Consider the following 144,179-nt stretch of genomic DNA (forward strand, 5'->3'; position numbering starts at 1 on the left):
GTGTATTAGTTAGAAGTAGGTAGATAGAGTGTGTGTGTGTGTGTGCTCTCGCGCAAGCCGAGACGACCTTATCCTTATAAAATAAAATTAAAAAAAAATAAATAAAGGTAGGACCGGGATCGGGAATATCTCCCAAACCCAAGCCCAGACCCAAGCCCAAGCTCACGCTCAGGCCTAGGCCTCAGTCGCCTTTTTTTTTAAAAACGAATTTTAGCTTCACACGTAAAAAAGGAAAACGGACGCTTAAAAAAGGTAAGCAGTTAACCTTCGAGGTTATTCGTCGACGTTTGTAGGGTGCCAAAGGCACATGCATCTGTGCTCTGGTTGTGTGCTAAAGACGGAGCAACTAGAGAGAATTTTGACTTACGCGAATTCTCAATATCCACCTACTTTAGGTTCTGGACCCTCGGCGGGGACTCAAGGTAGTACAAACCAAGACCCGAACATAGCGGCTAGTGACTCTTCCTCTGACTACGATGTCATGGAGGGTTTCCCGATGCCTAATCCCGATAGCTCAAGCCAAGACATGCATGACATGGGCCCACGGTCCGGGCCGAGCGTGCTTAGCCGCCTATAGGAAACCTTTAGTAGAGCCACTCGCTCTGAACATGGAGCTAATGATGTAAATGAGGGGGGTGGGGAAGTAAATTCTCCATTCGTGACAAACGTAGACCCTATACCGTTGAGAATGTGCACGTGAATACTTCATTCACCGCACCTCCTGACTCTTCAGAGTTATTTCCCTCCGAGGTCATATTACCCAATGGTAGAAACCTTGCCGAAGTGCAAGAGGTTGAGCGATATATCCTTGCAGCGAGGGAAAAGGAAGTCGAGAGCTTACGCAAGGCGGAGCAACAAAGAGAGTTAAAAGCGAAAGCTCCTATGCCAATATCCTTGCTAAGAGAGCAATCAAGTGCTTTTGATTTAGCAACCGCTAAGGGCCAACCCCTAGAAAGCAACATTGCATCTAGCTCAAAGGACACCCCTAGCACCTCAATCCTAGATGGAGTGTTCTTAAATGAGAACTAAGAGTACGAATTACAAACAGAGACTCTGACCGACCTATACACAGGTCACACCTATCACGTGGGTTGGTTAGATGTCCTACAATCCACAATGGGTGCTACTAGTGTGGAGGATCAACAACAAAGAGTTTGTGAGGTCATCCGTAGGGTTATCGAGTTAGAAAGACAGAACAAGGGGATCAACATGCCTTCAACGGGTCTCATGAGATTCTTGGATACGGGAAAGGCTAAACAACCGACCTTATCGCAAATGGAGACTCCCTCGGTAAGTCCGATGGATCCCCCATATGTTGTTTCTCCAAGGTTCTCAGTGCAATCTGAGCCCAGAAGCGATAGCTTCACCTTTCCAAGTCTAGCTCATCTTTCCCTTGATGACACCACGTCTACCATGCCTACCCCAATGATGGGCATGCCGAGAAACACGTCATGGACCTCATTTGTTAGTAAAGCACCACTACATGGTAGCTCAATGCCTGCAACAGTACCTACAAGTGTGTACCAATCGTATGCACCTATGGGTCATCACACTCATGTAGTCCCTACCCCTCCTATTGTTTCAACTACCTATGCTCCACAACCACAATACACAAGTTCTTATTTCCATGGGACTATACTGGCTAGCATTAGCATGTCACATCCAACTTCTGCTATGCCTAGGGCCACCCATATGAACTATGGACCACCACATGGCACAACATCATACCAAACGTGGAACCCAAGGGCTTCCTATGCGCCAAGACAGATGCCAATACCTACTCCAAATGTAGTCTCTGGAGCACCTCCACCCACGGTGCCTGCTCACTTAGGTGACTTGGCAACATTTGCTCAAGCTATAGGTTGATCTATTGCTGAGAATATGCGTAACGCTCCTAATAAAGAGCCTAGAAGTAAGGCGGTACAAATAGCCAAGCTCACACAAAAATTTAGTGGAGACGGGGATGTGAGAAAGCATATCAAAGTGTTTGAACAAATATGCGATTCTCTAGGAGAACACAATGACCTACACAAGAGCAATGCTTTAAGCTTAACCTTAAGTGGAAAGGCTGGGGATTGGTATAGAACCCTAAGGGTGGAAGAAAAAACGATTTACCCTACTCTTAGGAGACTGTTCTTAAAAGAATACATACGAGAGGGAGTGCTTTGGGGTGTAGCCTCTCAGCTCCAGAAAGCCCAACGAGAGGAAGGAGAGTCGGTGAGAGACTTTATAAATCGCTTAAAGTATTTGAATTCTCGTTGTAATCCAAATGAGCGCTTCAACAATAACCAATTGCTTGATAGATTCATTAGGGGATTAAGGCATGAGGATAACTACAATGGCCTAGTCATTAGAGGTATCACCACTTGGGAAGCAGTCACCACCAATGAGATCCAATTGGAGGATAATTAAATGATTCAAGGAGAAAGAGTGTCTGTTGAGCCTAAATCTATTAGCTCACAAGCATTGGGGCATCAGCCAATGACCCTAAAGCCTATTGCTAAGGAGCCCAAGATATCTGAAATGACTTTAGCAGATCTCACCAAGGCTATTCAAGAGAGTCTTAGAGACAATCGTGCTCCGCAGAACAATCATATGTATCCAAGAAGGGAGTAACAATGGTGCTCTGTATGCTATGGACCGCATAGTACCAGTGAATGCCCTACTTTTAGAGTAAAATTCAATGGGAACTGCAATGCCTGTGGGAGGTATGGTCATCAAGCTAAGGATTGCATAGTATTTAAGCGCGCGATGGCCAATAGACCAACCTTAGCATGGACAAACACACCTCGAGTGTCTGCATTGATGCCGGCCCCACCTCTTGAACAAACAGCACAACACATGGTCCCTAGGGCCCAAAATGTTGTTCAAACAACACCCTTACCACCTCCAATGCTAGGACCGCAACCACCACATCCGAGAATCACTTCTGTGAATCAAGTGGGTTGTAAGTCATCTATTTCTTGTTTGGAAGGCTGTGAGGAAGATATAGATCCTAATATCGCCTATGGGATGGATGTGCTTGAAGAAAGTCCACAATACTACATGGAGGACTATTGGGGACAAGTCAAACCTGTATATCAAGTACCTGCTCTTGCGGCAAGAGGCCAAAATATCAATTACACTGCTAAGAGACCACCTCTTCAATGCTATGAGTGTGGAGGTCCACATCGTGTAGCCGAGTGTCCTATTAGGCTAAAAAGGAACTCCACACTAATGCAAACCAATCAAGTGAGCACGTCTACAATGCCAATACTCATGTGTAATTGATGTGGCATAGATCATTTGATTGCCCAATGTCCAAATAATCCAAATGCACCGAAGATCACGCCATTAAACTTGATTGAAGTTACCGAGGAGCCGTCACCAAGTACACCCGTGGTACCAGTAAACGTACTCACACGATCGATGCTCTAAAAACAAAATTATATTCTTGAGGAAAGAGACACGGCATCAATTGCCCAATCTCAGAAAAAGAAGAAAACACGAAGAAAGAGATCGCAAAAAGCAACGAAGTCAGACCCCAGTTCAAAGACCAACATAGGGACTAGTGACGACCCCGTATATATGAACGACGCTGAAGAGGATTCTGATTCAGGTGAAACCATGGAGACCAAAACAACCACTAAGATAGAAACCAACAAGGAAGATCTTCATGAACCACAATGGCCAGGTTCCAAGAAGAAGATAGGAACTTACCCAACCCCTATAGAGGAGATTGAGTGAGTCAAGCAATTAAGGAGTTTGGTAGAAGATACCCAAAGGGATCTAGAACCAGCACCTAAGCAGATCCAGATAAGAGACACCATGTTCCCTACGCAACAACAACCTCACCAAGACCATAGACCCTTAGCCATACCTAGTGTCATCCAAGAAGAAAGTGGCTTAAAGTCATGGGAAAGTGGGTGTACTCACTTCTTGATGGAAAGAATGTTTACAGAGGGACTACTTGATCCTATCGAAGAAATGGAGATCCCATCTTCCCCACGTCAAGGGACTGAAGTCCAAAACGTGCCGTTAAACATTGCCAAATTGATGGATTTCATGTCTTCAGAAGTTAGAACCACCATCATGTCCAAACTATATAAAGACCCTGAGTTAGTCTCAGCTCTTCGAGCCTTCCTCAATGGAGAACTGAAGTTTGGGCTACCACAATTTGCACAGATGGATGGAGCTAGGGAGATGCCAATAGAGGAGGAACACTTAGATCCACAACCCAACCTAGATGAGAACCTTGTTATAGAAATACGTGTTAACAAGTTGGGACAATACTTTGAGGGTGATGAATCCAATGCGACCATACCAATCTCTACTAAGGGATTAACTGTGAAGGGAATCCTTGATGGTGGCGCTGGGGTTAGCATTGTGACTAAAAATTGCAGGGAGACTATGGGAAGAACTCACCTTGCGACCACAACCATAGTAGTGAAGATGGCCAATGGGTCTATTGTTAAACCTATTGGGATGCTAGAAGATCTCAAGATCAAGGTCTTTGGACATAAAATACGAGTTACCTTCATTGTTATGGATTTCTCCAAACACACTATGGCATCGGAGATGATCTTAGGACGTCCTTTCATGAGAGAAGCAAAAATGGTGCATGACTGGTCTAAAAACCATGTCTACTTGCAGTTCCAAGATTCTGTCATTCGAGTGGATCTTGTTACTGGTCGAGCACATCCTCTAGGAAACAGGTTTATAATTGATCATAGATCTGACACCACAGTTCACTCGGCCCCATTGCAGTATTGTTACACGTGTAAATCGGACACTGATGTTGGGGAAGATTCTCCTTATATGGATGTACTACCTAGGATGACTGAGTCGGACAATGTGGATTGGGTCCACCTAGCAGCAACCATAGACACTTGGGAAAATAGGGGGACGACTTGGGTAACACCTGAGGGGGATGAAATTCCCGTACCCTTAAATATGCTACAAGCAATGCATATAGCTTCAGACAAGACTCATCCTCATATAACAAAGAGAACATACAAGTGGGTCCCTAAATCTTCTTTAGTGACCATAGCTAGTGCTAAAAAACAGAAGCCTTGTAAGAAATGTCCCACTCGCTCCAAGAAATGTAAGAAAACATTGCGGTGGATTCCTAAATGACTATTGGAAGCCCAAGGCTACTATCAAGGAAATGATCAAATCTGGGTGCCAAAATGTAAATTGTGATCTTACTTGTCACCTGACCCATGTGAGCCCAATCCCGTAGCTCCAAAACGAATCAACGATCGCGGAAGGAAAAAAAAATCACAGAATGCTACAAACCCGTTCCAGAGCTAGTTTGGGTATCGAAGAAAGAACAATTTGTTCCACCTAGCTCAGGAAGGGGGGAGTCCCATGAAGCTTCTAGCTCCTCATGTAATGCATCCATAGAGGTAAAAGCTTCTCCACATCCTCCACCTACAATAGTGGACCTCCATGAAGCTACAAAGGAATCCACACCTCCCAATGTTCACGAATCACCTGATGAACCACTTCAAGTTCGATCCTGGGAGAGTACCTTACCACCCTTGCAACTCGACGAGGCACCTAAGGTAATAGAAAAATACTGGAAAAAATCCCCACCTATTACCAACTGGAACAATTGGTTTCAAAGGGTGACAAGAACATTTCAAATGGTATGATCTACCCAAGGAAGGGGGGAGTGTTTGCTGACAGTCATCATTCACTTGCTTCCCCCTCAACCTTCCTCCCTGAGCTCTTAATCTCCAATCTTAGGGAATGTATATATAAAGCCTTATACTCACAAAAAACAAAAATAATAAAGAGCATCAATTAGCAAACGAGTGTGCACAATAAAAGTCAAAACATTGACCAAACCTACACATTCACATCCGGTACATGAAACAGAAACCTATGCCATAAAACACCTTTGATCCTCATCAGTCAAGTGATAGAGGGTAGGTAGAATTAGTACGATAGAAGTGTTTCTGTTTTAGAGTTGAGTGATTAGCAAAGTTTCTTTTTCCCACTGATGTGCCTCCTAGAGGTATTATTTGTGTTTCCTAGTGTGTACAAGAACGTGTTGCTGTTGTTAGGATTTGGACCTTCATGGAATATTCTCTCAACTCACTCTTCAAATCAAGCGCGACCATCAACACAAACAAGTGTTTCTTGTCCATTAGCATTTCCCCTTATCTTTTTTGCATCTATGATTGTCTGCTTTGATTGTGATTGGTAGCATAATATTCATCGCATTTGCTTAGTATCAAACATTTAATTCAATGTAATTTTTTGCCATAATCACTTGTCTAGGTTTAAAAATCAAGAAGCATTTCGACTAAGCTAGTTTGACCGAGTTAGGTGTTAGAGATCTTCTCTTAGTACCATGGGGAATGCCTTCCTAATAATCAATGGTTACTTAGGTTCTTAATCCGATTTAGGCAGCATTGTGTGAAATGTACTAGGGCTTTCTAGTGGGCTTGACCCTATTGACCTTTAGCTTAAGTATTATAAAGGGAGTTTACTAGTGTGATGAGCTTGGGGAGGTGTATCAGTGTTATATGACCCCCCAAAGTTACAAAATTAAAATGCTGTAAATGAACAAACAAAAAATCAAAGTGCCACAATGTAAAATCTTAAGCTGGAAGAGAAATCTCAGCTTGATTGGGTACTTCACTCACATGTATCGCCTATGGTACTAGAGCCCTAGAGGTTCCCAGTGTGGACGCTTTTCCTTGAAAAGCAAAAAACCCAAGGCATACAAAATAAGCACACACATCAAAATTGAATCACTGAGAAAAGACTTTGGGGGGTCAAAGAAAAGGTAATCAGTCAGGTGATGATTTCATGAGAAATTCCTTTTATCGTAGCTTAACTACAAGGTCTTCTAGGTATAGCCTCTAGTCAGCCCTCGAACATAAAATACTTGGCTCTCGCGATTAAACAACTTAATTGACCAGAGAAAATTAAGAAGCTTACCCAGGGTATTAATAGTCTATCTCTAGTGCCTTTCGACCGTTAAATTAGCGACCCCAGACTTGTTTAATTTTTTACCTTTACATCTGTTTATCCATTTGATTATATTGCAATTTAATGTTTATTGCTGACAAATGGTTTAAAATTATGTTACAATCACCTTGTTTGCCTACAAGTACATATGCTTTTTAATTCTACATGAGAATGCAATTACTATGCCAATGTTGTTTGATTTTGCAGTGACTAAAGAAGGCTAAGGACATTCATCTCAAATGCTCTTCCACTTCGACGAACGAGCTTCAACTCAATAGCTTCCGAGGACGGAATCTACATCAGGAAGGGGGGCATGTTAACCCTCACGGCTCACGGACATCCTATCACCTACGACGGACGTTGTAACCTACGGCGGACATTGTATTATTTATTTGTAGAGTCGGGTACCGGGCTTGTCGGTCCAATAGGAAAAGGGTAAGAGTGATCGCCGATGAAAGGCGCACTCTAACTGGAACATTCAAGAGATTAGTTGGCTAAGCGTGGGCGCCCAAGTGTGAATGGGGCGAGCTCATATAAAAGTCAACTAAACCTAAAATTCACTCATTCTCTCATTTGTGCAATAGAAGAGTGCTCTTTCTCCATCTCCATCTTCTTCTTCATCATCTCCTTGTGTGTGTGTGTGTGTGTGTGTGTGTGTGTGTGTGTGTGTGTGTATGCGTGAGAGAGAGAGAGAGAGTGTGTGCGATCGAGCATTGCAACGACGGCACAGCAGCGGCGAAGCAGTTCAGCGCGGCGAAGCGGCGGCTCCTTCTTCTTCGCGGCGAGGAATCCTCCACGAAGCAAGCGTAGAGCGGGGAGTGACACACCATCGCATTCTTTGAGCTTACTATGGCACGTGTCAATGCAAGGAACTTGCCGATACACCGTGTGCGAGCCACAAATGGCTCCAAGCACACAACAAGCCTAAACTAGTAAGCTCAAAGAAGGCAATGGTGTGTCACTCACCGCTCTACGCTTGCTTCCTGGAGGATTCCTCGTCGCGAAGAAGAAGGAGTCGCCGCTTCGCCGCGCTCAACCGCTTCGCCGCCGCCGTTGTGCCGTCGTCGCAATGCTCGATCGCATACTCTCTCTCTCTCTCTCTCTCTCTCTCTCTCTCTCTCTCTCTCTCTCTCTCTCTCTCTCTCTCACACACACACACACACACACACACACACACACACACACGCATACACACACACACAAGGAGATGAAGAAGAAGAAGATGGAGATGGAGAAAGAGCACTCTTCTATTGCACAAATGAGAGAATGAGTGAATTTTAGGTTTAGTTGACTTTTATATGAGCTCGCCCCATTCACACTTGGGCGCCCATGCTTAGCCAACTAATCTCTTGAATGTTCCAGTTAGAGTGTGCCTCTCATCGGCGATCACTCTTACCCTTTTCCTATTGGACTGACTAGCCCGGTACCTGACTCTACCAAATAAATAATACAATGTCCGCCGTAGGTTACAACGTTCGTCGTAGGTGATAGGATGTCCGTGAGCCGTGAGGGTTAACAACTTGGAAACACCTGCTATTGCTCCCCTATTCCTGCTGGAGTTCATGAAGCCCCCACCGAGTTCCCCTTCAAAACCAGAGAAATATCCTCCACATATAAAGAGACCAAATCCGGATTAGCTTTCAGAAATTGCTCCTCTTCATCCTCTTCTAATCCTTCCACCATATTTATTGTTTCTGCTATCACCGGCCATGCTGCCTGAACTGGTTGTCTGCATGTTCCCAACATCACCCGCACTTTCCTTCTACCCTTCTTTATTGTAAGCATATTTGCTTCCCAATTATGCTTTACCCTCGCTTGTCGTAACCAGGGTCTCCCCAAGATAATGTAATAATCCTGATTATGATCCTCAATATTCAAGACTACTAAGGAAACGGCAAAAGATAAGCCCGCCACATCCAAGACAATACCCCAAAGTAACCCCACTGGTTGTACTCTTCTTTGATCTGCCATGCGGACCAATCACTGAGTCCAAAACGCTCACAAGCTACTTGAGTAATAATGCTTACTCCCGCTCCTCCATCCAATAGTACCTTGTCAATGTATGTTCCATGGTATCTAACTGAAAGCTCCGGAATGCGCGTATCCGTGATCCTATTTGCTGGCAACGGTGCTGAATCATCCTCCTCGCTTTCAACTTTCCCGATGGCGACTTCCCTCAGCTCTGTGGACGTTTGTCGCAGCAATGCATTATGAAAATTCGGGACCAATTTCAGCAATGAACCCAGAGGTACTTGTATTGGCGACGTGAGGACCTCTTTCCAAACTGAATTCCAATCCTCCTCTTCTCTAATATCATCCTTATTTCCAGCTTTTCCTTCCTTTATTTCCAAGCCCACAGTCGATGGTCCTGATGACTTCACTGGTGGTGCGGATTGTGGCAATCAGGACACAGTCTTTTTCCGCACTTCTTTCTGAGCCGTCCAATCCGGAATCTTTACATCGGATGTTGGAACCACATTTTTATCCGATCACGTGATTCATGAAACCAGTGGATCAGACTCCTCCAATCCTTCAATCTGAACCACCCACACTAGGCTGTTTCCCTGCAGCGCGTTCCTGCTTCTTCCGATCATATTCCATAGCTTCAGTACACTCGGATCGCCAGTGCCCATCCCCTAAACAGAAAAGGCATGTCTTGGGGCGATTAGGATCTCGGACACCTCTTCCGCGACCTCGTCCTCCCCCTTGACCTCGTCCTCCCCCTTGACCCCGTCCTCCTGCTTGACCTTGCAAAAGGCGTCTCTGATGTATGAGCATGAGCCATCACCACAGCAGGCTCTTGTCCCTGCCGTATTTGTGGTTGTTGCCATGTAGAAGAGTCTCCTCGACTCCGACGACCCCGACCATTGAAATAACATTCCACTGTATTATGAGTATTGGTCGTGCAAATCGCACACCACTTCTGATTCATTGCGCACTCCTGAGCAGCATGGCCCGGATTCCGACATTGGGTACACCATAGTTCCTTTAGACTTTTAGCCACCGCAACCGATTCTGACGATCCGGATGAAACACCTTTCCCATGACGCTGGGATTTTTTTCGAGGTGTCTCTTCCGATTCTTTCCCCGAATCGCTGTTGCCTGAGTCTGAGGAATCTGATACTGCGAACTCCGACTCCGAACTATCACTGCCGCTGTCTTGCGACTTCCGATGATATTTCTTCCTGTCTTTTTTCTTTGATTTCTTTGGGAATTCCATATCCTCTAAAGCTTCTCCTGCTACTATAGCCCTAGCAATTACATTATCCAGTGGAGTAGTTACCTTATCCACTGTTGCCATAGCAGTTCTGAGATCCTTGTTGAGCCCCCGCAAAAAATAATCATTCAGCACTTCTGCTTCGCACGTTCACCCTCACCCACACAGGTTGCTCCACCACCATCTCCGGTAAGCAGTCCGGGGGTGTCTCCGCCACTGTCCCCACCTCCTAGTGCTCGTCAGCTTTTTTCGCGAGGACGTACAGTTGGGCAAGGGGTGATGGCACATCCTCGAATTAAGTATAGTCGGTTTCGAGGTCTTTCGAGAGAAGACCCTGATGCACATTTGCGCCAACTCAATAAAGCTTATGGATTGAATCATCTTGGGGTGGTGATTCCTCTCCATCAACAATCAGTGTTTGAATCTACACTCTCGGGGAAAGCTGAAAAATGGTTGTCCGAATACCCTGATGATCATTTTCAGACGTATGTCGACGGATCCAGAGCATTTCTACGAAGGTTTAGAACGGAAAAGACAGCCCCTCAACATTTGGAAAAGCTTCGAATGCTGCGGCAGAATTCATTGCCAGTGGAGGATTACGCTGCAAAATTTCGGATGCTTTTGCAGAGGGTACCTCAGGCACAAAGGCCGGCAACACGACAGGAGGACATGACTAACTGCGTGGAGTACGCCTCGCCCGCCGTTACCGCCTACCACGCACCAGGCTTGGTGATGGAGATACAGATTCCTCAAACTGCGGTGAAGAAAAAACAAATTCATCCGAACCGCCTCTCCTCCGACGTCTTCCTACAATTGGAACCAATGGGTCAGGCGAACCCTGCGACCTAGTGCGCATGCATATTCATTGCAGGTTGTCCATCACGCATCATGGTCGCCAGATGTAATGGCTATTGCCCGCACAGGAGCAATAGGCATTACGTGAATGATTACCCGCAAACTAGATTATGTGAACATCAAACACATAGAAATAGGATAGAAGAGAGTACACAGTACACAGGCACAGAACACCTCCTGCTTCATTCATATGTAGTCCGGACACAGAGTTACAACAGCAGATGTAATGAATAACATAGAGGTTAGTTGGTTACATCAAAAGACAGGCATGCCCCCCCATATACAACCGCTGCTCCAGCGCAAATCGAGAACGGTGCACACACTCCTGTCCCATAATATCTTGTGAAGAACTACCGCCAGGGCCGCCGCATACCGCATGAATCCTGATCCGCAATGTCCAGACCTCCGCAGGACCGCATCTGCGACTCATGCCGTAACAGTACTATCCAACACGAGAATCATCACTGAGGCATTAATGAACAGTTGGCCACTGCAGGCGTCAAGCAGTGTTTGGGAAAAATCATTTTACCAAGGGAAAATTATCAAAATTCCCCTCTAATTTGTGAAATTTCTCAAAATATCCCTCAAATTTCAAAAATTCCCAAAACACTCCCGATAATTTGTCATAAATTCCCAAAATGCCCTTCAAAATTTCCAAAATTCCCAAGATACCCTTGGTTGTGAGATTAAATATTTCTAAAAATTGAAAATTTTGTACCTTTTCATATGAAGAGTAATTCTCTATCAATACAAGATGCTAAAAGTAGAATTTGAGTTGGTTATATAGGTTTTGGAGATGAATTGCTTCATAACTTTTAGACATAATTGCCTTTTTTCAAAAAATAGGAATCTATGCTATAATAAAAGGGGGAGGGATTCCACTCCCCCCCTCAGACACATGGTTGAGCTGCTAGCTTCGACTGGTGTACCCTGCATCGCCGATGACATATGCGATTTAGAGAGAGAGAGAGAGAGAGAGAGAGAGAGAGAGAGAGAGAGAGAATGCGTTGAAATTGATGCAGACAGTGCTTTGAGGCCCATGCGTGTGCATTTGTGCTCAACGAGCATTTGCATACACGTACATGCACATGCACACGTGAACACGCACAGTAAGAATGAGCTGAAATTGATGCAGGCAATGCTTTGAGGCCCATGCGTGTGCATCTGTGCTTAACACACACACACACACACACACACACACACACACACACAGAGTTGCGAGCTGGAACTTGGACCTCTATTTGCGTTGGTATATGCGCATGAGAGAGAGAGAGAGAGACAGCAACTGTTTGTTCTTGTCTGTGTGTGTGTATGTGTGTGTGTGTGTGTGTGTGTGTGTGTGTGTGTGTGTGTGTGTGTGTGTGTGTGTGTGTGTGTGTGTGTGTGTGTGTGTGTGTGTGTGTGTGTGTGTGTGAGAGAGAGAGAGAGAGAGAGAGAGAAGGAGAGAGAAGCATTCGAAAAAGTCAATTTCACAAACATACAAAATTCCCTTTGGGGGGTGGTTTCAAAGAGAATTTTTTTCAAAATAGACCAATTTTTTACAATTTTAACTCCATTTTCTTGAATTTTCCAAGCGAAATTTTCCCTGCATCGTCATCAACACGGGCGACTGAGTGTGTGTGTGTGTGTGTGTGTGTGTGTGTGTGTGTGTGTGTGTGTGTGTGTGTGTGTGTGTGTGTGTGTGTGTGTGTGTGTGTGTGTGTGTGTGTGTGTGTGTGTGTGTGTGTGTGTGTGTGTGTGTGTGTGTGTGTGTGTGTGTGTGTGTGAGTGTGACACAGAGAGAGAGAGAGAGAGAGAGAGAGAGAGAGAGAGGCCGCAGTTTATGAAGATATTTTTGTGGAAGGTGATGTGGGGTGCTCTATCGATGGGCATAAAGATCCAGAATCCAAAATTGGGTCCGCCAATCGATGCTTAGGGTACATGATAGCTAGTGAGATATGGCCCACCTATTCATGGCATGCCAGGCAATCAGAGGCCTAGCAGGGAAAATCTACAAGTGGGTCCAAAGGACATGGCATATCAGGTTCTTCAAGACTATTTTGCTCCTTGGTGACAAGAAGATGGAAAGTTCTACTCTTCTAATCTGCACTCAAACTGTCGAACACTTCTTCTCAACATATATGGCAAGCGAGGAACCGTCGTGTGTTTAAAGAAGACCTTGATGTGGCAAGCTTCTCAGAGCTTATACAAGTTCATAGTGATGATCTATACACTCGGAAGAAAGCAAGACTTGAGAGACTTGTTGAAGGAGTACGAGCGGAAGTGCGACGCGAGAGAGAGTGCGAGAAGAAGAGCACGACGATATGGTGAACTCGCTCTACTGTAATATATAGAGCATAGTGAGTTCTTATTAGGTTTTTACAAAAGAATATGTGTACATACCTGGCGGCCCGCCCACTTACCTAGGCGACCACATTGGGCTTTATACCCCAACAACCTCCCACTTAAAGTCCAATGTGGTACTTTAAGTGTGAGAGAAGCTACTATACAAGCTAATATACAAGAGATGTAGAGAAGTGATGTACTACCCTACACCTAACTGCTTGCGAAAATGTGCAAAGCTCTCTTAGGGAAGTCCTTTTGTAAGTAGATCAGCAGGATTTTCTGTGGTGTGAACTTTGACAAGCTGAAGTTGCTTATCCTCGAGCATTTCCCTGATGAAATGATACTTCACATCCACATGCTTTGTCTTTGAGTGATAAACTGGATTGCGAGCCAATTGTACAGCACTTTGACTATCACAATATAACACAGGCATCTCTTCTTTGATTCCCAAATCTGTTACTAGTCGATTAAGACAAATTGATTCTTTGCATGCCTCTGATGCTGCAACATATTCAGCCTCTGTAGTAGACTGAGTAACACAATCTTGTAATCTAGAACGCCATGATACTGCTCCACCAGCCAATGTAAAGACATACCCTGACGTAGACCTTCGGTTGTCTAAGTCACCTGCATAATCTGAGTCTGTAAAACCCTTTACACTTAGCTCCTGACTCCCATAGCATATACGCATACTCTTAGTAGCTTTCAAGTATCTCAATATTCCTTTCACTGCCTCCCAATGTTTCTTGCTTGGGTTTGACATGTATCGACTTACTACTCCCACTGCAAATGCAATGTCTGGGCGAGTAGCAATCATTGCATACATCAAAATACCCACTGCAGACGCATAAGGAATCTTATCCATTTCAGCCTGTTCTTCCTCAGACACAGGACAATCTTGTTTGCTAAGTTTCACATATGGTGGCAATGGAACACTCAGTGCCTTTCCCTTCTCCATATTGAAACGTTGCAAAACCTTGTCAATATACTCTGTTTGAGATAACCAAATCAACTTCTTTGATCTGTCTCTCTCAATGCGCATACCAAGTATATGACTTGCCTCACCCATGTCTTTCATGTCAAACGATTTTGCCATCTTTGACTTCAAAGCTGAAATTTTTTCCAAGTGCTTGCCAGCAATCAACATGTCATCCACATACAAAATAAGGATCAGCCAACTACCATCCTTAGCCTTCTTTGAATATAGACAGTGATCGAACTCACTACGTTTGTAGCCTTGAGAAAGCATAAACTTGTGGAATTTATGGTACCATGCCCTCTGTGATTGTTTTAAGCCATAAAGACTCTTTAACAACTGGCATACCCAATCTTCCTTGCCTTTCTCAACAAACCCTTCTGGCTACTGCATGTAAATTTCCACATCTAAATCACCATGCAAGAACGCTGTCTTGACATCCATTTGGTGCAACACCAAATCTAATATGGCAACCAATGCAAGAAAGCATCTCAATGTAGTCATCTTGACCACCGGAGAGAAGACTTCCTCAAAGTCAATGCCTTGTTCTTGCTTAAAGCCCTTGGCAACAAGCCTTGCTTTGTACTTTGGATGACTATCATGAGCGGTGATCTTATACCTGTAAACCCATTTACAAGGTAGAGCCTTTTTGCCCTGTGGTAATTTAACTAGCTTCCATGTCCTGTTTTTATGCAGAGCTTTCATCTCTGACTGCATGGCCAATTGCCAATTCCCGGAGTCCTTCATTTGCACTGTTTCCTTGTAACATGAAGGCTCATTGCAATCAGTCAACATGACATAGTTCATAGATGGAACAAACCTATCAGGAGGTCGCGTGACACGTCCAGATCTACGCACAATAGGTGGCTCAGGCTCAGCCACAACCTGTGGTTCCACTCTATCCTGTCCTTGCTCCTCTTGAGCCCTGACATTTTGTCTTGCACGTGCAGGTCCATCTTCTTGGAAGACAACTCTTCTAATCTCCTCAACTTTCTCTGGTTTAGAATGATATTTGGCTTCATTGAAGTGAACATCATTGCTGTGGATAACCTTTCTGGATTCGGGATCCCAAAGTCTGTACCCCATCTCACCAGAATTACCATAGCCTAGAAGATGCACTTTCTACTCTTTGGCTCAAGTTTGTTCCTAAATTCCTTTGGAACGTGAGTATATGCCTCACAGCCAAAGACTCTGAGATGCTTGTATGAGGGCATTTTGCCTGCCCATACCATCTCTAGCACTGAATCCTTCTGCAAAACCTTGCTAGGAGATCTATTTACAAGATGAACAGCTATTGATACAGCTTCAGCCCAAAACCCATTTGGCAGCTGTGCATTAGACAACATACTTCTGACCTTCTCTTGTATGGTCCTATTCATCCTCTCAGCAACACCATTTTGAGGAGGATTGTAAGGAGAAGTAAGTTCACGTTTTATACCTTTTGACTCACTAAAGTCCTGAAAGGCCTTTGAAACATACTCTCCACCATTGTCAGTGCGTAAGCATTTAAGCTTCTTGCCACTCTGATTCTCCACAAGTGTCACAAACGTTTTGAAAACACTAAACGCTTCATCCTTGTGCTTGAGAAAGTAAACCCATACTTTCCTCGAGTAATCATCTATAAATGTCATAAAGTAAGAAGCTCCCCCTAGAGATAGGTTAGGCATAGGTCCACACAAATCACTATGAACAAGTGCCAACTGTGTATCTCTTCTACTGCTTCTATGCTTATGTGGCTGCTGTGTTTGCTTACCATACAGACAATGTTCACAGAATTCAAAATCATTAAATGAAAAGCCAGGCAAATAACCAGAATGAGACAAGATTTCCATTCCCTTCTTGGACATATGTCCTAACCGGCTATGCCACAAAGAAACGTTCGGCTGCTCGGTTACATTGATTACATTTTTAGAGACATTTGATACATAAATCATGTAAAGTCCTCCAGACTTTACTCCATGTGCTATTGTCATAGAACCCTTGGATATCTTCCACATGTTCTGTCCAAAAGTGGTGACGTAGCCAGCATCATCAAGTAAACCAGTGCTGATCAAGCTCTTTGTAATTGTGGGAACATGTCTCACATTCTTCAGCGTGAAAGAAGAGCCATTCTGAAACTTCAATTGAACATCTCCAACACCTAAAATCTCACATGTCTGCCCATTGCCTAGCCGAACATGATCTTTAGTGGTCACATAAGAGGTAAACCACTCCTTGTTTGGAGACACATGAAGTGATGCCCCTGAGTCTATAATCCAGTCACTCAGTGCATTTCCATCAGATGCTGTAAGAAGAGCTGAGTCCATTGTATTCTTCAAGAAGTAGATGTCTCCTGACACTAGACTGTCATCCTCTGCAACAGTGTTTGTCACATTTATTTCTTGAATCTTCACTGAGGACTTGTTCTTCTCACCATGGTCTTTAGCTTTCTCTTTGCCTTTTTCTGCTTTCCATTCTCTGCAGTCTCTTTTCATGTGACCCTTCTTGCCACAATGGTAGCATTCTATGTCACTCTTGCCTTTAGCACTGCGGGACTTGCTACGAGACCGATTCCTCTTTCCACCTTTGTACTTTTCTTTGGTCCTTCCCCTGACAACTAAGGTTGTTCCTTTGCCTTTGTCCATTGTCTTTTTATTGGTTTCTTCAGTAAGTAGACTTCCTTCTACACCTGCTATGTTCAAACCATCTGGAGGTGCAGAATTACTCAAAGCTGTGCGAAAAGTGTCCCAACTTTCCGGCAATGTGATCAACAGGAACATAGCTCTAACAGGTTCATCAAACTTGACACCTTGAGCTGACAACTGACTGTAGATGGTGTTGAATTCATTCAGATGATTGGACATAGGGGTCCCTTCTTTCATCTTCAAGTCAACAAGCTTCTTAAGCCAGTATACCTGTGAAGCTGCACTCTGCTTCTCATTAAGATCACTCAGCTTTAACCATGCTTGATAAGCCGACATCTCGTCTGCTACATTGAAGTAAACTCTTTCTGCCAAAGTCAGCATAATGGTAGAAAGTGCCAATTCATCCATTTTGCTCCATTCATCTTCGTCCATATCTTCTGGTTTTATCCCCTTGAGCTTTATAGGTTTTATCTGCTTCTTTTGTACCAACACGTGCCAAATCTTCTTCTTCCACAATGGGAAATTGGTTCCATCCAGCTTCTTGATATTGTAAAGAGCAGTGTCCTATGATCCAGCCATAGCTACGCTTCACAGTAGTTTACTTTCCTGGGAAAAATTCGGCAGAGTTTCCCCTGTAAACTGACCTCTGAACCAATATCAACCTGTCAAATGAACCAAGAAAGCTTCAGATTCTGCATAAATTTTGGTAGAGTCTCCTTTGTAAAATGTCTCTGGTGTACTCAAAAACAGACCAAAAAACAGCTCAAAAACACTGTCTCTCTGACACTGTAAGCTGTGGGTAAACCTGTCATGCACCTGTATTGTCTCTGACTATCCTGTCATTGTCCTGTAAGCATAGACTGTGGCAATGCCTCAACGGCAGTAAAGCAAAGATGCAATCCCAACTGTCTAACTCATAGTCAATACATCCTAGCTGTCTATCTAAGGGTGCTCGAGGGATCGCTCCAAGACCTGTATCACCGAAAGGATCTCAACAATCGAGAATCCCCCAGCTCAATAAAACCTCACTCGACCCTCAACAAAGGCTGCAGTAAATCTGACAGTACATAGACTTCCCACAAAGTCATACATCCACAAATTTCCCACTGTATGCTGTAACCACTACGGCGGTTGTTTGCTGCATGACTCACAGCCAGCAAACCCTCAACAAACATACATCATCTCTGACAATACATCCCATGTGGACTTACCTGCAATGTCAGGATGAAATTTGGAATATCAAGCAGCAAACACAAGCTACCTGATGAACTAGTGGATGTCGCCTACAGTCTGTGTGTAGATGCGCCCGTGTCGTATGTGACACGCCTCCAAGAACTGTGAGTCGTCCTTCGATGTGTAGACAACCACAAATCAACACTCTGGGAATGTCGATATCCTCAGCACCTGCAGTCGTAGGTCGAAAACCCCAAATATGCAGAGTCGGATCTGCACCCGCTAAGACCACGTAGTCGAAAATGGCATGCGCAGAACTTTGTCGAAGCTGAACGGTAACCGAGATGACCTCAGAATGAAATTCTGAGCACACCAAGGCCTTCGGGCTTACCCACGAGATTTGGGGTCATGTCTTCGCCTGTCGAATTTCACTCCAATCTAAGTTGGTGACTCTAGCCTCCTGCAGTGCTGCCTCAAGCCTCGATCTGAGCTCTATTACCAGTTGAAGGAGTACGAGCGGAAGTGCGACGCGAGAGAGAGTGCGAGAAGAAGAGCACAACGATATGGTGAACTCGCTCTACTGTAATGTGTAGAGCATAGTGAGTTCTTATTAGGTTTTTACAAAAGAATATGTGTACATACCTGGCGGCCCGCCCACTTACCTGGGCGACCACATTGGGCTTTATACCCCAACACTTGTCTAGGGCTACCCATACGGTGTTTTCAATCTCCAATAAGTAAAAGCCTAGAACTATAGTTCACCTACTTTGTAAAGCTGGTTATGATTAGCCTCGGTGAGAGACGGTAGACATTCAATCTGTAATCTTCAACACCTCAAGGCGCAACCTTAGCTTAAGGTTGTTTTGTAATTTGTATGTTGTCTTTAATACAATTCACTCTCAAATTGTGAGTTTTGCACACACAAAAAAGATGTACACCCAAATACATGCCTAAAGAATCAATCATGTGTTGTGTCACGCATGCTATTTTGACAACATACATGATGGTTGTGCATCGATAGACCATCCACTTTTCTTGTCTCCTTGTTTGATGTACCTTTGCCTACTCTTATTGGCCTATAGAAGGCCATAGTGGGGTGGGTGGATTTTTTGTGCAAATTGTGGACCGCGGATGCAAGTCAATCGGATGGAGGACACATGTACAATCTGCTTGTTTTTATATTTTTTCTAGGTTTTTGTGAAAAGTGTTGATATTTGTCTACCTCTTTCTTTAAAGATGACCATTGAAAATTGGGTCTCACACCTTTTTTTTCTCTTCCACCTTTTTTTTGTTATTTTAGTTTGTAAAAAAGTTCTTTCATTTAAGAGCATGAGCTCCATTTCATTAAAAATAATAATATGCCAATCTATTGAATTTTATTTTATATTTTAATTTGATAAAAATCCTTTAATTTAAGAGCCTCACATGTGTCCATTCCATTGAATTGTTTTAGTATACCAATGTGACCCTTCACTTTGTTAGTTTTAATGGGTCCTTTCATTCAAGAACCTAATGACTTTCTTAGCAACTTTTTAATTCAAAACTTTTTTTTGTAAATTTTTCTTTTATTTGACGACAATTTACAACAAAAAAATTTATAAATTGTCTTCAAATGAAAAAAAAATCTTCACAGCTAAGAATAAAAGAATTATAAACTGTAAAGAAATTATAAATTTATTCACAAAAAATTATAAATTATCCTTAAATGAAAGAATTTCTTCACAATTGAGATTTTTTTTTTCAACTTTTGTTTTAATAGACAAATGTCACCTTGTTACTTTAGTATAACATGTATCATTATTAGGGATTAGGTTTAAACATTCCCAATATTGATAAAATAAATTTCAAAGGAGAAACTCATATATATATATATATATATATATGGCATATGTAACACTTGATTAAGAGAATTTTTCAAAAAAAATGTCATTAATTAGTGTCATCTTCATGAAATATTATTATTGTTAACTTAAATTTTCACACAAAATTACTTATGCCCGTCATTCCGTTGGAAATGTTTCTATAATGCAATGATCAATTTCATTTGATCATACTTTGATATCATTTAAATGTCACTATTAACTCTAAAATCCAAACCTATATTAAAATAATTACATTGGTTTCTTTACATAATTCACTACAACATTTATCTCAAAAAACAACAAACTAAACATCTAAGTTCGGGCAAATTTGGTCAACAAGTAACTTCTCCATGTTTACCACTGAAATAACTTGACCTACACCTACTAATCACCTTTTGCCATTTATCTATTACTCCCTTTGTAATATAATCTCTCTATAACCTTTCAAAGTATTTATTGTGAAAAAATAAATCTTACAAACACAACTCTCATCTACTTTTGAATTACATTTCCTTAGCACTATACCGTGATTCTTCACCTTGTTTTATGTTATTCAATTGTACACCAATGATCTCATCAGGCATATATGTCTTTCTTTCTTGTAAGGGGAAATTCTATTTTATTAGCTTGATTATTTCCTTCACGACTCTTTATGGTTTCTAACATATGAATTGTCCTTTTTTGGGGTTGGAGATTTTTGTGGTTGTGTGGGTGTTTTGTTTTTTTTTTTGGGGGGGGGGGGGGGGGGGGGGGGAACCTTAAAATGTTGGCCTACTACGTGAGTTCAAAAGAAGTGGGTATTTCAATTCCAAACAGTTAAAGAATTACATTGACAACAACAAGGATCTAAAAATGTAAATATGGAAAAAAGGGGTCATTAATTCATTTAATTCATGATGAAGTGTGTGTATGTTGGAGGGGGTTTTAAAATACCTTTGGAATGTATGTGCTATATGTGATTTCTTAAAAGTAATAGCCCCGCCCCCCCCCCCCCCCCCCCCCCCCGCCCCCCCCCCCAAAAAAAACAACACACCAAAAAACCCACCTAAATGCAAATGACAAAGAAACAGCTGTGTCCACCTTTGCTAACCCAACAGAGGATATTCCTTATGATTTTCCCAGAACATACCATCTAGTTTGTCGTCTATATATGTGTGCCAACTCTTGTTTCTTGTTGATTAATTGTGCACAAAGGAGCTCATCTAGCATGCATAACTTTGTACCTCAAAAGGAATGAATCTCTTTAATTACCATAATTGCTTCTTCCATGTCGCTTTTTAATTTTTAGCATTTAAATATGATGGTCTACAATTGTCTACAAGCTTCTATATTATATAAGACTATGTTGTGTCCAACCCTCTGATAACGATGCTCGAAGCTGCTGTTGAGCGGGGGGGAATACAAAGGTTAACTCTACCCGGCAACAATCAGCTCCTGGTCAAGATGTTTGTGCCCTTAGGTGCTCAAGAAGGCCCTTGACATTGTGCATACTTTTGCATACATACTGTTGATCTATGAATCTACCTTTGAGTAGAAAGCTTGGAAATGGCCCATGAGTAGCCGGTTTTCCAAACCCCATACCAAGGGCATCTACCAAATGCTAGTTCATGAGGCTGATTGGTTCGCCCTGTTAAACAAACAATGGAAGAAGCAATGGTCGGAGGCTTGATCAGTAGATGTCACGAATTACATTTAGAATCCCAATGGCCTCAGTATATGTATACTTTTTTATGGAAGGTACTTTGGGGGGCCTTGTCGACAAGTGATAAGATTCAGGCCCGCAGTATCGGACCTGATAGATGCTAAGGGTGTAGATTGGCTAGTGAAGACCTCGGCCATCTTTTCATGGAATGCCCAACTATTAGAGTCCTTGCAAGAAAGGTGTGCAAATGGATACAAAGGACGTGGAAGATAGGGTTTTTCAAGAGAGAATTGTGCCTCGGTGGCAAGCAATTCCAAAGTTCTGCACTGCTAATTTATGTACACAGATTGTTAGATATTGTTTCTTTAGTAATATCTGGAAGGCCAGAAACTCTCGTGTCTTCAATAATGTCCTTTCTGTGGCTAGATCCTCGGAGATTATGCAAGAAAGCAAGGAGTTAATTTATGTGGTAAGTAAAATGTATAGCTCGGATGATTGGCCTTGGACATCCCTTGCCATCCAGTTGTGCCCTGCGCAATAGTATGTTTCTCGATTCTTGTAACTTAGCGAGGATGAAACCCTTGGTCCCTCAAGGCTCGGTATGAGCTTGAGGCGGTCTTGTATTTCTGTTGATGACTTTATAACATTCACTCACAATTGTGAGTTTTGCACCCAAAAAAAAAGACTGTGTGTCCAATCTCTTCATTCTTCCAGTTTCTATCACCAATTGAAATGTGACGTGATTCTTTTAAGATTTAGTGTTTCCTCGATCTGCAAGATGACTTCTTACACGGTGTCCATATGTGGTGTTGTGAGAGGTTTAGGTATGTGTTTGCTTTGTTTTGTCACTCCTATTAACTTGTAAAGTGACTTTCAAAAGAATTACACCTTACCTTGTGGATGCAAATTTCTATGCCACTCATGTTTGGTGTAAAACGGCAATGCCACTAAAGTTTTTCCAAAGAACATACATGTTTGTTACAAAAACAAGCTACAGAGTTTTGTTGAGTTTAAAAAAACTACATAGTGTTGTAACTCGGCAACAAACAAATGTAGCTTATCTCTAATCATCAATGACTATGTAAGCTTTTATAGGCAGAGAACTTGGTTGTAGCCTGTTTCTTTTTTGCCATGGCTTGGATTGAGCATGGCACAGCTGTAGCCTTTTTTTTCATTCTCTCACATAATGTGAGATTGGAGGGGGAAAAAAAGAAAGAAGTTACATATTGCTATAGTTGAATTACAAACAAAGTATCTTAACTATGCAACACAATGTGGGGAATGCAAAGCCAAGATCTTTATGCTTACAGCAAGCAAATTTAGGAGAGGGTGAAAGAGCAGGGCCATCTTGAGTATTCACCATCTTAATGCAGTGGTGCTTTGGTGTGAATCCACCCCTTTGAAACTCCTCCAAGATACAAGAAGGATTGTGGAGGTTATCCAAGAAGGTTAACCATACAAGTGTGAGAATCTAAATTAGCCCTAAGAGAGCTTCTTTAGGACACACTACACATTAAAAAGTACTCACACTTGGTATGCATGTTCACACTTCACTAGAACCTTACCCAACGCTCATGCCTACCCAAATCCTTACGTCCAAGAAAGTTAAACATACATGAGAAAGAAGTGTAATTGAGATAAAAGCACCCAAGGTCTTGTTGATTAGACATTGAACCTACCTCCCTTTTTTTCTTCCATTACTATGGTCTATTTTCGAATTGGATACATAGTGTGTGGGTTAGGAGCGTTTGTGTGTCTCGATTCCCTTGGTCGTGTTGGCATTGTGTGTGATGCGTGTGCGTTTTCAAATTTGACAAAACCAAATAGAAAAGATTCTAAATGCTAACCTTTACATGCTTTTGACTTTGAAATCAGGTAAATTGCCATCTATATGCACATCTACACCTTCTATATGCACACACTTAATCTTCTCCTTCCAACTATTTTGTATTAAAACATTGTAGGGCCTGTTTGGTCTTGCCCCTTTTGAATATGACCTAGCAACAAAATATTCCACGAGAAGGCAATTTGAGTAGGGAGCTTCCATAGGATTCTTTTCCACTGCTCACTTGGCATACATGTCCACAAGAGCACCACCCAACAGCATTGATTGTTTACAACACTTCAAGTGAATTAGGCAGAACCCCTTTAAACTTTTTTCCTAAGCGTGATGAGCTTATTGAAGCAGAAACTCCCATCATAGCAAACATACTTTCACATGCATATTTGAAGCTCATATGGAGGCATATGACCCACAAGATGACCCCTTGCAAAAGCCTCTTTCAATTAATGATCATTGCAGCATAATTTGCAAGAAAAAAATGTGGGGTTGTTCATAATAGTGATTGAGGAACAAAAGGCTAGAGGTAATCTTTCCAGGTCAATAACCAGATCTGTGTATTAGGATCTGCAAACAGAGGTTTCAGAAAAGTGGCAATTAACAACATTAGTTATTAAGCCTTCCTGCTGTTTAGATTTAGACATAAATAGCATGCACTTCATCCAAGAGGGCCTTAAATAAAGCAATATTTTAGGCTCGTAACAAAGGCTCGTTAAAAGATACGTCCACTCTATCAAAAGCTTGTTCGACTCCAAAATTCTTTTTCTCAAATTTGAATACGAAGGAACCAGATCCTCTCAAATTTCAGACAATATAGTTAAAAATTTCAAAATTTACAAAAATACTACCTCCTTAAATGCTGTATTTTCCTCCTCAAATCACACTAAGAAGGATTTGAAACAGGCTCAGTACATTTAACCTTCTTGATCGATGGCCGGTGCCTCAATTGAGCAAGTAGTTGAATCTAATTACATTGAAAACTTCATGCACTTTATACTCTGCTGCCATAGCTAGTATCTTGAACAGAAAAACAACAGCAGAGCCATCATTGATTATTTAACAAGGCCGTTGTATAAGCTATACATTTTCCATATTAAGGGTGACACAGTTCATCCAGGACAAGGGTTTCCCCTCCTAGGAATAAGCTCTCTGTGGCTTATGTCACATCTCAAACGACAGGAGCTTGAGCTGAATCGCCCAAACACTAATTTACCTTCTCTCAAAACTAGAGAACGAGACAGGTGATGTTTAGAAGCCCCCCAAGCCTGCAAAGTGCTTTTGCATAGCACGATCTTTCCGGTGATGGTGATCATGCTCTTTCCTAGGAGCACCTCTTCCACGACTTTGCCCACCACGACCTGATGAATCAGGTCTTGAATGAGAGCTACCTTGTGCAGAGTATTTTCGCTCTGCAGGTTGATCCCCAGAGACCGGCACATTCCCGCCTTGTCCCAATCCATAAACAGTATCTTTTTCTGCTTTTTTAAGCTCCTCAGCATCCTCCACACTTGCAACTGCAACAGATCCAGCAACCTTGTAACTGTAGTTCATCCCATCCTTCACATAGAACTGGCCCCTTGGCTCATTTCGCCTTCCTCTTCCCCTGCCTCTGTTTGCAGGTGGCTGTGCTTTCCTCTGTGAGTCAACAATTGTGCTGTTGTTTTCTCGAGCAGTATCACTTTTTGCCTGTTGACTAGAACCATTGTTGAGAGGCCAACCTCCCCTCCCTATCCCTGCAGTTCTTCCTCCGCTTGAAATCTTGCTGTCTTTACGAAAGCCCATCTCAATTCCAACTGATGGCTTTACTTTAGCCAGATCAACAAGACTCTCTGCCTCTTCAACACCTTCGGCAATACTGGTACCAAGGTCATCAAAAGAGTCATCATATTCATCTTCATACTGAGCAGCATAGGCAGCTGTGCGTAACACATCATCAGCGAGGCGCTCGTTCAGCAGGGCTTGTGTACCTTCTTCTCCCTTGTCTTTGCGTACAAAACGACCCTTCAAATCTTTAGCAGAGTGAGAATCAGAGACTCCAGAAAAAATGTTTTTGCTCTCCTCACTAACAGAAGAACTGCTTGCTAAGACTGATGAAGATCGCCGCTGAGTTAAGCCATCCGCATCTCCCTGCAATCTGATCCCTGGTTGTGTGTCCAGAAAGTTCATTCTCTTCTGCAAAGAAGCTTCCTCAATCTTGCCCTTTCCTTTATCCTTTGCCAGCAATGAGGTGTTTCTGCTGCCAGGTTTTACTTCAAGAGTTGTGTCTACTGACTGTAGGGTTGGATGGAGGGTGCCCTCTAAAATCCTTTGGATAACTTCTTCGGGGTTGTTATCATAGGCCTCAAGACATGCTTCAATAAACCCAGCCCCATAGTCAGGAAGGATGTCCTTTATGTGACTGATCTTTGATTCATTCAAGACATCCACCTCCGATAATTCTTGGGCACTTGGGACCAGGTCGGAATGATTTGGCAAGGACACCGAACTGACTGTAGCTACCTGAGAAACAATCGCCTCAACATAGTCATACTGCACACTATCCAAAGAGATCAAACCTGCATGCACAAGTTGAAACAAGAATTAAGCTTCTTCAAACACTTCACAGCAGGAAACAAACAGGAGAGTGAAGTTCAAATGTCAGCCACATTCAAATCACTAATTCAACCCCACTTTCTCTCTTTTCGTGACCCACAAAATATTTCCTCCACATCAAATCATCTTTAAAGATGTTCAGCGACAAAGCGAGCACGATTTGCCAAACCCAAATCAGCTTGCATTATCAGCATCAGCATGAATGCCCAACACCCATACCTTTACCTACATGAGACAAGGCTACCATAAGCCCATTCGGGCTGTAGCGAGCACGATTTGTGTCACAAGACGGGCACCACGTGCCAATAGAAAAGAATAGACTGCACAGACTTTTAGCACTTCAATAACAACTGAACTGAAAGAGAGAGACAACACGCGACACGGAGTGGCAGAATTCAACCCCAGACAGTATTGGCCCAAAACCTTGGCGCCCCTTTCGGTATTTCTTTATATTGCATCAACACTGTACAAGCCAGTACTCTAGACTCTGCACCATCTCCAGAAAGCATGCCAAAGAATGAGCCCTTAGCACATATTTAAAGGCCCTTGGCCTATGAAAAGCAGTTTAAATGAAAAGCCTTCAAACTCAAAAGCTTCTGGTCCAAAAGCAATGCCAAAAAGCTGCCAACGTAAATCACGGAATTCCGTACAACTGCCACGTCATCAGTCAACGCAAAACGCGGAAATCCGTACAGCCTGCCACGTCAGCACTGTCAGTGTAATTTCCGAAAATCTGCCATGCCATCAATTGCTACGCAAGACTTTCAGCGTGTGTGTGTGTGGATCCTGCTTTATTTTAATCCTTTATGTCACTTGGGGCCCCATCCGTCGACGGGGTCCCCATAAATTGGTAGGACTTCTTCTTCTGTTACTCGTTCTTCTTAGGGTTTAGGCCCCTCGGCCAACATCTGCAAGTTGGCTCCCTTCTGCAGAGCTTTGACACGTCAGCAATTTGTGACATCTCCCCTTCTTGAAAGAGAGTATCGTCCGCGATTACAGCATATCTGCAAAACAACTAGAGTTAGCTCAAAAATTTCCTAGGGTCATTCCGAGGGACAATCAGTTTGCTCTTTTTGTTAAGGAGTTAGCTTCTCCTTTCGGCTCTTTTGATCAAGGAGTTGGCTTCTCCTTTCGTCCAGATCGGAACTCTCGATATTCCGGCGTAGTAAAACTAGCCATCACACCCAGACCACAAGTGTCTTGATGCACTAAAATTATATACCCAAGCAATCTCATCCAATTAGGAATATTCAATGGTTGGCACATCACAATGCAACACAAATGCTCACATATGCATGTTACAAGACATAGAAACATAAAGCCACCGATGAACACTCCCCCCGCAAATAACCACCAGGTCCGGGCCATGAGCTCCGGGCCATGAGCTGTTCAACGACTCCCTCATCACTCCTCCCGCAAATAACCTAAAAAGGTCCGCGTGTAACCGGCCTATACAACGTAGAGGGCGGTACTATTTCAATTACCTCTTAACTTTACACAGAGCACTGAGAAGGAAAGAGAACACAGATGCGTCCAGCGACTAGAATGTCACTGCGCACACGAGACCGACACCCTGTAGGCCCCAAAGACTAGCGCCCCTTTCAGTATTTCTTTATTCGATTTAAGGTAGACGATCCGACCACTTAGTACAATCTTTCACAAAGTTGTCCAAACCTGGCGAGGACTAAAAACGCAGGTTTCCGACTTGATTTTGGCAGCGTAATAGCGCAAAAAACCAAAAGCATGTACACGCATCCCAAGGCTCTCGCGAGGCTCCCCTGGTGTTCCCTTGCAATTTAGGTGCGAAACCCTTAGCCTGCAGAAAAACACAGCAAGCTGTAATTCCCTGTTTCGGATCGTTTTTAGCGGAGCGAACACGCCTACGCGTGTCCCAAGGGCTTCACACACAATGGGACAGTTCCCCTGTGAATTGGACGAGTTTTCACGCGAGAAAACTCTCCAAACTCGCAATCCTTCACGATGGAACTGTGTGTACCTGTGGGGGATTAGCAATTAGCTAATCCGGTTCCTGTTCAGAAGGTTCTTGCCTTGGCAAACGTGCATAAACCCCCAGAACTTTACATATTCATTTGAGTAGCCCAACTAGTGGGGCATTACCATATGTGCCAAAGGGAAGAAAGAGATGCACAAGAGCAAGTCATCGCGCTACATGAGACAGAGGAGAAGGCAAGCTTTCGATTAAAGCTATAGACCTGCACACACTACTCACACACACACTACAGGTCACTTGTGAGCAAAGACCAGCCCCCAGTCTCAAATCGGCGCCTCCGCTTGCTGAGGTGTCCTACAGGCTGCTCTCCTCCTGCTAAGCGTCCAGTTTTCCCCTTTGAGTTAATTCCCTAGTTCCCACTAACTTATAAAGTTGTAAGTGACTTGCCGAGTGGCCCAAATTCCTTCTGGCGCACACAAGCTTCCATTATCCATACTCATCAGAATTCAGTGCTACTTGGCCCCACCAATGCTAGACTGACCGGCCTAGACTCCCGATGTGAGAAACGTGTTCGGCTGCAACCGTTTCACACTGGCCATGCAATGTCCACTTGCACCTTTTCAAGGGTTTCGGGAAAAACAAGTAAAAATAAAATAAATAAAAATATCTAGTACTTATTTACGGAAGGCAACACGAAAAATACACCTCCTGGTGACACCGTGCCATGAGATATAGAGGCCTTTTACAACCAAACGCCCCCAGACCGCAGCCTGCATCGTTTGGAGGTGCTGAGACTAACCACTACTCAGACTTCTTAATACTCCCCCCGTAAATAACCATGCAGGTTCGGGCCATGAGTAACAACAACAATACTCCCCCCGTAAATAACCACAAGGGTCCGGACCATGAGTAAAACAACACTTTTCAATCATTCAATACTCCCCCCGCAAATAACCACAAGGGTCCGCGCCATGAGTATGAACAAGCATTCTCAAATATCATTTCTCACTACTCCACCCGGGAGTAAAATCACCAATCATTGAAACCAGTATTAAAACCAGAGTCAAACAATTCAAATCAACACCAAGGCAGGTTCAAAAGAGATACCATCCATTTCAAACAAATTTCAAACAGGATCACCAAACAAGTTCTCAAACAGAACTCAAACTTTAAAAAAAAAACAATCTCGACATCAATCGAGCTCGAAAAGTCGACTGACTTTCCATCCTTAAACCTACCCCAAAAATTAGGGTTAGGTTCTTTTCATAAGGTCGTAGCTGACCGCACCATGGTCCATAAGCTCTTGGACAGACAGTGTTCCTATGGCGGCGATGATAGTCCGAAGACATAGCAATCACACCGAACCTCCGAGGTTATCAACAAGAGACACCTGCTGAGAGATGTCTAGAAATTTCAAATTATAATCTGCTAGGGTTTCCATGGCAAGCATTTCAAGATACCTCACTCTGCCAGAAGTTGCACTCCGAAGAAAGAATTCAGAAACTACATAACTTCGGGCAAAAATTTTATTGTAAGCTTGCCAAGTCCTTGGAGTGTGCGGCTTGGTAGCTATAGACATCAACATCTACATGGCACTGCTTTTGAGAAAAACAGTGACCCGAAACAAATCTGGATCCTTCTCTTGCAAGTGAACTTTATGGCTTATGCCCTGTAAGACATGAGCCGTGAAGACGGGAGCGCGCCCGATGCGCAATGAAGTAAGGGTGGGAGACTGGAGTGGCTAATAAGTACAGGGTCGAAGCACGAAGCTAGAATTTCCAATGAACTTTGGAAGTGCGATCTTGCTCTGTCTGCTCTTTGGTAGGACCGGTATGCTTTCAGAAAAGCACGCGACTGATGCTCTGATACCACTGTCACAAGACGGGCACCACGTGCCAATAGAAAAGAACAGACTGAATAGACTTTTAGCACTTCAATAACAACTGAAAAAGAGAGAGACGACACACGACACGGAGTGGCAGAATTCCACCCCAGAGAGTATTGCCCCAAACCTTGGCACCCCTTTTGGTATTTCATTATATTGCATCAACACAATACAAGCCGGTACTCCAGACTCTACACCTTCTCCAAGAAGCATGCCAGAGAATGAGCCCTTAGCACATATTTAAAGGCCATTGGTCTATGAAAAGCAGTTTACAGGAAAAGCCTTCAAACTCAAAAGCTTATGGTCCAAAAGCAATGCCAAAAAGCTGCCAACGTAAATCACGGAATTCCGTACAATTGCCACATCAGCAATCAACGCAAAACGCGGAAATCCGTACAGCCTACCACGTCAACAATGTCAGCATAATTTTCGGAAATCTGCCACGTCATCATTTGCTACGCAAGACTTTTAGTGTGTGTGTGTGGATCCTGCTTTATTTCAATCCTTTATGTCACTTGGGGCTCCATCGGACAGGGTCCCCATAAGTTGGTAGGACTTCTTCTTCTGTTACTCGTTCTTCTTAGGGTTTAGGCCCCTCGGCCAACATCTAAAAGTTGGCTCCCTTATTCAGGGCTTTGACACATCAGCAGTTTGTGACAATTTGCCACACCCAAACCAGCTTGCATTATCAGCATCAGCATGAATGCCCGACACCCATACCTTTATCTACATGAGGCAAGGCTGCCATCAGCCCAATCAGGCTGTAGCCAAAAATTCCTTCCATGGCAGAACAGTGCCCTCATCTCGCCTCCTTGGCCCTAGAAGAGGCTGCATCTTAACCCAAGAACCCAACAGGAAGTAAAAGATGTCTATTGAAAGGATTGTGAGCGTCTGTGGATCTCTGTCTCACGTTCCTTAGGTGCCACCTGGTTGCCCTTGTCGATCACTCTCCAAACAACATTTCTATACCTTGCAAAAGCTCATCCTCTACACAAAGGTACAGTTTTCATGCCTCCCAGTGATGAATCTTGTAGGTGCTCTGCCTAATATACCAGACGTCCCCTGCTAAAGGCAACCCCCACAGCCAGAAGCTTCCATGGGTCATAATTACAACTAGCCATTAGAACACTTAACACATAACAACTGGATTTAATATGATTCACAATTTGTAAGCTTGAGGCAAAATGAAAAAACGAAAAGTATGCCCTGCCCTTGATTCATAAAACATTTTTATTGGAGACTTTATCGTAAGAGAAATATAACCTTGACAATTATTCTCGTGACAATTTATCCCACTACTAAAAGCAACAATGGTTGGCAGTCGTACCCTTTTTGCGAAGCTGATTGACCCTTTCCAACAGTTTGTATTTCCTATCAACATTTCTGATAAGAACTCCATTGAATGCGGTTTTCTCTGCACAAGTTTTGGAGGATTCTTCCTCCATTCCAGACAGAGCTTGAACTAACCCCTCACCTCGTGCTTTTGGGTTGCAAACATAGACCTCGAGTAGGTGATTTATATAGCTGTCTTGACTGTCTGCAAAACTGCTTTCTTTAAGATGAGAAAAGTAGAACAGCCTCCACACAAGGTCGATCAAACAGAACCTAAGTCTTGTTGACCGTGTCTCTACAGCAGAGCCCATGTGCTTGTCTGTGCAAAGTCCTTGTAGATGAGAGAAGGATTTGCGCACAACAGGTATCAAACAATCATGCATTGTTGACAAAGTCACAAGAATGTGATAGCCTGAATCACTGAAAACGGAAAATGAGATCAATATTTAGATTTTACTAAGAAAAAAGCCTCTGATGTTAAAGAGAAGACCCAATCACCTGAGATTTCCCGCAAGAACCAAAACCAACGATCCCTCCCAATATGCACCCACAAAGGTGTGAAGTGATATAACTGCATCAATTAGATAATCAAGAACCTGCAACAAACACTTGCCGTCAATATCTTCATTAACAAGCATTTGAATTTTTCATTCCGATGGACTATTGCTCCTCACCTCTAGCAACTCTTGCCGAATTTTCACCACAAGAGACATCTCATGGGATTTTGTGGGCAGCTGCATCTGATTCAAAACGAAAAAACAATCAGCCAAGGACAAACCATTGGAATCCAACACATGGGTCCTATGAGTCAGATATGTCAAGCGTCGCACAGAAATAGATAGAAAGGATAAATGAGTGCCTCAGTTTATATCAAGATTTCTCAATTGCAAGAAAGAGAATACACATATACGGCAACACATTCTGAGAAGCATGTGTGCCCCGTGAACATCCTTTCTCCACTAGGGTTAGAAGCTATGATAACGGCGACGGTAGCAGCAGAAAAGAAGGTGGTGATAACACTGCAATAAGGAGCAACGGCCGTGACTAGTACTACTGAGATATGGTTCAGCATTTTTGTGTGTGGGATTGTACACTGAAAGGTGTAAAAGATATGTGATGGCATCATGCCAAAGTGTTTGGGCTGTAAGAACGCTGTGCATAAGTCTTAATAGGGGATATTGAGATATGTGTCTTCAGGTGGGTATGCTCTATGACTGAAGTGTGGGGGTATGCTATCATATGCTCATATGCACAAAAGAATCGCCATGATCAGTAGGGACTTATACAATGCAGGGTAGGAAAGGCTGAGACTAGAGATTTTTTGTACTAACGTTCAACTTTAAGGATATTAATACCACAAGTAGGTGCCACGATTTTTTAAAAAGAAAGAAAGAGGAGAATCAAGTGAGATTCTCCTCGTGGGTCATAACGTAAGTCAGCACAATTCAGCGACTGAGTCATCGCATGCACTTTGCAGTTCATCGATAGTTGAGGAAATCGCACAAATGGAAGGTTTTCTCTGCATGCATGTACCCACCATGGCACACACTGTCGCACTTGTGAATGTTAATGAGGCGAATCAGCAGAGAAATGAAATGAAATGAAATGTTCTATTAACGTCTTCAAAAGGCCAAAGTGACCTATGAGACCAGAAAGTTACAATGTGGTGGATCTGATACAAAGTCAAAGTCAAAGTAACAAGATGACAACAAAGACAAAAATGAAATGACAAATGCCACAATAAAATACTATGGAATCCTAAACTACTAGGTGTGAACAGCAGCTAGCTGGGATATCTAGATCACAAGAGATCCAGCATCGGTCGCTGGCGGATCTCATCAATCTCCTCCATGGTCAGTAGTCTGACCGGGCGTCGTGCATGTCGAGCCAAAGTGATCCGAATCCTCTGATGCAGCCTCCGTCGATGCTGTGTAGTCCTCCGCAGTCGTGGGCGTCTGGATCTTCCAAGCTCAGTCGCTCGGTCGATCAGTGTGCCTCTGGTGTGAGACGACAAGCTCTGCTGTGGTAGTAACTCCTCCGGGTGTCCAGTGACAGCTCTAAAGAAATCTGTGATCTGTCTCTGGGACTGGCTAGCCTCTCCTCTCATCAGGCTCTCTCTATGTCTGCGTAGCTCGAGCAAAAACAAGCCCAAGCATCTCTGATCCTCGTACTGCATGACTCTGGAGAATGGTCCAAAGCCCTCTCTGAACAAGCAATGGAAGCGGCCTCGTATCTCATAGTAGACGGGGCAGTGGCATGTGTAGTGCAACTCTGTCTCTGGCTCGATGTCACACAGGGGGCATGTCCTGGCCTCTGCTGGTACTCTGCTGTATCTCCCAGTCTCGATCCGCAGCTGGTGTGAAGATGTGCGTATCTGGCCGATAGCACATCGTATCCCATGAGACAAGTGGGTGTCCATGTATCTCGGCCTCGTCACAAAGCCATCAACCGTAAGCTGGAGAAGATGCTCTCTGTAGAAAGCCATCTTCGTGCCCAGCTCCTGTGCTGGCTGTATCCATGTCCTCTTGGTGTCTAGCTGAGTCAAGTCCTGGCGGATGAGCCTGGTGATCTCGGACTGTGTAAGAGTCAGAGAGGGTGCATCCAGTGAGTACTGGAAGGGAGGCAATCTGTCTATGCTGAACCCATGCGCCTGAAACCATGATGTCATCTCCCCATACCAGCATGCTATATCTCCCTGCATGGCTAACTATCGAGAGGACTCAAGTGCAAGGCGAGCATATCTGTCTCTGGGAAGTTCCCACATGCGGTGTATGAAGGAGACCGATCTCGTGAGCGCCTCCACCACTAGTGGGGGGGCAGCTAGCTCTGCTCGAACAATAGCACGTGGTACTGATGCCTTGGCTCTAATGAGCCGCGAGATCATAGAGACCAGAGGCTTCTCCATGTCCCCCCATCCATCACTGCGGCCTGTCCTCCCGTGATGATCTAATGAAGGTCCCCAGATCTCAGCTCCATAAAGTAATGCAGAAGCCACCAGAGTGTCAAAGAGCCAGAGCTTCGTCCTAGGCTCCTGAAACTGAACCTGTGAACACATCCTTTCCAATCTACCCAATGCTGCATGGGCTCTGGTCAGTCTAGTCTCTACTGCCCTCCTCAATGAAAATGTTGGCCCACTAAAAACCACTCCGAGGTAAGTGTACGCATCTGTATACTCCACAGTCGCCTGGCCGTATGTGAATGCTGGTGCTGACCTCTTGATCCACTGTGGGGTGGTATTAAATACCATGACCTTGGTTTTACCAAGGTTGACGGACAAACCACTTTCTTGAGCAAACCTATTCAAAGCATCCAAGTGACGTTGCATCCCCTCCGGAGAGTCGGAGATCAACACAATATCATCAGCATATAACAATAATGGAATCCATGTCCCTGCCATCTGTGCACCTCTATCACCATCTCTCTCAATGTAGTCAGAAACCTCATCCACATACATACCAAATAGAGTAGGAGAGAGCGGACAGCCCTGCTTCACCCCAATAGTGGAGTGAATCGGGGTGGATAGACCCTCTGAGGTGCGTACCTGCCCCACTACTGACCTATATAATGCCATGACCCCCCATATGAGCTCTGTGGGTACTCCCATCTGCTGTAATCTGCGCATCAATCTAGCTCTAGGCACTGTGTCAAAAGCTTTGCGGAAATCCACAAAGCTACAATAGATCCGTTTCCCACGCGATCTACCCTCCTCAATGATGGCTCTGAGTGTCAAGATATGGTCAAGAGTAGAAAAACCCCTCCTGAACCCTGCCTGCCCGGCTGCGCGTATCCCCTCCCTCTCTGCCCATCTACTACTCAGCTGCTGCTCAAGAATGGATGCGTACAACCGTGCCAATGTGTGTCCAATCATGATAGTGCGATAATTCCCGGGTTCCATAGGGTCTCCCGACTTGAAGATAGGTACAATAGTAGTAGGCTCCAAGTATCAGGCAAGCCCTCACACATGGCACGGTTAAACATCACTGCTAGAAGCTCTGCTAGTAGATCTCTGGCATGTGTGAAATGCTAAGCCACTAAACCATCATGATCATAAGCTCTCCCAGTCCTCATCCTGTCAATGGCCTTCCTCACCATCTCTGCGGTGAAAAAAGCACATGTGTGTGGGCATGGATCGAGGGGGTCGGGAAGGGGGGGTTGCTCAGGAACTGTGTACAGAGATGATGCATACTGGCCCCAGTCCTCTGTAGAAGTGATGGCGGGGGGGGGAGAGTGCTCCTGAAAGAGCTGCCATGCCTCACGTGAATCCTGACTCAAGAACAGCTAATATAGATCCTGCTCTAGCCGAGCCAAAAATGCCCTCTTCTTCCGCCGCACTAGGCGCCGGAAGTCAGTCTGTGACTGTCTGTGAGTGATGTCCCCCAAAAGCACCTCCCTCTGAAGTCTAGCTCTAGTGTCCCCGCATTCCTCATCATACCAACTGTTCTGGGGCATGCTCCCCGAACGGCGTCTCTGCTCAGGCTAGGTATGTGGGTATGCCTCTGCTGCTGCATCATGTAGTGTCTGTGTCAATATAGTAGTAAGCTCCTCAAGAGGTCGCCCTGGCTCCTCTGTGCATAGGCGTCTGTAGATCCCATCTATGTATACAGAGTCTGTCTCCCGCGTGAAGGTGTAGCGAGTAGGAGCTGCTGTCCGTAGCCTGTATGCTACACAAAACTGAAAGGAGATGGTCATTGACACAAGAGCATGATCCACTGCCACACCAACAGGTCTGGGTCCAATCGTGAGATCCTGGATACTAGAGATGAGGCTCGGCTGTGCCATGACATAGTCCACTGTGCTAGCTCCATGTCTGTGTGGAAAGCATGTAAAACCCCCTGAGGCGGGAAATCTCTCTAGGCCATTCAAGATGGCCAATCCATGTGCAATCCCCATGTCTATCAAGTGTCGTCCATACTCAGTGTGTTCTCCATCCTGTGACACTCTGGATAGGCCTGTCTCTGCAGCATCCCGCTCTCTCAACATCTCCTCTGAAGTATCATAAAATATTGTCTGATGATGGGCAGTCCTAGCATTGAAATCCCCTAGAATGATGATGTCACCATCTCTAGAGAAGTCCCATATGTCATCATCCAAAATAGAGAAAGGGGACTGTCCTCTGGGTGGTGCATATACTGACGTGCTCGGGGGAAAGTAGCAAATAGCAATGTAAAGATATCTGTCTATCTCTGCTCTCAGCCTCACCCACATGTACCTAGCTTGCTCATCTATGCGGGCTATATGTATCAATGGCTGCAACTCCTCCCTGAATAACACTGCCACTCCTCCTGATCCCCGCCCTCTGCGCTCTAATCGTGTCTCCTGTCTATAGGCAGTCTCCCATCTGTATCCACTGATGTGAGGCATAGACTGCCCATGGGCCTGATGTGTCTCAGAGTAGAAGACGATGTCTCTTCCCCTGAAACTATCCTCAAAGGCGCCCACATCAAGTCGCATAGATCCATTACAATTCCACGTGGCAACTTTGAGGGTGGTCTCATGGGTCTCGCACCGTCATGTGGAGCGCCGCTCTACAATCACAACCCGGCCATCTCTGTAGAAGGCCGTCTTTCCCTTCTCCCTTGCCGCTTGAATCTCTGGCATTACCTCTCTCATATGCGCAAGCTGTGTGAGAGTGAGGTCATCTCCAAGGAATATGCCCGTTTTCTTTAGTGTAGGACGCTTCTTCAAGAAGTCCTTCTTTGCCTCCATGGATGGGAAATGGATGATTAGAGCTCTCCCTTTTGAAGTCTCCCCATTGCCTTGTGTCTTCTTCCCCACCCTCCATGCCTTTGTATGAGTAGCCTCACTACCCATCATGCGGAGAAGTTCTTCAACTTCCCCTTCCACATCATCTCGGTCTTTTAAACCGGTTACTCTAATATGCAAAGCTCTAGTTTTCCTGCGTTGTTCTTCCTCTAGAGTCATGTTGATGAGTGTAGGAGTGGCGACAAATGTGGTTTCTTTCCCCTTGCCTTTCTTAGCGACTTCTATCCACTTCTCGGCCTCATCCGCCTTCTTTTGCGTCTTCGTGATCGCATCCATCCACGAAGACGTCTTTACCATCTTTTGTTTCCCCTCCTCTTTGATCATCCGTACTTGCTCTTTGATGACCTTGATTTCCTCTACTACCGACGGCTGGAATTCCCCCTCCTCTAGTCCACTTCTCGCTCTATCGGCAAGTTCTCGCTTGAGAGCTGAGACCTCTTCTTTAAGTGCTTTGGAGTCCGCCTTAATTGCTTGTAGCTCTGCGTGCAGGTCCTCTTTCTCTTTCTTCCACTGCGCGCCTTCGTTGAGAAACATTTGAAGAAGGTTGGCCTTCTCCTTCCACCATCCCTCCATATCGGCTTTCCAATCTTTCATCTCCCTCTCCATTTGTGTAATCCGCTTGTTTGTGAGCACAAAAGTTGCCTTCGGATGGGGCTTACATACCGGCGAAGTAGTCATTACGTCCATCAAAAATAAACAGTACAATCTGCACTTCTGCCAAGTCAAACCCCCTATGTCCACATCACACATACATCCCTGTCCCGCATGATGCCTACATAAGTGTTCCCCATATCAATCATACATTTTTTATATTTTCTGCAATTTCTTGCAATTTCCTGTCAATGCTGCAAATTATTTAAATCCTGAGATTCTGAGCTTTCCCTGCAGGAAATCTGAAAATCTGACAATGTTTGCACTGTAATGCACCTGCGGGTTTTGGGGGGGGGGGGGGGGGGCGTGGGGTGCAGTTTAGATGATAGTAATCCCGTGTGGTGGGGGGTTGGGGGTGGCGGCGCACTGTCACAACAGGGGGGGAGGGCGCAGTCCAGCTGAACAGCAAGGTGCAGCCCAGGTGGCCCGCAGGTAGAACCCAGCAGTTGGCGCGCGTCAGCAGCAAACAGTTGGCGCGCAGGCAGCAGCAAACAGGTGGCACAGGTCAGCAGCAACAGTTGACGCACAGGCAACAGCAATTTGGTGGCACAGAGAGAGAGAGAGAGAGAGAGAGAGAGAGAGAGATGAAATGTCATATTAGCGTCTTCAAAAGGCCAAATAGAGAGAGGACTGATCAAATATATTGCGTGGTATGTTGCAGCTATTTTTGAGTACAAGGAATCCTGGCTATGTTGTTGAGAGAGAGAGAGAGAGAGAGAGAGAGAGAGAGATGTTTGTCATGCGCGGGTTTTCTCTCTACATCACTTTGTGCAGCCCATGCCAAACCTGTTGATGCCGAGTAGCCATGTGCTTGACCTGCATACATTGAGAGCAACACACGGGCACACACACAAGCATACACGAGGCCCAGTGAACGGTGTGGTGGAAAAAAGAAGGAGCCAGGGGGGATCTGTCACCAGGAGGTGTATTTTTCCTGTTGCCTTCCGTAAATAAGTATTAGATATATTTATTTTATTTTTACTTGTTTGTCCCGGAACCCTTGAAAAGGTGCAAGTGGACATTGCATGGCTAGTGTGAAACGGCTGCAGCCAAATGGGTTTCCCACATCGGGGATCTAGGTCGGTCAGACAGGGACTGCCCGAGCCAGTTAGCACTGAATTCTAATGAGTATGGAAGCTCGTGTGCGCCAAACTGGAATTTGGGCCACTCGTCAAGTCACTGCAACTTTATAAGTTGGAAGGGGCCAATAAATTAACCCACATTGTAGATGTTGGTCAAATGGTAGTCTTCAATGATGGTCAGGAGACCGATAAGGACGCCATGGAAGCATCTCCTAAAATTTAGGGAACTGCTATTTTTGACCGGAAAATGTGTTCGCGTCATTAGCTCTGGAATGACAAGGGGAACATTTTATTGCTCTGCTGCCAAGTCAACTGACGCACCTTTTGAGATATTTTTAGCAGGGAAAGCCCAAACTCATAAACTGGGCGACGTGTCAGCCTGTGAGCGATTCTGCCACTCTGGGAGGCAAATACGAGCTGCATATCAACAAAGGGGGCGCCATTTTCAGCCTCAGGTGGATTGTAGCAGGTACAGAAGCTATGGAATGCTTACCTTGCCCTCTATGCACAGTATGGTGACGGGAGTGATGCCCCACACGCTACATACTGCTCTCTTTCTCCCCTACGTACAGTATGTTATGCCCCACTAGTGGGCTTCTCATTTGACCTATGTACAGTTCTGGGGGTGCGCGTTTGCCAAGGCAAGAGCCTTCTGAACAGGAACCGGATTAGCTAATTGCTAATCCCCCACAGGTACGCACAGTTCCATCACGAAAGATTGCGAGTTTGGAGAGTTTTCTCGCGTGAAAACTCGTCCAATTCACAGGGGAACTGTCCCATTGCGTGCAGGAGCCCTTGGGACACGCGTAGGCGTGTTCGCTCCGCTAAAAACGATCTGAAACAGGGAATTACAGCCTACTGTGGTTTTCTGTAGGTTTAGGGTTTCGCACCTAAACTGCAAGGGAACATCGGGGGAGCCTCGTGAGAGCCTTGGGATGCGTGTACAGGCTTTTGGGCTCCTGGCAGTGAAAAACAGAGAATTACAGCCCGCTGAATTTCTGTGACAGCTCACCAGAAAGCTTCCAGATATCGAGGGAATCCGTCCTAGACACGTGTTTTTGACCTACAGGGGTTTTTGCGCCGTTATGCTGTCGAAATCCGGTCGAAAACCTGCGTTTTCAGCCCTCGCCAGGTTTGGACAGCTTTGTGAAAGCTTGTGCTAATAAGTGGTCAAATCGTCTACCTTAATTTGAATAAAGAAATACCGAAAGGGGCGCCAGTCTTTGGGGCCTACAGGGTGTCGGTCTCGTGTGCGCAGTGACATTCTAGTCGCTGGACGCAACTGTGTTCTCTTCCCTTCTCAGTGCTCTGTGTAAAGTTAACAGGTAATTGAAATAGTACTGCCCTCTACGTTGTACGGGCCGGTTATATGGTTCCATCGACGGGATAGTCACTTTTTCTTCAAAAAGTGCAGCGTGGATTGTTGTGGGTGAAAGCAACACAGAGCTTGTCGATATGGCAGAGAAGAGAGACCAAGTACCTGAACAGGGATCTTCCTCACATGGCACAGAGAAAATTCCTTCAACTCTTCAAGAAGAGGACAGGTTGTTTAGAACTCAACTGCGTTGTTGCATGGACATGTTTCAGCAGTTGGCTAACAACCCAAGGATGCAAGAATTCTTACAAGCTCCGACACAGGGTTTTCAGCCTCCTACGCAAGGCACGACTGAGCCGTTGCAGGAAAAGGAGATTTCCAGTGCGCAGAGGACTCGTGATGCTCGAGGGAAAGCCCATGTGGTTGAGCAACTAGCGGTGTCCAATGATCCAAAGCAACTTGCTTTAGCTGGATAGGACCTGTTTGTGAATGGTCAAGGGAGCAATGAACAAGCTATGCGTCAGACCCTTCCATTACCTAATACTTATCCTGGTTATTTTGGAGGTGGTTCAGTATTTCAAGCTATGGCTGGACCTTCCACATGTTATATGCCAGGGAATGTGTTCGGGACAATGCAAACAGGCATGGGTAATCCTATGTACGCGAACATGGGTGTCCAACCAGGTTTTCAGGGTGCCTATGGCCAGTTTCGAGTGCCTGGAACACAATTTGGTATGGCGGGTTTTTCGCAGCCATACGTACAAAATGCAGATATGACAGGGAAAACAGTTGATGCGAGTGCTGGAATGAACACTCATGGAGCACCACTGCTACAGGCACCTGTTTATGATAATGTGGCTCCTTTGAGTCAGCCTAAGGATTACAAGGAAGGCGGGCAGGGAGTGAAGTTTGAAACTTTCAGAGGACCTGAGGACCAATTGAAGGCTTTGACCTTCATACAGCAGTTCGATGCAGCTTATGCTTATGCTGGAGGAAACTTCACGGAATCTTCAAAGATACGCAAGGCTGCCACTTTCTTAAAAGGGAATGCGCTTCAATGGTGGACCGCATTGTTGACCCAGGGTCAAGCCCCAACAACGTGGGTCCAATTCAAACAACTTTTTGCACCTGCATGGTTGACAAACACTTTTGAAGTGGATGTAATGACGGAATGGTACGAGTTGAATGCTAAACAGTGTGCGGATCTGGAAGAGTACAATAAACGGTTTTGGGCCGCACTGTTGCCAGTCACCTCTTACAGGTTTGTGCCTTTGTCAGAACAAATTGAGAAGTACTATTGCGGATTGCCCAAGAAAATCAGGGACTACTGCACAAAGACTACTGTCATGAATATGTTTCAATTGATAGAAAATGCAAGAGTGGCCAACAATCTGTCGAAGGGAGATTTCGATGGATTTAATAGCCACAAGAAAGGGGCCCAGGGCAAACAGTTTTCAGCCAAGGGCAATGTTGCAGCAAAGCCTTCTGAGTCTCCTGCAAAGAAGCCCTCCACTCAAGAAGCTGATACGTCCAAGAAGCAGTCTAAATCTTCTTCAGAACGAGGACAAGGACAAAAGAGGCATTTTTCTGGCAAAACTTTTGAAGAACGGAAAGCTCTTAGGGAGGCCAAGAAATGCTACATTTGTGAACAGGAAGGACACTTTGCAAATGAGTGCCCACAGAAGAAGTCACAGGATAAGGATGACAAGTCAGACCATAAAGGGAAGAAGCCAAAGCCGAGTGCAGGACTTGTTCCAGATTTGGTTGGAGACCAGCCAAACACAGATGCCACGGAGCTGTGCAGAGCTTGGGGCAAAGTTAGAGACCGGACAGTGCTGGTTTTCTTTGATCCAGGAGCCCGTGCAAATTTCATATCACCAGAATTGGCATCAAAGTTGGGCATTCGTGCAGAGGAGATGGGTATGACAGACGAAGCAGGTTTGGCATGCCCAGGACATTCAGAGCCTGTTACTCCCATTCTAGGAAAGCTTCGTCTACACATTCAGAGCTATGTGGATGCGGAAGAATTTCATATTATGCCGCTTGAGGGCTGTGATGTGTTATTGGGTATCCCATGGTGTTACAGGTTGCATGCTATGGTAGATACTTACAACAAAAAGATTACCCGTGTGCATAGAGGAAAGACTCATGTCCTTGATGTAAAGCTTAAAGGCGAGTCTGTTCCAGTTGTTTCTGCTTCTGCTATTTCATCTGTAATAAAGAATCATCTTTCTGCGTACTTGATCTTTGCAAAAGAAGTACCTCAAGTTGTATCTAATTTGTCTACCTTAGTTAGAGACAGGTCAACTTTTTTGAGTGGTTTCAGTGATTGTTTTTCGGACTCTTTGCCAGGGGAGTTACCTCCTGAGAGACCTGAGGATCATACTATAGATCTTGTGCCAGGTTCTAGTCCACCGAATAGACCACCATACAGGGTTAGTGCAGCCCAGCAGAAAGAGATTATGGGTCAGGTCAACGAGCTTTTAGAGAAGGGGCTGATTCAGCCCAGTTCATCCCCTTTTTGTTCGCCTGTACTCTTAGTGCAGAAGAAGGATGGTTCATGGCGCATGTGCATTGACTATCGCGCCTTGAATAAGAATACCATCAAGAACAGGTTCCCCATACCGAGGATAGATGACATTCTTGATCGGCTTGAGGGAGCGTCATTGTTTACAAGAATAGACCTAAAGAGCGGGTATCATCAGATACGCATTAGACCAGAAGATGTCCATAAGATTGCGTTCAGGACAACATTTGGTCTCTATGAGTTTCTTGTCATGCCATTTGGTCTCACAAATGCTCCTGCCACATTTAATAGAATGATGGACATAATTTTTAGACCACATAGAAACTTCGTGGGTACCTTCTTTGATGACATGATTGTCTACTCAAAGTCTGAAGAGGAGCATAGGGATCACTTGACCGCAGTTTTCAATGAGCTACGCAAGAATAGGCTACTCATTAATGCGAAGAAAAGTGAGTTCTTTTTGCAAGAGATTCACTTCCTTGGGCACATTGTTTCAAAGGATGGGGTACGCATGGATCCCGCTAAAGTGGAAGCAATTAGGTCATGGCCAGACTTGAAGTCCGTACATGACATTCGAAGCTTTCTAGGCTTATGTTCCTATTACAGGAGGTTCATCCGAAATTTTGCTGAGATTGCTTCTCCACTCCATGCACTGCAAGGAAAAGGATTTACTTTCAAGTGGACAGCCAAGGAAATTTTAGCGTTCAAACACTTGAAAGAGAAGCTGACTTCAGATCCGGTAATTATTTTGCCAGATCTTTCTAAACCTTTTGTGGTTCAATGTGATGCGTGTGGCCATAGTCTTGGTGCAGTTCTAATGCAGAATGGCCGAGTAGTCGCATATGAGAGCAGAATTCTTTTGAAGACTGAAAGGAACTTGCAAGTCTATGAGAAAGAATTGCTGGCAGTAATTCATGCTCTCACTAGTTAGAAACACTATTTGCTAGGGGCTGATTTTGTTGTCCAAACGGATCATCAAACCTTGCGATATTTTCTTACACAGACGAAGTTGTCTGAGAAGCACATGCGATGGGCAAACATCTTGTCAATGTTCCATTTTCAGATTGTGCATGTGCAAGGGAAAAAGAACGTGGTGGCTGATGCGTTGTCACAAAAGCCCCAAATTTCAACAGTGTCAATTCCGTACCATTGTGAACTAGACGAAATGAAGACACAATATGCTGAAGATTCAGATTTTGCAAGGATCTATGACCAGCTTGTTGATGGGTAACATCATGAGCACTATATGCTTAAGAATGAATTTCTCATGATGCATGGAAAGTTATGCGTTACTAAACAGTTACGGCCAAAGATTTTGATAGAAAGTCATGCTCCACCTTATGCTGGGCATCGTGGAATTGATGCGACAGTGAAAGGGGTTGAGGCATTCTTCTATTGGCCAGCTTTGCGTCAAGATGTTGACACATTTGTAAGATCATGCTTAGTATGCCAAAAAGTCAAATTTGACAGACAAAAGCAATCGGGATTGTTGCAGCCATTGCCGATCCCTGATAGGCCATGGGAAAGTATAGCAATGGACTTTATCTTTGATCTTCCAAGGACGCAAACAGGAAATGATGGGATTTGGACTATCATTTGTAGGTTCAGTAAGCAGGCCCATTTCATTCCTGTTAGGAAGAAGATAAAGCCAGAACACATGGTCAAGATATTCATGAGCAATATCTTTAAATATCATGGGATGCCTCAGTCAATTGTCAGTGACAGGGATCCACGTATGACGAGTCTTTTCTGGAAGGCATTGTTTGAGAACATGGGCACTACGCTCAAGTTCTCTTCTTCGTTTCATCCGCAAACTGATGGACAGTCAGAAGAGGCAAATTCTACTGTCTTGGACCTACTCAAATGTTATGTCTCAGAGCACAAGGCAACTTGGGAACACCATCTCTCATTGGTTGAATATGCTTACAATAACACTGTGCATACATCAACAGGTAAGGCACCATTTGAGATAGTGGAAGGAGGAAAGAAAGTCCCACCCATTTTGCAGACTAAGGACAAGATTTTTGAGGCAGACAAGTATGTGCAAGATATGGATGAAACATACAGGAAGATAAAGATTGCTCTTAAGAAGACTCAGGCTAAGCAAAAGAAAGCTGTTGATCGTCACCGTCGTGAACTTGTATTTTCACTTGGTGATTGGGTACTTTTGCACTTTGAAAAGGCCAGGTTAAGGAAAAGGAAAGGCAAGGAACACTTGTTTCCTAAGCTTAGTATGCGATATTATGGTCCTTTTCAGATTTCAGAAAAGATCAGCGATGTAGCTTACAGGTTAAAGCTACCAGAAGGCTGGAAAATACATAATGCTTTTCATGTCAGCCTTCTAAGGCCCTTTGTTGGTGATGTGCCAGAGAATATGCTTGATGAGGAACAACCCGAAGTGGAAGAATTGGATGAAATCCTTGTTCGTGAACAGATATTGGCACATAAAGAAAGAAAGGTTAAGAGAAAAGGTTGCAAGACGCTATTTGGTGAAGTTCAAGAACTATCCATCATTAGATGCCAAATGGATGGAAGAGTCTGAATTGCTTGATTCACCTCAGCTATTGCAATTGTATCTTGAAGCCTTTCAAATGGAACCCACAGTGACTTGATGCAGCCTTTTTGGAGCAAGGCAAGAGCATGGTTCATGATGCTCAAGAGAGTAGTTAAGCAATTGTATCTACTCTTTCCATACAGAATTTAGCTAGAGAAGTTTGTGCTCAAGAGTACACTAGAAGACTTCTATGCTTGATATATGTGTCGGAGCCAGGTTAGTGGCATTGTTTAATCGTCCAACGCTACATTTCCGGAAGCATGTATATCTTGGATTCCCATCATAGAATATATGTGATATCAGGAGATATCCGCATGTATTATTGGCATGCAAGCGAGGTCGCTTGCAGTATTTCAAGGGTGGGGTGTGTCACCAGGAGGTGTATTTTTCCTGTTGCCTTTCGTAAATAAGTATTAGATATATTTATTTATTTTTACTTGTTTGTCCCGGAACCCTTGAAAAGGTGCAAGTGGACATTGCATGGCCAGTGTGAAACGGCTGCAGCCAAATGGGTTTCTCACATCGGGGATCTAGGTCGGTCAGACAGGGACTGCCCGGGCCAATTAGCACTGAATTCTGATGAGTATGGAAGCTCGTGTGCGCCAAACAGGAATTTGGGCCACTCGTCAAGTCACTGCAACTTTATAAGTTGGAAGGGGCCAATAAATTAACCCACATTGTAGATGTTGTTCAAATGGTAGTCTTCAATGATGGTCAGGAGACCGATAGGGACGCCATGGAAGCATCTCCTAAAATTTAGGGAACTGCTATTTTTGACCGGAAAATGTGTTCGCGTCATTAGCTCTGGAATGACAAGGGGAACATTTTATTGCTCTGCTGCCAAGTCAACTGACGCACCAGTTGAGATATTTTTAGCAGGGAAAGCCCAAACTCGAAAACTGGGCGACGTGTCAGCCTGTGAGCGATTCTGCCACTCTAGGAGGCAAAAACGAGCTGCATATCAACAAAGGAAGCGCCATTTTCAGCCTCGGGTGGATTGTAGCAGGTACAGAAGCTATGGAATGCTTACCTTGCCCTCTATGCACAGTATGGTGACGGGAGTGATGCCCCGCACGCTACATACTGCTCTCTTTCTCCCCTACGTACAGTATGTTATGCCCCACTAGTGGGCTTCTCATTTGACCTATGTACAGTTCTGGGGGTTTATGCGTGTTTGCCAAGGCAAGAGCCTTCTGAACAGGAACCGGATTAGCTAATTGCTAATCCCCCACAGGTACGCACAGTTCCATCACGAAAGATTGCGAGTTTGGAGAGTTTTCTCGCGTGAAAACTCGTCCAATTCACAGGGGAACTGTCCCATTGCGTGCAGGAGCCCTTGGGACACGCGTAGGCGTGGTCGCTCCGCTAAAAACGATCCGAAACAGGGAATTACAGCCTGCTGTGTTTTTCTGCAGGTTTAGGGTTTCGCACCTAAACTGCAAGGGAACATCGGGGGAGCCTCGTGAGAGCCTTGGGATGTGTGTACAGGCTTTTGGGCTTCCGGAAGTGAAAAACAGAGAATTACAGCCCGCTGAATTTCTGTGACAGCTCACCAGAAAGCTTCCAGATATCGAGGGAATCCGTCCTAGACAGGTGTTTTTGACCTACAGGGGTTTTTGCGCCGTTATGCTGTCGAAATCCGGTCGAAAACCTGCGTTTTCAGCCCTCGCCAGGTTTGGACAGCTTTGTGAAAGCTTGTGCTAAGTGGTCGGATCGTCTACCTTAATTTGAATAAAGAAATACCGAAAGGGGCGCCAGTCTTTGGGGCGTACAGAGTGTCGGTCTCGTGTGCGCAGTGACATTCTAGTCGCTGGACGCAACTGTGTTCTCTTCCCTTCTCAGTGCTCTGTGTAAAGTTAACAGGTAATTGAAATAGTACCGCCCTCTACGTTGTACGGGCCGGTTATAGGATGTGCGTGCACAGGCACAGCCATGGCGAGCGCGAGAACGAAGGGGGAGGGTGGGTGTTTGATTTTTTTCCAAAGTGGGGGTCGAAGATGGAGGAATCTCCACAGCTAATTAATGAATTCTTTTTAGGAAGAGCCACTAGTAGGAGCCAGTAGGAGTGATCGATTTTTTAAAAATCATGGATAGCTGGAATCAAAACAGATCCCAGGCGGAGTCCAGCCAAATTAACGCACGATTTTTTAAAAATCATGGATAGCTGGAATCAAAACAGATCCCAGGCGGAGTCCAGCCAAATTAACGCAGCGTAGCCAAATTAGCGCAGCGCAGACTGGCAGTCATTGCATGGAAAGTTTGTAGCGACTGACAGCTCCAGTGCGCCATGGAAATAGAGTGCGTTAGATATAAAGTAGAGTTCGTAGGTCTGTAGGTCGAAGGCAAGGCTGACAGGAGTCCCATCGCAGGTGCTCTCTCTCTCTCTCTCTCTCTCTCTCTCTCTCTCTCTCTCTCTCTCTCTCTCTCTCTCTCTCTCTCTCTCTCTCTCTCTCTCTCTCTTTTCCATTACCCCCCTTCCAATACTCTCTTGAGGCTCCATCACTGGCAATTACACGAACGGAGATTAATAAAATCATCCGACAGGATCTTATACAGTTGGATACTAAGAGGACATGGGTAGACCCTACACAAGAATTGGGCACGAAGATGGCCGACTACAAAGAAAACTTCCTACAACTATCTGAAGATGGATTTGTGATTCGCCCGAGTTACATGGATACCCACCTGTCTCATGGTTTGAGATGTGTATTGGTCAGATTCGTACATCCTCACACCAGTTGGAAATTGAATTTGGTAGATTTAGGGGAATCCCACCTGAGAGCAGAATTTGCAAGTTATGCGGAATGGAGCCGAAGACAGAATTACACTATATATGCCACTGCACAGTATACTATGAGATACGTGGGCGTTTTCATTGCCTCTTTAAAGAAGGCTTTGGACCTCTAGATAGAATCATGCAATACCAAGATCAAAGATGCTTAGGCTTGTACCTAATGGAACTACATCGGCACAGGGATAATCTAATGAGAAGACAAAGAGCACTACAGCCTCAGAGGCAGATCACAGATTTCTTCGGATCGAGAGAAGCAGGAGTGGAAGGAGAAGCAAGAGGCCAGCAGCCAGCACAAAGGAGTACCCACATTCATACCAAAGGCACCCTAATTGACAGAGCAATTGAGCTTAGGAAATCGAGACGACCACGACCAAGATGCAGAAGCACACTTCACCGGAGGAGACTACAACAAAGGATTAGAAGCATTCTAGCCAGAAACCCAAAATGCTCCTAAGAAGTTTATTTAATACTTTGTATTTAGTTTTTCACATTTATTTTCACACTTTTCACACTCAGTACTTTAGTACGAAGGTACCCAGACATTGTAACAGATTCACCACTTTTGTATCGGTCTGGTCTCATAGGTCATTCTGGCCTTTTGAAGACGTTAATATAACATTTCATTTCATTTCTCTCTCTCTCTCTCTCTCTCTCTCTCTCTCTCTCTCTCTCTCTCTCTCTCTCTCTCTCACACACACACACACACACAGGGTGGTCTCGCAGCAACAGAAATTCAGAGCGTTCGCCCTGTGTGCAGTGTGTGTGTGTGTGAGAGAGAGAGAGAGAGAAATTGATTTTTACTGCAGCAGGTCCGTTTGTCCTGGTAGAGAGAGAGTTATGTATGTACCTACGATTGAGAGATGTAGGGTTTTATATTTTCTTGTTGAACAGAAGCACCAGTTGTAAACAGCGTATGATTGAAAGGGTGCTTCGGCTCAAGAATTGAAATTTCACCAAGGTCCTCTTAACAGTGTGAGTCATTCCAAAAACCCTGTAAGGGGGGTTTGTTTTTCATGATCTAAATAATATCTCGAGATAATCACTGACATTTGAAGGCAGTACCGATAACTGTGTGTTTGTGTGTGTGTTAGTGAGAGAGAGAGAGAGAGAGAGAGAAATTGAATTTTATAGCAGCAGGTCCGTAATCATAAGCTTGCTTAAAGCTTTATGTTCTCTTTTTGCTTTATTTAGAGAGAGCACGCATACACAATGGCTTCGTTGAAAAATAGTGCGAGAGGTGCAGGCAATAGCGCGAGCAAAGAAGGCGTCCCTGTTAAGAGGAGGGGGCGTCCTCGAATGACCGCAGAGGAGACGTCCTCATACGAGTCGAAGAGGCCGAAAAAGTTAATGGAGGCGAGTGTGACAATCTCCGTGAGAGGGGAGGACATAGATACATGTCTTCTTCCACGCGTTGATGAATTCTTGCAAAAGGAGACATTAGCGGAGATGTGCGCAGTGGAAAGAGGAGGCAGTGTTTTCCATTTGCATTTTCAGATGGTGGTTCGTATGTTGTCGTCGTCTCTTATTGCCATCATCAAGAAGTTGAAGTCATACTTGGGTTGGGACAAGGAAGGGCCGGCAGGTGCGAACATCCTATGCAAAGCTCTAAAGCAGAAAAATATGCATACCTTCCAGGGGATGGTAGACTACTGCATGAAGGACGAAGGGGAGCCGCACTTCTAGAAGCTTACTCACAATGTCACTATTGATGATATCAACAAGGGTGTCGAGGTGTATACCCTTTACGGTGTAGACGACCTCAAGAACAGGGTATGCCTAACACCGAACAATATTTTCGACCGTCCTACAATGTATTGGAAGTTCAAAATGCGGCACCCTCTAGGGAATGATTTCTTGTCCACCTTGCACATCATGGTGCGTACCGGAAAATACTACCCTTCATCGTCGTGGATCATTCCTTACCAAGGCCGAGGAATGTACCTGAAAAAGAGAAGAGCGATGTGGCGCTGCATGGCTTTTCCCTCAACCGTGACTTACCAGGACATAGTCAACATTTTTGTGGCCGATGACTTGTACGCCAATGCACAACCAAGAGCCGATTGGTTTAGGTCCCGATGGGATGCTATAGAAAGGTTAGCATCATATTATTCTGCTTTCTTTTCCATGCGTTCATTGCTTTAGGTACTTGTCACTGTCTGTGAATAGTAAGGAGCTTACCGATACGACCGCATTTGAAGAGACCAACGTGGACGATCCAAAAGCCAATGTTATTATCATTGATGGCAGTGATGATGACAACGAGGGCACACAGATAGGCGATGATTTTATGCCTCTCGTGCATCGCACAGAGGCAATACTTGTTGCATCTTGAAGGTTTATAATTCATCACTATTTCTTTTCATTGAACCTCATTTTTTTGCGGTTGGATTCTAACTTGTTGGGCTCATTCTTTTTTATGCAGATCGTAATGGAGGAGGGGGATCATTTGAATGCTGTGGAGGCCACTAACACGCAGGACACGTTGGAGGGAGTGAAGGCAGATGATGTTGAAAGATTAAAGGAAATTCTGCTACAGATTTGGACTGAGGTCCATGGCCATGACAATGGCACCCTTAAGTTCTTCATAAAAGAGTCTGTAGAGTCAATAAAAAATGTAGTTCAAGATTGTCAAGTAAATGTAGTGGATATCCAAGTAGCTCCACTAGAGGAGCAAATAGTGTCATTACGCAAAGCGGTTTCATCTTTAAAAGTGCAATTGAATAAATTGAATGCACTTGTGATCAGACTCAATAATGTAATCGGACGTTTCCGTTCATGATTTTAATCTGATTGCTCCTCCTTCTCTATCGGATGTGTAATTGTCTTTTTTGTTTACTTGTCATTACACATCAACTTGAATTTATGCCTTACCAGTTTTTATGACTTGTTGTTTGTTATGGCGTTCCTTCACCTTCAAGATTCCTTGGCATCTTCAAAGAAATGAATTTATTTTGAAACCTACGAGTATGTACCAGTATAAATTAAACTAAAATATTAATTTATAAACTCTAAACTCTTATTAGCATAAGAGAGACATATAAGACAAAGTTGCACCTTGAACCTTCTTACAATGAAAGATAAATCGTGAATCAAAAGAGGGTCAATGACAAGCAGCTCTTAAAATTAAGCACAATATATAAAATTTGACCACATGGAGAATAACCATTCACACCAAGAGTAGGTGCAGTTTTGAAAGGGTCAATTCCACTTTTCCTCTTTTCTTTTTGTAAATAAGAAGATCCTTCTGTAAGTTAATCAAACCCCCAAAGTGCTACAAACATGTCTCTCCCACACATAACCTCACAGGGTAATATCATACATTCAACCCATGAGATAGTTATCGATGTCACCTTGGATATGTGATGAACCCATCTGCAGTTGACAAGAAAAGCTGGTTCCTCTGTCTGCATTTACGTCTATTTTGTAACCTTATTCAGCTCAAAGTACCTAAGGAGACGTCTACCTTCGGTTCTCTTGCTGAATGCATGCATGCATAACATCACAAACTTAAATCACACTAAAGAAATACAGTACTAAATCAACAAATGGTCGCTGTAACCCAATGATCATGAGCAGTTAATTGTTCATTCAAAGGAAAAAGGCTAATGCTTTCAAGAAGGTAATAAGACATACGATGACAAAAAAGCGAATGAAAATCTTACTGTTAATGTAGATAAACATCTTTGCTGCATGGTTTGAACTGTATTTGAAATGACGGGCACGATATTGGCAAGATCCTCAAACAATCCCGCATTTGTGGAAAATGCATTCTTCACCTGCTCAAATTTCAAATTCACATCTAAACAAAAAGCACGAGAGCGTTCAACGCCTAAAAAAAGTAATATATCTTTTCCTCAGTTAATCACATCCATAAAAGCCTTGCACTACACCTCTGATAGCAACTTTGGACATTTCTCTTAAGATAGCAACTATGGACATTCCCCTTTCTTCAAGCCCTTAGGCCCAAGTACAAAAAATCAATTTGAATTACAAGAAAAGGGCTCGCTACCAATGTTATCGTAGTTGTGAAGTCCTAAGCTAACCTTATTTGAGGGGCATATAAGAAAACCCAGCCCCCATAGTAATGATCATCTAATTCAATGCTAAATTTGATGGCAATGTCTCTTGGTCTCGTACTTTGCCCCACGCTTTGCACAGCTCAATAGCCTTTTACAGAAATTGCTTTTTAAAGAAGAAGCTTCTTACGGTAATTGCTTTTAGAAGAAAATGCTTTTAGAAGGTCCCTTTTTTTGGAAGAAGGTGCTTTTTTGGGGGGGAAGAAAATGCTTTTTGGAAGAAAAAGAAATGACAATAGGAAGAAGAGATAAAGAAGTAAGTTTTTCCCCTAAAAAGCCCAAAAACCATGCTTTTTGACGCTTTTTTGTGTCTCGATAGGGATGTGCGTTAGAAGTCAAAACTGATCCTCTCAACGAACCTCACACATTGTCGCAAATAAATTTGATTCCGACAACTTCAAACAAATTAGATTTTTTGCAAATTGAGGTTTCGGCATAGAATTTCACAATGTGTGTAATGGATTTAAACAGACTCGGCATGTGAGCTCCTCAACTTGACAAATTGGGAAAGGGATTGTTAGAATCTCTTGAAAAGTTGCAGTTTTGTCACGCGTGCACTACACTTGCGCTATGTGCACAAGCTTTTGCTACAGTCTAGCATTAGTCTTAGCTTAGGACTAGCCTAGCACCTTTGTGAGCCTCTAGGACGTGCATACCCAGGCCGGTCATAGTTGCATACCCTCCCTTGCACAGGACAAGATTTCAGCACTTAGGAAATTTACCATGTGTGAACCGCCTCTTGTGTCATTAATTTATTTAAGGGACTTCACATTCCCAATCGTGGCATTCAGCCAGCCACTGCTCGACCTAGATTGGGAAGGCTATATAATTGGCCATGGGACACATGGAGAGAGTAGAGGATCCAGAGGGAGCAGAAGCACCAGCAGACCCACAATACTCACAATCCCTCTAGCGTTTTCTCAAGCAGCATGAACCAACGTTTTTCAGCTTGATGACCAGCGTTTTCAGCTTTGAAGACCCGGCGGATTTCACCCCTAGCCTCGTCATTGGTTGCAATTCCCTAGCCATCGACATCGCTAGCAGATTCTGAAATTCAGCCATAGCGTTGTCGTCGTCAACACAATACCCCAGCACCTAGTACCCCTTGTGTTTGGCTTGGCTCCTGCCTAGCTCAGCATAAGGATCATCAGTACCCCGGAGTACCATGTCGCCGTCTTCATCGTCATCGACATAGAACCCATCAGTACCTCCTCCTCCCGTCGACATAGAACCCATCAATACCTTGTCGTCGTCGTCGCCATAGAATCCATCAATACCTCGTCGTCTTTCTCGACATAGAACCCATCAGTACCTCAGTACCCATCACGCAGTACCTCAGTACCCCGCAATACCCTTCAGTATCTCAAAAGTACCCAGCATCACTACCGGTACCCAGCTATCACCAGGAGGTGTATTTTTCCTATTGCCTTCTTTAAATATGTACTACATATTTTTATTTATTTTCTTTTTACTTGTTTTTCCCGAAACCCTTGAAAAGGTGCAAGTCGACATTGCATGGCCAGTGTGAAAGGGCTACGACGGAACAAGTTTCTCACATTGGGAGTCTAGGTCGGTCAATCTGGAACTAGTTAAAACTGAATTATGATGAGTATGGAAGCCTGTGTGCACCAAATGGAATTGGGGCCACTCAGCAAGTCACGCACAACTTTATAAGTTGGTGGGAACTAGAGAAATTAACTCAAAAGAGACAAACCGGACACATGGCAATAGGAGAGCAACCTGCAAGTCAACACTCACTTCCAAAGACTCTTATCCTAAGAGGGGGGGCCCATTTTGAGAGTGGAGACTGATTTTTGAACAATAAGTGACCTACAGAGTGTGTGAGTAGTGGGTGCAGGTTCACAGCTTTAATGGAAAGCTTGCCTTCTCCTTTGTCTCATATAGCGCGATGGATTGCTCTCCTGCATCTCTCTGCCCTCTAATGCCCCACTAGTTGGGCTACTCAAATGATTATGTATAGTTCTGAGGGTTTTATGTGCATTTGCCAAGGCAAGAGCCTTCTGAACAGGATCTGGATTAGCTAATTGCTAATCCCCCACAGATACGCACAGTTCCATCGCGAAAGATTGCGAATTTGGAGAGTTTTCTCGCGTGAGAACCCGTTCAAATTACAGGGGAGCTATCCTACGAACACGTGTAGACGTGTTCGCTCCGCTAAAAACAATCCAAAACAGAGAATTACAGCCTGCTGTGTTTTTCTGCAGGTTTAGGGTTTCACACCTAAACTGCAAGGAAACACCAGGAGAGCCTCGGGAAAGCCTAGGGATGCGTGTATTGGGTTTTGGGCACCCAACATTGGAAAAACAGATTACAACACGCTGAAATTCTGTTACAGCTCGGCAAAAAGCTTCTAAATTGCAAGGGAATCCGTCCTAGACGGGTAGTTTTTACCTACAGACGATTTGGCGTCGTTATGCTGCCAAAATTGGGTCAAAAACCTGCAATTTCAGCCCTCGCCGGGTTTGGACAGCTTTGTGAGACTTTGATCTAAGTGATAGGATCATCTATGTTCAGTAAAGAAATACCGAAAGGTGCGCCAATCTTTGGGGCCTATAGAGTGTCGGTCTCGTGTGCACAGTGACATTCTAGTCGCTGGACGCATCTGTGTTCTCTTTTCTTCCCAGTGCTCTGTGTGAAGTTAACAGGTAATTGGATTAGTACCGCCCTCTACGGCGTACAGGCCGGTTATATGGTTCCATCGACGGGATAGTCACTTTTTCTTCAAAAAGTGCAATGTGGATTGTTGTGGGTGAAAGCAACACATAGCTGCCCAAGACGCCATACGGCACAGCCGGGCTGCTACGCAAGCCAGCACCCACTACTCGCATTGTCCACTGCACACGCCTGCTGCACCTGGAGCACTTTAGAAACGCCGGCGGCAACAAGGAAATTCCTGGATCATATTTGCACAATAATCAGTAAAAAGTATCTCTCCTCTATTGAATATTCCAAGGAAAAAAGACTCCGAAAATGGCGAACGCCTCTCACTGAATGTACATACAGAGGATGGCTATGACATAGGAGTGGCCGGCTCCTAAAGGCATGCCCATGTGCAAACAGATACGGAGAGAAGACGAAAAAAACACATCAAGCATCTATGTGACTGCCTCCAGCAATCAACATTCCACATACAAAAATCCACAAGAAACAAAAAGAGAACTTGCAAAATTTCCACCACCAGCTAGAATGTGCCCCCCTTCTCCTCCTCTCTTGCTAGTAGCGTCCCATACCACCCTATGCGAGAGTTAGGAGAACCTGTCAAGCTGAACCATCACGGCCCCATGAGCTGTAGTGGTTTTGTGCACGTCGCCATGTTGTGCATACGAGCAGGACGAGGCTCTGATACCAATGTTAGTCCCTCGCCAGATTTGTCCTACATGCGTGACATGTCACATGACGCAAGCCAAACTCACACCTAGACACACGTAGTGAGCACACATCAGGCTCACCTCCCAGCCATAGAGCCAATACGGGCTCGCCCCCAAGCCTGAGAGCCTACAACCAAGCGGGCTAGCCTCTGCTACAAGGGCCAGTGTCCCATACCACCAAGTCCACACAAGTATGCGTGTTCGAGCAGAGCTGCCAAGCGCCTAGAGTCCAAGTGTAATGATCACACAAGATATCTCGCAAATGAGACTCAAGTCCTATTTATAGGACTTCATAACCAAAGGACTAGGTTCACACTAGCCGGACATAATGCAGGCGCCCATCCTGATGTCTGGGGACGTATTAAAGACCAACTCTATCAATTGGGCCTAGACAACCACTTGAGATTGTGCGCCCTTGAGAGGCAATACCTTCAAGTTTTGTGATGGGCCCATGGAGGAATAAGAGCAGGGTATTTCTTGGTTGAAGTAACATCCAAGATTATCCTTCAATTTGGGATATGGTGGCATGCCCTGCATATGGAGACTAAACTTATGTAGCATGATGTGACCATTGCCAAAGAGGATGTGTACCAACCACTATAATCAATTGCCTCTAACCCATATCATAAGCACACATGCATTTGCCAAGTGGGCCCTTGATTTTGTTGGACTATTATCTCCTACCCAAAAAACTAAAAACCGCGCAAGACCAATACATAATAGTTGCAGCCAACTATTTGACTAAATGGGCGGAAGCCTGCCTAGTGCCAAAGCACATGCACCAACCACAACTAAATTTCTCTACAAAATATCTTTGTAAGGTTTGGCCTTCCAATAGCAATTATGAGAGACCAAGACTTGCATTTCTCAAATAAGGTAGTGTTTAAATATTTTTAAGGGTATTCCTGGTTTGTAACTCAGCATTTAAAATTTTTTGCATTCAAGGAAGGTTCCTTGGTGTTGATATTCAAAACAAGAGCCAGCAAGATGCTAGGAAAGTTAACGTTGAGGTGGATTGGCCCCAATTTTGTGCATAAGGTTATCAATGATGGAACCTTTGTTAATTGGCAACTTGATGAAGAATGTTTAAAAAAGCAAGTTCATGAATATTAGTTGAGGCCTTCATGGAAACAAGCTCAAGTTGTTGAATGCCGATGTTGAACTTAAAGTTTCACTCAATGTGATTTTACCTTTGCCAAGTGGCTATAATGGCATTAACTTACAAAATTTGCTTTCACGCTTGGCAAAGACTTTCCTCAATATGCACAATAATTGAAATCAGCCGTGGTGGATGTGCAACAAATGGCAATGTTAACTTTCATGTTTGCCAAAGCCCACGGATTCATGCAATGGCATGGTGTAATTTCATTGGAGGATGTGAAAAACTAGTTCATTCTAATCGCAAGTTTGTATGTTGCTATAAAAGGCAAAGTTCACTCAAAGCTCAGATTTTCTCTACTATTTACGAGTGCATACTCTCTACACACACAATGCTCATTGCGAGGCTTATTGCTTGTGCTCTCTATGCTTTCTTGCAACAAACAGCAATGGCAATCACATGGCTCAAATGAAAACCTTATGTTATCGCATTTGTTGCACACTACAATTGGCTAAATCACCTACACCTTACGAAGTTTCATGGCATCCCTCTCCATTCACAGGAGGTAGTATTATTAGACTTCAGATTCGTGTCCAGTGGTGGCTCCAGTATCTCCCACGAGTAGATTAGGGAGTGAGGGCTGTTTTGTGTCAATGCCCGGCCGTACCTAAGGTAGACGTACCTTTTCTCGACGGTACACTCCACGGTGTTGCCCACCCGGTAGGCTGGTAGGAGACAAGACCCCCGTTCCTAGGGTTTCCCAGGGTCAGAGTCTCAATGATCCGCATTTTTTCCCCTATAAAATGTGTGTAATATATGTTACTTCTCTAACTTTGAACATTTTATCAATTTTTTCTCATATTTATGGGGTTCGTGGGATTTTTGGCTGAGAAAGGCACTTTTCTACCTTCCCTATACAAGGAGGCCTACCCCCCTTCGTATGAGGTCATATCAATTGTATGCGAAGCTTCCACATTTTGGGCACACTCTCTCTCTCTCTCTCTCTCTAGCATTTTTGTGTGTTGCTCTCTCTCTCTAGCGTTTTTCTCATTCACCATCGATCTCTCCGGCATTTTCTGTCAAATATGGCAGCAGAAGATGCAATGAAGACAAGAACTGGCTCGTGATCCGGTGAGTACCTCGACTCCAATCTAGAACACCTACAATGCCAAACACGTGAGCAAGGCACACCTGTGGAGAAGAGAGATCACTAAGGTAGAGAGAGAGGACAGCTGAGAATGAGAGAGAGAGAGAGAGAGAGAGAGAGAGATTTGGGAAAGGCTCTCCATGCTGATAACAATCTGCTCATACAGGTGACCAAGGGTGGTCCGACATAGAATTGACGTGCCCAATGGATAGACCCGCGGCACACACAATTACAATGACCGACCGCCAAGCATGGTGGTCTTAGTTTTTTGAGCAATTTGGAGGTTTGATTGAGTATGTTCTAGGTAAAGCTAACCGTGTTGCAGATGTGTTAAGTCGCAAAGGACAGATTTTGGCTCTAGAGACAAGTTCAGCAATCTCTATTCAAGGAGTCTCTTATGATAGCATGAAGAACAAGTATGCTAATTCCGAGTTTGGTAAGCAATGGTTGCACGCTCTTGCTTCCCAAGGGCCTAGCAACTATCTCATTCGTGAGGGTCTTTTGTATTTTCGTCACTGTGTGTGTGTGTGTGTGTGTGTGTGTGTGTTGCAACTTGCCTCCTCTTAGGCAAGCCATATTGCACGATGCCAATGATGCACTCACACGTGGGCACAAAGGCATGAATACCACCTTAGAAAAGGTAGAAAGATCCTTTTTTGGCCTAAAATGCGAAAAGACGTGTTCAAGTATGTCACACAGTGTTCCATTTGTCAAAAAAGAAAAGCTCCTAGGGGTAGGTAGCAAGGCCTCTTGCTACCACTGTCTATTCCCGACGGGCCATTTCAGGACATTTCCATGGATTTTGTGACTAACCTTCCACCTAGTTTGCATTCAAGGAATACTGATGTCTAACCACAGTAACAAACTTGGACACTCCAAGTCGAGAATCTACCACGACACCACAAATAATCACTTCAAACAGTTCACAGAATCACAGTTCACAATTGATTCGACACTCACCCGGCGGAGTTCCGTGCCTAGAGATATTGGCCCCAAAGACTGACGTCCCTTTCGGTATTTCTTTTTGTATTAATCTGTGTTCAAAGTACGAGTGCGGGCAGGCGCTCACACTCAGACTCTGCATCCAGATGCTCTGAGTTATGAGGCCCTACCTGCATATTGAAAGAGTACAAAGGGATGCTAAAAGCAGAGCCCCTAAAAGCTGAAAATCAAAATCCTTCTAAAAGCATCAAGGCTCTCTCTCTCTCTCTCTCTCTCTCTCTCTCTCTCTCTCTCTCTCTCTCTCTCTCTCTCTCTCATGCTTTTATAAAAAAGAAGCAGTTTAATCTTCTCTCTCAAGCCCTTCTTGGCAATAAAAGCAAAGCTTTTAAAAATAAAAGCTCTCTCTCACTTGCTATATGGCGTAGAATAAAGCAGCCAGTGTGCCAAAAGCAACCCACGCAGAAATCTGCCTTTCCGTACAGCCTGCCACGTGTCTAGCGTTCCATGAAATGCACCGCAAATCGCGGAGGCTGCCACGTCTGTCACAAAGTGATGACGTGGCGGACAGCAAAAACCCTAATTTCTGCCAGAAACCCTAAAATTCCTGCAAACCCTAATTTTTGCCAAAAACCCCAAATTCCGATAATCGCGGAGGCGGATTATTATTATTAAAAAAAAAAATTGGAAAATGATGAGCGACGCGAATTTTGCTTTTGCTTTCTTTTTATAAAAAAAAAAGAAAAGACTCTCTAAGAGAGAGAGAGAGAACTGATGCTTTTGATTTTAAAAGCTTTTGGGGCTCTGCTTTTGGGCATCCCTTGTAACCTTTAAATTAGTGGTGAGGGCCTCACTTCTCAGAGCATCTGGACGCAGAGTCTGAGAGTGAAACCCTAACCGCTCTCTTGTACTTTGATGATTGATTAATATAAAAAGAAATACCGAAAGGGGCGCCAGTCTTTGGGGCCAATATCTCTAGGCACGCAACTCCGCCGGGCCAGTGCAAATCTATTGTGATCTGTGAATTGTTTTGAAGTGGTTATTTGGTGCTGTCGCGGTTGATTCTTGACTTGGAGTGTCCAAGTTTGTTACAGTGGTATCAGAGCACGGCCGATTTCTCTTCTACGGGAAATCCGATCTCCGAAAATTTTTTTCCGCGGCACCTATGGCTTCAGGCAATGATCAGTCGACTCCCTCTGCATCTGGAGATGCGGGCTGGGATCACAACGAAGATTCAAGCAGAGAGTATGGCCCGCCTTGGCCTACTTAGGCAGAGCGGCGAGAGATAGAGCGTCGCCAGTTGATAAGCGATGCAACAAAGATGATGCTCAATTTTGCCAAGGACCCGAAGATGGCAAAATATATGAACCAGACCTCTTTGGAAGAGGTACAGATGGAGTGGCAGAGAACCACAACACCACTCCCGAAACCCGCTCTCAAGAAACCTTCTGCCTCCAAGAAATATACGGAGAAGGAACTGGAGAACGTGGTTGATGCACGGATTGCTCAGCTTTTTGACACGCAAAAGAAAGCCAAAAAGCACGGCAAAAAGCAGAAGAAAGGCACTGACTTCCCGGGATATTTGGGTCGTCGGTTGACATTTGACAAGGCAAAGAAACGGAAGAAGCGTGTTCGATTTGAAGGAGTACCCAATTCTTCTTCTTCTTCTTCTGACAGTTCTTCTAGCTCCTCGGATTAGAGCGAAGAAGACAGAAAAAAGCAAAAAGCGAAGCAAGACACAAAGCTTCGGAACGGGCAAGAAAAAGGCAAAGAAGGCTACATTTCGCCCAGAGACTGACAGTTCTACTGAGGACTCGTCTACAGAGAGCTCAAATTCTGATGACGGAAAGTTTTGTGCGAACAAGAAGAATTTTTACAAAGCCAACCAGTATGACTTTCTCGAAGATAAAAGCAAGAAAGTCCGAGAGTTTAAGGAAGGTGGCCACTCGATCAAGTTTGATACTTTTCAGGATACTCAGATGCTTCGAAGGCTTTGTCTTTTATACAGCAGGTTGGCATCGCTTTCGCGGGAGGACGCTATTCAGAGCACTCCAAGATTCGGAGAGCTGCCTCTTACTTTAAGGGAAATGCTCGTACTTGGTGGTCCACGCTTCTATTAAGCAAGACTGTGCCAGTTACATGGCTGAAATTAAAAAGGCTTTTTATTTCTTCTTGGTTGACTCAAGAGGTTGAGCGAGATATACGAGCTGCTTGGAACCATCTCCGGATGACCAAGAGCGATACAGTGAATTCTTATTGTGAAAGATTCTAGAGCTCTTTTCTACCCGCCTCTTCATTCAAGAAGATCTCGTTCAGAGAACAGATTGAGCGGTTTACCTTGGGTTTACCTACAGAGATCCGAAATCACTGCTTGGAACAGAAGTCAGCTTCTGTTCAGGAGTTGATGAGTCATGCGAAGCGGGGCTTTGCCATTCACTCTGGCAGTCTGACCTACCCCACAGATGAGGCCATGACACAACGAGCCGAACAGACTTCTGGGAATGAAAGTAGAATGAAAAAGAGCAACCCAGAGGAAAAAAAAGGATGCACGACCCAAGCTTACTCCTGAGGAGAGAGCTCGCTTCATCAGAGAGGGGAAGTGCTTTGGATGCGGGGAACATGGACATATTTCCGCGAAGTGCCCTGATAAGGCACAGAAAGAACAGAATGATAAAGACGACGACAGGTCTGAGAGTTCGAGAGCAGCTGAGGAATGTGGCAGAAAAGGCAGATAGAAAAGAAGAACCGGTAACACATGGCGTGGGACTTGCACCGAATCTAATGAATGAAAGTACAAACTTTGCCGCTTTCGGGGCAAAGCGAAGGATCAGGAAGCTCTTTTGAAGGAGCCAAGGCCAACTTCTTTTCACTTGGAATTGGCGGCTCGATTTGGAACTACGCCCGACAGACTGACGCCACAGGCGGAGGTAGTTCGATTGGCACCCGGATGGGATGTTGCCATTACACCGAGCATTGGCAAACTTCGTTTGCAATGACAGGGGTGTTCAGGGCACGTGAGTGACGTTCTACTCGGGATCCCTTGGTACCACAAGAACTACACCGTGGTTGACTACAGGGCCGAGAAAGCGACTTTGATAAATGAAGGGCTTAGAGATTGTACTTGATGAACTTCAGTTTTCCTACTCATTCTTTTGGGAGAACTGAACGATGGATAAAGGTTGAATATGTTTTGACCTGAAGAAAAGAACGCCAAGATTTTTTTCTCCACGCTCATGCCGATTGCTTTTGAGAGGGCCTGAAGATCATACCATTGATCTGATATCTGGAAGCACGCCACCGAATCGGCCACCTTATCGTGTGAGCCGAGTACAGAATGAAAAGATTATGAACTCAGTGAAAGACCTCTTGGAAAAGGGTCTTGTCCAGCTTAGTACTTCACCGTATTGCTCTCCAGTGTTGTTGGTTTTGAAGAAAGACAGATCTTGGAGAATGTGCATCGATTATAGCACTCTCAACGAAATCACCATCAAGAACAGATTTCCGATTCCTAGGATCGATGATATACTCGACAGGTTACAGGGATCCTCGTGCTTTAGCAGGATTGACTTGAAGAGTGGATATCATTAGATTAGGATAGCGCCAGGAGATGTCTACAAGACAGCTTTTCGGACGACTTTTGGGTTATTTGAGTTTTTGGTGATGCCTTTTGGCTTAACCAATGCTCCTGCGACATTTAACCGGATGATGGACAGGATTTTTCGAGAGTACACGCTATTTGTTGGCACTTTCTTTGACGACATCATTGTTTTCTCGAAGAATGAGGCAGAACACAGAGATCATCTGCTTCAAGTCTTTTAGGCATTACGAGATCACACGCTAGTGATTAATGCAAAGAAAAGTGAATTTTTTCCTACCATGGATACACTTTTTGGGACACATTGTGTCAGCAGCAGGAGTGCGAATGGACCCGGCCAAGATAGAGACTATCCGTGATTGGCCCGATTTGAGGAATGTCCATGAAGTTAGAAGCTTCTTGGGACTGTGTTCGTACTACAGGCAGTTCATACGAAAGTTTGCAGAGGTTGCTTCCCCTTTGCATACCTTGACACAGAAAGGAGTACCTTTTCCGTGGGGACCCACAGAGATGACTGCCTTTCGGACATTGAAAGAGAAATTGACTACGGGACCAGATTTGACTTTGCCGGACTTGCAGAAGTCATTTGAAGTATTTTGTGATGCTTGTGGTCGTAGTCTGGGTGCGGTCTTGATGCAAGAAGGCCATGTCATAGCTTACGAGAGCCGTTTGTTCTCTAGGCCGGAGATGACAGCACAGATCTATGGGAAAGAGCTTTTGGCGGTTATCCATGCTCTTACTCAGTGGCGGCATTACCTACTCGGAGCGGATTTTACTGTCTTTACAAACCATCAGAGTTTGCGCTACTTCTTGTCACGGAAGCAGCTTTCGGAAAAGCAGATGCGGTGGGTGAACATCTTGTCACAGTTCCACTTCCAGATTGTCCATGTGCAGGGTCAGAAGAATGTGGTGGCAGATGCTTTGTCTCCTAAACCGTTGGTTCTGGCTATTTCCGCGATACATCATAGGAGCTTCGAGGATATGGTCGATCAGTATGCCACAGATACAGGTTTTGCAGATATTTTCACACGGATACGGGATGGGGAGACAGTAGCTGGATACACCCTTCGGGAAGGCTACTTGATGAAAAAGACTATGTTGTGCGTTACACAGCCGTTGAGGGAAAAGGTTATGACTGATTGCCACTGTCCACCTTTTACGGGTCACCGCGGCATTGCTACCACCATGAAAGGGGTAGAGAGAGATTTCTTTTGGTGGAGACTGAAGAAGGATGTGGAAGAGTTTGTGCGCAGTTGCTTGGTATGCCAGAAGGTCAAGTTTGACAGGCATAAAGCATAGGGATTGTTACAGCCTTTACCCATACCCACCCGCCCCTGGGAAAATATTGAAGTGGATTTCATTTTTTTTTATCTCCCGAGAATACAGAATGATCACGATGATTTTCCGATTACATGGCACGTCTGAGACGATTCTCTCCGACATAGACCCCAGATTTATGAGTTGGTTTTGGAAGGCAATTTGGGAGAACATTGGCACGTAGTTGCAGTTCTCGTCATCGTTCCACTTGCAGACTGACGGGCAATTTGAGATTGCCAATTCAGTGATTTTAGATTTATTGAAGTCTTGTATCTCGCATCAGAAGACTCAATGGAAAAAGAACTTACCTTTGGTGGAATTTGCCTACAATAACACGATACACTCTTCGACGGGGAAGACGCCATGAGAGATTGTTGAAACTGCTGCGAAGGTTCCATCCTTCCTGAGCACGAAAGATTAGAAATTTGAAGCGGATGAATATTCGCGAGATTTGGATACGGCTTTTGCCAAGGTTCGCGAGACTTTACAGAAGTCTCAAGAACGACAGAAAAAGGCAGCAGATCGCCATCGTCGCGACTGGAAACTGAAGGAGGATGATTGGGTGCTCTTACTTTTGAGAAGGCACGCCTAAGAAAGAACAAGGGAAAGGAGAGGCTTTTTCCAAAGCTTAGTATGTGATACTACGGACCTTTCCAGATTACTGATAAGATAAATGATGTCTCCTTCCGATTGGAACTGCCAGATACTTGGAGGATTCATAATGCATTGCATGTGAGTCTCTTGAACCCTGTTAAGGGTGATGTGCCTGATGATGGGGAGCCTGATGAGCAACCCAAAGTGGAAGAAAACGAGGAGATCCTTGTTCCTGAACAGATTTTGGCACATAATGATACGAAGAAAGGTAAAGTCCGAAGGCGGTTCTTGGTTAAGTTCAAGAACTTTCCTGCATTTGATGCGAAGTGGATGGAGGAGGAGGACCTAGCAGATACTCCTCGGATTGTGAAACTTTACCGCGATGCTTTTGGTTTAGCATAGTCTACTCCAAATGGAACCCAGAATTCAGCTTGGCCGAAGATCTGGTGCAGTGGGATGCACAAGAGGGGAGTTACTCCACTCCTTTGTCAACAGATGCCTCGATTTTGATACTAAAGTCACTGATGTCTCTTTGAGCTTCAGGGATACTGAGAGCTGACAGTATTCTGCTAGATGACTTTATGAAATGGAATTCCTGATTATGATACTGCTTTGTTCTTGACTTCTTGTGAGTGCAGGAACTGATGCCGAAATGACTGCAGCATTTTGGTTTGATTGATCTCGAATAGACATGGTTGCAATAGGGGTTAGTCAATCGGACATCGATGAGGTCCCGATTGGACCTAGATGTGATTGCTAGCTACATTGCCGATAAATCATGGTCTAAGATCCGAATGAATGTTGAATGTCATGTGATGTCCTGTGATGTCTGGTGATGTCCTGTGATGTCGTGTGATGTGACTGTCGATTTTGTACATGTGCTAGATGTGTGTTCCTAGTACGTAGGTACTAACAGTCAGTGTCTGCTAAGACGGTTTATGGCTTTTGTAGGTTTTGCAGGCGTAATCGCGGTCGATTACAATGCTTTCAAGAGGAGGGTATGTCACAAAGTGATGACGTGGCGGACAGCAGAAACCCTAATTTCTGCCAGAAACCCTAAAATTCCTGCAAACCCTAATTTTTGCCAAAAACCCCAAATTCCGATAATCGCGGAGGCGGATTATTTTTTTTTTTTTTTTAAAAATTTGGAAAATGATGAGCGACGCGAATTTTGCTTTTGCTTTTTTTTTATAAAAAAAAAAGAAAAGACTCTCTAAGAGAGAGAGAGAACTGATGCTTTTGATTTTAAAAGCTTTTGGGGCTCTGCTTTTGGGCATCCCTTGTAACCTTTAAATTAGTGGTTAGGGCCTCACTTCTCAGAGCATCTGGACGCAGAGTCTGAGAGTGAAACCCTAACCGCTCTCTTGTACTTTGATGATTGATTAATATAAAAAGAAATACCGAAAGGGGCGCCAGTCTTTGGGGCCAATATCTCTAGGCACGGAATTCCGCCGGGCCAGTGCAAATCTATTGTGATCTGTGAATTGTTTTGAAGTGGTTATTTGGTGCTGTCGCGGTTGATTCTTGACTTGGAGTGTCCAAGTTTGTTACAACGTCAACATTTCTACGTTGTTTTGGGACTGCTGCATACCGGAGGCGAGTGTGTGTGTGTTGTGGCACGCCACGTCACCAGTTTGTGACATACCCCCCTCTTGAAATCATTGTAATCGCCCTCGATTACGCCTGCAAATCAGACAGAGACCATACACTGTCTTAGCAGACACTGACTGTTAGTACTGACGCACTAGGAACACACATCTAGCACATGTACCAATCGACAGTCACATCACAGGACATCACATGACAAATCACATTCAACATTCATTCGGATCTTAGACCATGATTTATCAGTAATGCAGTTAGCAATCGCATCTAGATCCACTCTGGACCTCATAGATGCCCGATTGACTAACTCCTATTGCAATCATGTCTATTCGAGATCATTCAGACCAACATGCTGCAGTCATTTGTCTATCAGTTTCTGCACTTAAAAACAAGTCAAGAACAAATCAGTTTCATATTCCGTAATTCCATTTCATAAAGTCATACAGCAGAATACTGTCAGCTCTCAGTATCCCTGAAACTCAAAGAGACATCAATGACTCTAGTATACTAAAATCAAGGCATCTATTGACAAAGGAGCAAAGTAACTCCCCTCTTGTACAACCCACTACACCAGATCTCCGGCCAAGCTGAATTCGGAGTTCCATTTGGAGTAGACTATGCTAGACCAAAAGCTTCAAGGTAAAGGTTCACAATCTAAGGAGTATCTGCTAGGTCCTCCTCCTCTATCCACTTTGCATCCAATGTAGGATAGTTCTTGAATTTAACCAAGAACCGCCTTCGTATTTTACCCTTAATCTTTTTGTCCTTATGTGCCAAAATCTGTTAAGGAACAAGGATCTCCTCGTTTTCCTCCACTTCGGATTGCTCATTGGGCTCCCTATCTTCGGGCACATCACCTTTAAAAGGTTTCAAGAGACACATGAAATGCATTGTGAATCCTCCAAGTGTCAGGCAGTTTCAGTCGGAAGGAGACATCATTGATCTTTTCGGAGATCTGGAAAGGCCCGTAGTATCTCATACTAAGCTTTGGAAAAAGCCTCTCATTTCCCTTCTTCTTTCTCAAGCGTGCCTCTCGAAACGTAAGAGCACCCAATCATCCTCCTTCAATTTCAAATCGCGACGATGGCGATCTGCTGCCTTTTTCTGTCTTTCCTGAGATTTTTGCAAAGCCTCGTGGACCTTAGCAAAAGCTGTGTCTAAGTCGCGCGTATACTCATCGGCTTCAAAAATCTTATCTTTCGTGCTTAGGAAGGGTGGAACCTTCACAGCACCTTCAATAATCTCAAATGGCGCCTTCCCCGTCGAAGAGTGTATCGTGTTGTTGTAGGAAAATTCCACCAAAGATAGATACTTTTCCCGTTGAGTATTCTAATCCGAGATATAAGACTTCAATAAATCTAAAACCACTGAATTGGCAATCTCAGATTGCCCGTCAGTCTGCGGGTGGAAAGATGACGAGAACTGCAACCGCGTGCCAATGTTCTCCCAAATTGCCTTCCAAAACAAACTTGTAAATCTGGGGTCCCTATCGGAGACAATCGTCCCAGGCATGCCATGTAATCTGAAAATTTGGGCCACAAACAGTCTCGCTAAGTGATCCGGCTTGACTGTTTTCTTTACTGGAATGAAATGAGCCTGCTTGCTAAATCTGCCAATAACAGTCCAGATACCATCGAGACTACTCTGTGTTCTCGGGAGATCAAAAATGAAATACATTGCAATACTTTCCCAGGGGCGGGTGGGTATGGGCAAAGGCTGTACAATCCCTGTGCTTTATGCCTGTCAAACTTGACCTTCTGACATACCAGCAACTGCACACAAACTCGTCCACATCCTTCCTGAGTCTCAGCCAAAAGAAGTATCTCTCTACCCCTTTCAAGGTGGTAGCAATGCCGCAGTGACCCATAAAAGGTGGACAGTGGCATTCAGTCATAACCTTTTCCCTCAACGGCTGTGTAACCACACATGGTTTTCCTCATCAAGTAGCCATCCCGAATGGAATATCCCGCTACTATCTCCCCATCCCGTATCCGTGTGAAAACGTCTGCAAAATCCGTATCTGTGGCATACTGGTCGACCATATCCTCGAAGCTCTTGTGATGTATCGCGGAAATAGCCAAAACCAACGACTTCCAAGACAAAGCATCTGCCACCAAATTCTTCAGTCCTTGCACATCGACAATCCGGAAGTGAAACTGTGACAAAATGTTCGCCCACCGCATCTGCTTTTCCAATAGCTACTTCTGTGACAAGAAGTAGCGTAAACTCTGATGGTCTGTAAAGAGAGTAAAATCCGCTCCGAGTAGGTAGTGCCGCCACTGAGTAAGAGCATGGATAACCGCCAAAAGCTCTTTCTCATAAATCTGTGCTGTCAATTCCGGCCTTGAGAACAATCAGCTCTCGTAAGCAATGACATGGCCCTCTTGCATTAAGACCGCACCCAGACTACGACCACAAGCATCACAATATACTTCAAATGACTTCTGCAAGTCTAGCAAAGTCAAAACTGGTCCCGTAGTCAATTTCTCTTTCAATGTGTGAAAGGCAGTCACCTCTGTGGGTCCCCACGAGAAAGGGACTCCTTTCTGTGTCAAGATATTCAAAGGGGAAGCAACCTCTGCAAACTTTCAAATGAATCGCCTGTAGTACGGACACAATCCCAAGAAGCTTCTAACTTCATGGACATTCTTCAAATCGGGCCAATCACGGATAGTCTCTATCTTGGCCGGATCCATCTGCACTCTTGTTGTTGACACAATGTGTCCCAAAAGTGTATCTCTGGTAGGAAAAATTCACTTTTCTTCGCATTAATCACTAACTTGTGATCTCGTAATGCCTGAAAGAATTGAAGCAGATGATCTCTATGTTTTGCCTCATCCTTGGAGAAAACAATGATATCGTCAAAGAAAGTGCCAACAAATAGCCCGTACTCTCGAAAAATCCTGTCCATCATCCGGTTAAAGGTCGCAGGAGCATTGGTTAAGCCAAAAGGCATCACCAAAAACTCAAATAACCCAAAAGTCGTCCGAAAGGCTGTCTTGTAGACGTCTCCCGGCGCGATTCGGATCTGATGATATCCACTCTTCAAATCAATCCTGCTAAAACACGAGGATCCCTGTAATCTGTCGAGTATATCATCGATCCTAGGAATCAAAAATTTGTTCTTGATGGTGATTTTGTTGAGAGCTCTATATCGATGCACATTCTCCAAGATCCGTCTTTCTTCAAAATCAACAACACTGGAGAGCAATACGGTGAAGTACTACGCTGGACAAGACCCTTTTCCAAGAGGTCTTTCACTTGGTTCATAATCTCTTCATTCTGTGCTCGGCTCACACAGTAAGGTGGCCGGTTCGATGGTGTGCTTCCAGGTATCATATCAATGATATGATCTTCAGGACGAGCCGGTGGTAACTGGCTTGGCAGGCCCTCTGAGAAGCAATCGGCATGAGCGTGGAGAAAATCTTGGTGTTCTTTATTAAGTTCAAACATATTTTTCCTATCCTCATCACTCAACTCTTTCAAAAAGGTCGAGTAAACAAACAGACTGGATTTCATTAATTTAGAAATGGCCGAAGCCGATACAATAGGGACAGACTCGCCCTTAAGTTTTATATCGAGTACAATGGTTCTGTCCTTCTCTGTGGTCAATGTCGCGTTCCTCACTCGATAGTCGACCACGGCGTTGTTCTTGTGGTACCAGGGAATTTCCAAGAGGACATCACAACCTTCCAAAGGCATTATGTAAAAGTCCTAATGCCCGAAATACCCCTGACAATGCAACCGAAGTTTGCCAATGATAGGTGTAATGGCTACGTCCCTACCGGGTGCCGCTAGAGCTGCCTCCGCAAGTGCTCCCATCCGATCGGGAGTGATCTCGAGCCGCGCCGCCAATTCCGGTGAAATGAACTTGGCCTTGGCTCCTCCATCAAAGAAGATTAGGACTTCTTGGTCTTTCACTTTGCCCCAAGCTAGGCAAAGTTTTGTACTCTCATCCATCGTGCTAGGATCGGTACCCACGCAATCTGGAACCAGCCATGTTTTCGTCTTGCCTTTTCGTCCACGTTCCTCAGCTGCTCTCGAACTCTCAGGCCTCTCGTCGTCCTTGTCGTTCTGTTCTTTCTGTGCCTTTTTAGGGCACTTCGCGGAGATATGCCCAGTTTCCCCGCATCAAAGCACTTCCTTTCCCTAATGTAGCGAGCTCTCTCCTGAGGAGTGAGCTTGGGTCGTGCATCCTTCTTTTCTGGGTTCCTCTTCCTCTTTCTACTTTCATTTGTCGAAGTCTGTTCGGTTCTTTGTGTCATGATCTCATCGGTGGGGTAGGTCAAATTGCCTGAGTGAATGGCAAAACCCCGTTTCACATGACTCATCAACTCTTGAATGGAAGTTGACTTTGTTCCAAGCAGTGATCTCGGATCTCTGTAGGTAGACCCAAGGTAAACTGCTCAATCTGTTCCTTGAACAAGATCTTCTTAAATGAAGAGGTGTCACGTGACCCATCCAACCCTATGTGTCCGTGGACAAGCTACAATACGATCAGGGTTCAGTCAGTCCAGTCGGTCTAGATTAGAAGTGATCTGGCACTTTTGTGAGTCTATTCGTAGACCGTGCATGCCCAGTCACTCAGTGTAGATGCATATCCTCTGGTTGCACACAACATGATCATAAGCATTCCCATCAAAAAACATCAGAATCCTTCAGGGGAATTTTCCAATGCATTTAGCCTATTTTACCTATTTTTGACGTCTTTCACTTATTATTTTTAAGAGACTTTTGTTGGAAAGTAGGTAGGGCAAATTGAGTAAGTTTGTATATAAGCAAACCTAGACTAGCACTAAATGGCAAAAGAGACAACACGAGCCAAGCTCAGCAGGCAACTTCTCAACAAGAACTTGATGGTCTCCCCTCCAAGCAAAGGACTCAGCACCTTGGTGCTTCTCCATCAGAAGGTCATCGCCATACCTCCCAGATCCTAGCGTTTTGCATCAGTTTTCCCATCACCAGAAGACCCCAGCAGATAGCGTTTTTGCATCAGCATTACCGCCAACAGACCCAACCAGCTAGCGTTTTGAGGAACCTTCCCTAGCGTTTTTCAAAAACACATCAGCCCTAGCATTTTGAATGACCTAGCACTTGCAGATCCCAGCCTTTGCAAATTCAGCAAATGCAGCGATTTGCAGCAGTAGAAGACCCGCAAGTTCCAACCCTCAAAGAGTAGCAGATTCAGCCCCAGTAAGACCATCAGTTTTCAGCCTTGAAGATCCTCAGTTTTCAGCCCTAAACCTGCAGATTTTCAGCAACAAAGACCCACAGAAACAGCCCCCAAAATCAGCGTTTTTCGACCCGCAGCAGATTTCAACCCCTAACGTTTTTGGACAGCAATAGAAGATCGCAGATTTCAGCCCTTAGGTCGACTTCGTCATCACAGTCATCATCGTCGACATAGCTTAGACTTGCATCGGTCTCATGCATTCCATTTGTACCAGATTAAGCAATCATAAGCAGACCACTCTCGCCGACGAGAGTGGGGCCTTCGGAGGAGGGTTTTACAACGTCTCAGGTGTCGTATCTCTCTTCTCTCTCTAGCTCTCAGTCTCATACACTTGCACGCACAGTGTCCATTCACTTTGTTTGTGATCATAGCACTCTCTCATTAAGAACAGAAGGCTCTCCCTTCCGTAAGAACAAAAGGAACCTTGAGCACAGTTCGGAGCACTATCTTGAGCAAAGCGCAAACATTCATTCCGCTGCACCTAACATTGGTATCAGAGCTTTGACAATGTTCTGTATCACTCAAGGAAAGAACCACAAGAATCACAAGAATATTTTTTGCTTGTTGCGGTCGCACGAACCCAAGTTCGCTTGGGCGTGTCGATTCCTAATCGTGTTTCTGAAGAGTGATAGGAATCCCAGGAAAGAAGGGCTTGTCCAACCTCCCCTTGTGTCTCTTTTCACTCATTGAGAGCGGACCGTGCACTTAGCGGCCGGCCAATCGATGTGAGGCGGGAAAAAGCAACCTTGGTATGAGCGCAAGGCCGCCAAGGGGTGCGCCCGCGGAAAAGAGCAGAACTCGGGTGAAGAGAAGATCCTTCTCAAACACAAATTGTAAGCGAAAGAAAACCTCAAGACCCGCAAGAACCCAAGACCCACAAGAACCCAAGTTCCTCGTGAACTTAAGAACCCAAGACCACAAGAACCCACGACTTCAGAATGGTCATCACTCGAAGCGGAATGGATACTTTGCTTGGAGGTGATGAGCATGAGAGAGGCGAAGAAGAATTTTCCCCACCAGGAGGTTTTTCTGACCCTTCCCCATCTACGACAAAGATTGCACTAACTCCAATGGAGGAGTTGGAGCTGATGTTTCTGGAACAAAATTTAGAACGCGACGCAAGAAATGCGGAAAGAATAGCAAAAATGAATCGCAGGCACGCAGAAGACAAAGCAAAAAGAGAAGCACAAAGATAGGCAAGAGTAGCAGAAAGAAAGGCAAGACAAGAACAGCGCGAGCGACACATACAAGAGTTCTTGCGACTCTTTTGTTAAGTGCCGGCACAGATGCAAGAGATTCAAGAGACGGAGACTCTCTAAGTCTCTTCTTCTCCAAAGCATGACACACAGGATTTGCATGATTATGAGAAGCATGATGATTTGGATGACAATGACAAGCATGATGATTTACATGATGATCAAGATGTGATTTCTTACAAGCATGATGAGTTGCATGAAGATGATGTGATCGTTCACAAGGATGATGTGTTAGTTGATACTTTCTCTAGTGAAGCTAACCTCATTGTAGATTCGATCAATCACGAAGAACCGATCTTGGCTTTCGAGTCGAGGTCCAAAGAACCCCCACAGGACGATTCGATCACTCAAGAAGAACCGATCTTGGCTCTCGAGCGTAGGTCCAAAGAACCCTCACAGGAAGTATTATGTGTTCGCATGATTAGTACGCACGCATTGTTCGAGTGTTTCATTCGTGATCGTTTCCTGTATTTTAGTCAGCGTCTTTATGTGATCCCTTCTCCTAGGCATGACATATTGTACGTTGAGCACGTTTCACTCATGAATGAGCACGAATGTATGCGGATTTTTCATGAAAAGTATGTATGTAAGGAAGTCACATTCCATGTCTCTTCCTTGGCACGACACATTTGAAGAAAGAGCACATGAACGTATGAGCACCAAGCATAGGCATTTCCGTTGTGAATTGCCACGGTTGATTGCTCTAGATCATAAGAGAAAGATTCAATCTCATTGTTTGCGTGTATGTGGTGAACGGTTTGGCATTCCATCTATTGGTTCATCTACATTGCATGCACAGTCTTTTAGGAAGACAAGATTTTTTCCACTCACTTTACATGGAATGGGTATGTTCATGGTTTTGTGTTGGAAATGGTTTCAAGAATTTTCAGCCATGGAGATTCTTGAAGAAGAAAGAAACATGACTCTCGACGAAGTTGAAGCATCGAAGGAAACTCAGAAGACTTTGTGTCGCTTTCGGCATGGCCCAAAGAAGCAAGCGTTGCAGACATTTATGAAGTTCAAGTACCGCACGACCCACACATCAGAGTGGGCCGACGAAGAGTCCCTTCCAGGATTCCGGATGCTATTGGCGATCTCCCTCGACGCCATACAGTTCAATACCAGTACCTCACTTTGAAAAGGAGGGGATGTCACGTGACACATCCAACCCTATGTGTCCGTGGACAAGCTACAGTACGATCAAGGTTCAATCAGTCCAGTCGATCTAGATTAGAAGTGATCTGGCATGTGAGTCTATTCGTAGACCGTGCATGCCCAGTCACTCAGTGTAGATGCATATCCTCTGGTTGCACACAGCATTTTTTGACGTTTTTTACTTATTATTTTTAAGTGACTTTTGTTGGAAAGTAGGTAGGGCAAATGGAGGAAGTTTGTAAATAAGCAAACCTAGACTAGCACTAAATGGCAGAAGAGGCAACAGGAGCCAAGTTCAGCAGGCAACTTCTCAACAAGAACTTGGTGGTCTCCCCTACAAGCAAAGGACTCAGCACCTTGGCGTTTCTCCATCAGAAGGTCATCGCCGTACGTCCCAGATCCTAGCGTTTTGCATCAGTTTTGCCATCGCCAAAAGACCCCAGCAGATAGCGTTTTTGCATCAGCATTACCGCCAACAGACCCAACCAGCTAGCGTTTTGAGGAACCTTCCCTAGCGTTTTTCAGAAACACATCAGCCCTAGCGTTTTGAATGACCTAACGCTTGCAGATCCCAGCCTTTGCAGATTCAGCAAATGCAACGATTTGCAACCGTAGAAGACCCGCAAGTTTCAGCCTTCGAAGAGTAGCAGATTCAGCCCCGGTAAGACCATCAGTTTTCAGCCTTGAAGATCCTCAGTTTTCAGCCCTAAACCTGCAGATTTTCAGCGACAAAGACCCACAAAAAACAGCCCCCAAAATCAGCGTTTTTCGACCCGCAACAGATTTCAACCCCTAGCGTTTTTGGACAGCAGTAGAAGATCGCAGATTTCAGCCCTTAGGTCGACTTCGTCATCACCGTCGTCATCGTCAACATAGCCTAGACTTGCATCGGTGTCATGCATTCCATTTGTACCAGATTGTGCAATCATAAGTAGACTACTCTCGCCAACGAGAGTGGGGCCTTCGGAGGAGGGTTTTACAACGTCTCTGGTGTCGTATCTCTCTTCTCTCTCTATCTCTCAGTCTCATACACTTGCATGCAGAGTGTCCATTCACTTTGTTTGTGATCATAGCACTCTCTCATTAAGAACGGAAGGCTCTCCCTTCCGTAAGAACAAAAGGAACCTTGAGCACAGTTCGGAGCACTATCTTGAGCAAAGCGCAAACGTTCATTCCGCTGCACCTAACAAGAGGCGGGTAGAAAAGAGCTCCAAAATCTTTTGCAATAAGCGTCCACTATATCCTTCTTGGTCATCCGAAGATGGTTCCAAGCAGTTCGTATATCGCGTTCATACTCTCGAGTCAGCCAAGAAGAAATAAAAAGCCTATGGAAATTCAGCCATTTAACTGGCGCAATCTTGTTTCATAGAAGCATGGACCACCAAGTTCGAGCATTCCCCTTAAAGTAAGAGGCAGCTCTCCGAATCTTAAAGTGCTCTGAGTAACGCCCTCCCGCGAAAGCGATGTCAAACTGTTGTACAAAAGACAAAGCCTTCGAAGCATCTCTATAACCAGAAAGCGTGTCAAATTTAATTGACTGCCCACCTTCCTTAAACTCTCAAACTTTCTTGCTTTTGTCCTCCAGAAAGTCATATTGGTTGGCTTTGTAAAAATTCTTCTTCTTTGCATAAAAGTTGTTGTCATCAAAGTCCGAAATGTCTGTAGATGAGTCCTTTGTAGAACTGTCAATCATGGGGCGAGATTTAGACTTCTTTGCCTTTTTCTTGCCCTTTCCGAAGCGTTGCTTTTTGCTTCGCTTTTTGCCTTTTCTGTCTTCTTCGCTCGAGTCAGATGAGCTAGAAGAACTATCAGAAGAAGAAGGAGAAGAAGAACTGGATACTCCTTCAAATCGAACACGCTTCTTCTGCTTTTTTGCCTTTTCAAAAGTAGACTGATGACCCAAATAACCCGGGAAGTCGGTGCCTTTCTTCTGCTTTTTGTCGTGCTATTTAACTTTGTTCTGCGCGTCCGCGTCAAAAAGCTTAGCAATTCGTGCATCAACCACTTCTTCTAATTCTTGCTCTGTATACTTCCTGGGAGTAGGAGGTTTCTTGAGAGCAGGTTTGGAGGGTGGCTTTGTGGTCTTCTGCCACTCCGTGTGCACCTCTTCGAAAAAAGTATGGCTCATATATTTTGCCAATTTCGGGTCCTTCGCAAAATTAAGCATCATCTTTGTTGCATCGCCGATCAATTGTCAATGCTCCATCTCTTGATGCTCCGCCCAAGTAGGCCGAGGCGGGCCGTACTCCTCGAGTGAATCTTCATTGTGATCCCTTCCCGCATCTCCAGATGCAGAGGGAGTCGACTGATCTTTGCCTGAAGCAATAAGTGCCGTGGAAAAAAAAGGGATCGGATTTCCCATAGAAGAGAAATCGGCCGTGCTCTGATACCACTGTAACAGACTTGGACACTCTAAGTCGAGAATCTACCACAACACCACAAATAATCACTTCAAACTGTTCATAGTTCACAATTGATTCGACACTCGCCCGACGGAGTTCCGTGTCTAGAGATATTGGCCCCAAAGACTGGCGCCCCTTTCGGTATTTCTTTTTGTATTAATCTGTGTTCAAAGTACAAGAGTGCGAGCAGGCGCTCACACTCAGACTCTGCGTCCAGATGCTCTGAGTTATGAGGCCCTGCCTGCATATTTAAAGAGTACAAAGGATGCTAAAAGCAGAGCCCCTAAAAGCTGAAAATCAAAAGCCTTCTAAAAGCATCAAGGCTCTCTCTCTCTCTCTCTCTCTCTCTCTCTCTCTCTCTCTCTCTCTCTCTCTCTCTCTCTCTCTCTCTCTCTCTCTCTCTCTCATGCTTTTATAAAAATAAAGCAGTTCAATCTTCTCTCTCAAGCCCTACTTGGCAATAAAAGCTCTCTCTCTCACTTGCTATATGGCGTAGAATAAAGCAGCCAACGTGCCAAAAGCAACCCACGTAGAAATATGCCTTTCCGTACAGCTTGCCACGTGTCTAGAGTTCCGTGAAATACGCCGCAAATCGCGGAGGCTACCATGTCAGCATTTCTGCGTTCATCTAGGACTGCTGCCAGCCGGAGGCGAGTGTGTGTTGTTGCACGCCACGTCACCAGTTTGTGACACCATTATTGATCGTTTCAGTAAGATTTGCATGTTGATTCCTTGTAAGGCCACAGCAACAGCACAAGATGTAGCACATCTGTTTATTAAGCATTGGTATCCCCTTTGTGGTTTGCCAAAGTCGATTGTGTCATATAGGGATGTCAAATTCACGTCACATTTTTGGAAAGCACTTTTTGAAAATTTTGGCACCAAATTGAATTTTTCATTCGCATTTCACCCACAGTCCGATGGTCAAACTGAGATCTACAATCAGTTGGCTTTTCGATGTTTTGAAGTCCTATGTGCATGATCAACAGTCTCATTGGGAGTAGTATCTCCCGTTAGTTCAAGCAATCTTGAATGACTCATATTCTAGTGCCATTGGTAGAACTCCGTATGAGGCAGCATTTGGCCGTCCATTCCAGACTTTGTTGACTCGATCGATCAGTCAGTTACCTATGCCAATGTTGAGTGTCAGTCTTTGGATGAGATTACTGAGAGTGTGAAGCTTCGGCTGAGGAAGGCCCAAGAATCTTATTCTCGTCAGGCTAACAAGCATCATCAGGATGTTACTATCAAGGAAGGGGATTGGGTTTATCTTAGGATCATGAAGCAACGTCTCAAGCAAGTAGGAAAGAAGTGTCCAAAGTTGTCTTTTCGTATGTATGGTCCATTTCCTGTCATTAAAAAGATAAATGAGGTTTCTATGAAATTGCAGTTGCCTAACTCATGGTCAATGCACAACGTATTCCATGTTTCTTGGTTGAAGTTGTTTCAGGGAAACCCACCAAACGACATTTCTGAAGAAGAACCAAAGATCATTGATGAAGCAGAAGTCATGGAACCCGAGTAAATTTTGTTGCATCGGTTCCGCCATGGTTCAAAGAAGCAAGCACGACAATACCTTTTGAAGCTCAAAGATCGAGGAACCCACGAGGCACTGTGGGTTGATGAAGCATTTTTCACACATTACCCTAAGTTGTTGGCAGATTGCAAAGAAGCCATGCAACTCGGTACCAATACCTCACCTTGAAAAGGGGGGGATATCATGTGCACATCTAACCCTATGTGCATGTGGACAAGTTGTTCCTACTTCTAGGGTTTAGGTAGCCTAAGAAGCGTTCTGGCAACCTTGTGAGCCTGCACGCGGGCCATGCATGTATAGGCACTTAGCTGCATACCCTCTGATTGCACAACCCATAATCACTAGCATTACATTCAATACCCAGCATGAGCATGTTCGAGTGCATGAACCCTTTTTTACATGAACCACTTCTTTCTCGCTTATTTTTAATAAGTGACTTTTATTAATGTGAATCGTAAAGGTTGTGAGAGCACTGCTCGACCCAGTTCTCACACCTATATAAGGAGGCCAATGGGTGCTTGGAGAAGGCAGAAGACTCACAGACAGAGCACAATGCCCAGCAGACAGCAGGCTCTCCAGCATTTTCTCATCAGCAAGATCAGCGTTTTTGCCACAAGCATCAGCGTTTTCAGCCATCAAGATCAGCGTTTTTCAGCCCAAGGGATCAGCATTTTCAGATCAGCTCTTAGCCTCGCTATACCGCCACTTCTTGGTAGCAGATCCTCTGCCGGTTCTCCCTACCACAGCAGATCAGTCAGCGATCCATTTTCAGCCACAATTCAGCCGGCATTTTCAGATTTCAGCCATCAGCATTTTCGCATAGCCAAGTCGCCGTTGTCACCGTCGTCGTCACCGGCATAGTTGCAAAATTCAGCCCTAGGACAGCGCTCAGGTTTTCAGCCAGCCTCACAATGCAGCACAAATGCTCACATATGCATGTTACAAGACATAGAAACATAAAGCCGCCGATGAACACTCCCCCCGCAAATAACCAACCAAGTCCGGACCATGAGCTGTTCAACGACTCCCTCATCACTCCTCCCGCATAACCTAAAAAGGTGTAGCAAACTTGGACACTCCAAGCGAGAAATCAATAGCAACACACCAATAGAAACTTCAAAATCACTGAACTTTTAATATATATATATATATATATATATATATATATATATATATATATATATATAGAGAGAGAGAGAGAGAGTCTACACGGCCCAGAGTAGTTCCGTGCCCAGAGCCTAGAGGTATTGGCGCCAAAGTCTGGCGCCCCTTTCGGTATTTCTTTATTATTAATCATTGCAAAGTACGACTCCCGAGGGACCTTTGCTCTCAGACTCTACGTCCAGATGCTCCCTAGAGTGAGGCCCCAAGGGCTCTTTTATTCTTACAAGGGATGCCCCAAAAGCAATCAATTCAAAAGCAGTCAATCTTAAAAGCATCTGGTCCAAAAACACAAATCGCGGAGAAGCGTACGGGGCACTCCGTACAACTCTGCCACATCAACATTACTCGCACAATTTAATTTTTCTTTGTCTCTTTGGCCCCTTCGGACAGGGTACCATAAGTTGCTTACAACTTATAGTCTTTCATTTTTCAATGTAATTTGTCCAAGTTGTCATCAATGAAATTGCCCATCAGTCTGCCGGTGGAACGAGGACGAGAACTTTAACCATCATACCCACTCTAGGTCTTGGGAAGATATTAAAAAAATATCTTAAAAAAGTGAAATCCATAGCAATGCTTTACTAGGGGCGGGTGTCACGAATTGCTAACGTGTCAAGCCACTGAAGAATGGAGCCAATCTTCAGATCCCGACCGAGGGGCCTAAACCCTAAGTGAAGAAGCTAAAGTAGGAGGAGAAGTTTTACCAACTTACAAAGTCTTGCCAAGTGGCCTTGTCACAAATGGGTGACGTGGCAACAGACCCCGGACACACACACGGCAATGACGTGGCAGACTGCGTACACAATTTTCGGATTTTGCGACGCAAACCGCACTAACAGGCTGACGTGGCAACGTACGGATCTCCACAAATTACAGAGGCTGCTTTTTGCTGGTTGAATTCGCTGGCTGATTTTTGGAAGCTTTTGGGACAGTTGCTTTTGAATATTAAAAGCTTTTCACTTACTGTTTTTGGGGCTCTGCTTTTGGGCATCCCTTGTATCTATAAAATAGTGGACAGGGCCTCACTACTCAGAGCATCTCGACACAGAGTCTGAGAGTGAGCACCTACCCACTCTCTTCTACTTTGAACACAGATTAATACAAAAAGAAATACCGAAAGGACCGCCAATCTTTGGGGCCAATATCTCTAGGCACGGAACTACGTCGGGCCGTCTCGATTCAATTGTGAAGTGTGAACTGTTTTAAAGTGAATCTCTGCTGTGTCGCAATAGAATCTTGACTTGGGGTGTCCAAGCGAAGCAACAAAGATGATGATTAAAATTGCGAAGGATCCATAACTCGCAAAATTTTTGACTCGGCAATCCCTCGCAGAAGCGCACACCCAGTGGCAGAAGGCCACAAAGCCACCCATCAAACCGGCACTCAAGAAACCTCCTCCTCCGAGGATGTTTACAAAGCAAGAATTACAATAGGTGGTTCAAACACAGATCAGCCAGCTTTTGGACGCAAACAATAAAGCCAAAAAGCACGACATTTAAAATTAAATTAAACAAAAATCCAATAATTCAATACTTACCTTACCGGTTCATGTCCTTCCTCTAGTACTTCGAGGATATCCTTCACCAATCATCAAACTTACGAGCCATGTAAGAACTCATAATTCGCGTCCTTCCAACAGATCGGCAGTTTCCTCATTCGAGAATCTGTTAACTCACTTTCACCTTCTTAACCTCAAGAAGAATAATCCTCCTAGAAATCAATCTAGGTATCTGTGCGCATAATCTTGCGCTATTAGTCCTGAGGATATTAAACCTCTTGTGTCCTCTCACATAGGGAATGCCCAGTCATAGAGCATTAATCTCAATGTCTTGCTTTCACAAACAGAGTCTACGATCACATTAAAGAAGGTTCTTGTTCCGGGCCTTTGCTTTGGGTAGGCCAATTGTTTTAATCCGAAGATTCCTTGCGCATTGCTGCACGTCTTTCCATGTTTTTCCTCGAGCGGGTTGTTACCACGTGCAGTGTTTTCTCGACGCCCATTAGCGTCTCTTCCTTGCAAAATCATCAAAAATGATTCACCTTGCAAGCATCAATGACGCCTTGCAAAATCTTAGGCAGATAAAATTCTAGCCATACCATTCTATGAACATAAGTTCAAACTCGACCCACTTAAGGGCGAACCCGCTTTAGATCTGAATGATGTTCTCTTATATGTGGTTAAGGCCTGCTCATGGAGAAACATATACCGCAACCAAAAGTTGCTGCTGTAAAGGTAAAAGCACAGAGCGTACTCTGATCAATGACCATCAGAAAACCTCTTCTCCGTAGAGAAACTCAAATTCCTTCTACCGAACACAACTCAAATAGAGATTCTTGTGTCTGAATATCCTTACGCACAAAAAGGCGCTCAAGAGAGTATAACAAACTCTCGTGCAATTCCTGAAAAGGAAGTTGGTTCATCTCATTCCGCTCATCAGAAAAAAAATTCGACTTGTAGATGACCCACATAGGTCTGCATCTTCGTGTGTTATCCATGTACCCAAAGGTGTACATAATTCTTAAGCTGTTTTAAGAGTTTCAGTGAACCTGGGAAATTACCTTCCCTTCGTAAGATCCTTAGAGCGAAGACGCTCAACTTGGCGATCCCTTGGCTCGATCTTAGAGCAAAACCCGCTCATCAAATAAACTAGGATTTCAATCCTTGGATTCCTCGAGCACAAGCCGTAGCCATCTCTTGCTCCTTCCCTCATAAAGAGAGTGTTCATTCACTTGTGCGAAAAGCACTACCATATCTTCCCTTACCGGATAAGAGGTGTAGGCTCATAGGGTACCCAAGCTTGACAAAATCTTTTCTTACTTGAAATCGCGGAATGGTTCTTTGTAATGTCCTTCCTGCAATAGCAAGTAACCTGTTAGGAAACTATCAAATACTAGATCAAAGACCTGCCCTCTCACTTAAAGTTTGAGGGTCTTCTGATTCAAAAATTCAGAAGTTAGATTGAATTCCCTTACTCCAAACTTTCTCTGGGTAGCAACGTATCCTTCAAGGAGAGGTAACAAAAATTGGTTATTTTTGTCTTCAATGGTTCCCATCCCACTGCGAGGATTAGATTCTATGTACACTGAGGTGTACACTTTCAGCTTGTATTGTTGACTCTACCATCCACTTCAAAGTATCTTGCGGATCCTTATTCCAATTCCTCGAGAATCAAGGTTCTCGCCTCTCGATCTCACCTTCCAGACTCGGGGCATGGCATCCCTGCAACTCTTTTCCGACTCTGCTTTCCAGAGGACAACAAAGTCCTCTTCCTGCAGAATAACTCTGCTTTCCTCGACACGAAGTCCTTCCCTTGGGAATCTCAACTTCCAGATCACATCTCAAGAGTCTACCTCTCTCGTATCCGTGGAGTACGAAACCCTTGGGCTGATCTGGCTCTAGTTCCTCGGAGTGCTTTTCTCCTACAGAGGCTCATGCCTTCCTCGGACCTCTACTCCTACTCCCTCGTGAAGAGGAAGTACACCTGCAATCAAATATTCAGAGATCATAACATGAAAAACGTTACCTTCAAAGTCTCGACGCTCGAAACGCAACTCGGTTCTCGAAAAGAAAATCCCCGGAAGAGATCTCTACATAGAAAATCCTCTCTTCCAATCCTACACACAAAAGAGGTGTGTTCTCGGGTTCCTTATCGTAAATCAGCCCCGTCTACGACGTCTATGGGCTGAAAACAGAGAAAAACAGCAGCTTGTTGCAATGGAAACACGCTCTGTAGGCACATCTTCACGAGGGAACTCGCGCACTAGGTCCTGGCGACATCGGGTACACTTGGGGCAGCCATGGGCATCACCGGCAAACGTCTTCTTTGCGGCTGAAATATGCAACAGCATCTTCTCCTTGCGAAGAGGGCGTGTGATGCTTTTATAGCTCCCTGGCCAGCTCCATGGCCACGGCAAAGATAGCAGAGCATTGGCTGCTCATGTAGAGATCGCGGCGTTTTTCGGTTTTTCTTTTTTCTATGCTTTTATAGCTCCCTGGCCAGCTCCCTGGCCACGTCAAAGATAGCAGAGCATCGGCTGCTCACGTAGAGATCACGGCGTTTTTCGGTTTTTCGGTTTTTTTTTTTTCTATTCTGCCAGAAAAAGAGAGAAAAATCGTTGGCTTGTTGTTACTGCTTTATTTAATCATAGGCTACCCACTTATTAAGGGCGGCCGGTCACCTTTTAAAAATGGTCAGAATCTGTTCAAAAACTCAGACTTCCATGTGGGAAAGCATCTGCTTTCCCAAAAAGCAATCCCGCTTTCTCAGAAAGCATCCGCTTTTCCTCAAAGTTTCATCTGGACCCATCGTCATTCAAGTGCTTGCTTTTCCTTGTGCACAATTCTAACGCAGTTCGGAATTTCCTCCTGACTACGGATATTCCCTTTCCGATGCACTCGTCACCCACCTTGTGACGCATCAGGAATACCCATCACCTAGTCTTTTCTTACCGAACTTACGGTACAATCTGATGCTCTGTCACCCATCCTATGACGCATCAGAGATGTTCGTTCCCGGATGGTCAAATACTTCTTACCGATGCTCCCTGTCACTCATCCGATGTGACGCATCAAAAGTACCCATTCCTGGTGGCCTTACAGATATTCCCTTTCACAGTGCTCCTGTCATTACTCTGAATGACGCACTAGGGATACTCTGTACTCGGATGTCTCTAGTGAGAAAAACCCTCTCACTTAAAATTCCAATAATTCAAAAATTATTTTTCCTTGGTGTTCAAAGCGAGAAAACCCTCTCACTTATAAATCCAACAATTCATTTAAAATTATTTTCCTGTCAGATAAAGCCAATTTAGCAACAGAGTTCGAGTAGACTTCATGGAAAGAACTACGGATCTCCACCTCTATGGGACATCCAATATGAAGTCACAACTTTGACCTTTTAGGTTTCTTGAATTGGCTATATATGTACTGGAAAGTTTCACAACTTTTCCTTGTCTGCAGCCACTTCGACTACTTGTAAGGCTTCCTCTGAAATAGTTCTCTTTTTTCCTCCCATGCATCTTGTGAAAGAGAAGATATCCGTCGAATATGACTTTGTCCTATCTTTTGAGACTTGGCACAACATATGGGCACGTGAAGACAGCCATTGTGCACTCTTCAGAGAATCATGAGAGACGCTCACAAGCATCCTAGAAACTTGGATTTAACAAAATTCAGCTTAACAGGATGGCGAAGGAATAAACCCAAATCAATTATACACCTCTTATGATGCGAACAAAAGAGTTCTAAGTGTTCTTGTGTGTGAGGACACCCTTGATGCATTGTTCAGTAATTGTAAAAACTCAAAGTATTTAAGCACTAACCCATCAAAGAAGAATGCTACAATTGAATTCATTTAATTTTTTGCTTTTGTGAAACAGCACAAACTTTTCACCAATTAGCTTTGCCACAGGGCCTCCCAAAAAAGCCCAAATCACGTAATCTATACTAATTCTCAATATCATTTCTAATGTATCACTATTTCCTCCAATTGCAAAACTAAGTTTTTGAGATTCGCCATTGAACTATATGTCAAGTTTAGTACTGTAAACATATCAGAAAACCAAATATACCGCTTAACCTCACTTTAATACTGACCAATTGCCTTGTAAGGTCTTGATTGTCATGGCCATAGATTGCACATATGTCCAATAGCTTTGGAATATCGAAAAATCGTCTTTGAAAGATAACTTCTGCTCTACAGCGAAAGTGTAAATTTACACTGGAACTTCAGGAATGTACGACCAAAAAGTAGTTAGGATGCCTTTAAGGACAAGCACCTGTCTGTCCCTCAGAAAGTAGATTGACATCGGTAGGCTGTGCTCTGCTCTCTAAGTTCAACGACCTGACCAGCCAACACAAAACAAACACCCTTAAAATCACAAACTTCAAAACTTGCAGCACACTACTAGCTCACACGAGCAAACTCAGACCTTGCATATGAGGAATCTATCCAAAAGGGTAATGATTGTTTACATGTGATATAGGACCATGAAGACTCGGCGGAACAATAACTGATCCCCAACAATCACCCCAGCAAGTGGTTTTCCGCCCTCATTGCTATGTGAGTCATACCATCTCCTTCGGAACTGCAAATAGCTATCAAGTGATACTTCGATGGAGCTGTCCATTGTAACTGCACATAAAGACACCACAAGCAATCTGTAAAACCCAAAAAAGACAACAGGTGCATTTTCCACTTTGATGCCTAATAATCGATAATGTAGTGACTGAAAGTAATCTGAAGATCTGCACCATTAGCCATGTCTTGGCGCCCATCAACAATTGTGACATAAGTTGCTACCTGAATGTTAATCTTAAAATCTCTTTGATGCCTTTTCTATTAAGGAAAATTTGAAAACAGAGCACCTGCTTTCCAGAATTCTGAAGGTTGCATCCTGAGCAATCTTCCAAAATCTTCATTCAAAAGGTCTGCAACCCTTTGTGTTTCAACAGCATCGATGCCTCCAAGATCAGCACCCAGACCCGCTGCAACAGCATCATCGTGTGGCAAATAAGGGAGAAAGGAATTTTCATTGTTGAGAATCTTGTGCTTTGACGATGAAGTGTCGCCTGAAGAAGAGGAAAAAGAAGATGATGCCATTAATGCAGTTGATGATGACAAAGACGGTCCAATGTCCTGCAATGCTGAGTGAAAGCCGCTGTTGCCATTCCCAGAACGATCTGTTGCATCTCTGATTTGCCCGCTCCCACGAGAAGGCCTCCACTGCTGCTTCGGCCTTGCAGAATTAGCAGCAGCAGCCATCTATAGTGAGCGTGATGGTGTAGAAGAAAACTGTAGTGAGCGTGATGGTGTAGAAGGTGTAGTAGAAGAGAACTGTAGTGAGCGTGATGGTGTGGAAGAGAATTGGTGCCTATTTGGTCGGGCTTGTCATAAATTTTCTATGCATTCAAACGGTACCTAGAGCCTCAAGACTATCTAACACGGGCAAGGGCAAGGGGGATGGGATCAAGGGTAAGAATCAGATAATACATGCATTTGCAATGGAGGATCGTTGATTTTGATGAAACGCGCGAAAAAAGTAATCTTCAACATATTACTCTTTTGATAGAAAAGCATATGATTTGATGATTAGGGCTTTACATGAAGACATCCCCATAACATTGGAAGCTATAAAGATGTGTGTCAAGAGTTGCTTGAGCCAAAAGTCTTGCCTCCACTGTCTCTTCAGCTCCACACCAGAGGATCCTCTCCATTGGGGATATCAACAGCGGTTACCACTTCATAGGTTGTTATAGTGAAGGAAAGAGTGGGCGGCCTCACCTCACCATTTCCTCTCATCCACCCTCATCTCCACTACCTACTCATCCTCTGTCAACTTCTCCTTCCATCTCTTCGCCACCACTCCCTACTATTGCACCACTAGTCCCCGCATGTCCTAGTGTTATGTCTACATCACTACCCCTAGCCATAGTGCAACCTCTGTAGCTATCCCTTTCATGCAATTTCTCCCACTTCATGCTAGCTACACACCTTATTCATTTCCCTACATGAGCCTAGCCACTCCTCAGGCTTACCCTCCACATGGCTCACCCACACTATCCTCCATACCATCCTATTATCTACCTGCAACACCCGATTACACTATACCATTTTTATAGTACCATCTCCATTTCCCTTCACCATACCCCTTCCTGCCATACTCCATGCCCACAACCTACCCCACCTCTAGGCACCTCTTCCTCATAATCATCCAATCATCCACAGTAGCCCTTAGTGCCTCACCACCCTTTTTGAGGCCCACCCAGTTTCTTCATTCCCAAGCTCTAGTTTTAATACGGTTTTTAAATATTTTTTGTTCATCCAGTTGTCTTTCCAACACCGCAATGGTTTTCTTTTCTAGTGGTTGAAGTTCTTGTTTACAACAGCTCTTTCAAAGTTATTGGCATGCCATCCCACTCATCGGATCACTCATCGAGATGGTAAGTGCAATAATTTGATTCACAATTTGAAGTCAAAACAATTTGATTTAGAATTTGAAGTTTTACAAGTTTAGTATAGAGACAAAAGGGGGCAAAACTACTTAAATATAAAGTACATAGATAAAAGGGAGCAAATTTACTCAGATACAATGTCCATGACTTTCAGAGCTCTCATCCTCACATAATTCAGCTTAACTCCCTATGTCTATGTAGAGCTCTCCATCTAAGAAAATTTCTGGAGTTTCATCCAGGAGGTCCTCTGTATGCATCCCTCTCCTTCAGAAGCAGTTACGGGCTCGTCTGGTGCCACATTCGTGGCTTCTTGTTCATTTTTCTCTCCGATCTCCTCAAGGTAAATGGAATTGTAGCCTTTGTACACCTGTGCACTATGTGGGGCCACCTGAAAGGGTGGTGGTAATGCGCGTGCTAGTCTCCACCCAACCGTGCTATCTTATAGTCTCCCCCTAGCGTACACACTATCTGGCCGTGCCGATGGCCTTGCCCGTAGGACCCATGTCCTTACATTACCCCCCCTTGGAGAATCATTTTCGTCCTTGAAAACGAACGTAGGAAAACGTTGATTAAGTGCGGAGACATTCTCCCATGTAGAACTTCTTTAGGTCTATCTAGCCATTTTACCAACACCTGTCGTCTGACATGATGTCTAGTGCGAAGCTCATGAGAATCCAAAATCTTTTCGGGCTCATGAGGGATGCTTGGCGGTTCGATAAGTTCAACTAACACACTTGTGTCAATGACATTATCATTTTGTCCTAGCTGTTTTCGTAAACAGCTAACATGAAAAACATGATGAACTCGTGAGTGCTCTGGAAGAGCTAACTTATAGGCCACTTGACCTATACGTTTGAGAATGGTAAACAATCCACAATAGCGCGGTGAAAGTTTAGCAACTTTTCCCGTCTTCAAACTTTCTGAATGCTCAGGAACTTTGAGGAAAACCTTATCTCCTTCTTCGAAAGCAGCAAGACGACGATGCTCATCTGCGTACTTCTTAAAGCGATCTTGAGCTTGCTTAACATTCTATCGAGCAGCTCGAAGCATGTCAAAATGGTCTTGGAGAAAATCCTTCGCTTGTTGTATCTTCTCCTTAGCCAACCCCACCGAAACGGGTGATCTAGGTTGAAATCCATATGAAAGCATAAATGGACTAAACCCTGTAGTCACAAGCTTTGAACTATTATAAGAAAATTCCAATATAGGTAAATAGTCTTCCCAATTGGTTTGCTTCTTGCTAACGTACGCTCGTAGCATATCCTCTGGCACTTGATTAACTCTTTCGGTTTGACCATCTGTTTCTGGATGATCAGTCGTACTTAGATTAAGTTTAGTTTCCAACTGAAACACATCTCTCCAGAAGTGATTATCGAACTTTTGATCTTTGTCACTAATGATACTAGCTGGAAGACCATAGAGTTTTTATGTATGCTCTACAAATAGCCATGCTAATTCCGGTGTCTTAATCGTACTCTTAGTGGGAATGAATCGATCCATCTTTGTGAGACGGTCTACAATTACCCATATGGAATCATGGCCATGATTTGTAGTAGGTAGTCCTACTATAAAATCCATAGAGATACTCTCCCACTTACCTTGTGGAGTCTCTAAAGGATGTAAAAGGCCACCTACCTTGAGGCGCTCTGCCTTATTAGTACATACTCTTGAACATCATGATGTAAGCCCGACCAATAAAATTGCCGTCGAACTAAGGCATACGTCTTACGAATACCTGGATGACCAACACTTAAACTATCGTGACACTCAAATAAGATTTGGTGCCTAGTGTCTGAGTCCTTTGGCACTCACACTCTACCCTTGTGGAGTAAGTAGCCATCATCAATGGAAAAATTCTTCCATCGTTTAAGCTCTTCTTGAGTAGGGGTGGAGCTCTGTGTCTTGGATTTTTTAACTATGCGTGCAGAGACATGTGAGTGTGAGGGATCCCTTTTTAAAACTGCACTCCACACTTTAGGATATGATTGATCTTGTGCACACTTGCCACGTAATGACTCTAGAAATCCACTCTTTATTTCCGTGAAAGCAAGTGAATTAATATGGGGCATCTGACTTAGTGCATCCGCTACTACATTATATAGCCCCTTGCAATGTCATAGCTTACAATCATAATCTTGAAGGATTTCTGCCCATCTAGCTTTACGGCACTTCAAGTCCGTTTGAGTAGTAAACCATTTGGTACTCTCATGGTCAAAAACTACTTCAAACTCGGCACCATATAAATAGTGTTGCCACTTTCGTAAAGCATGAATTATGGCATAGAGCTCTCTCTTATAGACATAATAATTATGTTGAGCTCTCTCTAACTTTTTACTTTCAAAGGCTATAGGTCTTCCCTCCTAGAAAAGTACCGTACCAATTGCTTGGTCACTAGCATCAGTCTCTACCACAAACGGCTTAAGTGGGTCAACGATTGCTAGGATGGGAGCAGTGGCTATAGCTACCTTGTGCTGTTCGAAACTGCGTTTTTGGGCTTCTTCCCAAGAAAAGGTCCTACCTTTTACTTTAACTTGATCTGTCATAGGAACATCAATTTTGGCATAATCACGGATATACTGTCGATAAAATCCAGCCATGCCTTAAAATATTTGAAGCTCCTCAACCCTATTGGGATGTGGCCATCTAAGAATGGCAACGACCTTGTTAGTGTCCATCTTGATGCCAGAATAAGAGATCACATGACCGAGGTAATGTATCTCTGTTTTAAAGAAATCGCACTTGCTTTGCTTAGCATACAGCGCGTGAGCTTGTAGCTGTTCAAACACTAATCGTAAGTGTTCTATGTGTTCATTTTCAGTCTTACTACAAATGAGAATGTCATCAAGAAAAACCACAATAAATTTTCCAAGATAGGGACGTAAGACACTATCTATGAGTGCCATAAATGTAGCTGGAGCATTGGTTAGACCAAAAGGCATAACCAAAAATTCAAAATGCCTGAACCGTGTTCTAAAGGTAGTTTTGGAGATATCTTACAAAAGGATACGCACCTGGTGGTATCCTGAACGAAGATCTATCTTTATATAGTATCTTGCCCCATGGAGTTGATCAAACAACTCATCCACTCGAGATAGAGGATACTTGTTCTTGATGGTTATAGCATTTAATCCACGATAATCTACGCACATGCGCATAGTACCATCTTTCTTTTTTACCAATAGAATTGGTGATGCCCAAGGCAAAGTGCTAGGTCTAATGAAACCACAAGCGAGGTAGTCAGCCAATTGACTCTCAACCTCCCTGGCTTCTTTAGCACTCAGACGATCGAGAAAATATCCTTGGCGTTTCTCTTCACAAGAAACTCTCTCGTAACTCATGATTCTCTGGAAGATGGGCTTGATGACCTTCTTAGATTTGCTTCTTGAGTGAGGGCGCTCGATGTGCATTAAGTCTGGGGCTACATGTGACGCATGCATTGTAATCGCTTGTCTGAAGCCCTGCACCCATACACATGACAATAAATCAACTAAAGTCCTGCATCCATACACATGACAATAAACTCGGTCCAAGTCGTTTGAGTCTCACCTGAGCATTCGGTTAGCCCGGGATAGTCATGCATCGTCCACGTTAGGATGCCTATGATAAAGGCATTGCGTCGACCTGCATGTCGGCTCATATCCACCACTTCTATACCTCTCCACAATTGTTGCAACTCTTCCAATAGTGGACAAAGATACACATCTATATTCTTCACTTTATACCGGCCCCAACACAATCAAGCTTAAAAAAAGGTGTCCCTTTTTAGTCGTCAACCACAGGGGAATGTTGTAGTTAACAATGAAAACTGGTCATACACTATAAGATGTCAACCTCAAACCAAATGGATTTATGCCATCCATTGCCAGGTCGAGGCGCAGATTTTGAGCTTCCCAAGCAAAATTGGGCCACATATTGTCAATATGTTTCCATGCTGCACAATCTGTAGGGATCCATAGCACATCATGCGAAGATCTATTCTCCTCATGCCATGTTGCCAGAGCGGCCATGGACTTGCATTCAAAGAAATGCCAAGGTAGCAGAGAAAAATGTCGTAGCACCTTCTACGACACTTTTTGTCCTTGGAGATCCATTTTGCACAATTCTGCATGTCCACATATTCGCCCTTGAAAAGAATGCAATCATTAGGACAAACGTGAATGGAATTGTAATCCATCCCTTGGGTCTGCAGGATCTTTCTTGCATCCTCTCTTGGAATCTGGCATCACATTATCAACTGGCAAATTGTGCTTCTTTAGCAATCTACACTAAGAAACATAATAACATCTCTCGTAATTTGGTACAATGTACATGTATAGTTTTTTATTGAAGTCAACACATTGCAAGAGATTATCTGAAAAGTTCAGTGACGCTAGTGTCACTCCATCCAAACTTTGCCTGCATGTTGAGAAGAACCAGGAGCGCCTTCAATCTAGACACTCGTGCTCCATCATACAAGGGCGTGTCCACCTCACGTTTCATGTCATTGTAGATGAGCCTTTCCGAATCCATGATCTTCTCGATCATTTCATCAATCTTAGCTCAAACATAGCTTGATCGAGGATGTGCTCTGCATGGTCACCCTCCGAGCTTGAAGAGGCTACATTTTGCGGCCTCGTATATGCCACTTGAGTAAAGTGCCTGCGAACATGTCTATTAGGTTGTAGTATCACTGCTTGTTGGCCAACATCAAAGTCGAACAAGTTGGAATTGGCAACAACTCGATCTATAATAGATGTGTTGAATTCTCCAAACTCCGGAACGTGCTACAAAGAAACGTGCCTTGTCCGTCGCATAGCATTTTTGCATTAATTACAAGGACATAAGATCCTGGTTGTGAGATCGGACAGCCGTGTTTGGTATGAAAGCCCAATTGTGATCCAGTGTGTCAAGTGTCAAACCTGTGGGAATGACCTCTTAGGGCATGCAGTAGAACCTCAGTGTGCATGGGGCATATTTTAACTCTATATATTGTAAAGGGTTTGTTATAACTAATAAACACACAACGTTTCTTTTGTCAACTCTCTCTCTCTCTCTCTCTCTCTCTCTCTCTCTCTCTCTCTCTCTCTCTCTCTCTCTCTCTCTCTCTCTCTCTCTCTCTCTCTCTCTCTCTCTCTCTCTCTCTCTCTCTCTCTCTCTGCAGCCTGCTTCCCATGGGTTCCGCACACCATCACCCACCATAATCGGCACCCCAACACTAGTATCAGAGCGTGCTTGGGGTCGTGGCTCAACCCAGCGCGCAGGAACCATTGCCTGCAGAGGAGGAAGCCGACTGCCGACCTGCATCAAAACGAGCAAAATGGACATCACACAGGTCGCCCTGGCTTGAGAAGCATTATTCGCCACTATAACTCCTGCAATTGCCGCCTCCTTAGCCTACTGCAAATGCCAGTCATCCTCCACACTGTCATCGTCGATTGTCTGCAACTCAGAGAATTTGTTCAAGCTTATGTTCATACTATATTTAAAAGGGTCACCCCAATTTGGTCTTAAGCCCCTAAGCAAGTGGGTATTCACACCCTCGACAAGGTGAAGACACTGTCCATGCTCGGCTCAGTAGTATATTGGCTCGTAAATTTGAAGGCGTCTTTTCAAACTCACGAATAGTCAATTGCAGTGATTTAGAAAGTTTCTGCAGTATTTTAATATGTGCATGCAAAGAGTTGAAGACGAAGACAACCTCTCTGAAAGTTAAGCCGATGCAATAACCAATAACACAATCTTTCTATCAGGCTTCTTAAAGACTTCAACGTGGCATTAAAAATCGACAAGTTTAACGGATCCGGCTTCCATACTTGGCAAATTAAAAGTGAAGGGATATCTGATGCGCAAGAATTTGTGGAGCGTCGTCAAGCCGCTATCAGCCGACAAAGCAGGCACATCCGCTGCAGTTACCAGAGCGTTATCTGCCGAGCAACAATGCAAGGACGAGCAAGCATTAGGTATTATTCTGACATCTCTCAAAGATGATTTTATTCATTATCTGGATGACATGCAATCTGCAAATGCTGCTTGGATGGAACTAGAGAAAGTGTTTGGTCCTAAAGCCAAATACTCCAAAATGAGCCTTAAAATGGAGCTGTATTCTCTTTCAATGCGTGATGATGAAAATATTGCAGCTTTAGTTAACAGATTGAAAAGCATCCGCACTCAACTAATTTATGTTGAAGCTCTTGTCCCAGATGAAGATCTTATAGCCGTTTTTCTGAATAGCCTACCTGCAAAATTTTATCAAATTGTCACTATTTTAAAGGAGAAGGATGTGGTGCCTTCTTTGGATGGTATTGTTAATTCATTGCAGAAAGAAGAAAAATGCGTACCACGTATTAGTTCTTTCATACCGACTGCATATGTAGCTTGTGGTTGCACTTCGACTGCAAATTCAACTAGGATTGCAACTTCAACCAGGCCTACTACGAGCACTAGACCTTGTGTGAAATGTGGACGCAACAATCATCAAACCAAGGATTTTTTCAGCAAAAATCCTTGCATCCGCTGTGGAAAGACCAATCATCCTTTGAATAAATGTTTTAAGAAGAATAAGCGATAGCTCAACATGGTTGAAAGTGATGAAGATGGTGAAGCACCAACACTTTTTGTAGATAGTGATGTCCTATAGTTTTTATTCTATTTTATATTTCCTTTTATGTCAGTCACTTGTCAATAAAATGTACATGTTATAGACACTACCACACATCTGTGGTAAGACCACCCTTTTATATTTGGTTCTGAGTTCTGGTTTGTCTCACACTGATAGTTATTTGAGGGAAGTGCACACACACATCTATGTTATTGTCAAGGGGGGGGGGGGGGGACTTCTACTCATAGTTTCAGGTGATTGGACTCTGCCATGGTCTGTATTAGGTCCATAGTCAGTGGTCTGGGCTTGGGGGGGGGGTTTGTTGGGCATGCAAGCCCAATTGTGGTCCAATGTGTCAAGTGTCAAACCTGTGGAATGACCTCTTAGGGCATGCAATAGAACCTCAGTGTGCATGGGGCATATTTTAACTCTATATATTGTAAAGGGTTTGTTAACTAATAAACACACATCATTTCTTTTGTCGACTCTTTCTCTCTCTCTCTCTCTCTCTCTCTCTCTCTCTCTCTCTCTCTCTCTCTCTCTCTCTCTCTCTCTCTCTCTCTCTCTCTCTCTCTCTCTCTCGTTTTCTCTGTAGCCTGCTACTCGCCATGGATTCTATACGCCATCACCTACCATAACCGGCACCCCAACATGCCCTGCATCATTGTCAATACTCATAATGACTGTGAATTATCAAAATATTAAACATAAATTAACTCTTTCTCTCTTTCATCTCCTCTCTCTCTCTCTCTCTCTCTCTCTCTCTCTCTCTCTCTCTCTCTCTCTCTCTCTCTCTCTCTCTCTCTCTCTCTCTCTCTCTCTCTGTCTCTGACATCACACTGTAAACTACCTCACATTCTCTTGCCATGCCCGATCTCTGCACACCTTGGTCTCGAGGTGCACGGAGATCAGGACCATCGGATTATAATCTCGTTTTTATTAGTCAATTTCTATATTTGTGGGTGCAACATATCTAAACAAGCACCCATGTCTACATGACAATCCATGTACCTGGAAATACCCCTTTGCCTCTTGTCGATGCTCAAGCCATGCCCTATCTAGCTATTGGAAACTACCTCACATTCTATAGCCATGCCCGATCCCCGCACATGTACACCTCGGTCTTGAGGTGCACGAAGATCAGGACATAACGTACATAACCTAAGTACATATATACATAAATTGTGCATATTTTTTAGGACATACTCTTTTTTTGAGCAACGCATATATTTCACCCAAACGACTGCATCCTTCGTATTGCATATTTTGAAAGGCTTTACATGGTGGCGGTGGCGAGCTCTCTTACTGTGAAGAAATGCTGAGCAAGGAGCACAATAAAGAAGATCTTCTACAAAGCACTCTACAACAGTCGGAGCACAATAAAGAAGCTCTTCTTCAAAGCACTGTACACAACTACATGCGAGTAATTTGCAAGCTCAGCTCCGCCTGCGGACAAGTTGGTTCCGAAGTCCGGAGAGTTTTTCGAATGCAATAACGCTTGCGGACTTCCGAAACCTAAATTAAACCTACATATATATATATATATATATATATATATATATACCTTGTAGTGGTCATCACATATACACATAACCCTAAAAAAAAAAATTAAAAATAATATATATATATATATATATATATATATATATATATATATATATATATATATATATATATATATATATATACACACACACATAAACCGCACACATTTTGGAGCACATTGTGACGCATCATAAGTGATATCAGAGCGGTTTCGATTCTGCGACATTGATGAAAGAATGCGAGAAACGACTGACAAAAGAAGAAGATAAAAGTGGATGTAAATGATCAAAGGAGAAGAAACGAAAAAGAACCGATGACGATGACGAGGACTCCGATGCGGGAGAAGCGACGATCAAATAATTCTTCAAGAAGGCTAAGCTCAATGAATTTGATGGCATAAGAAAGACATGCAAAGATTTAGAAGCGTGGATTGAAGAGCTCCAAGATTTGGATTATGCTTTCAATATAGAGTACAAGACCACCAGAGTTTCGAATGCTCGAGCAAACTGACCAATAAGGCAATACCTACCAAGATGGCTCAATTGGAGACTATTGGTGATGCGGACGATAAAGGTAAGTCATCTAGCCCTTCTTTGTGATGCTTTATGCCTTTGATACGTCCTTTGAAAGCTTATGTGATCGAAATTATGCGAAAGTTGAGATTTAAATTTGGATTTCTTAATTGATTCGGATAGTATTCATTACTTCTTATCGTCTAAATTGACTGAGAAATTAAACTTGGAATTAAATCGAGAAGTTAAAAGACGTGGACTTAATTAGTGGTAATAAAAGTTTCACGAAAGAACTGATTGAAAATTTGTTTTTTTCTTTGAACAGTCGGAAGCATAAAGATTATTTTTATATCATAAACATGGATATGCATGATATAATTATTGGTATCAATAAGATGATTGAAAATCATGTTTTGATTGATTGTGAAGAAAGAAAAATCTCTCTTTAATCATTCGATGATAATAGTCACACTCTTCGTGGAAAGAAAGAGATTCTAAATCTAGTTTTGGCCATGGAATTGATAAGATGACTTAGATAAGAGTGTGAGACTTTTATAAATTTTACAAACGAGTTAAGAGATAAAGCTGGAATAAGAAAGGGAAAAAATAAATCCCAGAGTATGTGGAAAAGCTTCTTGATGAGCTTAAAGATGTTTTTCTTGATGACCTACTAGGTATTCCCTCTCCTTCCAACTCTGAGGACAGAGTTAATTTTGATAAGGGGAGAATGTAATAGGACTATTTTTCCAAGTTCTTAAAGTTAGAAAGAATGTTATAGGTTAGATCTTTTGTTAAATATGGTTTAAAAGCATGTTGAGAAATTTATGAGATAGAAAATATTAGTCGAACACAAATGAGTTTGAGGTATCAAGGAAGAAAATATATTCTCTTCACAATACATTAAAGATGTATTTAGTAATAATTATTGAATAAAAGATCATTTGGCTGTAGATTGTAAAGGAAACACGTAGTTAAAATTGAGGTTTTTTATTGATATCAATGTTTTATTTTTATGTGTTCTAACTTAAAATACATGGATAGGCTTAAAATAAGTTGAAAAAGTAGTGGAGACCCAAAAATAGTGTTTTTATGAGTTGCGACCTAAAAGTTGTGTTTTCAACCAAAGACAAATGTTTTTCGCAATTATGTCAACCATGCCTTGTAGACCACACCTGTTCCCGTCGTTTTGAGTACCTAGAAGCCTATAGTCTGAGTTTGTATGGAAAAGTTATGATAGAAACGAATTGCCAGGAAGCAGTAGGGTAGCCTACAAGCAGCAACATGTTAGCTTATAAACAGATATACATAGTTCTTTTGTAGAAGTTATAGAAATCGATGTGTGAAACAGGATCTGTTCAAGGTGTCATGATATTGAGATTGTGATCATGCTACGACTCGGATTATGATCGTTGTTGCCGTCTAGAGATTGAGAGTGTGATTGAGATTGAGAGAGTGTGTGATTGAGATTGAGAGTGAGATTGAGATTGTGATTAAGAGTGAGATTGAGATAGCTTGGGGGTGGTCGGGAGGCCATGAAACGGGCTATGCTCTTCTTGTAATGATTACCTTATATCCATACAGACTCTTTATTTTATATATTCACTTTGCATACTTTATATTTTCCTTGTTCATCAATCTATTTCGCTCGCCCGTGTCATGTCACACACATACTCTTTTCTCAAGCACTGCGCACATACATCTCATGCGAGCTCTCCTTCTGTGAAGAGACCAATAACATAGAGCACAATAAAGAAGCTCTTCTTCAAAGCGCATGTGAGATACCTAATCATCCCACTCTCTACCCACCTAAACCCATGGAAGCTACATGTAAGCTATTTGCAAGCTCACATGCACAAATGGCTTGTGGACAAGTCGTTCCCATAGTCCGCACTTTTTTAAATAATCCTAAATCTACACCTACACATACGTATACCTTGCACTCGAGAGCAACAAGAGGACTCTCCTACTCTGTACAACACGAAACAATGGCTCCACTTACAACCATAACTCTAGAGGGAGGTAGATACCTAATCATCTCTCTCTATACCTACAGTTAATTATTCCTCTCTAGCTCTATAGCGACGTGGAGAGTGGTAAGTTGAGCACAATATGATATAGAGAGAGGGTAGAGAGAGCAATAGAAGATTTATCTACTATTACACTCTCTATCTTCCATTGATCTATCTATTTTTAAAGCCCACATATACATATAACCCTAAATTCAAACCTTGATCCTAACCTTAGATTTAAACCATAATATTAAAGTGAAGCTTAAGTAAAAAATATAAATCCTAAACCTCAACCTTAATCTTAATCTTAGATTTAAACCTTAATCCAAAAGTAGCTATATATCTCAAATCTATATACTAACTAATTCTCTACCCCTCGATCATTGATGATGATCATGATAATGCTTTTAATTTTTCAGCTTACTTCTTTTTTTTATAACTTTTATACCCAGACATTGGATTAGATCTATCAAGATTGTATCAGTTTGGTTCTTTCTCTCTCTCCCTCTCTCTCTCTCTTCGTTTCATTTCTCTCTCTCTCTATGTACTTTTGTGTGTGTGTGTAGATTGTTTCTCTCTCTCTCTCTCTCTCTCTCTCTCTCTCTCTCACACACACACACACACACACACACACATTGAAAGTGAGTGTGTGTGTGTGTGCGTGTCTGTGAGAGAGAGAGAGAGAGAGAGAGAGAGAGAGAGAGAGAGTGGGAGGGAGAAAGAAAAGAAGGAAATGGAGCATGAGAGAGAGGAGAGGGAGGGAGCATACCTACCTCTCCCTTCTCTCCTCGTGTGTGTGTGTGCACATGTGTGTGTGTGTGTGTGGAGAGAGAGAGAGAGAGAGAGAGAGAGAGAGAGAGAGAGAGAGCGTGTTACCTTCATCTTTTGTCGCTTGTCCGAGAGTGCAAAAACCCAGACCCAGATCTGAGTTATGGTGCTCTCGGGTATTTTTTTACCCAACTGTGGCGTTGCTATGAGCATCGCTATATAGCGACACTGATAGTGATGCCTCTAGTTTTGAGTGTTGCACAACGAGAATCGCTAATCTTAAGAAGCTCTTGTAGTGATCACCTCTCCTTTCTCTTTGTCATTCTCATGCCGTCGTTGTGGGCAGGATGATTGAGGTTGAGAGGTAGTGCTTGCATGGCTAACTTTAATTGGCCAAACCATTTGCCGCTAGCCCTAACCGGCCAAACAATAAGCGTCTTCTTACGGCCATCCCTAATCAGCCAAACCAAAAGCAAATAACAATGTAAACTACTTCACATTATCTAGCCATGCCCGATCCCCACACACCTCAGTCTAGAGGTGCACGAAGATTTGGACCACCGAGTAATACTTTTGTCTTTATTGGTGAATGCCTATATTTGTGGGTGCAACATAAGTACACACCCATGTCTACATGACAATGCATGTAGATTGAGGACAAACCCTAATACTGTAACAATCTAACCTAAAACTCCTACTGGCCAAACTAAGTCGCTAATCCTTAACTAAAGCCTAAGTGGCTAGCCTTAAGTGGCCAAACACGGCTCAATCTCAATCTCAATCTCAGTAGACAGTAGGGTCTAGAGTCTAGAGAGAGTGTCTCCTTTGCTTCCCAAAGCTTCCATGAGCTTGCAAGTATGGCAATTGCATGTGAGTGACGGACATGCGGGGCTTGGGGAGCAAACAGAGGAAGGCATGGTGTGCTACAATTGGATAGACGATCGGAAAGGTATCGTGCCAACATTGTGAAGCTAGGTCGTGGCAAGTAGCTATTGGATTTCCCTTTCTTTGAGAAAGGCCATGCTCTCATCTCAAGTCATGAAAGTGGACGGTTCCTCCTAGGAATATCTGCATCTATAAAAAACCCATGAAAAATTGCAAACAATTATATTCAACATGATATTTAGAGAGAGAGAGAGAGAGAGAGAGAGAGAGAGAGAGAGAGAGAGAGAGAGAGAGAGAGTAATTTTCACATTCAAGCCACATAAACTCGTCTATAGCATGGAGGTGTGCCATTCTTGCAATGTAGTTGATGCCTGCTAAAAGCAATTAATTCTCACTCTAGATTTGACGGGTTGTGTAGTGCCTTGTGAGTGTGTGTGTGTGCACAGTGCATGCACGCGCGCGCGTGTGCGTGTGGAGAGAGAGAGAGAGAGAGAGAGAGAGAGAGAGAGAGAGAGAGAGAGAGAGAGAGAGAGAGAGAGAGAGAGAGAGAGAGAGAGAGAGAGAGAGAAGAAGAAGAAGAAGAAGAAGAAGAAGAAGAAGAAGAAGAAGAGAGTTTTAACGTCGTAGGAAACTATCCCAAGAGACCTTAAAGGTCTACTGACAAGGAGAGTTGAACTCAAGACTTGTTATTCAAGAGGGAAATGGAATAACCAATCTACCACACTTGGGTGATAGAAAGATTATACGATTTTCCTCCTTTTATTAGCATGCACGCACGCACACACACACACACACACACACACACACACACTCGAGAAGAGAGTTTTACGTCGTGGGAAACTCTAGAGAGAGAGAGAGAGAGAGAGAGAGAGAGAGAGAGAGAGAGAGAGAGAGAGAGAGAGAGAGAGAGAGAGAGAGAGATAGATAGATAGATAGATAGATAGATAGTTCTATTATCGTCCTGGGAGGTCAAATATGACCTATGGGACCAAATGAACATGTCACGTGGTGTGAGTGGAGTTCATAAGTGACTCTCGATGCTCAAAAATGGCTGAAATGAGCGTCGCAATAGAGAGTCCACATCGTGGTTGGGAGAGGAAGGTATGTAGGGAGAGCTCATGGCTGAATATATGGGGAAAAGAGGACCTAATGTGGTCAAAAGCTGAGCACTCAAGTAGTGTGTGGTACTCACTCTCTCGCACTTGACGAGGGCATAAGGTGCAAAGTCGATGACACTCCTCGCCAGTGCCCCAACGTCCTGTCTCGCAGCGTAGAGAATGGGAGCTAAGACGAATGGAGGCAATGGTGCGGATCGCACTCAACGGGATGGGCTCAAGGATGTAGGAATGGGTTCGGTTACCTCGTTCCGAGAAGAAGAGAGATTTGTAGTTTGGGGCAACGTGTGTGGTGTAATGGATGAAGCGAGAACCTCCAGATTTCTCCCAAGCCATGATACATTGGCGTTGTAAGAAGGCCTCATTAACTTGGGAGTCGATCGACGCATCCTTGACCAAGTGACATGCATCCCATCTTCCAAACCATTTCTTGATATCAAGCATCCACCCCGAACTTAGTATTTTGCTCTTGCATGTCTTTTGAACCTTTTGACTTGCTTCATATGCGATTCTAGGAAGTCGATGCAAAGGGCTATGTTGTGTCTTACGCATGTACTCCACAACCCTTTCCATGCCCAAGACCTCAATGGGAAGCGATCCGGACTCAAGAAGTAAGAGCATGTAGGGTGTTTGTGTCTTGACTTGGAGAAAGTTGGTGAGAAAACGCTTTTGGACATTCTCAAACTCTTTCCAAGTAGACTTCCCGATGCTTCCACCCCACACCTCCACTCCATAAAGAAGCACCGGTGTCACCAATGTGTCAAAGAGGTACTTTTTGAGAGCCCAACACTTGATCTCTCCTGCATTGCACATGTTCTCAAATGCATAATAAGCCCTCTTTCCGGCTTCCAAGCGACGCATTGCACAATCCTTCCATTTATGATTGGATGGAACCTCAAGGCCAAGGTACTTGAAGTGATCTACCACTTCAAGTTTCTCATTGTTGTATACAATGCATGGATTTTCGTCATTGAGGGTCTTTACAAGCATAACCTTGGTTTTGGATCCATTCACGATCAGCCCGCTATGTAGGCAAAAGCGTTCCAAGACACTCATAAGCTTTTGTGCATCTTCTAAGGTATGTGCCAAGAGCACTACATCATCGGCATAAAGCAAAAGCATGATCACCGCATTTCCAATCTTAACCTCTTCTATGCCTTCTTGCTGCATAAAATCAAGAGCCATGTATTCCAATTCATCAATGAGTAGCCCAAAGAGGGTTGGGGAAAGTGGGCATCCTTGTTTGACACCAATAGTGCTTGCAAAAAATTCTGAAATTCCATCTCCCATACGTAATCGACATATCACTTTTTGGTAGATGCGAAAGACTGCATGCATAAATTCTCTCGGCACTTGAAGGCTTTGCATACGTCTCCAAAGATTTCCTCGCGGTACCATGTCAAAAGCTTTCTTGAAATCCACAAAGCAACAATACAACTTTTTTCCTTTCAATCGAGACGCTTCCATAAGAACTCGAAGAGTGACAAGGTGATCAATAGTGCTATGATGCTTTCGAAAACCTGCTTGGCCAAGTGCACGTTTGCCATTCTTTTCAGCCCATTCACTTATCTTCATCTCCATGATACATCCAAATAACTTTGCCATCAAAGAACCAACCATTATAGTGCGATAGTTGTTCACATTGTTTACATCTCCTCCTTTGTGCAAAGGTTTGATCCAATTTGCACTCCAATCATGAGGCATGCCATACTGAAGTGCAAGGTTAAACATATCGCATATCCAATATCGTGTTTTCTTGCTTGTCCATTTAATCATTTCAGCCTTGACACCTTGAAGGTCACCTGCCTTGCGAGTAGCAAGTTTCTCAAGCGCGCGGCATACATCTTCAATGGTAAAGAAGGGAGACATAAATGGAAGGGAGCTACAACCCTCCATCTTATCAACATTGGGTTGCTCATAGAGGTTCTTACAATGCATATACATATCCTCAAGAGTCAAGTCACCAAAGCTCTCAACGCGCTTGCCTTTTAGATTTTGCCAAAACTTGCCACATGCATGTGCTTTCTCTTGTGCTAAGAGAAGTTGTTTTTCGACTTCCCACCTTCTCCTCTTCTTTTGAACAAGTGCTTTGTATGTGTGTGAACATTCCAAGTAAACTTCCTTGTCTTTGATTGCATCCAATCTTAGCAAGTGTTTTCGGGCTTGACTACATTCCATGTCAAACCATTTCTTCTTGGTGCTACCCTTCTTAGACCTTTTGCAAGACATGTGTTTCGCCGAAAAGCATTCCTTCGCACAAGAGAAAATTACTTCTTTGAAAACTTTCCACTTGCATTCTAATGTTGGGCTCCCTTGATGCTCTATCATGCTTAACATTTGGTCCACCATATCAGCATATATAAGTGCTCGTTTGAAGTCTAGACGTAGGTACAAATGATTCACATCATGATTGGAGGCTACATGCTCGGGCCGTTTACCACACTTGAGGTCAATACATAACATCCTATGATCCGATTCCGGATTCCATTCACCAAGTGTAAAGCTTTGTATGCATTCTAGAGTGGCTTCTGAGAACAACATATAGTCAATCACGCTAGCACCATTGTGCTTTCTACATGTAAAGTCATTGGTGCCTTGCCATAGAGATACACCATTTGCAATGAGCATTCCGGTACTATTGCACATATGTAGAAGTGACTTTCCATAGTGATCCACTTCTTTTGCATCATTAGAACTTCGATTATACATGTATGAGTCATCCACTCTTCTTGATACATGCGGCATGTCGACTTGTTGTGTGTCGTGTTGTAACATATTTGTGCGAGCATTCATGTCTCCAAAAACAATGACTTCACCTTGATCCTTGTAATAAGAAATGTCTTCCTCTAGTTCAACAAAGGGCTGATCTCTATCCATATTCAAGCGAGCATAAAAGTTGGAGTCATAGTGAGGAATGTAGCAGCCGGCCACAAACATGACTTGACCATTTGGTGGGCTGATTTTCAGCCATAAGTAGCGTTTATACTTATCTTCTTTGACAATGGAAACATCTTTCAAACCCTTTTTGGCCATACATGCTATGCCTCCTTGGCCTCTTCGTTGCTTTGCATTTTTGGCCCACATCAAAGAATGTACATCGTATTTGTCAAATCCAAGAATTCGTTGCGCATCATGCTCCCATGTTTCGACAAGAAGTATCACATCGGAGTCATTGGTAAGCTCATCAATGCCAATTCCCGCATTCCATGGATACCCGTTAATGTGACACTAAGACTAATTAGAGAGGTTAAATCAAAAGCCGCTAACCCTGAACAACTAGCCTTAAGCGCCTTGAAACAACCAAATTGTGAAGAAACCTAAGTGGCCAAACGTGGCCAACCCTAAGAGCAACCAAACATTGCAGTTCGAAATGGCCAAACTAAAGATTTCTTAAATCGGTTTAGAGCGTCCGTCTTTATCGACTAGCCCTAAGCACCTTCGCAAGGGCAACTCCGATTGGTCGGCAAAGCAAACACTGCTTTATCCTAAGCGATATAATACACATTGCCAACTACTGTCAACCAAATCAATAGCCGCTTTACCCTAAGCGATCTAACATAGACCGCCAACTAGGCCAAACCAAAAGTTGTTAACCCTAATAATCTAACTTAAACGTATCACCAAACCCTAATAATCTAACCTAAACCTAACCCTAACCAAAATAACTCAATAAATTTATAAAATTTTTGAGATTACCAAATGTCAATATGTTTGTTTGTGAATGATAATATTTAATTAAAATTTAGAATAACAAATTTAATATAACTTTTTTAGTTTTTAAATTTTATCTGAAAATCTGTGTGTGTGTGTGTGTGGGTGCATAGTGTAATTATGTGTAAGTTTATGTGCATCTTTATTTATTTACGTGCTTATGTGCATGTGTGCGATCAGGTGCGTGTGTGTGTGTGTAAGAAAAGAAGAGGTTAGGGCACTCACAAGTGGCCTATGTGAGCACAAAACGCTTGATAGAATGCTGCCAAACCTGCAAACACACACACACACACACACACTATCACAAAAAAAAAAGCATAAATCTACATTCTTACCTTCTTGTTTTGCAGGGGAGTGTATGAGTGAATATCTTAAGCCCAGTAAGCCCCACGACAACAAATTTGAAGCAAGGGAGCAGTAGGAGAGCAAGAGAGAGTTCAAAAAATGGGACAAAATGTAGAAAAGAACTCGCAACTCTATTTTTGCAAGTGGTAGTGTTATATGCATTGTAATGTGCATTGATATTCGATGTCAGTATGAATGTCAGTATCGACGTCGGTATAATGGTTGCAATACACGTCGATATTTAAAATTTTGATTTAAAAAAAAATTGTGTCTCCCTCTACTTTTCGCAATGCATATATCGACGCCCGCCAACCACGTCAATAATGAAGCAATCTCTTGTAGTGTCTTTATGACTTTGAATATCCAATTTGCTGCCATCTTCTCAACAATCCTTTGTAGATTGCGCAAACCTAACCCTTCACTAGCTTTTGGTTGGCAATAAATTTGCCAAGGAACCTTTAGAATACTGTTATGGAATTTATCTCCTCCCCATAGGAATCTTCTTGACAAAGATAAGATTTTATTCAGTTGAGCTACAGAGGGTTTTCAACAAGGAAAAAAAGTACACCAAAGATGATAGGATATAAATATTAAGAACAAAAGTCTTGGAGGTTAGATTAGATTGCATAGATTGCCAATCGAAAACTTTCCTTCTGACTTGTTAACCACTCAGTCCCACCTTTGTGTAAAATTGACATTGAATCCCATAGGCATTCAAAGCAACCTGAATATTTAACCCTTGGAAATAGTTGACATCATGCATTGGTTACCACATTAGGAACCATACCTATAGAAACCCTATATCCAGTTTTGTGGTGGTTTATTATAGAATCACTGGCATTACAAAAAAATTTCATGTATTTTTGTGTTTTTTTAAAACTAGATGAGAAATTTGACATTTTTTTGAATTTATTGTGATTTTTTAGAGTTTTAGATAATTTTTGTGTTTTTTATAACATTTTTGGTGGTTAAAGTTTATTTTTCTTTTTAAAATTTTAAATTTTTTTGTATTTAAAATGATTTTTTGTTTTTTTTGAATTTGTATTTGAATTTTTTTCTTTTTTCTATGAATTTTCTAATTTTTGTGACTTTTTTATTCCCTTTTTGAGAATTTTATGTTTTGTTTTTGTTTTTATTTTTTAGATATTTTTACTTGATTTTTTCATGTGTGTTTTTTGGCTTTTATTTTATGAAATAAAACAAATAAAAGAACTTAAATAATATCAAACATTGCTTTATGTGTTGGCAAAACATGAGGCAGCCAAATCAAATCTCAATTAGCATTTTGATCCAAGTTCAAATTAATTTTACCAATAAAAATCACAACTCGATAATTAAAATTGGCAAAAGTATGTCACAAATTGGCGCAATTAGAGTGTGTAAATCTCTATTTTGAGCTAAAAAACACATCAATTAATCATTACACACATCAAATTTACACTCAAATATCCAATTAACTAATTGGTGCTGTGTTGATGCACAAGGTGGGTAAATGCTACAAACCAATCTATTTTGATAGCTGTGGGTGATGACTCTGGCGCTTGTGTGTCGCAAGTTTAAAGTGCATTTGGTCATTTGGAGTTTTTATGCGTGTTAAGTATGGAGCCTGATTTACCCCTTGTAATTTTCTGTATTAATAATGCACATTTGTAAGGCCCTCGTTATGAGGAGAATTCATCGTACGTGAAGAAAAAGCACTCGCCGAAAACCAAAATCACAGCCATTCATCGAAATATTTCTTTTTGTCAAAATATTATGGCCGGACGGTGGTCGAAAAGTAGTCAAAAAACGACCAATCTGGAAGGAAGTCAATGGCCGGTGGCCGATTTCAAGATGGACTTGTCTTCTCAAGGGCGGCCACACATGGGCACATTGGAGAGTCCAAGTTGGACTTGTCAACACAAGGGCAACTAGACACGGCTGCCTCTCATGAGAGAGGACAACCCTTTTGGCCTATAAAAGGAGGCCTCTTCTACACATAAAAATGGATTATGAAGCATTGTGGTGCATTGTGAAGTTGATGCGAGGTGGTGAGAGTGAAGCAAGGCAGGAGCTTTAAAAGGGTATAATCCCTTTGTAATCTATTTCTTGTTTTGAAGTATTAAAGCCATTCAATGGTTGCTTTCCCATGGCCTAGCCCACATTGAGTGAACCACGTATATTGTGCTCTCTCTCTCTCTCTCTCTACTCTTTAATCTCTCATGTGTGAAAATTATCTCTCTCCATTAAGTAAACTACTTAATTATCTACTTATTAGCTACATTATATTTCCTAACAATGAGCTCACATCTAACAATTTGTTGCCTGAGGTGGTGCTTCATCTAAAGCCAGGGAGGCATATCAAGAAGTGGGTGCTTGAGTTGCAAGAGTTTGAGTTTAATGATCATACAAGCATGTCACATTTGACGGACATTCTAGTGAAAAAAGAGGCGGATATGCCGATGTATCCAAGAGTGGTGAAAGAAGAAATTGAAGAGGAGCCTGATTTGGAAACCTCAAGCCTCCACTATGTGGTTCGATGGAGCTTACATGAGGGTAGTGCACAAAGCGGGAAAAGATGTGATTATATAGGACACACAAGGTAAAGTGATTTTCTCTAAAGATTAAGACCTAGAAGGTGTTCACTCAGATAATGAAGGATCCTTAACTCCGAGCAAGATTTTTCGAGAATCTCTAAATCGAGCAAAAGAGCAAGCTACAATAACAAAAAAGCAAGGAGCTCTCTTAATTTTTAGCACACAAACCAAGGGAGCGGGTAGAGGTGTTATTTTTCACGTGATTTCAAGATTCTGTTGTAGCTTATATATATACAATCACTAATAAGTAGACACTAAGCTAGCAATGCCTAAAATTGAAATTTTGTGACATGTCAATAGAAAGATATATAGTGCTATTACAATGTATGCAACTTCAGGACGATTGTCTATAAGTTGCAAGTCCTCTAATATGCAAGTCTAATGAGCTAGTGACGACTGTAAAATAAAAATCTTTGCTATGGACTACATTAACATAAGGACTAAAATAAACAATTATAAAGATACTAGAAATTTTGCACAAGCATGAGTCTTACAAACACTTTTAATTGTGTCCATTCTAGAAACCTCTTTCTCAATTAGACCAATTTGAATTGTGTAAAGCTAAAAACCTCTTTCTTAGAGTAGTGGTAGAACTCTCCCATCAAAAAGAATAAATTTTCCTGTTTTAGGTGTAGTTACAAATGTAGGGTCCATGGACAATAGCTATAAATAAAAAAAATAGTAATAGAACACAAGGTTAGATCCACACTAACAAAAACAAAACGGTTTTGATGAATTCTCCTACAAAAAAGAGCTCCTCATTCTCTTAGTTTTTCTATTTTTTTCAACATCATAACATTCTACTGGATTGACACAACTAGGTTTGGTTTGGGCGCAAGATTGTTGCCTCTATTGATAGGGTGAGTAATTTTGTCACACGAAGCCATCATTCCTCCCCCTATTATTCCCACATTGTGAAGTATGGCAACATCATGTGCTTCTATTGTCTTGTCTTTGCTTAGCTAGCTATGTTTGACATTGGAGGTAGGAGGAATATCGGCCTTTGTAGCCCTCGTACACAAATGTCAGCCATTTGCAAACTTAGCTAAGTACATTTTCGCGCGAGGGCTACAAAGGCCGATAGTCCTCCTACCTCCAATGTCACGCCTCTATTGGGTCCATGTTTGGGAAAGTTCTACCTCAGCTTAACCTTGAGATGATTGAAAATCAACGTTACTGGACTACTTCTCCTTGCCTTTTCTCCTGCTGATAGGCATACTCTCTCTCGCTAATCTCTCTGTCTTTATCTCTATCATGTTCTCTCTCTCTGACAGAGTTTTGGTGCTTGCATCTCACCAAACAGAAGAAGTCAGCCTTCAATGCTCACCAAATAGAAAAAATAAGAAACAATTTACTAGATTCATATCTAAGATTAAGAACATATTTGACTTCAAAATCCCATCATCAATGTGGCACCTTGCAAGCCATAAATCAAAAGGAAACGTAGGCTCCTAGTGAAACAATATGTGTAAGCGTAAATCAAATATGTGAAACAATATGTGTAAGCGTAAATCAAATTTCTCATGGTTGGGAGGGGCTAATAGTAGAACCACCTATATCCATGCCAAGTAGCATTTAGATAGCTAGGTATGACCAGTAATATGGTAGCAAAGATATTGGCACAATTTTTTCTGCAAATGTCTATTCATGATGAAAAGTGACAAATAAAACAACTTAATATAGATTATGCTTAACTTTTCACCATTTGCACATTGTATAAAGCTAGAAATAAATTAGATACAGTAGTGAGGTATACCTTGACTTTGACTGTCAGCAAACCTCTTTTAAAAATTGTTTCCATGAGTATGTTGACATAATCAATATAAAACAAGGGGCTTTGCTCTGCAAAACCCTTCAAAATGGTAGCAAATGTACAGAGATATAGCTGCAGTACACAACGACTGTCTGCCTCAACCTTCTTTCTCAGCAAACTCCTTTGCATCCTCTGACATAACTGCCCTAAGGGTGCTTAGATCAGTTTTGTTACAAACGAGCATAATCACAATGTTATTGTCAGCATGACTCCTAAGCTCTTCTAGCCATCGAACAATATGGTCAAGTGTTTGCCTTTCAGTGATGTCATATACCAACATAGCTCCAACTGCACCTCTGTAGCATGCACTTGTTACTACTCTATATCTGTTGCACAAGAACAATTAAGCATCCATGGGTGTCCAAAACATAAAATTCCATACAGCAAACACATAGGCTTGTGGAGTGCGTGATTGAACGTCAACGTGTCATCTATGTGTGTGTGTGTGTGCGTGCGCGCGCGCCTCAATCTCTGAGTGCTCCAATACATTTAAATGAAAGTTATCTCCCTACTCTAAACTACAACATTATCTCCCTACTCTAAATTACAACACAGACGGTGAGGAGTTGACGGGTAAAAGGAGGGAGGGATGTGCCTAGAGAGGGAATTGCTGGAGAGATTGAGGTGCTGCAGGTTGAGGGGATTGGTCCACTGAAAAGATTGCCTTGCAAATTGAGAGAGTTGAGGTAGAGGCAGTCCTGAAGGGAGGAGGGAATGGGGCCAAAGAAGTTGTTGTGGGAGAGGCCGAGCTCATTGAGATAAGGAAAGTAGAGGCACAAGTCAGAAGGGAGACGATCGGAGAAGAAGTTGGAGGAGAGCTCTAGATCTTGAAGGCTGGTACTGTTGCGTTTGGAGAGGCCCACTGATGAGAAAGGCTCCCTTGCAAGTTCAGTGCTTGGCAAGCAGACTAGGCTCCATAATTGGCCATCTTCTTGGTGCCAGTTCTGCACTCCCCTACACACCTAGCAAGGTTCAACACTAGACCAGCCAGAGGTCACGTTCACCTGCACACAAAGCTTGAAAGCTTCCATACACTCGCTCTTGCATGCAGTCCCGCAATTAATCATACCCTTTGGCCTCTCCAAACCCTCGTCTAATTGACCGCCTCGACTACTAGAGCTGCTTGTGCAGAGATTGCAGGATATTAGCGTGACACAAACCATATACACCACTAGCTGGCGGCCCCAAGCCAAGATTTTGACAGCTCAATCACATAACCCACTGCGACCGATATCGATGCTGATCCTCATGACTAATTAAGTAGCACACCATCTCGAGTGCACGCTATAGCGATGACTGCAATATTTAAATACACACACACAGAGAGACAACACGTTGACGTTCAATCACGACCTCTGGAGGGTCCCTAGTCTAGAGGCGCCTCAGGAGACGGCTTCTTTCATGGAACTGCAAAACCAACCTATGGGCAAGTGATGCTTTAACTCCTCTAGAATCGCTTTTGGTGGGTCTGTGGGGGGGCGCTATAAGGCAATCATTGCGCAGGAAGAGCAACAAAGGGCCACGTGCTCTCTCTCTCTCTCTCTCTCTCTCTCTCTCTCTCTCTCTCTCTCTCTCTCTCTCTCTCTCTCTCTCTCTCTCTCTCTCTCTCTCTCTCTCTCTCTCTCTCTCTCTAGTATCGCGCGCCGACGCGCGCACTTTACGGCAGTTCAAGGCAGTGCTCGAAAACAACTGTTTTCCAAAAACTTATAGCAGACCTACTACGTAATGGCTCATCTTCGGTTTTATTCAATGGAATCTCTGCATAGTCCTTTTGCTACTAAGTTTACACAACAGGAATCTTGGGGCATTGCAAAAGTCAAACATGGTTCTCGAACGAGTGCACATACCCGTGATTGAATCTGTGCCAGATCGAGTAGCCACTCAACCGCCCTTTGAAGCCGCTCTCTAGAAGTTTTTTATTTAATAAAAAAACAGAATATACCACGGCTCCCCCTACATCTCCGCCTAATGTGTCCTGCTCCGACGCATGCTCCTGCTCGCTCACCCGCGCTTGAGGCTGTCCCTACCGGCAACATGGACTCACCTTTCCACAGTGGATCTTGCAAGATTCCTATAAACGAGAATTTTCAAGATGGGTACGACCTACTACGTATGTGAAACAACAAAAGTAAAATTTAAATTGATAAAATTTGAAGGTTTTTACACCGAATTACACTAATTTTTTTGAAATTTTGTAGGTTTTCTCTCACCTTCAAATATAAAATTTAGAGGTATATTTTAAAATTTATAGGGGGATTACATTAAACCTAGGTTTTTTTTTAGCACTCGTTCAAGGCAAGTTCTCTCTCTCTCTCTCTCTCTCTCTCTCTCTCTCTCTCTCTCTCTCTCACACACACACACACACACACACACACACACACACACACACACTTTATAGCAGTTCAAGGGCATGTTCAAATCTCCTCGTCGGATAGACCTTTAAGGTCTCTTGGGATAGTTTCCTACGACGTTAAAATTCTCTTCTTTTCAGGGTGTGTGTGTGGGTGTGTGCGTGCTAATAAAAAGAGGAAAATGGTATAGCTTTTCAATCACCCAAGTGTGGTAGATTGGTTATGCCATATCAGGTCTTGAGTTCAACTCTCCTCGTCGAATATATATTTAAGGTCTCTTGGATAGTTTCCTACGACATTAAAATTCTCTTCTTCTTCTTCTTCTCTCTCTTTTTAGGCAAAACCATCTCCATTCAAAATTCAAAGAAAAATTCTGCCAGTAACCTTTGCCTCTCAAAACTGACAAAGTTAGAATCTCCATAGAGGAACTAGTAAAAAATTTGTTGATTTGTATGAGCAACAATGTTTTGGAAAAATGTCTCTCAGCTTAATATCGTGCCGATTTCAATTTCAAAAATACCGGTTGAGAGCAAGAGGAAAAGAAGAAATTCTACCCCAAAATAGAGAAAAATAGTGCAAAAACCCAAAAAGATAACCTTATTTGCTAAAAATTCCTCTTAGAAAATTCAAGGAAATGAATTTTGTATGTTTGGAAAAATGATTTTTCTTGAACACTGATGAGCAGCTACAAGCCTAAATATGGTGCCTATGGACATCAAGTCCCTAATAGCTTTGCGAGAAAGTGACCCACCATTCATCCTTAGTCTATCTGACAGGATGGATGGGCTAATAAGTTTGTACTTTGGAACCTTAGAAAGAAGCTTATCATAAGTAACCTCATCAAACAAAAGCATAATATTGTGGACCTTCTCCTTTTGCTTTCCCTTGCTCTATTTTTTCTTCTTCTGCTTGCCCAATGCCGCCTCCTCCATTCTTTCTCTCTCTACCACTACGCGCCGGCGTGCACCCTTGAAGATACTTTAGATGGTGCAATTAAAATGGCAGTTGGGTGTTGCGGCAAAAACGTTGCCGAATACAAACCATCATGAGAGCCTCTCTCTCTCTCTCTCTCTTTCTCTCTCTCTCTCTCTCTCTCTCTCTCTCTCTCTCTCTCTCTCTCTCTCTCTCTCTCTTTCTCCACGCGTCGGCATGCACCCTTGAAGGCAGTTTAGATGGCAGCCATGTGTTGCGACAGAAATGATGCCAAATACAAATTGTTGGAGAAGATGAGTTGCAACACGAGTGTGCTGGGAAGTTGGCAACGCATGTGGAGGCCGCCAACTTTGAGTGCAAGGAGAGTCTATTTCAGACAAGGTTCCCTATCCTTGCATTCCACCAGTGTTCGAGTAAAGGAAATTCAACCTACATTTTTTGCAACTTAACTACATTTTCTTAAACTTTTCAAGTGGATTTTCTCCTTCTCTATTATATGCTCGAGTTGAGGCACACTTTTCTCAAGCACTACATTCCACCCTTCTGTTCACACAAGGGTGGTAGTAACTCAATACGCCTAGCATAAAAGAATAAAAGAACCTGTTTGAATAAAGGTTTGAGCTCTTGTTCACATAAGGTTGATAGTAACTCAATACCCCTAAAATAAAAGAATAAAAGAACCTGTTTGATTAAAGGTTTGAGCTCATATTCACATAAGGACGGTAGTAACTCAATGCGCCTAGCATAAAAGAATAGAAGAACCTGTTTGATTTAAGATTTGAGGACTAAAACCAATAGAAGTAAAGCCACACAACTTGACACTAGTAGGTTTATTTAAACTTGAGGATGGAACTTGTAAGAGTTGTTTTTTTTTTGTGAGGGAGACATCGCCTCACGTTCTACCATAACTTGCTAGTGTGCAAATTTGTTGCGGCCGCATCTTGTGACCGCCTCTCGAGGCACATGAGAAAACACACACGCACACACAGAGTGTATGTTATCTAGATTGAAGAATTCTAAAGCATTCTAATTTTTCTAGCCTCTTGTCATTGGACAATTACTTTGAAAAAATGTTTGAATATGGAGTCTCACTGAATCCTGCACTCTTTATATATATATATATATATATATATATATATATATATATAAATATATATATAAGCGTGCTCAAGGTAAATACAACTTATTCGTTTTCTTTTGCAGCTGAAGTGAACACGCTTAAAGCCTTTTGGGCAAAAATTTGAGAAGGTTTCACTAACCTTCTCCCTTATTTTTTAGAGCCCCCCCCTCTCAAAGCACGCTTGAGGAGGCTTTGGATAAATTGAACCTAGCTTTTCTCGAGTCATGTTGAAGCCGATGCATGCTCCTAAAGATAGTTTTCATTAAAACTATTGTGGAAGTTCTATAATTTTCCCAAAAGAAAAAATCAACCAATGTGAAAAAGGGCATACTTCAAAATTGTAGGGTCAAAAGAAGGCACGTTCCCCATTGATATAGGAAAGGCACACTTGAAAATCTCCAAGTTTTAAGTTAAAATTCGAAGCATTTTCCCGTTTTTACACTAAACCTCTTAAATTTTAAGCACTTTTTTCAAGGGTAAGCTCAAGTCCATCCAAGATTTCTCAATTTAGGCCATGGAAAATGAATTACACCACCAGATTTTATAAATAATGTTTGAAATCCTCCCAATTTAAGGTTAAATTTGAAGCATTACCTGACTTTACATTAACGCTTGTAAAATTTAAATGTTTTGTTAATTGAAAGCCCAAATCTAGCCTTTGGATTTCTTAAGTTTAGCTAGTTAGAAATACACTACATCTCAAATTTTTGTTAACAATGTGTAGGACTAATTGTAGCTCACAATCTTCCAAAGGTAAGCCATCATGAACTACAAATGTTGCAATGCATGGGACTTAGAGGGAGGCCTTGTGTGACCTTACCAACAAAATGTTTACATAGACTGGTGGGAAGCGCTGTAAAAGCATAATGGTATTATATAGGAGGCTCACCAATTAAGAGACTCGCTCGGACTATAGGTTTCTCGGAAAACTTTGCTCGGTGTTTGGTAAAACTCACAGATAATGAAGCGGAGTACTTGACCATCTAAGACTAAAGTAGGGTGGGGAGTTTGGGATCTCCAGGCTTGTGGTTGAAGGTGATGCTCTCTTAGTCATTAGACAACTCTTGGGTCAATGGCAGATACAAAGGGATTCTCTCATAAAGAAGCTGTTGAAGTTTTTTGAAGTAGTGCAATTTAAGCATGCTAGAAGGGAACATAAACAAGAAGCAGATCAATTGGCTAGAGTTGTGTGGAGGCTCATGTAGCAAGATTGTATGTGGCACCCACCATGTGTGTAGATAGAGAAACTTTAAAAGAGATTGATGATTTTTTGAGCATAGGTCGATGTTCAAAGGGCCTATCCAAGCTGCAAAAGAGGAGGATCATTCAGAAGGCTTGCAAATTCACTTTCGTTGGTGAAAAATTTGATAACGTTTGGTTGAGATGGAGTGCTATGGAGAGTCCTTTACAAAGAGGAAATCGGTATGGTTTGAAATAGTTTCATGAGGAGAGTGGACATCAAGGCAAGTATCAAGTACTTTTTTGTGTTTTTAGAGTTGGTTTTTGGTGGCCATCTATTGTACAATCTTAAGTCCTTCTTTCCCTGATTTTTCTTGATGGATATAATGAAATTGGTTCTGAGTTCTTATATCTTGTGTTTGATAGAAGTCTTTGAGAGAATTTCAAACTTAGCTAAATCTGTTTATTGATTTTGTAATTCCATACACAGATCCAAGTCACAAGATGTAAAGGAAAACGCTAATCTCGTTATTATTTAGCAAAAGGTCAGTTACAAAAGTTCAGTAAGATAGAACTTGGATTTTATAGTTACATGGGCTAACATGGTTTAGTTTGAGTACAAAAAAGAGGAGAATCCTGATCAAAAAGATGAGAAAACTGAGAAGTAAGGCGTTCCTAATCTTCCCAAGAGGCATCTTCAATGGGATATCCCTTCCACTGGACTAAAGCCTCCCGAATTGTTTGATGTCGTAGCTTCTGCTTCTTCATGTCTAAAATTTGTTCTAGCTCCATCTGGAATTCTTCCTGTGTGATAAGAATAGTATCTTCGTCATTTAGGATGGGAAGGGGACCTGCAACATATCTTTTTAGCAAGCTAACATGAAAAACATTGTGCACATGCAAGTGAGGGGGTAAAGCGAGTTCGTAAGATTGGTCCCCCATCCTTCTCAAAATCTCAAAGGGTCCACAATATCTATATGCTAACTTCCTGTATTTTCCCAATTTGAGTGAACTTCTCTTTGGCTTGACCCTAAGGAAAACTCTATCTCTTGCCTTAAAAATTTGGGGGGATCTATGTAAATCAGCATAACTCTTTTGCCTGTCACTTGCTCTCTTAAGGTTCTCCCTTATTATTTTGATTTGACGATCCATTTCTTCAAGTGTATTCTTTGCTGCAGGTACTGGAAGACTTGGGTCGGCCATTCTGAGCCGAATGATACAGTCTTGTCCATAAAGAGCTTTGAATGGTGACATTCCTAGGCTTCTATGGTAGGAAGAATTATAAGAAAATTCCACTAAGGGTAAAAACTTGATCCAAAGATGAGGTTGCTGACTGCAGTATGATCTCAACATATCTTCTATGACTTGATTAACTCTTACAGTTTGTCCATCTGTCTCTGGATGATAGGTTGAACTTAGGTTTAATTGAGTGCCTAAGGATTGGAACATGGCCTTCCAAAACTTAGAGGTAAACTTGGCATCACGATCACTGATTATCCTAGCTAGTATTCCATGTAATCTGATAATTTCTTTTACAAAACTTTGAGCAATATCTGCTCTGTAGAGGCAGTGGTTTTGACTGGGACAAGGTGAGCTACTTTGGTGAGTTTATCCACCACCACAAAAATTGAATCAAAATTTCCAGCAGTCTTGGGTAACCCTATTACAAAATCCATACTGATGCACTCCCACTTCATTGTAGGTATATCCAATGGTTGTAGCTTCCCCATAATCTTAACTCTTTCAGCCTTCACCTTTTGGCATACCAAACACTTCTTAACATACTCTAAGGTATCCTTTTTCATCTTAGGCCAGTAGAAATTCTGTTTAAGAGAAGCAAACATTTTGTGATAACCCGGGTGAGCTGCAAGGGGAGTTTCATGAGCTTCCTTTAGAATTTGCATCCTTAAGCATGTAGGTATGCACAAGTGGTTCCTTAAGAATAAGAGTCCATCTTGAATAGAGTAGCCTTCCATATATCTTTTCTGAACTTGAGCTTGGATTTCTTGGATCAACGGACCAAATTGCTCATCAGTCTGGAGGGCGTTTTGAACTTCTTCGGGTAGAGTTGAATGGACTAGTGTAATGGTAGGGGCCACTACTCGTCGGCTTAGAGCATCTGCAGCTTGATTTTCCTTGCCTGGTCTAAATTTGATCTCAAAAGTGAACTCTTGTAGGAACTCAACCCATCTCCTTTGTCGCATATTGAGATCTGGCTGGGTGAAAATCCACTTGAGACGTTTGTGGTCAGTAACAAGCTCAAACATCTGACCTAGAAGATAGTGTCTCCACTTTTTGAGGGCATGAACCACAGCCAGTTGTTCTAGGTCATGGGTGGGATAATTCTTCTCATGAACCCTGAGTTGTCGTGATTCATAAGCTATGGGATGGCCTTCTTGCTGTAGGATTCCACCTATACCTTGTATGCAAGCATCCACTATCACCTCAAAGGTTTTTTGAAAATCTGGAAGTTTGAGAACAGGTTCACTGGCCAAAATCTCCTTTAATTTGTTGAAGGCTTTATCCCTCTTGTCTGACCAGATAAAGGGTTCCTCCTTCTTAGTGAGTTCAATGAGAGGGCCTGCGATGAGTGCATAGTTTCTAATAAATACTCTACACCATCCTGTGAGGCCAAGCAATCCCCGTACTTATGAAACAGTCTTGGGAATGGGCCACTGAACTACAAATTCCACCTTTATTGGGTCGGGAGAAAGACCATCCTTTGAAACTATGTACCCCAAATAGGCAACCTTCTCTACAAAGAAAGAGCATTTGCTACGCTTAGCGTAGAGTTGGGTTTTTCTGAGAATCTCCCAAGACATGGCGTACATGCCGTTCATGATCTTCTCTAGTCTTTGAGTATATAAGGATGTCATCAAAGAAGACTAGAACAAAATCATCTAACTCTAACCTGAAGAGGTCAGTCATGAGATGATTAAATGTGGCAGGGGCATTAGTTAGGCCAAAAGGCATGACAATGAACTCATAATGCCCAAACCTTGTGTTAGAAGCTGTTTTCGGAATATGCTCCCTTTTTATCACAACTTGGTAATAGCCTGACCTGAAATCAATCTTGGTGAAAAATTTGGAACCACCGAGTCGATCAAGCAGCTCATCTATGCGAGGCAAGGGATACTTGTTCTTGACAATGCACTGATTTAGGCTCGAAAATATATGCTGATGAAACCTTGTTCCAAAAGCTGAGTCAACTGATTCTTCAGCTCTATGGATTCGGAAGGTGACATCTTGTAGGGAGTCCTTGCTATTGGTCGGGCACTAGGAATGAGCTCGATCTCGTGTACTAATTCCCTAGGTGGTGGAAGAGTTGTCAATTCTTCTGGAAAAATATCTTGATATTCATTTAGCCATTTAGGCTCTGTTTCTTCTGATTTGGTCTCTGGTTTATTGAGCCTTATAACAAAAATTGATAGTCCTTTCTTTAACCCCTTATCCAAACGACTAGCTTTGACCACCTTTAGGGGAGCTGGCTTTGACCACCTTCAGGGGAGCTTTCCCTGTTTTGCCTTGCACTAAGACTTGTTCACCCTTTGAGTTTGAAAAAGAGATGCTTCCTTCACTGCAATGGATGTTGGCTTTATTTTTGCTCAGCCAATCCATCCCTAAGATTCCTTCAAATCGGCCCATCTTTAGGATTCTAAATATTTGTTGGGTTGAGTGACCTTCTAGTTGAAAGGATAGGTCTAACATCTGTTCATCTGTCAGAATGGTGGATCCCGTTGCTAGAGAAACCCGTAGCTTACGGCTTGTGGGTTGGGAGGTGACTTGCAATCTTTTATAGTGTTAGGTGACAAAAATTAATGTGAGCTACCAGAATCAATAAGAAAGGAAAGAGGTTTACCCTCATACTCTCCCTTAGTCTCAAGAATGGAGAATTGTTGATTTCGGCCACTGGGGTCCAAGGCAGCATAGATGTGGGCTTGCTCCTCCATCTCATCCTTTAGTGAAATGAAGTTCACAGTTGATGATCTAGGTGGGTTGTTGGTTGGTTTTTGTCCACGAAGATGAGGCATAAGATTAGGTCTTGCCTGTGCTCAATTTCTCCCTCTTGTTTGAAGGTTTTTGAATTGTCCCCCTTGATTGGGTGGATTGGGATGGTTAGCAGGAGGCACCAAATAATTGGAGTCATTTCCTTTAGGGCATTCGGCCTTCTTACGACCAAACTCTAGGCACTTGTAGCATTGAATTTGTCTTCCACTTTGAGTGACAGGAAGGGCATTCACACGAACAAGGTGGGGTGGCGGTTGGGCTGGGCAGTTGGCTTTGGGATAAATGGTACTTTATTTGCTTGATAGGGCTGACCGTGGTAAGAAGGAAATTATCACTTCCTATTAGTTGTGGTGCTTCCCTTAAAAAGGCTCTTCTGTTTTGACTTGGCCCGAATTAAAGCGTCTGCGAGTGAAACAGGTTGGAGAGACTCTACTTCGGAAGCCAAATCTCCTCCAAGTCCAAGGATGAAGCGACTTATATTCTGTTCCCCTGTCATGAGAGGAGCATATCGCCAAAGTCGGAGAAATTCCTCATAGTAAACTTCGATAGACCTATTCCCCAGCTTGCATAAAAGAAACTCATTCATCTTAGTGGTGGAGTAGTCTAGAGGAAGATAGTGTTCCTTGAGATGATGCTTTAACTCATCCCAACTTTGAGTCACTTCTGCTACTTGGCGAGTTTGACAGTTGAGCTTCCACCATGTTTTTGCAGGTCCTTCTAGCTTGGCTCTTCCCATTATTCCTTGAGCTATTGAATTGTAACTAGCAAGAGCAAAGTACTCATCCATCTGAATTATCCACTCTTCTAGTTGGGTAGGCACATCATCACCCGTTCCTAAAAATGGATGTGGTTGCATAGATTTGAGAAGGGCCTTGAGATCTTCGTCATGCCCAAAATCCTCTACAAGGGCTGCAGCAAGCGACATTTGATTGGAACGTGGCATAGGTGTAGCTCGGGGTGTTGGTGGCACTTGTGAATCAAGGGGTGTATGATCTGAAGCACTAATTGATGGTAAATTCCGAGCAGCCCGACTCCTTGTGAGTCTACGTGGCATTTTGCTATGACAAAAAAAATAATCCTTTCTCTTAGCAATCAAGTTGAAAAACCTTTCAGGTATACAAGAATAGTTAAATTCTTTTTAGAGATAGACCTTTCAAAAAGGTAAACTCTTTATTATTTTCTCTCATTCAAAGCTTTTTTTTTGTCTTTTTTTTTTCTTTCTATTATGCCAAAGACTTTATACATCTTAGGGAAATAATTACTGATATAGGCTAGCACTTCTTTAGTACTTTCTAGACACCAAGTTCTTCCATCTCTTGCTTTGACAGTACGGTCTTTAAAGACTTAAGGTTACCACTCACAGAAAATACATGTCTGTGGACTCGAGAAGAAAGTGACTTGCGAGCACATATAGCCTCACCAACTTGTTTCCAAGGGTTATGTGTAAATGGTCTAGTAAGTGCTGTTCTTTGGCGTGGATAGATAAACATCTTATCATGAGGGAGATTGGTTATTAAGAGAAGAAGCTTGCTTTCATATTCTATGGCATGAGAAATAATAATACAATAGCGATTGGGACCTAGTCCCAATTTCTCCCTCATCATGGCTAGGCAAAGGTTATTTAGAAGGTGTTCATGGCCCCAAAGAGTTACTTCAATTATGCTGCATTGGGTCTTCCACATTTGTTGAGCTCTGGTTGTCCCTTTGGCAGGAAAAAGAAGGTAAACAAAGTGTTCTAACATGGCCTCCTTTTGTTCCATAGTCGCTTCTTCCATTTGCTTTTGGACAATTTCGAGTACTTCCTCTTCTTGAGAGGTCCATGCCATCTGGAGATTTCATGTAATTTGAGAAGTTATTTTTTTATTATCTCACTCTTTTCTACAAGAGTCAATTAAAACCTTTATCTATCCAGGATAGAAACCGTGCTCTGATATCACTTGTGAGAGCCAAGCCCGGGGACCACCGGCTGTACCATCTCCACATGGATACACCGTGATCTCCGACATCCCTCCCACTTGAGGCCGACACCAACACAGGACTCCTCCTGCTCTTCGATGCCAACTCAAGGGGGTGATAACATTCACTTTCTCTCATATGGATCCCTTAGCCTCGAAGAACCTTTGCTTACCAATCAAACTTACCAATCGAAGTCATCAGACTAATTTGGAACTCAACCTTCTAGGGTCAACTGGTGGGAGTTCTCTAATTCACCCTTGGTTGAAGGTCATCGACGCTTTTTTCCCGATTAGGACCGAGCACAGCCATCAATGCGTTCCCCTAAGGTGAGTGTATTATAATCTACAGGAATCCCTCGATCCCAAGTTATTCCCCGCTCCGTAGATTGGAATCCCTTTTTCCCCGCTCTGGACTTAATTGCTAAGACAACATAAAATTGGGTTCAACTTTTCGGCCAACAATTAACCCTCCAAAATCCGCCCACCCACCAAACCGTTTGATACATGCACTTTCACAAGGTAGTACTGTGATAGTAGAAAACAGTATTCCAATCATGGCGAACCAAGAATACATTTTGAGCATTTGAAAGCAGCATGCAAACTGTTGCATACCCTTGCAAATGTGCATTTATTAGGTCGTTCACATCACCTTTTTTCTTTATAGAATATTTTTACTTCCTTTTTCCTTTAATATTATTAATATTATCTAGTTATCTTTCAAGCAGTCACATATACTTCTCCAGGCATATCCCTATCCTCGTCCTAGGACTAGGGTGTCTTGTCTTCTCCGCCACGTGAGAAGGCGACGCCTTTACAAAGATTCCGATTCTTATTTTTTCATTATCTTGTGTGGGAAAGGCTTCAAAAATAATCTACTTTAGGTTCCTTTTAAATCAATAATCCCGAGAAGAAGAGCAAAGGTTCGGTTGATGAGGACAATTGCGGAATAGCCCATTTAGGTTCCTAGCCTTTCCAAGGTTCCTTTTTTCCAAACAATTTGAAGAGTTCCTTAGTTAAATCACATCCTCCTCCCTTATCACGATCCCTCCATGGATCCTTTTTCCTTCCTCCTTTTCCCATCGGCATCAGGCCTACCTAGACTACGCCGATTTCCATACGAATCCGTGGATCACATCCACCCGGCCGGGACACACTCCCATTCAATCCCATTTCTAGGGCAATGAATGAACCCTGATCTCAAACATAGACCAACGATTATGAGTCCTAGCCGAAAAGGACCATCCCACGTTGTATCCCACAGGTAAACACCTGCGCCGGCCTTTTTTCAAACATGAAGACAAGTTCACACTTAATTGCCATGTTATGCTAGGGCTATCCACGTCATTCTTCTCGGTAAAATTTTTAATCCTAGTTTAAATTTTTGATTAAGCTCCTTGAGTTATAAACCCTTAATTCCTAATTCCTTTTAATTTTCTAATAACACCTTAAGAAAACAACGAATCTCATGGAAGTTTTAGGTTTTGTCTCTACGTAAGTTTCAAGTTATCCCTGAATTCGATGAATCCCATTTCGGTCCCTTTTCATCATTTGCCATCCATGGGGCATCTCCATGGAAGCGTTGGGAGTTTTATGTTCAAGCAACATGGTCACGACATCCGTGAAGCTATCCCCTTACTCCCCCCTTTGAATTTGCAAAACAAACTTGAAAGTAGACAAACTTGAAATGAACAATGAATATGCTTTCTATAATGAGTTTTTACTTTGGTGTGATCTATGCGGGATACACACAAAACATTCGAGATGCATCAACTTACAACCTTGGGCAACTAATCAAAACTTCCTTTGAGTGCTAATGCAAGAGTAAAACCCTTCTATGGATGGTAGTGTAAAATGGCAAAGTTCCTAAGAGTGGATTTGCTAGTGTATCGTTAAATATGCATGTAATAGTGTATGAATGATTAACAAATTCTTCTTTAGAAAGGGATTTAGGAGTACCTTTAATACCGTGGAGAGGATTAATCAAGTGGCTTAAAGTTTCGGAACCTTAATGTGTAGATAGTAGGGTCTTCTCCTTGCTTTGGAAGAGTAGCGACAAGTGTATTGACGTGACCGGATCTTTTCCGCTTCCCTTTGCTTGAAAATTAAAAATTTGGCTATGGGAATAGAAAGAGATTAAGAAAATTCAAGCTATGGAAAGATTGTAGGTTAAGAGAGAGAAGGTGAAGAGGGTAATGGTAATTTGGATTATGGTTATGGCTTCTCTTGATGAGAAAAGTGTGTGTAGAGTGTATATGAAGAAGGAGGATTAGCTATGGCTTTCATAGCTCACTATCAAGCTTGCAATTTCAAAATGTGTAGAGAAATGAAGTGAAGTGAAGCGAGCAAAGTGAAACGAAGTGTTTAATGAGTAGGGAAGGCCTCCGTTTAAGCTTATTTTGATAAGGTCCTTAACTTATCATGATAAGTTACTTTTGCATATCTTGATATGTTGTTTTCCTTTTCAAAGCTTCTCCAACAAGCTACTTATGCAAGAAGCTTCTTTTCCTACAAGTGGCTTATGCATGAAGCTACTTTTCTACAAGTGGCTTATGCATGAAGCTACTTTCCAACAAGTGGCTACTTTTCAATTCAACAAGTGGCTACTTTTTCAATTCAACAAGCTATTTTCAACAAGTGGATTTTTTATTTTTTTCCCCAACAAGTTACTTTTTCACCTTACCCTATTCTTTCTTTGTTTTCTTATGCAATTTTTCTTTTCTTTTCTTGAGATAAATCTAATATCCCATGCATTAGTTATATCCACATTCCCATGGTGAAAACCGAAAGTGTCTCATGGATAGCTTTGCATTGATTATATCCATGTTTCCATGGTTAAAACCGAAAGCATCTCGTGGGTAGCTAGGGTGCTTTACTTGATCGTATTCGGAAAGTCGACGGCTTAGATATTTCAGCAAGAGTAAGGGCTAAGAGGAGGACCTTACATAATGGAGGCTTGTTGTCCCTTGAAATTTGTGTCAGCCATGACCATATCTCCCATCTCAAAAGCTTGGATTCCCAACTTGGTGGCCAACTCCATTGATATGAAGTTGTGAGTAGAGCTAGGGTCAAACAAGATGAAGGCATCATGCTCTCTTACCTTTCCCCAAGCATAGGAAAGTGATGATCCTTTGCAATGAGCATCCTCTTTTGGAGCTTCGATAGTAGAAGCCCTAGAAGTCTCATTGCGAGCATTCTTCTTGGGGCAAGAACGATAGCCATGTCCTTGCTCCCCACACTTGAAACACTTATGGTTCTTGCTAAAAGCTTCAAGCTCTTCAGGAGAGAGTTTGTTTTTGCCTTTGTGAACTTCCTTCTCCTTGGACCGATTGTTGTTGTTATTGTTGGAAGTGCCTTGGGAAGAACTTTGAGCATTGGTTTTCCCCTTTGCATCATTTTTATCTTTGTTTTCCATGGGCTTGACATTCTATCTGGCCCCTTGATGGAAATTGATGCGTGAAGCAACCATGGTGTGATAGATTACTTCGATAATAGTACTAGGCCGTTGAGAGTTGATATATTTAGCCATGTCTTCAGGCAATCCCCCATAGAATTGCTGCCTTTGCTCGATAAAGTCTATCTTTTGAAAGATAGTAGCCTTGAGATGTAAATCCCAAAACTTGTCTACATACTTCTGGATAGACTCATGAGAGAGAAGCTTCAAGCTGTGCCATTCGGTAAGCACTTTGTCCTTTGCATTGCTTACAAGGAATTGCTTCATGATGGAAACTCGTAGAGTTTCCATGTATTTGGGGCTTCGTTGTTGCCACGAAGGCTAGCCCACCATTGACGAGCTGATTTTTGAAAGTGCATAGTTACATGGTGTAGCTTGGAGGACTCCGTGAAGCCCTCAAGGCCGCGTCAAATTGCTGGATGAAGGCCAACACTTTGTTAGTAGCACCAAAGGTGCCATCATAGGTGAGAATAGAGATACTCTTTCCTCCCTCCTTGAACTTCTTTAGTTTTTGTAACCTTCACCATGCAGGAAATGATTTGCGATGTCCTCTCCTCTTGTATTCTCTAGGAGAATGGCCATAGCTTTCGTCAAAAGAGGAGAAAGGTGAAGAAGAAGGAGAAGAGGGTGACCTCTTTCTAGCCCTTTTCTTCTTGTGTTTCCTCTCTTCCCTTTCAGAATGACAAGAAGAAGGACTGTGTGTTGATCTTTTCCTCTTGGGAGGAGTGGGCGATCGTCTAGACCACTGTCTTCATGGAGCCACATCTTCAAAGGAACTTAAAGTTTCATTTCTTTCTTGCTATTTGGATTCCTCCTCTCGAATGGGAGAGAGTCATCTTTTGGGGGGTCTCTTCAAGAGGCCTCCTAAGCTCTCTATCCTCTTGGAGAGGAAGGGAAATTGCATAAGCAAAAAGTTATTGAGTAACTTCGGCTTGCAAAGCAGGGTTGCCCATAGCTTGCTGCAACCTAGTGAGGAGATAATTCACAAACATGGGGGCATCATCATTAGCACCTTTATGCGCAAAATCAAAGCTATATATTTTCATTCTACTCTCTTGATTATTGTAAGCCATGTTAACAAAATTTATGTATGTACTTAGCGTATGCTTTGGCAATTCAAAACCTTAGTTGCCATTCTTCTTAACCTTTGAAAATTGGCTCTTAAGTATCTACACCCACGGCTCAAAGTGGTTAATTATAGAGAGAGGAGTAGGTCTAACATAGCAGAGTTTCCGAGGGATAGCTCCTTTTGGACTTCCTATGGCTCAATAATGGTAAAGTTGTAGGCAAGTCTAAAAAGAATCCATTATTAAGTCCAAAGCTCCCAAGGTGTGCACCATATCCCACATAGTGGGGTCAACAAAATTAATAATAGAACTGAGTTCCACTTACCCTAATATAATTAACAACATCAACCATTTATAGGCTACTTAAGGACCTCTCTTCTTAAGCAAGAAAAGAGAAACCAAATGCTCTGATATCAATGTAATGGAATTGGCCTATTAACTTGAGAGTAGCGGAAATTTATGGAGTACTTTTGAGAAATTACTTTGTGAGCATAGCGGGTGAACATAATTGAAGATAACAACATAGGCATAGCAATTAATTAACTTGGCATGAACAATACTTTTACAAGAGAGAGAATTTAGAGAACATGACAACAATTGAGGACCGGATTTAGGTGGATCCGGTTCTCCCTCCAATAGGCATTTGTATTATGATTTCTCCCATTAAGAGAGACTTGTTACAATACAATCTTTGTGTTCCTTGTGACCTAGGTGATGCAATGAAGATGGAAAGCTTCATGCATCACAAGCATAACATAAACTTTGAAGAAAGCTTTAACTATCCCAAGCCTCAGTCCAAAGACCTCAAACACCTTCGAAGGTGGAGAGAGCTAGCAGGGAATGAGGATAGGGAAGAGGAAGAAGAAACATTTCATAGGAGAAAGAATTAGTTCCTCACTTATCGTAACTCTTATTGCTGTAATGAAGAAGGAGAAGATGGCAAGCTTAAGCATTGAAGCATGGCTCTTGGTTGGATTTGCACTCCATAGCCAAGAGTGTTGGTGTAGGCTCTTAACCTCTACTTGCTTGGAGAAGGAGAGGGAGCTCTTGCACTTTTCAAATTGCATAATGACAGTGTGTGTGGGAGAGTATACCCCCTAAGAAACCCCCTAGCTTGCTTTGGTTGACCCCCCCTTGTAGCTCATGGTTGAAGCTCATTGGACCCCTCCAGGCCTAGCCAATCGTAAGCAGGAGGCATTACAAGCAACAAGGGTAGCCTTGGGACAAGTGTCCCCCTTTTCCCTTTGAGAGAGAGGACTTGATAAATGCAAAGACAATTAATTAATTCTCTTAAATTATCATTGGACCCCTTGGGTGGCCAATCAACAGGCTTCAGGCACACCATGAGGGCAGCATGAGGAGGAACTTGACAAGTGTCCCCTTTGCTTTCTTTGTACTAGGCATGCCTTGTGTGAGTGTGTGTGTGTGTTCTCTCTCATACCCCCTCATGTAGGGCTTGCCCCCTCCTTGTAGGGATTAGATATTTAACTTTTGACACCTCAAGCCCCTCAAGTCTAGGCCCAGTTCCCACCACAAGCTTGGCCCTTAAGCACTTCAAGCTTGGGCTGGGTTCTCACCTCAAGTACAACCCTAGTATCTCAAACATGTCAAGCACCTCAAGCATCTCAATCATCAAGCACCTCAAGCATCTCAAGCACCTCAGTCATCAAGCACCTCAAGAACCTTAAGCTTGGACCAGGTTCCCACCTCAAGCATCTCAAGCTTGGGCCGGGTTCCCACCTCAAGCTCAGCCCTAGCTTACCTAAGGTCAAAGGACTTTTACACTCATTATTGGAGGTCTTCAATGAAGCTAACCCTAAGGTCTTATGCTCCATTAATGAGCCTTGCTCTTTGATAGACCATCTCTCATTTGGGCCCCTTTACCATTGGCCCCGTGTTGAGATAGATCTATAAGCATATGTCTATATCTTAACCCTTGTTCCCGTTTATTCTCCCATATGAGAAAATCATTTGGGTTGGTTAGATATTAGATTTTATGACATGTTAGGGCAAACTTCGTCCAAGAAAGTAGGAGTAGTGCCAGGGATGAGAACACAGAGGCTAGCCAACTTGAATACTTTGGCTACATCCAAGACATCTTGAAGATTAGCTTTACAAAGTTTGATATTTTTATCTTTGATGTCAAGTGGTTCAAAGTTATTACCAGCGGCCCTAATGCAACTGTGTGCAAAGACAAGAGTGGATTCAAGTGAACTCTAGGTGGGTGTGGACAGACGCGTGGGATACATTCGTACTTCCGCAACATTGTTAACAAGTTTTGTTCACGCTAGATCCACTATGGAGAGAAAATGATGAAAATGATCTAGCTAAACCGCACTGGCGCTATGTTGTTCAAGTTTCTCCACGGAGCAAGCAAGTGTATGAAGGATTGGACGTTGAGGTCGAAGAGGTGATTCATGAACAAAGTGTAGGGCCTACGGATGAATAACTTTGGATGTTGAGCTAGAGGTCAGTGGTGAGCATATGCCTAAACCTAGAGATGAAGTGTCAAATACTGAAGCTGATGCAGAGAGTGACAAAGAAGTAGGGTTTGATGACAAAGATGCAGAAATACAGATTGAGATAGACATCTTTGGTGCATCAGATCTTATAGAACATGAGAGATTAACTAATGATTTTTGTTGGGAACTCTTTTGTAAAACTCTCTTTTTATTAGTCTACAATACACTTTAGATTCATTCATTTGTGTTGGCGATTCGTTTATTTGTTATTTGTATTGATTAAGCATTTCTTCTGTAAACTAACATATTTTGTGGATGTTATTTATGTATATGTAGCCATGGCTGACGGCGATGAGCCATACTCTCCTAGTTATAGTTTTCTTGTCACTCCCGCCGGCATGTCATCCGAGCAAATGGGTCTCTTTTTGACACAGTTCACACCAGAGCAGATCGCGATGGCAGAAAACCTTTGGGAAGCAGGTTCCTCTAGACCTACTACGATCGACCCTACGCCTAGGACTAGTGTGGTCCCTACACCGACCGGCCCCACACCTCAATCGAGTGTGTCCCCTACGCCTAGGACTAGTGTGCCCCCTACACTAACGGGTGGTTCATCCTCGAGATGAGGTATGCGTCGTTCTGGAGGTGGTTGCTGCTGTGGTAGCGGTTCTACCGATGTGTCCACACCACCAAAAGAGCATCCCCCAATCTCTTCAGTAGATAGTTCACCGATTGGCTCACCACGTACACCTTGGGGATCACATTAGCATGATCCCAACAAGGTGTATAAGAGCAGGGATGGGGCTGTTGTGGCAGATAGGGTCAAAAAGGCCATGCAATAAAGGATTCGACAGCTCTGTACAATTCAGTTTGGTCACTCTGTGATGGAGATTTGGGATAATCTTTATGATAAAAGAAAGAGTTACATCGTGGAGGCCATTCTCACAGAGAGTACATGCCGGCACAGGGGTATGATCTAGTCTCGAATGACTGGATTTTGGGCATAGCGAAGGCCACAATGTCACACCATTTGTCAGAGGCAAGAGATAGGTACAATGCCGGCAGTCCAAAACCAGCATGGTTGGACGCAGAGGAGTGGGCGGAGATGGCACAAGAGACGCAAGACAATCCAGACAGATTTCAGCAGTAGAGAGATGCAACACGTTTGGAGTCTGTTGGAGCGTCGCATCTTCGGAGTGGAGGCTACGACACACTTTGACACGAGTTTGTAAGTATTATATGTATCCTTTGCATTGTTGAAAATACATATGAAGTTTGATGATTTATCTCATGATTAAACCATAACATTGTAGGAAGTTGCCGTGAAGCGCCTTCCGACACGCCGAGAGGAGAAGTATGGGTACAAGCATGGACTTGTGGCCCTTTTGACCCAACTACAGGAGGAGGGAGAGGACGTTGACTAGGAGGCATTACCATGACGGTCTTCTTGATACAAGCTTACTCAGTCATCTTCATACATCCTTCTTTGTACAATCTTTTTTGTAGATGTGGTCTTCGTGATACAGTTTTACTCAGTGATTGTTTGCATGTACAATTTTGTAGTGTTTATGTTTATGGTTTTGCATTCTGTTTGAGATTATGATTTGTTTCACAATTATGGTATGGCACAGAGGTTTTGGTCATGGTTTGGCAATCAAGTTATGGTTATGGTTTTGCAATGATGGTATGGTTAGGGTTTGGCAATCAAGTTATGGTTATGGGTTTCAGTGATGGTATGGCAATCATGTGATGGTTATGGTTTGGCAATCAGATTATGGTTATGGTTATGGCTTTGCAATGATGGTATGGTTGTTATGGTTATGGTATGACAAGCAAGTTATGGTAATGGTTATGGTATGGGAAGTGGATTCTGTTTATGGTTTTGTAGTGTTTGAATCATGTTTTAATTATGGCTATAAAATCTTTATGCCGTTGTGCCTATGGTTTGGGAGTCGACGTTATGGTTATGCTTTTGAGAACTTGTCATGATTAAGCTTTTGATTTTGTGGTTTTATTTTTTTAACAGTTTTGCTAATTTGTATACACCCGCTCTTTAGCGTCAACTTGTAGGTGGAGAGTGGTTGCTTGTGCACTCTTCCTTTGGGTAGAAAGGATTGTTTTTTGTTGCTGCAGTACATGCATCATCAGTTCACAGCCCTCTTTGCTCTTTTTTTTTTTTTTTTTTGCAGGTTTGGTCATCGGAGCAAAGTTCAATATACACGCCGGTATAGGGCTCCAAAGAAGTGTCGATATCAGAGAAAATTTTTAACGCTTATAACTGTGTGTATACAGGCGCTAATAACTGCGTGTATATAGGTGCTAATAACTGCGTGTAAATTTTGACGATTCTTTTCGGTGCATATAGCGACGCTACGATACCGGCATTTATTACGATGCTTGTCGATATTAGAGACAATTTTCGGTGCTTATAACTGCATGTATACAAGCACTAATAACAACGTGTATTTCGATGGTAATACCTACGTATATTTCGACGGTTCATTCCGGTGCATATACCGACGCTACAATATCGACGTTTATTACGATGCTTATTCCAACAAATTTTACTTTTAAAAGAAGCGTTGTCTGGTTAGTATCTGCACAGAGTTTTGCGTGACGTGTTATAGTGCAACTCATGCTTTGAAGAATGTAGCAGATCCTTGTATAGCCAAATTTATCATTACACGAGCTTCTCTATATCGACTGAAGCTTTGTCAAATGTAGTCTTTTTTGCGCATTGCTGTACATATAAAAGCTGGATGTGGAAGTACATAATTTGATTCATTGAGAGAGAGAGAGAGAGAGAGAGAGAGAGAGAGAGAGAGAGAGAGAGAGAGAGAGAGAGAGAGAGAGAGAGAGAGAGAGAGAGAGAGAGAGAGAGAGAGAGAGAGAGAGAGCGCTCGTGATTGCCATCTCTATCACCATAGCCACGACCACTTAGTTGAGCTCTGTCCTTCGAGTGGCCTATCATTTTCCATGGCTAATGCTACCTCCGCTATCCTAACATAGGACAACCACCAGAAGAGCAAAATGTTTCTCTATGGCATGGTCTTTTGATGTCGTTCGTGTGAGGGCTTTGCACGACTCTTTGCATAATGGCACAAGTGGTGGCCTTTGCATGCTATGACCGCTTGGATGGGTGTCATGCAATGCTAAATATGGGAGAAGCTCCAAGGATGACTTTAAGTGGGAGCTGGATGTGACTTACAAAATCCAAGTTGAGATTGAAGGACTTGACTTACTAAGGTGTTTGCAGTTCTCACAAGGATCTTTCAACACCAACGTGATGTATCTTTGTATAGATCTATTGTGTCTTTTTGATTGACTATTTGCACTTGGATTCAGTTGTATTAAGTCATCAACTTGGGGTTTTTGCAGCATTGGGCTCCAAGTTGCAAGCTTTGAACCTTATGTTTTTTTTTTACACACAAGAGGGCTCACAGGGGGAAGTGTTTATCTCTTCCAAATATTAGCCATGTTACATGGTTGGGCAAGGGTCGCATACCGTCAGGCAAGAGACACGCATAGGTGGAGCATAGGGATCACCATGGCCACCTAATTGATGCACGATGTGCTGGAACCCTTGGAGAGAACTCATAGCAATCATCGACTAGGAACCTCCTCCTGGGGTGGGTCACCCCAGGAGGAGGATGCACTTAGAGTGTCCAAGGGCAAGAGCCATAGCAACGTGAACACCATGCCGTGAGCATAAGGTATCCCTGTAGAGTGTGACCTAAGGGGGGATTTGAACCCACAACATGCAGGTTGAGAGGCCAAAGCCTTACCGCTAGACCAACTCTTTAGGGACAACCTTGTGTTATTTTTTGAGTGATTTGAAAATAAATTTCTTATCAGATATCAATCTGATGTGGTGAAAGACACTATTGGATCTTTGAAAGAGAGTGATGAGAGAGAGAGAGAGAGGAGGGGGATTGGGGGGGGGGGCATTTTGAAGCAATAGAACCAACAAGAAAGGATGTCTCTTGTCCCTTCAGGCGTAAAGGTTACATCTTGCTCTCCACCTACCTTCGCACCTATTTGATCAATGACTATAAGACCTTACGGTGAATAGTGCTATGAACAAGGGCATGCCCCATAAACTCTACCATGGAAGTAAAACTTGCTCGATTTTTTGTTTGCTCAAAAAGACTCGCACGGGGTTTGGTATAACTCCTCCAAAGAACCACATTTGTTCGATCCATATTTATGACTTGAAAATTTAAGGATGTGTGATACCCTTGTATCTGTAATGGTATATCCTTCACTTGAGTATCCCACACCTCAGTTTCATGGCCATTAACCGTTGCTACCTTGTAACGGTGGGAACTCAAAGCATGGGGCAAATTGAGCCATTTCACTAAGTAATAGTTAGTGAAATTGTGTGAAGTACCATCATCTACCAAGATTCACACCTTGTGACCTTATAAAGAACTTTGTATATGCACCAAATCTTGTGGACTAAAGATCGAATGCCACATTGAGTCCGTGATACAACACTCTTGCACTGCTTCGATGTGTGTTACTTTCACATTGGAAAACGAGAGGAGGAGTTGAGAGGCAGTAGTTGCACTATGTGCATCTCTTTCTCCTTATCTTGGGCACTAGATTTCCCCTTGGGATAGTCCTTTTTGATATTTATACTCCCTAAACATGTAAAACATAACTTTTTCTTCTTAACATTCTCAAACTCTTCACTAGACAGGTGGACCCTAGGCCCCTTGGGCTTCTTGGACGCATGAGATGCAACTACTATAAATTTTCTCTTATTATGCCCATGCTATGTGTGTGCATTTTCATATGTAGTGTCAGACATGTGAGTGTTATGCAATGATTTTTCATCAAGATTGCTATGTATATGGGTGTAAATGTGCTTGCACTATAGCCTCATTAGGCGTACTGGGGTCCTGGGTTTTAACATGCTTCTTAAGCTCTGGTGAAAACCCACGTACTTGCTAAAAGGTATCTAGACCCTCCATCTTGATATCACGATAATGCGATATATACTCCGACAATGTCTTATGCTGAAGCATAGATCACTTATCCCATGCATACCAATTTTAATCTACTTCATTTGTGGGCAAAAAATTGAACACATTCTTGAAGGCTTCCCAATTCTGTAGTATGATGCCCTTCTTCTTGAGCGACATCCACCATTTCTAGGCCTTACATAATTAGGTTAGGGTTCCTTATGTTTTTAAATTGTGTTCAATAAGTGTTGGTACCTTCTCCCACTGATGTGCCTCTGGAAGGTGGATGTTTGGTGGTGACTATTGTGCAGTTTGTGACTACATAAGGATGCCTTTGAAAGACAACAACAATGGATGTTTACATGTTACAACGAATGTTCTCCATTATATCAAGTGTACTACTTTCTTTTATCTTTACTTCCACATTTACATGTTTGCATCTTGTCATTTGAATTCTAAAATGCATAAAATTTATGAAGTTGTGACATTGCCAATTTAGATGCTATATTTTTTTCAAACTTCTAGTCTCGGGGGGTTCACTATGTGTAAAACTACCGTATCACGTGCGTTCAAGACATGTTTGTAAAACCCCTTATCTGTGAACTTTGTTAAGAATATAATGTACCCTTTTCTTTTAAAATCTGTAAGTTTTTTTTCAAATTTGAAAAAATAATGCCCTTCTATATATATATTTCTGTAAGTTTCAAGAACTTTAAATACCCTTCTGTTGAACTCACGTGATTACATTTTTATTAGGTGACCTCCCCGGGCTTCTAGTACCTTGTTCTTCTCTTTGGGTTTGGTCTATTAGTTGTCTTTAAGTAGGTATAAGGACCTTAGGCTAAATTAGGCTACTTAATTGCTGACTTTAATTCCTGAATAGTTTATTAATTGTAGTAACTTTAGTAATTTTTTAGGCTTTGAGGATATAGTTCTCTCTAGTTTATTCCACCTAAATGTGACTTGTGTTATGGAAGCCATGTGTTAAGCTGGTATTTGAGACCTCGAGTCTCCCAGCTAGTTTATGCTCAAGCTGGTATTTGAGACCTTGAGTCCCCGAGCTGCTGGTATTTGAGACCTCGAGTCCCCTAGCCACTTGTAGCAACTATGACAACAACAAAAAAGAAAACAAAGAAAAAGGAAAAAAAAAGAGAAAAAGAAAAGAGAAAGCAAATAGCACAAACTTCCTTGTATTTTATGTGGATCACACTTAAGTGGTATAAGTGACAAGACCACTAGTCCTTAGACCCCGAAGAGCATTCCTAAGGTTAACTACTCTTTAGTCGATATTTTTTAATTAACGTTGGTCAATCTAGTACTTACTTTAGCCCTACCTCTTGTGTACTTCTCTTAGAGTCGACCTAATAGACCCTAACTCAATTGCATTTTATTCAGGTACTACACTTGTTCTAGTTGGCAATGTTACAAATCATGAATTTGTTTTTGCATTTCCTAGAATATCATGTGTGCATCTCACTTATTGCACACCTGTACATGCTGCCTTTGAGCTTTCACAATGTTGTTTTTCTTCCGACACAAGTACTTCTATCGTGGATCCCGATGCTGCACTGTTATATTCCGAGGAAGGAATCTGTATCAGGAAGGGGGGCATGTTAACCACTGGTGTCCACTTCTAGTAGTCGTCGTTCCAATAGGAAAAGGGTAAGAGTGATCGCCGATGAGAGACGCACTCTAATAGGAACATTCAAGGGTTAGTTGGCTAAGTATGGGCGCCCAAGTGTGAATGGGGCGAGCTCATATAAAAGTCACCTAAACCTAAAAATCGTTCATTCTTTCATTTGTGCATGTTAACCCTCACGGCTCACGGACACCCTATCACCTACAAGACGGACGTTGTAACCTACGGTGGACATTGTATTATTTATTTGGTAGAGTCAGGTACCAGGCTTGTCGGTCCAATAGGAAAAGGGTAAGAGTGATCGCCGATGAGAGGCACACTCTAACTGGGACATTCAAGGGATTAGTTGGCTAAGCATGGGCGCCCAAGTGTGAATGGGGTGAGCTCATATAAAAGCCAACTAAACCTAAAATTCACTCATTCTCTCATTTGTGCAATAGAAGAGTGCTCTTGCTCCATCTCCATCTCCATCTTCTTCTTCTTCACCTCCTTGTGTGTGTGTGTGTGTATGTGTGTGTGTGTGTGTGTGTGTGAGTGAGTGAGAGAGAGAGAGAGAGAGAGAGAGAGAGAGAGAGAGAGAGAGAGAGAGAGAGAGAGAGAGAGAGAGAGAGAGAGAGAGCGATCGAGCATTGCGGCGGCACGACGGCGGTGAAGCGGTTGAAGCGCGACGTAGCGGCGTCTCCTTCTTCTTCGCGGCGAGGAATCCTCCACGGCAGGAGCATAGAGCAGTGAGTGACACACCATTGCCCTCTTTTGAGCTTACTAGTTAAGCTAGTTGTGTGCTTGGAGCCGTCTATGGCTCACAGACAGTGTTAGGCAAGGCCCTTGCTTCGACAGTGCGGCAAGGAGCGCACATTTTTGGCGCCGCTGCCGGGGAATCGCCCTGCACTAAGCCCAAGAGACACTTTGTGCTTCTCCTATGAGTTGTTTGTAGTAGGAAAGAAGAGGAAGAGGAAGAGGAATGAGTTATTTTTCTGCAAGTTGTTAATTTCTGTATTGTCTGCAAGTTCTGTGATTTCTGCATAATGTTGTGTTTTCTGTTTGCGCACAGTCTTTGCACAATTAGTAGTCGTTAGCTTGTTCGCAGTGAATGAATAAGTAGGAAGGCAGTTAGCAATTTCTGTTTGCACACAGTCTGTACACAGTTTTCTGTCAAGGTTTGCCTGCACACAGTCTGTACACAGTTTTCTGTCAAGGTTTGCCTGCACACAGTCTTTGCACAGTAAGGTAGTGAGAGAGGAAGTAGGTGGACACTGTCAGTAAGCAGTTAGCAGAGTGGCTAACAGATTAGTTAGTGGTTAGCAGCACTGTTAGTAAGTAGATAAGGTAGTGAGCTGTCTGTGAGCTGTTGACAGAGAGGTTAGGTAGGTGTTGACAGTGTGTGTGGCCAAGAAAGGGTCACCTAAACCGCGCGCGGTCGTCGCCTCAAAAAAAAGAAAAAAAGAAAAAGAAAAAAAGATCGGGATCATTTTCCCAAGCCCAAGCCCAAGCCCAAGCCCAGGCCTTAGTCCTCAGTCTTATGATATAAACTAGACTCACTCTTATATATATACCCTACCCCCTCAAGAGGGAATGAGAGCATGTGGGGCAAGTCCTCCACTCTCCTCACTTCTCTTCCCACTTGCACCCTTAGACTTTCTAATTTGGGCCTAGTTCCCTACTAGAAATTGACGGTTTTAGGGATTCCGAGGGCATAAAGTGACCAAACGGAGGGCTGTAAAGCACGGCATGTCCCTCTGACCGAGACGCTCGTTTTGAGCTATCATACGTTCTATTCTATAGCTGGGTCAAAAAAAAAAGGACCAAAAAATCAAAAAATAAATAAATAAGAAAAGACTTGGGTTGCAAAACACCCAAAAATACTAGGTGAGCAGCCTTCACGGGCACTCACTGACACTTCTAGGGGATCCAAGTCATATGAACCTATGCTCTGGACGAGTGTTAGAGCACGAACATATTGGTAGTGCCTCCATTTATGTGGGCACCCATTATTCCTCCACCCTAGGTTCTGGACCTTCGGCCGGGACTCAAGGTAGCGCGACCCAAGATCCTCATATGGCGTCTAGTGATTCTTCCTTTGACTACGAAGTCATGGAGGGGTATCCTACACCAAACCCTGATAGTTCAAGTCAAGACATGCATGCCATGGGCCCACGGCCCGGGTCCAGCGTGTTTAGCCGCTTAAAAGAGACCCTTAGTAGAGCTACTCGCTTCGAACATGCGGTTAATGAAATAAATGAAGGGAGTGGGGAAGTAAATTCGTCATTCATGCCTAAAATAGACCCTATGCTTCTTGAGAGTGTGCATGTGAATGTTCCATCCACTGCACCTCCTGATCCTTTAGGACTATCTCCCTCTAAGGTTTTACTACCCGATGGTAGGAGTCTTGCCGAAGTACAAGAGATCGAACGCTATATGCAAGCAACAAGGGAGAGGGAAATTGAGAACCTACGAAGGCCAAAACAAAGTTGAGCCCTGAAAGCAAAGGCTCCTATGACAACAATCATGCCAGCCGAGCAACCGAGTGCTCCCAAGGTAGCAGTCATGGAGGGGCAAGCGATGGGGAGCAATAATGCTTCCACTTCGAGGGAAACCTCCAACACGCCAGGCCTAGATGGGATATTCCTAAACGAAAAATTGGGAGTATGACCTACAAGCAAAAGCTTTAACTGATCGGTACACAGGACACACCTATCATGTGGGTTGGTTAGATGTTCTACAATCCACATCGGGTGCTACTAGCATAGATGAGCAACAACAGAAAGTCTGTGATGTCCTCCATAGGATTGTCGAGTTAGAAAGACGGAACACAGGGATCAACATGCCTTCAACAGGCCTAATGAGATTCTTGGATACGGGAATGGCCAACCAACCAACCCTATCACAAATGGAGACTCCCTCAGTGAGCCCCATTGATCCTCCATATGTTGTTTCGCCAGGAGCCTCAGTACAATCTAAGCCCACAAGTGGTAGCTTTACCTTCCCAGATCTAGCTCATCTTTCTCTTAATGACACTACGACTACCATGCATATCCCAGTGGTGAGCATGACAAGAAGTACACCATGGAGTTCATTTGTTAACACTGCGCCGATGCCTAGTAGCACAGTGCCCCCAACTATACCTACATGTATGTATCAATCGTGTGCACCTGTCGTACCTCAGCCTCATGTAGCTCCTACACCTCCGATTATTTCAAGAGCTTACAATCCAAAATGGCATTATCCAAGCTCTTATACAAGTGGAGCCATGCCATTTAATAATAATATGCCATATCAAGCACCCCCTATGCCTAGGGCCACGCCTGTAAACTTTGGACCACCGTCTGGTACACCACCATACGAAATATGGGACCCAAGAGTCGCGCGTATGCCAAGGCCAAGGCCAACTCCCATCTCACATGTGGTTCCAGGAGCACATACACCCATTATACCTGCTCAAATAGGAGATTTGGCAGCATTTGCTCAAACTATCGGTCGCTCTATTGCGGAAAACATGCGTAGTGTACCTGATAGAGAGCCTAGGAGCAAGGCAGTTCAAGTAGCTAAGCTCACACATAAATTCAGTGGAGATGGAGATGCTAGAAAGCATATGGAAGTCTTTGAACATGTGTGCGATTCCTTGGAAGAGCACAATGAGCTACATAAGTGTAAGGCTTTGAGTTTGACCCTAAGCGGAAAGGCTGGAGATTGGTATAGAACCTTAAAAGTAGAAGAGAAAACGATCTACTCTACTCTTAGGAGTGTGTTCTTAAAAGAATACATACGAGAGGGAGTACTTTGGGGTGTAGCCTCTCAGCTCCAGAAAGCCCAACGAGAAGAAGGTGAATCCGTGAGAGACTTCATTAGTCGCCTAAAGAATTTGAATTCTCGATGCAATCCAAACGAGCGATTCAACAACAACCAATTGCTCGATAGATTCATTAGGGGACTACGACATGAAAGTATCTATAATGGTCTAGGCATTAGAGGTATCACTACTTGGGAAGCAGTCACCATGAATGCAATCCAATTGGAGGATAATTTAATGATTGCAGGAGAAAGAGTGTCCGCCGAGCCGAAGTCTAGTAGCTCGCAAGCGTCAGGGCATGAGCCAATGAAGATAAAGCCAATCGTGAAAGAGCAAACGATATCTGAGATGACTTTGGCAGATCTCACCAAGGCCATCCAAGAAAGCCTTAGGGGTAATCGTGCTCCACAAAACACTCATATGTATCCAAGAAGGGAGCAGCAATGGTGCTCAATTTGCTTGGGCCCACATACTACGAGTGAATGCCCTACTTTCAGGGTAAAGTTTAACGGGACTTGTAACGCGTGTGGTAGGTATGGCCATCAAGCGAAGGATTGCCTAATGCTTAAATGCATCATGGAAAATAGACCGCCTATAGCTTGGGCAGACTCACCTCGAGTTCCTGCATTGATGCCTACCCCACCCATGTAGCAAGAGTTGCCATTACAGCACATGGTCCCTGGAACCCAAAATGTGGTCCAAACCACACCGTTGCCACCTCCAGTGCTAGGACCGCAACCCCCTCATGGAAGAGTTATACCCATGTTAACCCTCACGGCACACGGACACCTGATCACCTACGATGGACGTGTATTATGTATTTGGTAGAGTCAGGTACCGGGCTTGTCGGACCAATAGGGAAAGGTAGAGTGATCGCCGATGAGAGGCGCACTTTAACTTGGACATTCAAGGGATTAGTTGGTTAAGCATGGGCGCCCAAGTGTGAATGGGGTGAGCTCCTATAAAAGCCAACTAAACCTAATTTTTACTCATTCTCTCATTTGTGCAATTGAAGAGTGCTCTTGCTCCATCTCCATCTTCTTCTTCTTCACCTCCTTGTGTGTGTGTGTGTGAGAGAGAGAGAGAGGGAGAGTGTGTGTGCGATCGAGCATTACGAAGGCACGACGGCGGCGAAGCGGTTGAGCGCGGCACGACTGCAGCTTCTTCTTCATCGCGGCGAGGAATCCACCACGAAGGCGAGCGTAGAGCGGTGAGTGACACACCCTTTGTTTTCTTGAGCTTGCTAGTTTAGGCTTGTTGTGTGCTTGGAGCCGTTTGTGGCTCGCATACGGTGTATTGGCAAGTCCCTTGCTTCGACAGTGCGGCAAGGAGCGCACATTTTTGGCGCCGCTGCCGGGGATATGCCCTACACTAAGCTCGGTTAGCACTTTACGCTTCCTTGTGGTGCAATTTCTATCATAGGAAAGGCAGGGAAGGAGTGGGTGGAGATTTCTGTTTTTTGCGTTTTCTGCATTTGCTGTCAAATTTCAATTTCTGCTATTGTTTGCGTTTTTCAATTTCTGCAATTTCAAGTTCGGCGTTTTCAATTTCTGTCAAGTTCTGCAATTTCTGCGTTTTTCTGTCAATTTCTGCGTTTTTTTGCATTTTCTGCGTTTTTCTGTCAATTTTCTGCAATTTCTGCGTTTTTCTGTCAATTTTCTGCCATTTTTCTGCAATTTCTGGTTTTTTGCGTTTTTCTGCATCAAAAAAAAAAAACAAAAAAAAATCGTAAGTTAAAAACGCGAGCGAGTGGCGAAATTTCTCGAAAATAAAAAACACGACTCTTAAAACGTACGGGTTGGTTTGTATAAAAGATAGATCGGGATCGGGATCATTTGCCCAAGCCCAAGCCCAAGCCCAAGCCCAAGCCCAGGCCCAGGCCTCAGTCCTCAGTCTTATGATATATACTAGACTCACTCTTATATATATACCCTACTCCCTCAAGAGAGAATGAGAGCATGTGGGACAAGTCCTCCACTCTCCTCCTTTCTCTTCCCACTTGCACCCTTAGACTTTCTAGTTTGGGGCCTAGTTCCCTACTGGAAATTGACAGTTTTCTAGATGGAGATCTTTTGGCAGTTGTGGGTTTTCCCTAGATTCCTACTACATGGAGTATCGTCCTCTTATGGACACCGTGGCAAACATCTTCATTCAAGGCCTCACATCTTTGGTTTTTGGCAGTCCACTCTGTTGCTTCACTTAAGATTAGAATACTTATACGATAATTGTTACAGCACACAAAAAGTGACAACGGTGCAAACTTCTTGGTCTATCCTTGGAGTTTTTGTGAATCAACCGACTAGCCACGTTGGGTTGCGGCTTGTTCCTCTTTTCTTCATATGATTGACCACAAATCTCTTCGATAGGATTGGACATCTGAAAGCCCGTCGACACTTCTATATGACTATCAAGTCTATGACAAGATTGTTTCTACACACACTTCGGACACATCTTTCTTAGAGAAGTATACACACTTGGCCCGCCGAGTAAAGGAGTTCTTACACAGTGCATCTAGATGGAGATCTTTTGGCAATTATGGGAGTTCCCCAAATTCCTGCTATACTCATGGAGTATCATCCTCTTATGGACACCCGTAGCAAACATCTTCATTCAAGCCTCACATCTTTGGCTTTTGGCAGTCCACTCTATTGCTTCACTTAAGATTAGGCATACTTATATGGCTAGTGTGATCCCGAGCTCGCCACCCACATGCTGTGCATTGTAGGTTGCATCTGGTTTGAGCCGAGCCACTCTGGCGGACACACACCCTTCCCACTTCCCCTGATTCCCACTTTTAGTATCGTGGAGTCCCATATAGTGCTAGTAAACTGGGCTTTGTTGCCTAAATACGCACCTCCTTCATCCTAGCACAAGTTGTATCTGTTACACAAGGTACCCCCCCCCCCCCCCCCCCCTCTCTCTCTCTCTCTCTCTCTCTCGTAAGAGAGGGGCTGTATTCTGTGTACATAAGAGACCTGTGGAGATGCACAATGGCCCATAACCCAACGAAGTACAGAAGTGGGCGAACAAGGTGTGAACTATATGTATGTCAAGGTGGCCTATATGATGAATGTAAAAGGAACAACTGTGGAGGTGCATAATGCCATGTGATGTGAAAAGAACCGACTTTCTCGCCCATCTGCAAAGAAAGACGCATCGACGCTGCTCCACTACCCTGGAGATGAGATAGGTTTGCACTCTATCATACCAAATGCTTCCAACAACTCTTGAAATAGCACTCCTAAGAGAGAAAGATGCCCCTCTGTCTGCCATACCTTAATCCAAGAAAGTAGTCAAGCAAGCTGAGTTGAAGATTGATAATGCACCATCCCATCTACTTTCACTTTGGTAAGTTGTTCTTTACCAGGGTACCCAGGGGACTATAACCTGTTAACATCGTACAATGTCCCTTAATCTCTCTTTCTTTAATACATTCCCTCTACCTATTGCATGCTCTCCTAATTGCCTCATGAGAGAATTAAAGCTGCTATTAAAACCAATTGCATCACAAATTCCAAACTTTGTTTTATACGCAATATAACATGAAATCTTGGAGGTAACCTTAAAAGACTCACATCTTGAGTCTCTGCAATTTGCATTTGGTCAGCATCAGCCCAGCAAGACGACTTGCATCTGCATAGAACCGATAGGCATATTGAGGCATCTGATGGAGGACATTGTAATACTGAGTGACAAATGTGTTAGCCACCTGCACAATAGGATAAGCATTAAGAGTCATATCATCAAATAGGGACACAAAGATGCATAAAAATCTTATTGGGCCTTCACCCATTTATATAAATAAGCCAGAGGTATATGCTTATGTGTGTATGTCATGTGTAACTGCCTAGTAAGAAGATCGCCAAGGAAATAACAAACGTGCAAAAATGCATATTTACAAGCATTGCTTGGTGAAAGATGTCCCATCCTAGCCAGAAAACACCACATGGGAATGGAAATACATGGAAATAGATTCATACCATCTGTGCAGGCACCGAGCCAGGAGACCCCATCATTGCCTGTCAAAAACATAGAAGAAACTTGTTAGACTTGGATAGTATAATCTGTAAAATTTTCCACACAAATGAGTTCTAAACCCACAGAAAAATGAATTTGAGAAATTGCACAAGGCTTGAACGCAGAGATTCCTGAACATAAAGGGTTATACAGTGACCCAGACGGACAAAAAAAAACAGACTTCGATATACACAAGCATGATGCATTTATCCAATTACGCACAAAAGGGCAATCATCCAATTACGCACAAATGGACTCTCTCTCACTCTCTCTCTCTCTCTCTCTCTCTCTCTCTCTCTGTGCGTGCAATAACTTAGGAGTCTAGCGCGCGCGCGCGCGCGCACACACACACACACACACACGCATCTCCAGTAAGCTCGGACCTTCGTGAACAGATCTTGAGCGCCAACCTTCTTGCAGTCGTCGACGCGACTCTGAATGTGAATGTAGAGAAAGATTGTGTCAGCTAAAGCTTACGACTCACGTTTCAACCATACAAGTCCATGATAGTTTATATGTTGGAAGGTGAAAAAGACGGTAAAGGCCTTTCTTTTCTTTTGCCAAAAACAAATTACCATTTATTCCAAGAGATGTTAGCTCAACAAGTACCCATTCTCTAAGTATGCATTGAAAATGTTCAAAGCGTTATCTAATTTAATGTCAAAAGTCTACCATTTCAATTTGTCAGCAATCAAGCTACTCAAACAAGTACCAGCTCTCACAACAACAAGAGCAAGTCCCCCTTCATCATAAAAATCTACAGTGAGATCACGTAATCACAATGAAGCCAAAGTAATGTGTGGAAAATAGAAACCTGTGATAGAAATCCTTCCATAATATCAAGTCTGTCAAGAGAATGGTAAATCCACGTAGCACACAGCAAATCAGTCGCACCCATAAACTTTTCCACCTTCTTTCCCTCAATCACACTTATCAAGCAATTTCCTTACCCTTTCAACCTTTCTTTCTAAGCAAAAAAATCACACTTGAAGATAACACAAGTCCTAGTGAGGGATAGGGATCCCTCACCTTTGCATAGGATGGGAGCAGCAAAGTAGCACATATGCCAACCTCCAGGCTTGTGTAGAGCAGTCTTAGTGTACTAGGAGAAATCCATTCAATATGTTAGGTACTTGCAAGTAGCCGAAGACAAGTAGTAACATTTGACAGGCATAGGGTATGATGCCATTAAAAATAAAAACACAGCTATGTAAATACCATGATCGAGAAGGGGAGAGGAAGCACTGAGGACATAAATCCATTTAGAGCATAGATTAAAGAGCATGCCTTAGTGTGGCCATCATCCATTTCAGCACTTAGTAGGTAGAGAGCAAGTTGTAAGTGGTCTGTGCAGGAGTCCCCATCAGCTGCTGCAGGAGAAAGCAATTGAATTCATGGCATTATGAGCCAGTCAGCAAGTCAAAAGGAGGAGAGTAAAACCACATCAACAAGAAGGCATGCATTCCAAGGGGGGAAGGTGGTCAGTGCACCAAGGAGGGGGGAGGGGGGGGGGGAGGAGGAGGTACTGCCACGACACGACGCTTACGTATAGAATTAAGTGCCAATCCCAAGATCCCAAAGGGAGTTAGGATAAGGACAATTATGCGGAGGCACCACCATTATTGCACTCGTGTGAGGAGTTATTTGAGGCCACATGGTGAGGAGGAAATCCAGGAACCTATGCATTGTAAAGTTTTAGAGAGAAATTTTAAAAAAAACAATTATAGCACAAAGATGTCCATTATTTTATGAAGAATGTATAGATCGGATCTTAGCAATACAATAGTGAAGCATACTTTCGTAACCTCGGTAAGATCTAGGAAGAATAGGCAAGAAGCCCAATGAAGGTTTATTGGTGAGCATCTACCAAGCACAGGTTTCACAATAGACAACTTCAAGCATTAGATCATCTTCAAAGTCACAATCCGAGAACACATTCCCCTTGTTTTTGCATAAAAAAAGAACCCCCAAGACAATATGGCCCTTGCGTAGAGGAGATCATAAAGAATAGTAATGAAAGCTACTTCACTCCCCAAGGAGCCCAAACATTCAACTGAACAAGAGCATCTCATCAAGTTCAAAATAAATTTTATTCAAGGGTGTATTCCACAAAGACAGGCTAGTGTCCATGGAGTCTAGTTAAAGTCCCACAATTCACGGAGCAATAGTATGTGTGTGTGTGTGTGTGTAAGCAATAAACAATTAAAGACTACACCATTCAAGCCTGTATACAGTATGAGAGGAAAAGGGTGATGCTTTTATTAAGAAGGCTACTATGTACAAGAACGTAAGTATGAAAAGTAAGTGTTTGCCTTGCAAGTGATCCAAAAAACATCCTACTATGCAAGCTTCAATCTTGTTATCTGCATCCATCATAAACCAAGAGCACTAGAATTAGTTTATGGACTACATGTGTCAAAAGATCAAAGCACGTGTTATAGATGTCCACATAGAGAGGTTTGAGGATATTAGGGACTTGATTGGCCACGGTTGGATAGCGGATGGCAATGTAGGGGCCAAGGAGAATTTCTTATATCCTTAGGCTCAGAGGGTTCCATGTTGTTGCTTTTAAATAGCATATGGTTGGTAGGTCTATGGGTGAGGGGCAGCTGGTTTCTGCATCTATTGTGGGTAAGTGGGTGATGGGTTAAAAGAAGTGGGGTTATTGCTGCCATGCAAGGTAGTGGAGTGGTCCACTACACTGTCATAAGGTACCTTTGGTATCAAAAATCATTTATTCCCATGTTGATCTACCTTTATTGGATTAAAAACCAAGCTTTGTAGGAGTTTCTTTATGAGTATCTAAGCTAGTGGTCTCACCAAGTAGCTTCCTTTATGCTAGTGTGTGTGTGTGTGTGTGTGGAAAAGGATCAAGCTTTAAATTCATTCAAAAGATGGGCTCAACAAATAGCACCACACTGTGTGTGTGTGTGTGTGTGTGTGTGTGTGTGTGTGTGTGTGTGTGTGGTGTGTAGCTGTTTTAACTTATATAATAAGACATA

General features: G+C 43.2%; 1 protein-coding gene, 1 long non-coding RNA gene and 1 pseudogene across 2 annotated transcripts; 1 reads left to right on the forward strand and 2 right to left on the reverse strand.

Moving 5' to 3' along the window:
* Nucleotides 1-24,370: 24,370 nt before the first annotated feature.
* Nucleotides 24,371-85,312, reverse strand: LOC147459384 (Ubiquitin system component Cue protein). The gene is made up of 9 exons (XM_086510659.1): nucleotides 84,799-85,312; nucleotides 84,406-84,565; nucleotides 84,210-84,274; nucleotides 84,028-84,122; nucleotides 51,586-51,699; nucleotides 31,912-31,977; nucleotides 31,736-31,833; nucleotides 31,233-31,657; nucleotides 24,371-26,032 (listed from the first exon to the last, which is right to left on the reverse strand). Exons 1-9 carry the CDS (start codon nucleotides 85,193-85,195, stop codon nucleotides 24,726-24,728), a joined length of 2,727 nt encoding a protein of 908 aa, XP_086366785.1. The 5' UTR covers nucleotides 85,196-85,312; the 3' UTR covers nucleotides 24,371-24,725.
* On the forward strand, nucleotides 48,877-50,307 carry LOC147459385 (uncharacterized; annotated as a pseudogene).
* A 55,464-nt stretch (nucleotides 85,313-140,776) lies between the features above and the next one.
* LOC147459386 (uncharacterized) lies at nucleotides 140,777-141,667 on the reverse strand. The gene is made up of 3 exons (XR_015187725.1): nucleotides 141,561-141,667; nucleotides 141,141-141,179; nucleotides 140,777-140,869 (listed from the first exon to the last, which is right to left on the reverse strand). It is a non-coding gene; the product is annotated as an uncharacterized LOC147459386 (long non-coding RNA).
* Between the last annotated feature and the right edge of the window lie 2,512 nt (nucleotides 141,668-144,179).

The sequence above is a fragment of the Adiantum capillus-veneris genome, chromosome 4 (assembly GCF_014529385.1).
Source record: "Adiantum capillus-veneris isolate H3 chromosome 4, ASM1452938v2, whole genome shotgun sequence".
Lineage (NCBI taxonomy): Eukaryota > Viridiplantae > Streptophyta > Polypodiopsida > Polypodiales > Pteridaceae > Adiantum > Adiantum capillus-veneris.

What these genes read in the sequence shown, in the direction of transcription:
- LOC147459384 (XM_086510659.1), bottom strand. Translation starts at nt 85,195, where the DNA reads ATGGCTGCTGCTGCTAATTCTGCAAGGCCGAAGCAGCAGTGGAGGCCT. An exon ending in TTCAGAATTCTGGAAAGCAG is followed by an intron (nt 84,566 to 84,798) that starts GTGCTCTGTTTT and finishes CTTTATGTGCAG; the next exon opens with TTACAATGGACAGCTCCATC. An exon ending in ACTTTCTGAGGGACAGACAG is followed by an intron (nt 84,123 to 84,209) that starts GTGCTTGTCCTT and finishes GCTGTAGAGCAG; the next exon opens with AAGTTATCTTTCAAAGACGA.